Below are 144,179 nucleotides of genomic sequence, written 5' to 3'. Positions count from 1 at the left end.
TAAAAGGCTTTTTAAGGTAGAAAGATAATGGCTGCAGTTGACTTGCTTTTAGAATAGCAATTTTTAACTGAACAAGAAACAGAGCAGGATTAAATTTCTTGTTAATTTACCCAGTACTATTAGAAGCCATCCATGGATGGGGAATTCTCATTGGAAAGCTACCTAGATGAGTATTCAAGCCAGGTAAAGTCAAGGTTGTTAGTTTAGGTTAGTATAAGAGTGATTCTGGTGTATCTTTTTGTGCTTGTGAATGGGGAACTGGTTGATTACAGTTCAATGTATTTTGTTGTCATAATCTTAAAATGTATATTATTAGGTTATTATGTTTTATGAAGGCATAAAAATCAATTGTTTCTAAGTGTGCTGTATAAACTTAAACCTTTCTCTAATGTAGTCATTGTTTGGAGAGAATTGCATATTTTTCTATAGCTAGGAAATTCCAGAGTTATACATTAACTGTACATATATATAGCTCCTTGCAGTTGTCTTGCCAATAATACCAAAATGGTATATAAAACCAAAAAAATGGCATATAAAAGAGTTCAGTTTGTCTAAAAGAAATCATTAACTTTGATTGGTAATACTTGTTTGTTTCTTGTTCCCTGAAGGTACAAATATCCTGCTTGAATAAATATAGCATCTTATCTATGTGACATTCTCAGCCTATTATACAGGTAATCCTCGACTTAGTTCATTTAGTGACCTTTCAAAGTTACAGCGGCACTGAAAAATGTGGCTTATGACCATTTTTCAAAGTTACATTTGCAGCATCCCCGTGATCATGTGATCAAAATTCAAAGGCTTGAAAACGGGTTCATATTTATGACTTTTGCTGGGTCCCAGGGTCATGGGATCATTTTTTGCAACCTTCTGACAAACAAAGTCAATGGGGAAACCAGATTAACTTAAAAACCAGGTTATTAACTATCAACCGCAGTGATTCACTTAACTGTAGCAAGAAAAGTCATAAAATGGGGCACAACTCACTTAACAATAGACATTATGGACTCAATTGTGGTTGTAAGCCGAGGACTACCTGTATTAGCAAGCAGCCTGTAAAAAGGACAATGGGCATGTTTTATCTTATTTATTCTACTAGATTCAGCTCATGAATATAGCTCTGTCTGTGTGTGTGTGTGTTTTCTAATGATAAGCTAATTCTGGATAAGTGTTACCAAATGGTAAACTCTGCATTGAGGGGTGATGGATTCTTTATTAAATTAACATCAAGACAGAAGATTTAAATTGGGGGCTTTGCTGAGTCATTATCACTCCCCGCTGTTTCACTTGGCACCATAGTTTCTGGGACAGTTCATGAATTATAAACAAAAAAAAAGTGATGACCTCAAACCACTAAGGGAACTTCCTAGTTGACCTCTTTCATGAATAATAGATTTTGAGGAAATTCTCTTCCTCAAAAGTAAACAAGCTTTATTTAATTAGAGCCAGTTGTCAAATGTACACACTGCACTAGGCCATAAATTGTTTTGTCCAGGACTAGGCCATAAATTGTTTTGCCCTGTTTAAAAGCTCAGAATTGATTTAGAGCACATAATTTGTTAAACCATAGATCATGGTTTCCATATCACTGTAGATGGGACATTGTGTTGGTCTATAGTGGTGAGAAATGAGAAGGAGTTTGGTAGTGATTTTTCTAACATTTTTTTATTAAAAGATATGTGATTTCGTGAGCTGCTGTCCACTTAATCAGATGTAGAGAATGGCTACTTCTATCTTTATTTCAACAGATGCATAACCAGTCCTTAAAGGTAAAGGTTCCCCTCACACATATGTGCTAGTTGTTCCTAACTCTAGGGGGCAGTGCTCATCTCCGTTTCAAAGCCAAAGAGCCAGAACTGTCCGAAGACGTCTCCGTAGTCATGTGGCCGGCATGACTAAATGCTGAAAGCGCACGGAACGCTGTTACCTTCTTGCCAAAGGTGGTTCCTATTTTTCTACTTGCATTTTTTACGTGCTTTCAAACTGCTAGGTTGGCAGAAGCTGGGACAAGTAACCGGAGCGTACTCCGTTATGCAGCACTAGGGATTCGAACCGCCAAACTGACAACCTTTCTGATTGACAAACTCAGCATCTTAGCCACTGAACCACCGCATCCCTAACCAGTCCCTACAACTGATGAAATAAGCAGCAACTCACAAAATCTTATGCCTTTTAAGTATTAGAAAAAGTACTACCAGTATTCTGATAATTTTTAATCACAACCTAAAGTTGTCAATCATACCTAATAAGAATATATAAGAAATTTCCCAACACTGATCTCTTCTGAGTTCATAGAATAAATAAATAATTTAGTTTGCTCAGCCCATTTGCCTCGATGTAAAAATTTAGGAAATTCATGGAATTTGCTTCCTAATAAATGTGTTTAGAATTATAATATTGTAGAGAGATTATTCAAGGGAGATAAACAGTATCTCCTAAAATTCAGGATCTAGGAGCATCCTGGTTCATTTTAAAAACAATGCCTTTTCCATCCTGAGTAAAGACATAAACCTGTTTATTAGTCCTATAATTAAAAAATGAAAATAAATTGCTGTTGCACGTATTGGTAAAATTTCTCCACATATCCAAAACCTGAGGTTGTTCACTCAGCTTTGGTTTGTGGTTTGCAAGCCGGACTCTGAGTTTTGCTACTGCACGTGCTTTAAAAAAAAAAAACCTTTCATTTACTCTTGTTTTTGACAATCAAAGCCAAGTGATTGTCCATGCCATCAATGTAGTCCCATAAGGAAATCATGGTGTTTTTAAGGAAGTGGTTCTCTGTAGGATTTTGCATATTCATAAAGCCAAAGTGCCTGAAATGTTTTCTGCTCCTCTATTTTTGAAGGATGATCTTCCATCAAATAGCCCTCAAATGTATTCTCCCATGAGTCCCTTTGAATCAGATTTGCCTATTTCTGTCATTCCGGGCACATTGTTTACTCCTCAGCCTGACCAAGGCAAAGACTTCTCTTCAGTAGATCTTAGCTTCCTGCCAGATGATTTTGGACAAGATGACAAACATGGCGGCAGCAGCACGCTGGAAGACTATCAAGGCCCTCAGCTGGGAATACAAGACAGTGGAATCTTCTCAGAGGACAATGGGGGGTCGCAACAGAGGGATGAAAATGCAATTCAGCCATCGTCTGATTTTTCTGGGATGTGTTCCTCCATGGCACCCATAACCCCCATGACTCCTGTGACCCCCACTTCAGAAGCTTCTGGCATTGTCCCACAGTTACAGTAAGTTTTACTCAAAAGTAGTTGATTTGGCACATTGGCAGTTGCCACATTTTAGTCAAGCATGTCAATGAAAACCCAATTAGTGGAAGTAAGTTAATGGCTCGGTGGAATATTCAGTCCTAGAATATCGAATAATTGAGTAAGCTATGATTAAGTCAAGCATATGGCATCAAGAAAAAGGCAAAGATGCATTTGTTAAGTTTCCTAGATAACCGTACCAAAGTGACTTGCCATTAACTTTTTACAGGATGACTCTGCTTCCCAGTCTATCTTACAACTCTGATATTCCCTGGTAATCTGTCCAATTATAAATATAGCCTCTATATTTAAGTGCAATGCATTTTCTATCATATTATTGGAAACATAACCTGAGAATGATGGATTTTCAGCATATAATGACCACTAAATTCGAAGTGATAAGGAAATCCAAGTATAAAGCAGGATTACAGCCATATTAATAAATGGATGAGTAGATGGAAGTGGAATTTAAAACCTAATATAAATCATAGAGAGACCTGCAGTTCGATCATCCCCCTCCCATTAGTTTGCAATTCATTTTTAGGAAAAGTCGCTTTTGATGATTATTCACATATTATGACTAAACAATGCTTTTTTAAAACTATAACATACTGTATAGGATGAGCCCCTCTTGACTGGTTTCAAATGCTATCTAATCTAAATTAAATTATGGTTTAGAGCAATGTGTGATGACAGACTTGCTGATACATGCTCAGAAAACTTTTCTAGTTTTTTCCTAGTTCACCTTCAACTGAAAGTAGTAGAATATGGCCTGCTATTTATTAGCTCAGTGGCAGCATCTGTGCGAATCTTGTGCTGTAAACTAGATTGGGAAATGGGGAAAAAATAATTCTGGAACAGGACACAGTCTTAAAAAGCCAGGTTTGACTAAAAGGACGGAAATAGTAGCATCAGAATCCATAAAGACCTCTTCAAAGGTAGCACGTTGTTGGGTGTATCCATGCCATGGGTGGGTTCCTGCCAGTTGTAACCTCTTCTATAGAAGAGGTTCCACAAATCTACAGTGCCGTTTAGAACCGGTTCCAGCTCCCTCCCCCCCGCCCGTCTGCATATCATCAAGATGAAGAGCGAGAGGAGGAGTTCTGAGAGTTGAAGTCCACAAGTCTTAAAGCTGTCAAGTTTGAACACCCCTGGGTTTTTTTTTTCTAAAGGGTTAGGGGTGCAAGGGTCTTGTAACTTGACAGCTTTAACACTTGCGTGCTCCAAATGCCAGTTTCTGAGCCAACATTTTGGTTGCTAAGCAAGAGGGTTGTTAAGTGAGTTTCACCACATTTTACAAGTTGGCCACTCCCACCCAGTCACATGGCTGGCAAGCCACTCCCACCCAGTCACATGGCTGGCAAGCCATTCCCACAAAGCAGGCCACACCTACAGAAGAGGTTCTAAAAAATTTTGAAACCCACCACTAATATTCCATGTCATAGTTGTGCCACTACCATGAGAGCTCAGCTGGGCATTTTATTGGCTTGGTGAGGATATTTCTGTGGCCTGCCAGCTTCAGTTAAGCATTTGATGGATCGTTTTACTATGTTCTGAGGGTTAAATAAATTGTAAAATGTTTTAGCAATCAAAGAAGTAAACCTTGAGCCGTTTCATAGCAAGCAGGAAGCATAGCCTCTCCCTCTTACTAAGATAGTAAAATGGGCCAGAAGCAGAGGTGGTATTCAGCCAGTTCTTACAGGCTCTGGAGAACCAGTAGTGGAAATTTTGAGTAGTTCGGAGAACAGGCAAATAGTCTGACCCTGCCCCCGCTACCTCCCAGCCTCCTAGCTGATCTTCTTTTGTTGCCATAAACAGGAGAACGGAGCTGGAAAGCAGGTTAGTGGGGTGGGGCGGGAATGGGGATTTTGCAGTATCCTTCCCCTGCCACGCCCACCAAGCCACATCCACCAACCCACGCCACGCCCTCAGAACTGGCAGAAAAAAAAATTGAATCCCACCACTGGCCAGAAGCTATGGCAAATAAGTTTGCAAAGAAGAGACGAACTTCAGTAGAGAGAACAGAAGGAGCTGATGCTATGGAGTTCTTGGTGCTATTTGAGCTTGATTTTTTTGCTTGCAGGGTTTCATTACCCAACTAAGTAATGTTGATTGCTGAAGGGGATATGTTCTAGTCTTTTTGTTTCCTAAGGGACAGCATTTTCTCCATCAGCCAGCACTCAGTTAAACAGGCATCAATTTAGATAGACAAAAAACAAGATATCCCACCAAAACTAGCAAAGCAAGCTATAATACTGTATATAAAAAGGCAGCAAACCCTACACTGACTCACACTGAAGATGTTACGTAATTCGGTAGGAGTGGGCTGGGGATTGCCAAATTGGAAAATCTCTAAAAAGCATTGTTAGTGGGATACATCCACAAAGCAAATATCACAATCTTCATCTATTTACAGAAGCAACCGAGCAAAACGGAGCACTTGGAATTGAGAAAAAATTGTTCTCATTTCTTGCTTTGAAAAAAACCATTTTGAAAAATGAGAACAAGATTCAGATTTCTGTAATGGACATATTGGGTAAAAGGTTTTGTTTTTTTCTATTTGATTACTCTCACAGGCTGAGGGCATCAAATTATCTATTGCTGCTAAATTCTCTGAATCTGATGGAAACCAATCATCTTCAAAAGACAACGGGATTTTTTTTATCAGTTATGGAAATTTATTAAGTAGTTTTGTATGCAAAAATTGCCAACAACCATAAAACCATACAATATTTGTGAGACATTTATAATAATACAGCATCAACTTTTGATTAAAAAAAGTTTTCCAGAATTGAAAGGCCAATTCTTATAAGACAAGGTGACAGTCTTACACAAAACAAAAGTATCTTTTATAGTAAACTATCTTTTGAGTTTTTCAAACTACCCATGTTTCTAGGGCCTAGTTTTTAATCCAAACAATCCTGGTCTGTTCCACCACTGTCTATTTCTTACCCTCCTTTTCAAGCAGACATCAAGTGTCTAGCAAATATTTTGACCTTGATTTTTTCACAGCATTGTTCAACTGCACATCATCTTTAAGGCTGTTTCTCCATGGTTTTAGTTGTTTTGACATACGTAATTGCAGGGTGGAGAGAAGGGAAATCACCAGCTGGCCCAAATAATGACCTAATGAAGGTGTCCACACTCCTTCCCTTCTGATAAAGATGACTCAGTCAGTATCATGAAACAAGCAGCTCCCAGTCAAGCCATCCAGAATCCTGAATAATTACAAAGTAAGAGGCAAAAAAGATGGAGGGGACGATTAAAATGGGAACTGCTCAATAAAATGAGTCATAATTCTTTTCATTTTTCCTTATTTATCCTTTGATTCTTTTTTCTTGTAATTAAACATTATAGTTTAAAAAATTTAAAAGAGAGCAATCAGAAGGCAAAAAGACAAAAATCAGTAGTCTAATTTTGGGTTATAGTTATCAACAATTCTGTTGAGGACCAGACCCTGTTAATCATATTTTCAGCAGACCTCTTGAAAAGATTATGCAGTATTTGGATGTTTTACCTTGATAACATCTTTGCAAAACTACTAAGAAAAGCCTAATAAGGCAAAATATATGATATAGATGCTAGAACATCCTCAAGTCTAGCCCCATTGCTATCTACCAGTCTTTGTCTTGGCAGAAAAACATATTAGCAAGAAATTTGCTTCCCCTGTCGCTGGTTCCATTTTTGTTATTAGAAAAAAGGGTTTTTCCAGGAGAGAAATGTTTCTGCCGCACTTAGACACAAGTAGGAAGATGCTGTAAGAATTAGCCCTAAATTATCAGAGAGTTGATAATCTCTAGATCAGGGGTCCCCAACCCCAGTTTCATGGACCGGTACTAGTCCGCGGCATTCCGGAAACCTGTCTGTGCAAAAAAGCCCATGCCCCCTGTGATCCACAGAAAAACCTCTCTCCATGGAAGCAGTCCCTGATGCCAAAAATGTTGGGTGCTCTAGATAACACAGTATAAATACCACTGTACCTAACTAATATAACTATTTTGTTTTTTAATGAAACAATAAAATAATATTTTTAAAAAGAATTCCAGAGCCTGTTGTGACTCCTGGAAGAAAAAGAAAAATGAAAAAGAAGCTGTTTTTACTTATGTTACTGCACTCCTTTTATGTAAAGTTCCTAAAGGCTTCTTTTGTTCCTGTTGTTCTGCTAGGAATATAGTAGCCACTGTAAATTTGGCTTGCAAATTGGACCTAAAGAATATAGCCCTTCAGGCCAGAAATGCAGAATATAATCCAAAGGTAAGCACTAGTTTTCTCTCTCTCGTTTAAGGCTTTTTATTTCCACCTCTGAGGCTGCTTCTCTTCATAATCTGACCTCTATGAAGATGTTCCAAGTAATTGGTTGGCCCAAAAACACTCCCTTTAAGTTTGCCTTTTCCAAGCTGGCTTTATAATAGTATCCTGGCCAGTGAATGTCTACTTAGAATTGCCATGCTTTGCTTGCTCATTTCTTATCTATATGCACTCTGCTATTCTTCTGTTATAGAAGGCTGCCTACGGAATGCAGGACATACACCTGACAATCCCATAATGTCATCTCTTGTCTAGCATACCTCACTGAGCTCAAAAGATACATTTGCCCAAAGCAGTATTTTTGAGAGCCTGGAAAGTCAACTCTAATTCCAGTTATATTTTATAACCAAAGAGCAACTGCTATGCTTGTCCAGGGGGCTTGACCAGTTCGACGTCACTCGTATCGGGGTGCCTGTTCTGGCCTGAGCACTCTGTCAGTGGAAATGGGCTCCCGAGGGTCTATTTTCAGCTGTGACGGCCTCCTGCAACCCTCTGCCAGCGAAAACAAAGCTCGTGAGGTGTGCCTGCAGCCCTTGTGAGCTCTGTTTTTGGCTGCAATGGTCTCCTGCAACCCTCTGCCCTTCCGAGTTCCGTTTTCACTGGCAGAAGCACCGCAGGCTGATCCTTTGTTGTTTCCAGGGCAGCCTCATGGGTCAGATCTAAGCACCTCGGGGGCCAGATCCGGCCCACGGGCCTCGAGTTTGACACCCCTGCGCTAGTCTATATTATCCCACTCCCTCTGCTATCTGACATATTCTTCCCGGCTTCTACTGAAAAATTAATCTTTGCCCTGCATGTCTATGGAGATTCTCAATCATTCAGATCACGGTTGTTCCAAAGGTGCTTTTTCCAAAAGGCAACTGGACTTTCTTATTTTTTTTTTTCTTTGAAAAGGTTTCGCTTCTCATCCAAGAAGCTTCTTCAATTCTCAGAACTGAGAACTCAGAGAACTGAAGAAGCTTCTTGAATGAGAAGCGAAACATTTTCAAAGAAAAAAACAAGAAAGTTCAGTTGTCTTTCGGAAAAACCACTTTGGAACATCCTGTCCTGTGCGTTCCAAGCCAGCGGTAGCTCATACAATTTCTACATTGTTAATCAATGTGACCGAGCAGTGGGTCTCAAACTCCTCTTCCACAAGTCAATTCACACTCGTCTTGTTTCCTGCTTCGGGTTAGTAGCTTGGTAGTTCTTGGTGTAACTACTAGGAAACACCACATTTGGCATCATCCCTTTAACTCTGGACTCTCAAAGAAATTTTAATGTATTTTGGTAATTAAATATTATCCTTTAGGTAAGTAGCATAGAGGTATCTGACTAGATATTTCAAGCCCACCAGAGATTAAGAAAATCCAACCTTATTTTTTTTCCAAAATCTATAAGCCCTGAAAATTAGAAAAGAAAATACAGTATTCCAAGCACATCACAAGATGGGGATGCTACAAATGAATGCTTTCTCAAGGAGATGTTGCAGATTAAGTTAACAGACCACCAGAAGATTCTAAATAAAAGTAATAATTTCCTGCCTATCTAAAGAATAGTCAGCAAAATTGAAGTTATATATTTCCTAACTTTGAATAGGAAATAATGTTAGATGTTTGTCTAATTAAATGTCAGAACAAAGAAAGAAATTAGACCTAATGCAAATTTAGCTAGTTTTGGTGCCTTTAGAACTAAGCTGCTCTTGAAAACAGTCAATGCCTTGGTCTCAATTAGCTGGATAGCTCTCACAGGCCTGATAAGTCCAAATATATCAGGCCATATAAATATTTGAATAGATAAAAGGCTACATTCACATTTTTATAGACTTTATCGACAATGTTTATAATTATTAAATATAAACATACAAAATATGTTTATATTTTATAAGGAGAGACCTATTTATCTAAGATCTTTCCCAGGTCAGTAAGGTCACTTGCAACTATTGAAGCAATCTCAAAATAAGAATAGAATGAGAAGAAAAATGTTTATGATTTTCAATAAACAAACTAGTTTGGTCTAGCAGGTAAGGCTAAAAAGCAGGAGATGAGTTCCAGTCCTTTCTTAGCCATGAAGGACAGCTGGGTGACCTTGGGCCAATAACTCACTGTCAGCCCAACTCACCTCAAAAGGGTTATATTGGATATGTTCGCCATCTTGAGTTATTTGTAAAAAACTAATAATAGCAAGATATAAATAGATATTCATACAATGACTAATACAGTTTTAAAAGGATTTTACATTTGGATTTTTCTGAATTTTAGAGATTTGCTGCTGTAATTATGAGAATTAGAGAACCAAGAACAACTGCCCTTATCTTTAGTTCTGGTAAAATGGTGTGCACAGGAGCCAAAAGGTACGACTACTAAGCTTTACAAGATGCCTTATCTAAGGATAGGATTGTTGTGATATAAGGCTAATGTGATTGGTTCAGACCATTATCTAGTTCAGGCTGGGCATCAGACAACAGTGTAATCATCCTAAGAAACAGCCAATGTTTTTGAAATGTTTCTTAAGGCAGTATATGCATGTACATTTATTGCATTGGGAATTGTTTCATTTATTTAGTGCCACAAGACCAGCTAATGTATTGTCAAATATAGGTCCCTTGGAAATCCCTTTTTTTTAAAAAAATATAGAAATGTTCTTGCAATATTCCACCATACTATGGGATACTACCAAAGTTAATTAATCTTCCCAAAGCTGGTACTTTACCAGGTGTATTGATCTACATTTCCCATAGACCACCAGCTAGCATGGATAGTGACATGGTTGGCTGAATATGAAAGGATCTATTTTGGTGGTACACATTTAGCAACTGCAATTGGTTTCAAGAAAATAGCTTGGAGTCATTGTGCAATGGGAAGCGGGAATATATAAGCTTGATATCTCCCAAAGTCCATGAGGCCTTATCTGGTCATTCTCAGCAGAAGACAAGCAGTCTGGTGAGATTTTTGTAACATAGGCAATAAACAATAGTCACTGACTGAGGCTATTTGAGTAGTTCTGATTGCTGGTGCATGATAGCACTCCAATTTTTTTGTTCAGTAACAGAAAACTCTAATAGATATTACTAGCAATTGTGGTAGGGAGAAACCTTCAGAAGCCAAAATAACAGGTTGGGAGAATACAGGTGACTAAGAAATTGAAATTACTCACTCTTGTCTTAAAGCTTTGCTGGCTGGCTTTGTTTTTTAATGCTTGTTGTAAATTTGCAGTGAAGAGCAGTCACGACTGGCAGCTAGAAAGTATGCTCGTGTGATACAGAAGCTCGGTTTTCCTGCAAAATTCCTGGATTTCAAAATACAGAACATGGTGGGCAGTTGTGATGTGAGATTTCCCATCCGCTTAGAAGGATTAGTTCTAACTCATCAACAGTTTAGCAGGTATGTCTCTCCCAGAGGTGGTATTCAGCCACTTCTGACAGGTTCTGGAGAACCGGTAGCAGAAATTTTGAGTGTGGGGAGGGAATGGGGATTTTGCAGTATCCTTCCCCTGCCACTCCCACAAAGCCATGCCCACAGAACCAATAGTAAAAATTTTTGAATCCCACCACTGGTCTCCCCCATGTGTGTGCAAGGGGAAAAGGCACCCAGAAGACTTTAGCTTCCATCATAACTAACCATTCACTGGCAGGTTGAGATGGTGGGAACTGTAGCCCAACAGTGCTTAGGACTTAACGTTGGGGAAGACAGATGAATATCAAAATAGTATTTCTACTGATTGTTCAGATAGGTTGGCTAAATAGTCTTGGGAGGCTGTTGAATTCTGAAACATGTGCCCTTTCCCTTCAGATCTAAATACTGGCATTTGAGGTTTTTGCTGTTTTGTGATGCTCATGGCATCAACTAGCTGTCTTCTAAGAGAAAGCAGTTATATTTATCCATGCAAAACTGTTGCCCAATTGCCCCATTAATAATCATTTTGGAACTCACGATTCAATTTTTTTTTCAGGATCTGAAAGATCTCTCAGATTTGTGCTGTTCTTAAAAAATAAGAACTTGGTGCCCCCCCCCCCCCAAAAAAAAACCCTGGGTTTTCTTACCAATCGAAGTGCAAATGCTTTTTTTATACTTTTATTATGCTGACTGACTCTGATGTGTTTTTCTGAAATATTAAATCATCTTGTTATATTTTGTTTTCCTCTGCGTCCCATTTAGGTTTGTTGCAAGAGAACCATGTAAAACCAGTTGGGATTTCACCAAGTAGTGATCCTTACTTGGGACACTTGTTTTGATTTATATCCCACTTTTCTATTCCGTTTGAGTCTCAGGATAACACATTGAATAGGTGTTCTTATTTTGACAGGAGGCATGTGGTAATTGGGGTGTGGGCTATGAACATTCTAGAAAAGGTCAGCCATTCCTAATTTGTAACCTCAAAACAGATACTACCAGAAGGCAACTAGGGTGGATATTCCTGACCATCCCTCTAACTTTTCAAGACGTTTTATCAACCTTTACCTTTCTCTTTTTATGGGAAGGTGAACATGTTGTAATTAATGTTTTTAATATTGTAGTTTTACTATGTTTTTATTATTCATAGGTGAACATATTGTAATATATGTTTTTAACTTTTTAATGGGACGGTGAACATAACAGTGTAAGTGCAGCTCCTGTTTGTGACTCATTAAAGTAATTGCATCTGTTTCCAGGACTGCAGATACCACCTTAGAAAAAAGACATGGCTGCTTTAATCAGTTACAGAGGCTGCATGTGCACTTCTTAATGTTTTGAAACACCTTTTCCAATACAATCTGAAGCATTACACAATCCTACCAATAGTAACAATGTAATATTCTTATTATATTATTAGGGTTGTATAATACTTCAGATTGTAGTGTAATGCTTCAGACTGTAGTGGGGAAAGGTGCTTCAAAACATTAAGAAGTACACATGCAGCCTCTGTAACTGATTAAAGCAGCCATGTCGTTTTTCTAAGATGGTATCTGCAGTCCTGGAAACAGATGCAATTGCTTTAATAATTCACAAACAAGAGCTGTAGTTACATTCTTCATGCATTACATCTCACCTTCCATTTTATTTTCTTAGATTAGAGGTTTGCATGGGGCTCGGATATATTACTTGAAATATAAATTATATCTGAGGCTGATATTTTGCTTTATAGTGCACAGTTACCAGTTTTCAAAACATATTAGAAACTGATAGGGCAGAAAATATGGATGGCACTAAGAAACAAGAGCCAGTATAACTAAAATAAGCCATGTACAAAAAGTGAATTCAAGGCTATCCCAATACGTAAGGAATTTTCTATGTAGAAAGACTGTATTCAGGGGAAAATACAGTGGTATCTTGGTGCTCAGCATTTTTGAAACTGGTATTCAACGTATTTTCACACAAAATTTTTCTCCTGGTGGTCATCATTTGTTTGGTACTCAACGCACAAGTTAGAACTTGTCAGTGTCAACTGCTTTATGACTCACTACATTATTCTTTATGGGAAAATTTTCTCTGGTACTCATTGGCGTTGATACTCCTCAAGCCTCCCAATTAATGATGAGTACTGAGGGTACTACTTAGCACCTTTGGTGTTCGAACAAAGTCAAGGTATTCTTCTATATTTTAAAAATGGATTCACAATAATTTATATGCCACATACTAGAATGACACTCGGCCATTTTCTAGAATGTAAACAAAGTGACTGTAAGCTGACTTTTTTAAATCATGTGTTTTTGATTGGAGATATCCAGTTATTTTAATTAAAAATGCAACTCTCATATTGTAATTATGCAAACTGATTGTAACTATAAAAATTGAGGTACAAAACTTTTTTACGAGTACTTTTTGCTTGTTAGAGAGCAAACTAAGGAATTAGAATGTCATTGATAAAGGGAGTGGGACAGAATAAAGGTTAACAAAAAGGAGCTAGTAGCAGGGAAGAACAGACTGTATTTTTTAGGCACTGGAAATTCCAAAGCTACTTAAAAAAAATCCCCGAAAGATATCTTGTTGATTCATAAAGTAAATTTTGTCTATTTTAATTTTTTTCTGGTGTAGTTATGAACCAGAGCTGTTTCCTGGACTTATCTACAGAATGGTCAAACCAAGAATTGTACTGCTTATTTTTGTGTCTGGAAAAGTTGTTTTAACTGGTAAGTAATTAAGTTGTATAAAAGCTGTCTATTTCTGCATCACTGACACATACACAAACATTGCAGGGCATATCTATCTTTCTTACATTACTATTATTATCAACATTTATGTGCCACCAAACTTGTGATCCAATTCTGTTGGAGCTGGACAAAGCTATTATTTTATACTGGTATTCGTCAACTTGGACAACTTTAAGCTATGTGCACTTTCAGTTGTTGGGTACTGTAGTTGAACTGGCTAGGCCAATCCAATGAGAGAAAGCAATCCTACAGAGAACAATGCACCAAGTCATGCAGGATTTTATAAGTTAATTACAACACTTTAAATAATCCCATTAAGATTTGTTGGCAACAAGTACAGGCTGTTGGTGCGATGTGCTCCCATTGAGGAGCCATGGTGTGCAGTGGTTAGAATGCAGTATTGCAGACTGACTGTATGCCAGGAGTTTGATCCAGACTGGCTCAAAGTTGACTCAGTCTTCCATTCTTCCAAGGTTCCAGACTGTTGAGGGCAATAGGCTGACTCTGTAAACCACTCAGAGAGTGTTATAAAGTACTATGAAGTGGTATGTAAGTCTAATTGCTCTTGCTATTGACAAACACGCACACAAAAAGCTGGACTCTGAATCAACTGCAGCTCACAAGTGACTTTCAAAGGTAGCCCATGTTGAGCACATTGCAGTAGTCTAAGGAAGTGGTGATGGAAGCACAACTCACTGAAAAAGGATCCTCCTACTCCACTATGTTGGCAACTGGTTCACCAATCAAAGCTGAAAAAGCCCATCCTGGCCACAGCCTCCTTCAGCTCTTCTAGTAGGAACTGTGAGTCCAGAATCCCAAGTCACAATATCTCCTTCAGGGGTAGTGGCATCTCATGAAGAGACATCTCTGGAGCAATAAATCCTGATGGACAATAGTAACTCCATCTTACTAGGCTTCAATCTATTCTCTCCCATGCAGACCTTACCAATCTAACATAGGATAACAATGTAAAGTTGGCCATTACCACTATCTTGATATAAACTTCCAAACTTTGGATTTGCTTCCAAAGGCTTCCTATGAATGTTAAATAGGTAGAGAACTGATCCTTGGGACACGCATGCCCCATACACAGAGGAATAGCATTGAGCTGATCTCTCCTATACCCCCAATTGGGGCTGTCCACCAAGAAACATTGCAACACAGTGTCTCTAATCCCCAGCCGTAGAGGGGGGTCTTGAAAGGATACCATAGTTGGTTTCAAAGGCCAGTGAGAATTCTAAAAACCTATATTTGTATTTCCTACTTCATAACAAATTCACAATGAAACATTAGAGGTGAACATAAAGTTCCTCACATAGGAAAAAGAACACAATGGTAGATAGCAAGGTTAATTAGAGCATATGTAAAAAGGAACTTCTAATTGTAGTTGATCACAAGCTGAATGAGTCAGTAGTACTGTATGATGTGTCTGCTGACTTTAAAATGTGTAATTCTGTTGCATCAGTAAAAATATTTCTAAATCAAGGGATGTAATATGTCTACTCCATTCACCATTAATCAATATACTGTACACTGAGTGTCTCAACAGTACTGGACATTGCACCAGGACAGATGCACAGAATAATGGGGATGATTCTTGCCTTACAAGGGGAGATTGAGGAAACTCCATGTTTACTTTGAAAGAAGGCATCTGGAGAGACAGTTTCCATCATCTGAACATGTCAAAGAACAATTCAAAGTTTTAAGCATCTGAGGATCTACTTATTTCCAATAAAGTCTGCCCTCCAGTAAGATTGAGCTGAGTGGGTGCACTCCAGGTCTTTTCAGTTCAAAAATAATGTCATCTACTGGGATGTACAGTAGGTAATGGGATTTCTAAATTGTGCCTGCTCTCTGTAATTGCATCTCTTTTAAGATGGTGTACAGTTCTTGTCCCAACATTTTGAAAGTTGCTTAAAATTTGGCTTTGTTCCTAGGCCTAGCAGGATAGGATGGCTACTGAGCCCCTCTCATAGGGTTTTTTATTAAAGGTATTTTTGAGGACATTGTATTTGTCGATGTGGAAGTTCAGGATTTTTCATGATTTTCTTTGTCTTTTAATTTATCATGCATGCCACCCAGTGATCTGGAACCAGGCAGCCTCTAAATTTAATAAAACAAAGCAAAATGATAATAAACAAGTCACAGTCATTTTCCTGTAGTCCCAGAATGCAGGATGCAGAACAATAAGCTTAAATTCAGGAAAGCACCTTCCTATTATTAGGAAACACCTTTAATGTTTTAATTAAAGGCATTTGCATGTAACTGATTATACATACCTATATTTTATACAGAAGTCCAAATGAATTCCATTATTCCCCAAGTTAGTGGCACAGAACTGCAGGCTAAGAACATATTTTTGTAGTAAGATGAAATTAAATGTAGTTAAAACTAATTCTATAATTATTTTTAGGTGCCAAAGACCGTTCTGAAATATATGAAGCATTTAAAAATATATATCCAATTTTAAAAGGTTTCAAGAAAGTCACTTAAGTTATTTTTTGAAAAATTATAAAAGTTTGTATATATTCTACATGTTCTAATATTTCAAACCTATATATAGTAATTGAATGACATCGCTTCTTTCCTTAGTTTTGTCTCATTTATTGTTTATCAGATATTTGTAAATACAGTCCAGAAAACATTTGAATGTTACTATTCAAATACATAAAATTAATAAGAAAACAAAGTTATGTAAGTTTTAGATTTCAGTAGCATAATGAAGTTTATTTAAAATTGAATTCAGTGTTGTGTGATTTCCATGTAATTAACTTGCATAAAATAAATGAAAATATACAATGATTTATTTAATGCTAAATAAATATGTAATTACCTAAGCAATTGATTGTTAAGCTGCCTAAACTGGTTTATTTGGTTTGATTTCAACAAATCCTAATGAGATAATCACTTGTTGTTAGTTGCAAAGTCATGTCTGACCCCATGGACAACGTTCCTCCAGGCCTTCCTGCCCTCTACCATCCTCTGGAGTCCATTTAAGCTCAAGCTGACTGCTTCGGTGACTCCATCCAGCTTCATTCTCTGTCGTCCCCCTTCTTCTTTTGCCATCAATCTTGCACAGCACTAGGCTCTTCTCCAGTGAGTCCCTCCTTCTCATTAGGTGGCCAAAGTACTTGAGTTTCATCTTCAGGATCTGGCCTTCTAAAGAGCAGTCGGGGTTGATCTCCTCTAGGACTGACCAGTTTAATCGCCTTGCAGTCCAAGGGACTGGCAGGAGTCTCCTCCAGCACCATAGTTCAAAGGCCTCAATTCTTTGGTGCTCAGTCTTTCTTATGGATAATCATTTACCATGTGTAAATCGGGCCATTTAATTATAGTTAATACTGGCCATGTCATCTTGGTTGAAATTTCATTTGAGTTCTGCTCATTTTTTATTTAATGAATTTGCGCTAACAAGATCTGATCGTGGGGAAAAACCCGGAAAACCATACAATTGATCAGACCGCTAGATAATTATAACCTTTTGCCACCTTCTAAGGGCTGCCCGGAATGTTTTTGCAAAGCAGATATTCTAGCCGTATTGTAGAAAGCGGACCTTGGAGGCAAGGAATACCGGTAGCCAAACAAAGGCCACCATGTAAGCCCTGTGTATAAAAGCTAAATGATGCCCTCACGCCTGTATCATGCGCAAAACTCTTAACAGAAGTTTAAAAAAAAATCTGCATGTTGCTTGGACCATTTTTTTTTTAAAAAAACGTTCATTCGTGATTTGAGAAATAATTTTGAGGATATTCACCGTGCATTTAATTCGACCCCCACCACACAAGTTGAGCTCGCAGAACACCATGAAACTAAAATTAACTTGATCGGTCGGTGGTTTTATACATTAATTGAACGCAGTCTCCCCCCACCTCCTTTTTTAAAAAAAAAAAAACCCGCTTTCCGCCCAATGCCTCGCGGGGCGCTCATTCCACCTCTCGGGACGACTTGAAGGCTCCAACTGAGAAAAACCGCCCTTCCCACTCTTTCCGCCACCCACCCGACGCACGAGCGCAGTCTCTGTGGTTTTCCTTAGCTCCGCCCCCGGCCTTCAGCACGTGCTGCTCTTCCCCCGCCTCCTTTTTACCCCCATCATGCCTCTGTTTGAAAACAAAGTCCCACGTGACCGCCGGCCTGCCGCTAGCCCGTCAGCAATATGGCGTCTTCCAGGGGCGACGGTTGGGCCGGCCCGAGCTGGCGGCGACCCGGCATTGTGGCTGCCGCTGCCGCCGCCGAAGGGGCTTACCCTTCGGAAGCGGAAGCCGGGGCCGAGGGCCTCTATGTGGCCGTGGAGCGCTGCCCCCTTTGCAACAGCACCCGCCGCCGCCTGACCTGCGCCAAGTGCGTCCGCAGCGGCGACTTCGTTTTCTTCGATGGCCGCGATTCTGAGCGGTGGGTGCCCGACAGGGCTGGGCTGGGCCCTGGATTGTTGGCTTTATTTGTTCTCCGGTGTCTCCCGCGGGCGGGATTAAACGTCTGTAACGCAAAGGTTCCAGAATTCCGTACTAGGCATTTTAAAGGGATCGGATAAAGGTTGCTCGCGCTTTTCTGGCCGATGGCTGCTCGCGCTATACACCTTTAGCTCCTCTTACCCCGTACTACAGACCTGCCAACCACACTTTTAGCGTTTGAAGTGTACTAAACCTCTGTGGCTAACTTATGCTGTACTGGATCGTGGGAGCTGACAAATTGGGTCAATTAAATTATCTGGGGTTAAAGTGACTGTGGACAAGTGTGATGCGCAGAGCCAGCCATTGAGTCTATAGTAGAACCCGAGTCTTGGCAAGCGTTTTTATAATTAATTGAAGGGATCTGTGAAAGGCCAGTGGCAAAGGGTTCTTTTCTCAAGTCCTGAGAGAGAGAGAGAAAGACTTGAGAATAAATGAATGAAAGTTTTGGTTAGCGATTTAGAGGCCAGATTATGGGGCTAGATAGAGAATCTATGATGGCTGGATGTTCAGCTCCAATCTTCAGTAGTCAACACAATCAGTGGTCAAATATGATGGAAACAGGTGTCCTGCTTCTTCATCTCTGAGGGTAACTTAATGCTCTTAAAGATGATTGGCTGAGTTGCCAGTTTACTCACTCCAAAATTAAAATATAAAATAAAATTCCACTGAAGTCCGCTGAACAGGTTACCTGGCCTGGTAATGAAACGTTGGGAAACCAACCCACAAGCTCGGAGAACGAACCTTCACCCTCATTAAAATATGTTTACATTTGGGTTCAAGGCATAAGTATTTTGCTCTTTATTTTATTTATTTTGAGGAGAGGGGATACTTACATCAATATGTTCTGACTCCCTATATAAACTCCAGGCGCGTACATTCACACAAAATGCTAGATCAGGGATGTCAAACTCGCGGCTTGCAGGCTGCATGTATCAATCACTAGCCACGGCCAGTTTAGCAAAAAGTCATGATATGTCACAGGATGATGTGACACTGCATGTTTGACACCCCTGTTCTAGATTAAATTGAATGGATACTTGGTCTCAGTAAATATATTACAGATAAGTTGTATAAAGAGATTGAGGTTAATTGAATAAACTCTGGTCAGTGGGTTCAGTAAAAACTGAGATCTTCAGTGTTTTGACAGTCTGCTCTTGGCAGTCAAGTTATGTGCTTCCTTGCCTTTCTTAAATTGTGAAATTAGTTGCCATGGTATATCCAGGGAGTGAAGCGGGCCAACGTTAGAGAATGGAAATCGTAGACCTTTTTGTAGCCCCTGAACCTCATCTTGGGAGCCAGATAACAGATCTTCAGATTACATTGGGTTGCGATTGATGTTGTTAAATGCCAGATCTGCCTGCGCTAGATGTATTATCTTCCATTATTTCAATAAGAATGAGGGGGAAAGCTTGCCATGTGTTGCTGAGAACTCAATAGGTAAGGGGTGGATGGGATTTCTCTCAGAGATCTACCATCTCACTTTCAGATTTTGCATCAATCTTGATCCCAAGGCAGAGGAGAGAGTGAAGATTTATCATCTGGGAGATTTTCCAGGTCATCAGAGGCACTGTTCCATAGATACCTGGATGTAAGACACTATTTGTGAGGTTGCTTTGAGGATAAGGTAGGGTCTTATTGTAGTTCCAACTTGCTGCACAGTTCAATCTCATGATATGATTGATGTTGGATTTTCATTGATATTTTGTTATGGAGGACTTTAACATGCCATGGTGGGAGGAGAAGCAACTTGTGAATTCTTAGACACCGTGACAATCATAAGCTTGTTCCAGATGATCATAGACCCAACCTAGATAAGCAGATAGCCATTAGAGCTGTTTTGTATCTACAGCTGACATTTGATATGAGGAAGGGAAACATTTCCATCATTCCCTTGTCATGCTTCACTCATGACACCAGAATAGATTCTGTTGATTTCCAAACAACACATGGGGAGTTTTGCAAGCCTTGTAAGGCAATTGAGTCAAGGGTTGACCTCTAGAATAAGAGGGCAGAGGCACCACATAACAGAATTGTTCCTGAGTGACCTCTTTGTAGTAACATCCATGAGGAAGTTCCATGTATATTGAAGGGTTCCAGGATATAATGCTATTTATAAATCCAAAGAAATAAATAAAATAATGCAACAGAAAACATACTTAAAACAACTGTGGCATCAGACAAAGAATATCACTAAATATAGGTAAGAGTTTCCACCTGAAGTTATACCATGATGGTAAAAGGGGTTAAGCAAGTTTGTTTTTCTGTTGTTATATTCCTGGATAACTGCCCAATAACATTTAAGGTGACTTGGTTACTGTTAGAGAAAACCATCTTGGAAGCTGGTCTGCTGGAGTGTCGCTAAGCATCTGCAGAATAAAATCTCTCGTATTCACTTGGACATTGGTTAGGCAATTACTGCAGAGATAATAGAAACTTTGATTTGAATTTTCTGGGATTGATTTGGGACTGAGTTCCTGTGGAAGTAGACAGTATCCTCTGTGTTGTTAGCATTACTTTATATAAATGAGACCTCTACCCTACATTATTGGTGAAAGCAGCAGGTTGGATGCAGTCAGTGGTAAGTGCATCCTTTAGTGAAGATGTACGATACTATCTCCTGTCTTGAAAATGGTGATGTGTGCCCATTATTCAAGAAACCATTGCTCAATTTACAGAATACCAGAGTTGGAAGGGATCTTGGAGTCTTCTAGTGCAACCCCTGCCCTATAGAATAGAAACCCCTGTTACTATTCTATACCCCACCCTATACCATTCTGCACAAATCTTGTCGTTCATAGCATGGTTGAATTGCGTCAGTCCAAGGCACCATTGTAGCAGTGTGCAGCAGCTGCCAAAAAAATAAACGCAGTTCTCATTCCATCTGTTGTTCTAGGCTGCATAAACAGAGGGATAGAACCAAGATCACGCGAAGTGTTAATATCACTTTATAATGCCTTGGTAAGGCCACACTTGGAATACTGCATTCAGTTTTGGTCACCACGGTGTAGAAAAGATGTGGAGATTCTAGAAAGAGTGCAGAGAAGAGCACTAAAAATGATTAGGGGACTGGAGACTAAAACATATGAAGAACTGTTGCAGGAACAGGGTATGTCTAATTTAATAGAAAGAAGGACTAGGGACTAGGGGAGACATGACAGCAGTGTTCCAATATCTGAGGGATTTCCACAAAGAAGGAGTCAAACTATTCTCCAAAGCACCAGAGGGTAGGACAAGAAGCAATGGGTGGAAACTAATCAAGGAGAGAAGCAATTTTGAACTGAGGAGAAATTTCCTGACAGTTAGAACAATTAATCAGTGGAACAGCTTGCCTCCAAAAGTTGTAAATGCCCCAACACTGGAAGTCTTTAAGAAGATGTTGGATAGCCATTTGTCTGAAACGGTATAAGGTTTCCTGCCTAGGCAGGGGGTTGGACTAGAAGACCTCCAAGGTCCCTTCCAACTCTGCTATTGTATTGTATTGTAAATTAGAAATGATGAATAATATCTTCTTATACGTCTTTATGTAGAAATCTCTCCTTTCCCTGCTGAATGATTAGGTTGCATTATATTATTACCTGTGGTTAATTTATCTGCATTTCGTTCAATTCATCCAATTTCCTAGGGCCGAGATGGCGAACCTATGGCAGGCGTACCACAGGTGGCACGTGGAGCCATTTGTCAGGGCATGCGAGGCGTTGCTCTGTCAGTTGGCCAGCGCTCATGCCAGCTGAGTTCAGCCTTTTTTAAAGCAATTTTTCACCCTCCCCAGGCTCCAGAGGCTTTATAGGAGCCTGAGGGGGGCGAAAGCAGCCTCCCCCAACCCCTCCTGCGGAGGCCCTCCGGAGGCTTCAGGAGCTTTCCTGAAGCCTGCAAAGTGCAAAAAAATGGCCCTACAGGCAAACCGGAAGTTCGGGAACGGACTTCCAGTTTGCTTGTAGGGTCATTTTTAGTCCTCTGGAGCCTTCAGGGAAGCCTCCTGAAGATCCTTGGAGGCTCTGGAGGGCCGGGGGACGCTGTTTTCACCCTCCCCAGGCTCCTAAAAAGCTTCTGGAACCTGGGAAGGGCAAAAAAAGCATGCAAAAAATTGGGGGGGAGCGCCTGTCATGCGCGCATACGCACGGGGGGTCACGCATTGCATTATGGTGCAGCATGCCCGCTCACAACCCCCTGCGCTCCCCCTGCTTATGGCACGCGAGCCAAAAAAGGTTCGTCATTGCTGTCCTAGGATCACAGGGATTATAAACCAATCACATGGACTGTTTTTGTGTAACAAACTGTGCTAGGATGTAATTGCCTAATGCAGGGGTGTCAAACTGATTTTATTTAGGATTGCATCAGGGTTGTGTTTGACCTCGAGGGGTGGGGGTGGAGTGGCCAGGGGGTGTGGCCAGCTCGATATAACTCGTGTGATCAAATGCCACTTTTCCTAGCAGTTTGTTTTGCTAGCACTCTGCCCATGAAAACGAAGCTCCGTTTTTGGCTGCAATGACCTCCTGCAGCCCTCTGTCAGCAAAAACAGAGCTTGGGAGGGCCACATGTGGCCCTCCTGGACTCTATTTTTGCTGGCAGATGCACCACGGGCTGGTCCTTTGCTTTTTCCACAGTGGCCCCACTGGCCAGATCTAAGCACCCCACAGGCCAGATGTAGTCTGTGGGTCTTGAGTTTGACACCTCATGGCTAATGGGTCAGTATGTTATGTAAAAACAGCCAAAGGATTATGAGTTCGAATCCCAAAAGGATATGGTTAGCTGATGAGAACGAAATCGCTTGAAATAGATCTATACTATTCTTCAATTAATTCTTTGTAAATATAAAATTTAACACAGTCAAAAGATTACTTCCAGGAAGTTCCATTAGGATTGTGAAGTCCTGTACTCATTAAGAGTAAATTCATCCCATTGAACATAGTGGAAATTATTTTGAAGTAAATATCCATAGCCTTACCTGAACAAAGAAAATCATTATTATTTTATATTATGCATTTTTAAAAAATAAATGCATATTTTCCATCAACAGCTTAAAATCACATGTGCTAGAATCCTTTCACTAGAGTAAAGTAATCATCATAGTTGCAGCCAAGCACAACTCCAAAGTTTCAGCCTATAAACTATCCTATTGATAGAATAAGTTATACTGAGGAACAGTAGTAAAATATAATCAGATATATCTGATTTAATGCACACACACACAATATAATCCTTGCGCATCTAATCACACTAAGTCAGATAAAGTATTCTGTTCTAGTAAACCTGTATAATGGTTTTAAATAGTTTGTATAGTTTCTATGATTGTCAAGTTGGACATTTGTTATCAGAGGCCTAGCAGAAGGTATAATACCTGTTCTCTTTTCCCTTACAGTTTTAAATGTGTATCAATCTATGTGTATTTCAGTTATGGAAAAGAATTGCATAGTCTTAACTATACAAAGAAAATCATTACCATATTTTTTGGAGTATAAGACGCACCGCAGTATAAGACGCACTAAGGTTTTGAAGAGGCAAATTAAAAAAAAGTAGGTAGGTAGCTAGAGGGAGAGAGAGAGAGAAATACAGTAGGGAGGGAGGGAGGGAGAGGGAGTAGGTAAGTAGGTAGGTAGGTAGCTAGTAGCTAGAGGGATAGATAGCGTGAAATACAGTAGGTAGGTAGGGAGAGAGAGAGAAGGTAGGTAGATAGAGGGAGGGAGGGAGAGAGCGAATTACAGTAGGTAGGTAGGGAGAGAGAGTAGGTAGGTAGGTAGAGGGAGAGAGAGAAATACAGTAGGTAGGTAGGGAGAGTGAGAGAGAGAGTAGGTAGGTAGGTGGATAGAGGGATAGAGAGAGAGAGAGAAATACAGTAGGTAGGTAGAGAGAGTGAGTAGGTAGGTAGAGAGATAGAGAGAGAGATAAATACAGTAGGTAGGGAGAGAGAGTAGGTAGGTAGGGAGAGAGGGAGAGGGAGAGAGAAATACAGTAGGTAGGTAGAGGGAGGGGGAGAGAGAGAGAAATACAGTAGGTAGGGAGAGAGAGAGATTAGGTAGGTAGGTAGGTAGGTAGGTAGGTAGGGAGATGTTTCCAGGTGTATTTATCCATGTGCTGGAGAAGGAAATCGCTGACAATCTGCAGCACCTAAGACTTTTTTCTGCTTGCACAGCACTTGATCAATGTAATTCTCCATAGTGAGGGGGGAGGAGTATTCAGGATGGGTTGACCTTATCCTCCAGCTGATTGGACTGAGTCAGATAAGCTCTTGGGACACGCCCCTAGCCCACCCTAGCCCACCCAGTTATCAACTCAGTCCTCAACTGGACGGTTTGCCATCCTGGAGCTCCAGGAAGATTGAAAAAAATTAAAGAAAGGAAGAAAAGAAAAATCAGCAACAACCGCCAGTGGGCTGAATAGCTCCCAGAGCGGAAAGGAAAGAATTGCCAAAAGCCCCCTTAGGGGCGGCAAGCTGCCCAGGCATCTGAGTGAGACAAGTATCACTCAGAAAAATCTTGAAGCTGGCAGGGACCACGTGGCGGCGCCCAGCAACCAGGAAGAGACCGGCAGGAGTCCAGCACCTGCAATGATGGACAGCAGCACCGCAAGAAGCGCAGAGGAATAGCCAGGGTTAGTGACCACCCCAAGGGCTGCCCGGGGGGGGGGGGAGGAAAGGCTCAGGAAAAGAGAAGCCAACAACTCCCCCCAGGGGTCCCTAACTTTCAGGACCTAATGATGCGGGCCTTCCAGCAATGTATGACAGCGGCCTTCCAGCAGCCACAAGCGCAGCCCCAGGTGGCATTATCCCCCAGGGCACCAGAAGGCCTGGTAGACCAGGAGGAGGACATCTCCAGTTCTTCAGTCTCATCGCAGGAGGACAGCGACCTGGATTGCGAGGAAGGGGAAGTCAGGGAAGATAAGCTTTCCGAGGACGAAGGTATGCCCCCTCCTAAGCCGGCCTTCACCGGGTTGTACCAGCCCTCATTGTACAAGTCGCTCCTGTTCAAAGCCAAAGCAGCAGCCAAGCTTGGAAACAGAACGGCAGAAGCTCCAACTCAGCTCCAGGGGTTTTCGGCAGAAACCATCTTTGATGAGAAGGCCATTGAGACCGACACAGTGCCAACTCCCAAGGCCTTCCTGGAGTCAGTCAAGCGCCAGTGGGCAGCCCCCAAAGCGGGGCCTACGCCCACATCCACAGACAAGATCTTTTTCAATGTGGATAAGGACATGACTGGGGCACTATCTCAGCCCTCCATCAATGAGCCGGTACGGGCACTGCATACCCCAACTAACCTCCCAGGGGAAGCAGAAGATGCTCTGAAGTTGGAGGATAGGAAGGCAGGTCTCACCCTCCAAAAGGGGCATCAAGCAGCGGCCTGGGCGGTGAAGGCGGCCACCACCGCCTCCTTCAACTGGACTTCCCTACTTTGGGTGCAGGAGCTGCAGCAGCGGATCCCCGTTACCGAGATCAGAGCACACCAGGACATCAACAAACTGGTGGCAGCTATCCAATTTTCATTAGACGCTACCTTGTCTGCAGCCAAGTTCACCTCCAGAGCGATCTCTTCTACCGTCACATCCCGTAGACTGCTGTGGCTGAGGCAGTGGCAGGCTGAGGTACGACACAAGTGGAGCCTGGCGTCAGCTCCCTTCACAGGAGATACCCTTTTCGGGACAGCCCTGGACCCGTACCTTGTAGAGAACAAGAATAAGCGGAAGGTGTTTCCCACGGCCGCAAAGAAGGGTCAGTTCAAAGCGACGACTTACCCCAGACGGTCCTACTACCGGGGACAGGACTTTGGGACTTCCTTCTGTGGTCAGGACTCTTTCACGGGACCAGAGGCAGGGTACTCAGGGGCCAGGCAGTACCAGGGGGGTTTCGCTGCCAGGCAAAGGTACCCAGATAGGCCACAGAAAGGCAAACAGCAGAAGCGGCCCTTTCGAAGTGGCGGAGGAGGAGGCGGGGGGCGCTTCTTCCACAAACACTAAGACCAGACCACATTCACCTCCCATTGGGGGGCGCTTAGTGTACTTCGCGGACCGCTGGGACCACTCCTCCTCTGATAGGTGGGTACAACACACCATCAGACATGGGCTGGCACTGGAGTTCCTTTCCAGTCCCCCAGGGTTCTTCCGGATCTGCCCGGTTTCCAATAACCCGGCCAGGAGGTTATTGATGCAGGAGGCCATACAGCACCTGCTGGATATCCGAGCCATCCAGCCAGTGCCCCTAGACCAGCAAGGTCAGGGATACTACTCAATCCTCTTCGTAATCCCCAAGGCTTCGGGGGGCTGGAGGGCTATTCTGGACCTGAAACGGTTAAACCGCTTCATCCGCTACAGGAGGTTCAAAATGCATTCGCTCCACTCCATCCTGGAAGGGATTAGGCAGGGAGACCTCCTCACTTCCATAGACCTCACAGAGGCCTACCTACACATTCCAATCCTGCGGGAGTACCGGAGGTACCTCAGGTTCTGTTACCTAGGGCAGCATTTCCAATACCGAGCCTTGCCCTTCGGGTTGTCATCCGCCCCCCGGGTGTTCACCAAGGTAATGGCTGCGCTGGCAGCTCATCTGAGACAGGTCCCGGTCAGGATCCAATGTTACCTGGATAACCTGCTGATACAGTCATCCTCCTTTGAGGGGGCTCTAAGGGATCTAGATACCACCATGGCAGCACTAAAGGACCATGGGTTCTCCGTAAACCTGGCCAAGAGCCATCTTCACCCCTCCACTAGGCTAATCCACCTAGGGGCTCTGATAGATTCAGAGGAAGGCAAGGTCTTTCTGTCAACAGAGAGGCAGATCTCCCTGAGACGGTTAGCTGTACAGGTGGTCACGGGAGGTAGGGTGTCCTTAGTCACCTTGTCCAAACTGCTAGGCACCATGGTCTCCACCATTGGCATTGTTCCATGGGCGCGCCTCCACACCAGAGACCTACAATGGTTCCTTTTGCTTTTCCAGCGAAGGCGCAGGAGCTGTTTCCAGACCAAGGTCCTCCTCCCGGCAGAAGTCTCCCACTCACTGATCTGGTGGACATCCCCCGCGATTACAAAGGGCGAAGTCTTCAGAACGCCAGACCGGGTGACGGTGACCACGGATGCCAGCCTGTTCGGGTGGGGTGCCCACCTGCAGGATCAGATAGCGCAGGGACAATGGAGCCAGGCGAAACTGACGCACAGCATCAATTGGCTGGAGCTCAGGGCGGTCCGCCTTGCCCTGATGCATTTCCACCGCTCGGTCAAGGGCAGGCATATTCTAGTCCTCACAGACAACATCACCACAAAGGCTCATTTAAACAGACGGGGGGACCAAATCAGGGGCCCTTGTGCGAGAGGCCAAGAGGCTGGGGCGATGGGCCGAGAGGAACGTGCTATCCCTAATGGCAGAACATATAGCGAGCTCAGCAGGGCAGAAGTAGACCACTCAGAGTGGAGACTTCATCCAGCCATCTTCAGGGAGGTGATGGACCGGTTCGGTCACCTGGAGGTCAACTTATTCGCCACGCACCTCAACACCCAACTACCGAGGTTCTACTCCAGGTACCAAACACACGGGGCAGAGGGGGTAGATGCCCTCCGCTGCCCGTGGCCCAGGGGACTTCTATATGCATATCCACTCTTACCCCTGATTCCCAGAGTAATTCAGAAAATTCTTCGAGAGTGGGCGGAGGTGGTACTGACTGCCCCTTACTGGCCCAGGAGGCCATGGTTTGCAGACCTCCAATTGCTCTTGGTGGGCAGAGCGTGGAGAATTCCCCAGGAGAGAATATCCCTCAGCCAGGGATTCCTGGAGCACCCAGAACCCCAATGGCTCCAGTTGACCGTGTGGCGGTTGAGCGGAGCATCCTGAGGGAGGAAAGCTTCTCCCCCAGGGTAATAGAGACTATCCAGGCCGCCCGAAGACCCTCCACGGAGCGCATATATGGCGCAACATGGCGGGCCTTTGCCACATGGTGTAACTCCCGCGGGCAGGACCCGGTGAGAGCCACTGTCCCTATAGTGGTGGAGTTTCTCCAGGCAGGCCTGGACAGGGGGTTGGCTCCCAACACTATTAGGAGAAAAGTCTCGGCCATCTCCTCAGTGCTGCTGTGTGGCAGAACCCAGACACTCACTCAGCAACCGTTGGTCAGGCAGTTCCTGAAGGGAGTGTCCAACCTCAAACCACCTACAGTACATAGGTACCCCTCCTGGGACTTACACAAAGTGTTGGAGGCTCTAACGGGGGAGCCGTTTGAGCCATTGCGAACAGTGTCACTAAAGTTTCTAACCCTTAAGGCATTCCTGGTGGCCATCACGTCCGCCAGACGGATATCAGAACTGCAGGCCTGTCCGTCAGGGAGGACCTCTGCATCTTTCATCAGGATAGAGTGGTGTTGCGGTTGGACCCCTCCTTCATACCTAAGGTATGTTCATGCTTTCACAGGGCACAGGAGCTGGTTTTGCCCAATTTCTGCCCGACCCTTCTCATCCCCTAGAAAGAAATGGCACACATTAGATGTAAGAAGGGCTCTGAGGATCTACCTCAGAAGAACCCGGCAGAATAGAAGGTCTGAGGCCCTGTTTGTCTCATTCCAACCGGGGTCTCTGGGCAGGAAGGTGACCTCCACCACCATAGGCAGATGGTTGAGAACCTGCATAGCTACGGCCTACCAGTCTCAGGGCATTCAGCCACCGAGCCCCATCACAGCACACTCCACACGAAGTGCGGCCACCACTGTGGCCTGGGCTACCCAGGTGTCATGGCAGAGATATGTAGGGCAGCCACTTGGTCTTCCCCCTCACCTTTCGTGAGGAACTACAAGTTAGACACCTTTGCCTCGGTGGAGGCTTCGTTTGGGCACAGGGTCTTACAGAAGGTGCATAGGGCAGGGGACACCCCTCACCAGGCTTAGTTGGCCAGTGCCCTCAGTATGTGACCCTCCCTAGGGACACGCTAGCTTTGGTATGCCCCATCCTGGACACTCCTCCCCCCTCACTATGGAGAAAGGGCGTTGGTACTTACCTGATACGCCTCTTCTCATAGTGGGGGGAGGAGTATCCAGCCCCCCCCCCCCCCGACATGGTTATGTAACATGTGTTCTGATGATTGTTGCACTGGTTTGTTTAAGTTATACTTCAATAAAAGGCTTGAAACCAAACTAAGGTCTGGAGTGGATGGCATAACGAGTCGGATAGAGTTCTTCGCCGATAACTGGGCGGTGCCTGGTGGGCCAGGGGCGTGTCCCAAGAGCTTATCTGACTCAGTCCAGTCAACTGGAGGATAAGGTCAACCCATCCTGGATACTCCCCCCCCCACTATGAGAAGAGGCGTATCAGGTAAGTACCAATGCCCTTTCTCATCAGTCACTCTAACTACAGTAAAGAGCTTTCCAAAAGGGGAAAAAAAAGTTTTTGCACTCTGCAAACCTCCCCAAAACGGCCCGTTTTTCGTGAAAACGGGCCTGTTTTTTTCAAACAAATCAGGGTTGGGAGAGGCAAAAAACGGCCTATTTCTGTCCTCCCCAGCCCCCAGGAGTTCTCTGAAAGCCTCCATAGCCATTTTGGTAAAGGGGTGGGGCTTCGGGAGGCAAAAAAATGATGTATTCGATGTATAAGACCCACTCAGATTTTCAGCCTCTTTTTTGAGGGAAAAAGGTGCATCTTGTACTCCGAAAAATACAGTACTTTTGCATTATGCAAGTTCTAAATAAAAATATTTTCTATCTAAGGCTGCCATTAAGCAGTCAGAGATTGTTCATAGCGTCAAATCATAGAATAATGAAGAGGGAATAGTACTGATTTGAATACAAATCTTTTCCTGATGTCTTTAAAATTACATGACTAGAACAACAGTAAAACAATATAGAAGCTAGGTCGTTGCATGGGATTGACTCAGTAGGATATATTTCTGAGTATATTTGCATAGGAATATGTTGTAAAAGAGTTTTCTTCAGTCTGGTGTATCTCCTTTAGATTGCTTCTTTACATCTTCTATCATCTACAACTAGAATGGATGATCTAACCTTTAGTTATTTATAAAAATAATAAAGGTAGGGTATGAATAAATAAGTTTGTTTGGAGTTAAAGTTTAGAGGACTTTAATACAGCATAATTACATTGGAAGATAGGTACCAGCCTGAAAGTGTTTGCTGTAAAGTTATAATATAGCTGTACAAAACTTGCCTTCCCAAATTCAGATAGGGAAGGTACTCACAATGTAAGTACAGATGTACTTACTGCATAAGTACAGACTGTGATGTTTCATAGTTTTGAATTATTTATTCTCTGGCATAGCTTTTTTAAACAGTAACATGGTTATACTGATTTTGATGAGATCCAAGCTAAACGTTGGCTACTCTTGCTTAAGAATTTTAATTTCTAGTTAGTTTGGTGATGAGCCAGTTGGCCATCAATGGATACTAATCTACATTCTGCTACCACTTCTGTCTAACAAGTCCAATACATATCCAGAAAATCCTCCAAGTGTCATTTCATTCATTTTGTTGCTTATCAGTAATTTGTTATTTATGAAGTGAATGTCATGTTCAACATAGTATGTAAAGAGATAAAGATAAAGATACTCTAAGGAACACCTTTCTAATATAGAGGTTATTCATATTCTTATTTATTGAGAAACACATTTAAATGTTATTCTTTTCTAGGTTTTCTGAAAAAAAAGAAAGATTAAAGCACCTTAGAAAGAAACAGCATGAATTCCAGTCTCAGTAAGTCCTAATTTATTCTATTTTACTTTATTTATTTAAGTTGATATTAATACACAACGTAATCCATCTTAATCAATATAGAAGTATATTTCTGGTTGCCAGTTAATGTTCTATTTCTTTTTCCACTCATTCACTTTTTTATAGATTGTTAAAAGCTATAGAGGGGAAGCAGATAGCAGATCAACTGGTGAGTGTTTGCAGAATTCTTTCACTTCATATTTCATTTCAACTAGTTTTCCTTACTGCTGTTATTCATGGTGGTCTGTCTTATACGTTATGTAGGCGATGGTGCCCACATTGTTGTAAATAACAGACCAAATGAACAAATGCTTATTGTATCTATAAAGGTTGGGTGCTTAATATTATATTCAAATGAATCTCTTTGGGAATATCAGAATACTGTTCTGACTTTACCAAATGCTGAGGCTATTCCAGGCATTCAAAAGGTGTTCATAGCTCAAATTTGCCCTCCTTCAAGCCTGCACTCGAAACAAGGTGGTTTCAAGTGCTAAACACCTCTAGGAGGGTTATAGTATTGCTGGCATACTTCAAGTAAGATTGGAGCAATTCATTTCAAACTCAAATCATTTTCTACACCATTATTAAATAGTATGATAGTTGGATATTTTTAAAAGGATATCAGTTGCTCTTAAGTTTGATATAAGTCCCTATGGGGAGAGGGGGCGGTCTATAAATTTAATAAACCATAATTTAATAAACCATAAGATTCGTGCCTATTGAAAGTGGCACTTGGCTCCCTTCATATAGACCTTTTTGTCTCTGTTTGATATAGAACTTTTTGTAAGGATTTGACTGTCATTGTTATTCGAGGGGATGGCACAGTGGCTCAGTGGTTAAGATGTTGGGTTTGTCAGCTGGAAAGCTGGCAGCCCAAGTTCAACACCTGAGCGCCACGCACAGGGTGAGCTCCTATCCTCACCCCAGCTCCAGCCAACCTAGCAGTTTGAAAGCATACACATGGAAGTAGATAAATAGGTACACTTTGGTGGAAAAGTAAGAGCACTCTGTGACATCGTGCTTGCCACATGATACAGAAATATCTTTAGATCTTAATGGCCTTGAAATGGAGTTGAGCACCATCCCGTATAGTTGGCAGCGACTAGCAGAATAATATCTGCAGGGATTCCGTTACCTTTTTTTACCTTGTTATTTGAGGATCACTGCAGCTTGGCCTAGGTCAGTGGTGGGCAACCTTTTTTTTCAACTGAGCCAAATCTCGCCAAAACCACGATTGAAATTTATTTTGAGAGCCACATTTTTAAAACCGAAAATACATAGGATGGTACACTGTTTTTAGTTTCAATAAACTCTGGCATTTGAAGCACGCAAGTCTTAAAGCTGTTAAGTTACAAGATCCTTGCATCCCTAACTCTTTAGGAAAAAAGCCCCCAGGGGTGTTCAAACCTGACAGCTTTAAGACTTGTGGACTTCAACTCCCAGAATTCCTCCTCCAGTCATGTTGGCTCAGGAACTCTGGCATTGAAGTGTGCAAGTCTTAAAGCTGTCAAGTTGCAAGACCCTTGCACCCCTAACCCTTTAGAAAAAAAAAACCCAGGGGTCTTCAAACCTGACAGCTTGAAGACTTGTGGACTTCAACTCCCAGAATTCTGAGAATTGAAGTCCACCAAGGGCATCAATCATATTAGCCCAGGGATCTGCAAAATTGGCTCTTAAGACTGGTGGACTTCAACTCCCAGAATTCTGAGAATTGAAGTCCACCAGTCTTAAAACAGCCAACTTTGCAGACCTCTGTGTTAGCCCAAAGCCTGGCGCTGGGTGGGCCTTGCTCCCCCATTGGTGGAGCCTCAAGAAGCGAGGAGGGAGAAAAAGAGACGGAGGCCAAGGAGCTTCCCCCCTCCCCCTCCCAGCAAAAATCTAACCGGGGAGCCGGGCGGGCAGTAGCAAATTAGCCGATCACGCCGCGTGGGCAGTAGCAAATTAACCGATCACGCGGCGTGATCGGCTAATTTGCTACTGCCCGCCCGGCTCCCCGGTTAGATTTCTGCTGGGAGGGGGCGGGGGGGAAGCTCCTTAGCCTCCGTTTCTTTTTCTGCCTCCTCGCTTCTCATCCCCGCCCGACTTCAGGATCCTCCCTAATCATTGTGGGTCGAAAAGAAAAAAGGGAAAGGGGCGCTTGTTTTGAAGTGCCCGAGTGGAGGGAGGGGAGCGGGCGCCCGGCACACAGAAGAGCCGCATTAAAATGTGTAAAGAGCCGCATGTGGCTCGCGAGCCGCGGCTTGCCGACCACTGGCCTAGGTAAACATTCTACTTCTGAGAAAGTGCCTAAAGAACTAGCAGATCATCAAAATCTATAACTTGCATTAGACGGTTTGTTTGAAATGAAGGTAAAACTAAAATGCAGGCAAAACCAAAGCATAGATGGTTAATTGTGATGCCAAATTTAAAGGTTATACAATACAATAGCAGAGTTGGAAGGGACCTTGGAGGTGGTCTAGTCCAACCGCCTAGGCAAGAAACACTATACCATTTCAGACAAATGGTTATCCAACATCTTCTTAAAGACTTCCAGTGTTGGGGCATTCACAACTTCTGGAGGCAAGCTTTTCCACTGATTAATTGTTCTTAACTGTCAGGAAATTTCTCCTCAGTTCTAAGTTGCTTCTCTCCTTGATTAGTTTCCACCCATTGCTTCTTGTTCTACCCTCAGGTGCCTTGGAGAATAGTTTGACTCCCTCTTCTTTGTGGCAACCCCTGAGATATTGGAACACTGCTATCATATCTCCCCAGGGCATCCTAGGTTAATCTAGGCCTAGGGCATCCTAATTACTTAACTTTCCCTTTACAGTGGCCTCAGCAGCTTCTGGGTTGCTGATTAAACTGAATGGATTTTGGAATTGGAGTTAGCCATCTGTTTATTTTGACCAAAATGATTTTTTTAAAGAACGGAAAAAATGTTTACAGAGGTTCTAATAGATGTTCTTTTATAGATGTATTTGCAGTGCAAAGAGCCTAATAGATGTTCTTTTGCTTTCAGAGATGGAAAATAATGTCTTGCAAGATGAGAATTGAGCAGCTGAAGCAAACAATATGCAAAGAAAATGAAGAAATAGCAAAAAGTAAATGATGGTTGTAGAAGTCTTTGCAGATTCCTGTTATGACATTTCTTTTCTGTATCCATATCTTCTCCGATAATTGTACAAAGTTAATTTAACCAGTTTCATTAGCTTATCAAAAGTATTTTGATAAAAGGAGTAATAACATATTTCAAATTTGCACTCCTGTGCTGTTTATTTTATTTTATTTATTTATTTAGAACATTTATATGGCCACCCATTCACTCTCAGTGACTGGGCAGCTTAAAACAATAAAAAAACCTCAATATAAAATATTAAAAATAGTGACTGCCCTTCCCCAATATTTAAAGATTGGGTGTATGTTTAAATATATGTAAAGCTGATTAGCCAGATAGGCCTACCTGGTATTCAGGGTGCCCTCAAGTGAGCTTCCAGAATTCTTTGATACTAGTAGAGGTTCAGAACAAGAATTCCATGGAAAATGCATTCTAAGCCTAGCATTGGTCTGCTTGTGTTGAAGAATACTATTAGGTGGTGGGGTATATAATCTCTCTTATTCTTTTAATTGTAATTTGTTCATTTATTAAATTTGTTCCTTGCTTTTCTACTGATTTAAGTCTTGAGAGCAGCACACATTTAAAACAAAAATACCAGATTAAACCATACCATTAAAATCAATAAAAGTAAAAATCAGTTAATGAATAGAAATGCCTCCTTACTGTTTTTTTTAAATACTGGTGCTTTACGACTCAATGTATCTCCCTGGAGAGGACATTTCATAGCTTGTGAGAAACCCAGTACCTGCTCCTACCGTGTTTCCCTGAAAATAAGACAGGGTTTTATTTTCTTTTTCCTTGGGTGCTCAAAAGCCCAATTGGGTTTATTATCTGGGGAGGTCTTATTTTCAGGGAAACAGGGTAGGTACCATGTAGATTAACCTTTGAAAGTGAGACATCTTTAAAACTTCCTCTACTATCATTTGTGTAATGTGGCAGTAGTCCCTCAAACAATTAAACTCTGTGGTGCTTAAGGCTTTAAATGTCAGGATCTTGAGATTTAGATAACCATATCTGCCCAACCTACTCAAGAAGGGTTATAGCTGTTGTTATGGCGGAAATTGTGTAAAGATGATCCTTACCATAGTCACTTCTTGGGAATGCAGTGACTGCTAAGGATCAAAAGCACCTCTGGATTGCTATTTCAACAAGAATCCAAAACAGGCTGAACATCAATCTCCCTCCAGTTCTCTCCTGATCAGCAGCTAAAATGTTGGGATAATTCCAGCAGGGGAGTGTTTCAATAACCTAGATTTATAAATGATGTCTACCTTGAAATCTTAATAATTTCCTATTGCTTCTGCCAATTTTTCTTTTGATTAGGGGGAGGAATGTGAGTAGCCATGCAGACCAAATTCTGGGCTGCAGCTGCCTTTGTTTTTCTTTTCCAGGAGGCTCTATTGGGCCTAGACGTTTTACTCAAGATCAAGATAATGCTGGAAGCATCTGTTTAGCCTTACAGCATGTCAATCTCTATTTTTCTTTTAAAAGGTTTTCTAATGTGATAAGTTAGGTGGGACAAGGTAACATTGGCATCCTAAAATGCTACCCTGTTTTCCCGAAAATAAGACCTTCCTGGATAATAAGCCCAATTGGGCTTTTGAGCGCATGCGCTAAAATAAGCCCTCCCCTGAAAATAAGCCCTTCTCGAAACTATTGCAACACAGTAGCAGCCATGAGATGACCACGCTCGCCGCCTCCTGCAGCTCAAAAATAATAAGACCTAAGGTCAAGTACTAATTTCGGGGGTCAAAAGAAAATAAGACCCTGTCTTATTTTGGGAGAAATACGGTATGCTGTGGATTTCAGATTTAATCTTGCTTGGAGAGCCCAGACACCGCTTTATTTTACAGTCATTACATATTTCTACGCATGATAACAATGTATAATTTTGCATATCCAAGTAATATAATTTACTCGTGCATCATCTATTGAGTAATCAGCTGCACCATTTTGAGGGTCTTACAAAGATTTGCTTTTGCCTTTGTTGTTCTAGATTCCGAGTCGCTTCTTAGGATTAAAGATGAGAACCAGAAACTTTACCGAAGGGCTCAGCGCCATCAGGACAAAAAGGAGAAGATCCAGAGGCACAATCGCCGGCTTGGAGAGCTAGTAGAGAAGAAGAACTGTGACTTAAGAAGCCATCATGAGCATCTGGCAGACCTCCGGCGGTCACACGTCCTGGAATTAACTTCTGTTATATTCCCTATTGAGGAAGTGAAAATTGGTATGAGGTGAGGAGGAGGAGGAGGAGCGTGGCTGGTGGTTCACCATATATTCAGGAAGGACATAATTAAGGGAGTTTCAGAAGTATTCGTTTGGAAAGGCCAACACTGGCCTGTCATGTAGGTAGATAGCACTCTATTTACCCTCTTTTCAATAGAAAGCAATTCCTCTAAACACCTTCCTTAAATGGGTTGCTTGGGCTGGAGCTCCTCAACCTGTTATTGAAAGTTCTTGGATAGTTATGGTCCTGTGATGGCGAACCTATGGCACAGGTGGCACGCGGGGCAATTTCTGAGGGCATGCAAGGTGTTGCCGTATCAGCTCCAGCACATCTTCGGCCTTGATTTTCAGCTGTTTTTCACCCTCCGCCTTCCCTGAAGCCTCCGGAGGGCGAAAACCTGCCCAATGCTTAAACCGGAAGTTTGGGAATGGACTTCTGGTTTGCATGTTGGGCTGTTTTTCGCCCTCTGGAGGCTTCAGAGAAGCCTCCTGAAACTTCCGGAAGGAGAAAAACAGCTCAACTTCCCGAACTTCCAGTTTACGTGTTGGACCGTTTTTTGCCCTCCCCAGGCTTCAGGAAGCTTTCCTGAAGCCTGCGGAGGGAAAAAAAACAGCTGAACATGCCTCCCAGAAGTCCAGAGGCTTCAGTGAGGCATGCGCATGTGTGTTGTACGTGCATGCACTGGGGGGAGGGCATTGCATTATGGGTGTGGGCACAACATCCCCTCCCCCCCATGCTCTCTCTCGCTTTTGGCACGCCTTGACAAAAAGGTTAGCTATCACTGTTATAGTCTCTTCTCTAACTAAGCTTTGCTGCCTGGTCTTCTCCAGGAGTAGCAAATACTTTGAAAGAGTAGGCTCTCTTTTCAGACCTTGTTCCGGTTCTTCTAGATTCTTCTCTTGCAGTCTCTGGCATTTTCACTTTTATTTCTGCAAAGCTGAACCCGTTGTTTAATGTCATCTAGTTTGGTAATGAAGTTAATACAATAATACAATAGCAGAGTGGAAGGGACCTTGGAGGTCTTCTGGTCCAACCCCCTGCCTAGGCAGGAAACCCTATGCCAGCGATGGCGAACCTTTTTTGGCTCGCGTGCCACAAGTGGAGGGAGCGCAGGGGGGTCGTGTGCGGGCGTGCCGCACCCATAATGCAATGCACAACCCGCCCCAGTGCGCATGCACGCACAACACACGACCTCCCCATTTTTACATGCTTTTTTCACCATCCCCAGGCTCCAGAGGCTTTATAGGAGCCTGGGGAGGGCGAAAAGAGCCTCCCCCACCCCCCGGAGGCCCTCCGGAGGCTTCAGGGACCGTCCGGAGGCTTCCCTGAAGCCTTCGGAGCGCTCAAAAGGATCCTCCGAGCAAACCGGAAGTGACTTCCAGTTTGCTCGGAGGGTCATTTTAAGCGCTCTGAAGGCGTCAGGGAAGCCTCCGAATGGTCCCTGAAGCCTCCGGAGGCCCTCTGGGAGGGCGGGGGAGGTTCTTTTCGCCCTCCCCAGGCTCCTATAAAGCCTCTGGAGCATGGGGAGGGTGAAAATAGCTTTTAAAAAGGTGAACTCAGCTGACCTGGCAGCGCCTCGCGTGCCCTGACAAATGGCTCCGCGTGCCACTTGTGGCACGCGTGCCATAGGTTCGCCATCACTGCCCTATGCCGTTTCAGAGTTAGTCTCCTGCAAAGAGACTAAGTCCAGAGAAGAAAAGGCTTCCACAACCCATAATCTTTTCTCACACTCTTTGATGATTCTGCTAACTTTCTTTTATTCTTATTTGATGTGTCCTCTCTACTTTTTCCTTTTCTACTAAAATGGGAATCATAATTACTGTTCCCCGTCCTGGACTGGCAATTTCTCAAAATGCATTATTTGTGGAGCTGTCTATAACTTCTTACCAGACCAGGCTCAAAAGTAGGGCATGCTTTGCTCCTGAATACAATAGCTGAGAGTAAGGATCCTTAGCATTCAGTGAGTATAAGAAAATAACAGTATAGCAATTTATTCGCATTTGGCTCTTCATACTCTCAAAGAGAAAGCCTTAAAATACATACACTTTCCCCCCGAACCTTCCATTTGTCATTAGATTATAGTGTCCATTATGAGAAATAAGCTGTCTTGATAGAAGAGTTTATGTCCTTTGGGCTTTCTTTCCCTAATTTGGAATCTTCGATTCAGCAGAAGTAGTTCAGGCAGTCCTTTTCCTTTGCAAGAATCATCTGCTTTGCTTCTCATCTGACATTCTTGCTGGAGAAAACTGATTAGCTCAATTCTTCATCAAGGATGTGAGTTATTTAATGCCTACGCCACTTTAAAGAGTTGGGGGGGGGGTGAAAGGTGTGGGGGGGGGTTATAGGCAGGAATAGAGAAAGTTAACAGCTGTTTCTTCCATCTTTGGTTTGCTCTGCATCATCACCAGCTTGCTGTTTTCTCCTTAGTTATTCTGTTTCCTCCCTTCTCAGAAGCCCTCTTCATCTCTAAGGTCACCAGGCACTGAGTCTGAAAGTATTCATCCCATAATAATGAGGCTTACCCAAGAAAATTGGTGTTTTTCCTTCCCACATAGATGGCAGAAAGCTGCAAACATAGTTCATTTCTGTAACTTTTTTAAACAATCACACCTCCTGCTATCATGCACACTCTGAAACCTCTTTTGGGATAAAATCTGAACAACTGTGCAATCCTTTTAGTAACCATTCCTTGCCTTTCCTCTAGGGACTCCACAGATGTATCTTCAGAGAGCGACAATGCCATGACCTCCAGCACAGTAAGCAAGCTTGCAGAAGCCAGGAGGACCACCTACCTTTCTGGGCGATGGGTGTGTGATGATCATAATGGAGACACCAGCATTGGCATCACAGGGCCTTGGATAACCCTTCCCAACAATGGGGATTATTCCGCTTACTACAATTGGGTAGAAGAGAAGAAAACCACACAAGGACCAGGTAATGGTCATTTAGGTGTCATTTAAACTTTTTTAAAAATCTCAGGGAGCCGGGTTCTTCATCGTTTTTTAAAATTAATATTGAAATGCAAATTTGATGATCTCACCCTGATATTTGGCTTATTGAAATGTAAGAAAAGCACAGGAATACCATAAACTACTTTTTGACTGAGCCATGATTTTCATGGGGAGCCTAAGAATTGCAGAATATGATATTGGCTAGCGAGTTTCCCAAAAGCATATTTTTAGGTCTCATAATTGAGAAGATGATAGCTCATTAACTGGCATTACATCTCAGAAATCTCAGAAGCAAACACATTTTCTGATCTCAATGCTTTGGCAGCCCTGGGTGCAAAACAACAACAACAATGCCTCTTAAAGATCTCACACAAGAACTTTAGTGACACTTGGTGATTTTGTGAGGTTTTACAAATGTTATTTTTAAAAAGTGATTTTTATTTAAATGTGAGATTCCACAAACAGCATTCATAGTTGTTGTGGATACTTTGTTCTCCACAAATAGCATATTGTGAATTCGTGGAGACTGCCTTTTCTGGCTTGGCCATCAAAACTGATTTTTTTTCTTCTGTTCTAGACATGGAGCATAACAATCCTGCTTATACCATCAGTGCTGCTTTGTGCTATGCAACTCAGCTGACTAACATTTTGTCACTTATACTTGATGTAAACCTTCCCAAAAAGCTATATAACAGGTAAGGAATCTAGAAGGAGCTAGAACACATGCCAGAATGGTTATTGAGAACATTATGTTGAATGACAGGCTCTAGGAATTGTAACCATTATAATATAGCACTTTATATACACCAAATTTTGAGTTCTAAGATTTCAGAGAAATACTATGGTAACAATTGTAGGTTGACAGACAGCTAAGTATGTGACTGGATTCAGAGATGGTGATAAAACTGTAGAGGTGGTGGACAGCTCTTGTGACTTCATTTTTTTAAAAATACCACCCAGAGCTGCAATGTTCCTGCATTTATATCATTGGAGTAGGTGGGCATTAAATTTCATTTCACACACACAAATCCTAAGTGGGAAGGTTCACCATATATTCAGGAAGGACATAATTAAGGAATTTCAGAAGTATTCGTTTGGAAAGGCCAACACTGGCCTGTCATATAGGTAGATAGCACTCTATTTACCCTCTTTTCAATAGAAAGCAATTCCTCTAAACACCTTCCTTAAATGGGTTGCTTGGGCTGGAGCTCCTCAACCTGTTATTGAAAGTTCTTGGACACACACAAATCCTAAGTGGGAAGTTTCCTAAGCCTCTGCAAAAGTTAAACTACAGAGATGAATCCTTAATGTAGACATAGGAGTTGTTTTGTGAAATGGTGTTATTGATATTAATTATGCTCAATTTTGCAAACCAGTATGATTGGATGTTAAAGAGGAAGGGAGGAATTATGCACACAATTCTGTAATAGTGGCTCTTTTCTGAAATGGGAAATAGAACTGGATGAGCCTTGCTCTTTTTCTGTTAGCTATTCCAAAAAATCTATTTTACCAAATCAGAGTGATGTTTATTTGCCTTGAGTCCTTGTTTAAGATTTTATCCCTTAATATTTGCGCCTTACTATATTTTGCAGTGAGTTCTGCGGAGAAAATCTTAGCAGGAGGAAATTCACCTGGGCAGTGAAAAAGCTAAATGCCAATATCCTTTACCTTTGCTTTTCTCAGGTAGTTTTCATTTGGTTTCTTTTCCTTCTTGGAAGGCTTTACATTGTTTCCTCCTCATCTTTCAAGTCCTGCCTGATGAGTATTCTGCTTTCCTTCATATGCTTTTCCAGCATGTCAACTTAGATCTTCTGCACCCTCTACATACACTCAGAAACCTGATGTACTTGGTCAGTCCTGAGACAGAACATTTGGGAAGGTAAGAAATGGTTCAATAATAAATGCCCCACTTTCTTCCCTGTCATCACTAGCTTTCTAGAAGAGTCTCCTAGCAGCCCTTCTCTGTGTCACATATCACTGTAAAGAATAGTGAAGTTTGAGGCGCTATTGTATATTCAATACATGACACAAATAACATCCAATCTGACCCATCACCAACTCTCCCAAGTCGGAGAGAAAAAAGAGAATTTGGTCCAGAAATATATGATGGGCCTTTTCAATTAGATATATTTTGTTCAGGAATTATGAATTTCTAGGTAAAATAGTAGGAGTAACTTTCTGACTTCGGTTAACAGCTTGCCTATTTTTCAGGTTTTTTCATTGTGACAAGGGATTGAAGCTTGCCTCAGTTCTGCATGAATTGCTATACCCCATAGAAAAACTTCTTATAACTTGATGCTTTATGGGATCTTCAAAGTATTTATTTCCTTATTCTGTGATCCTTTTTTAAATTCTTGTTCCATCATGCAAGCTTGCTCTGATGAGATTTTGAGTCAGTTGCTCAGCTCCAGGTGTCACATCCTCAGCTTTGACTCTTTTACTTCAGCTTTGTGAATGTGTGCTTATTTTTTTCCATTTTTGCTACCAAGTGTGTGATCAAAGCATTTCTCTCCCTCCCCTCTCCCCCTTCCCCTACCCAAATAGGTCTGGACCATTTGAGATCAGTGCTGATTTGGAAGATTCCATGGAGTTTGTGGACCCCAGCGGTGCTGGTGAAACAGATGAGAGTGGAGATGAGCACATAAGTGATGAAGAAACTGACCTTGGAACAGACTGGGAGAACCTGCCCAGCCCACGGTTCTGTGATATCCCCTCCCAGCCGTTAGAGATGCTGCAGAGCCAGAGCACACAGGCTTCTCAACCGATAGCCAGCAGCAGTGCTGGTGGCATGATCTCCTCAGCAGCAGCCTCAGTTACCTCTTGGTTTAAGGCATACACTGGACACCGCTAAGAAATAGCTGGGCCTCTATGACCCACTGTCACTGTAGAAGACTTTGTGAGTCTGTTCAGTAGTGCCTGGAACAACGGGGTGGGGGGGGGGGGTGATGGTCTGACTTTCATTTGCAGAAGCTCCAGCAGCTCTTCGTTTGCCCAAGGTGTAAGTTCCTCCCATTTTCTGACACCTGCAATGGAATTCAGCAGTTCTGAGTCAGTCTTTGTGTGTGTGTGAGTGAGTGCGTGCGTGCTGAAGAGGAAAGAATTACCTGCACATTTTGTTTCTAATCTGCATTTTTTAAAAGAAGCTAAGAAAAGCAATCATTTGAAGCATGGAAAAAAGAGGAAGAGAATCATGGAAGAAAGCAATCTGAGACTCATGCAAATGCTTAAACTCATCCTGGTCAATCGGTTGGAGCAATGCCCTTGGACTTCTTGGTTTTATGGAGTATGCATCCTTTACAAACTTACCACACAAATGTACATTTCAGGAACCTTCTGGCAAATGATGCTTTTTTTTTAATGAGTTTCTAAACTCTGTTGCCACAATTTTAATATAGAAAACCATCCTTTAAAAAAAAAAAAAAACTACGGGCGATAATTGTATCTTTTCTATTTGCTGCATTCCTCCATTAGAAGATCTTTCTGAATGTCTTTTACAGTGAGCCACCCAGAGTTCCCAGGCTCCTTGTTCTGGCACCTGACACCAAACAAAGGCTGGCCCATCATAATTTGCAAATAGAGAGCCCCTCTGCTGTGTTCATGAAGTTTGTGTCCATACATTCTTTCATAGGATGGAAGCACACTTCTCTTGCAGTTTGGTTTTGTGTACTACTTGTTCTCTGTCTTTTGGAAAGCTGGCACTCCTGAGATGAGAACAGGAGGACTTCTCCTTTTTGTGTCCTGTTAGTGGATACAGCATGTTGTACATAGAATTTAAATCTGTTGTGATTTTGTTTTGAATTTTGGAGAGATTTTGGAAGTAAAAAAGCTTTCCATTTTCGTTGTATTATTCTTGTCCATCTTTCTTTAACATGGGTTTATATATTAGATCTACTTCAGATCTGCTTCCTGGGCCGTCGGTCAGTTTGCATGTCTGTTTGTGTTTTTGTCCGCACATTGTTGGCTGTCCATGCCGAGATCAGAACTTAGGCAGTTTTGCACCACTCTTCCCATTAAAAAGGACGAGGGGCAGTCTTGCAAGTCAAGCTAATTTGAGGATTCATCACATGTCTTTCATACCAACATCTCTTTACTTGATCATAAAAATTGACTCTCATTGAGCGCATCTTACAAACCATTATGTGTGGAACTCCAGTGGAAAAAAAATGTCTGTAACCAATAGGTCTGGTAGGGGTTGCTTATATTGTAATGGAGTAAGGAGAAAATGGCATGTGGTCATTTGCTCCTTCATAAAGCAGTTTCTGCCTTCATATTGCCTAGTGATCCAAAATAAATTGGCTAGGCAACTATAGCTTCTGTTACATCATTTATATGCTGCCCCATTTGTGGACTCTGTGTTTTTAGTTAATAGTCCTAGCAATGTGAGTTTTAGATGTTTTTCTGCCTTGGAGCCAGTTCAGCCTTTCAGCAGAGCAGGTACACTGATGATGTGGCAAATCCTCCCTTGAAGAATAGACACACAATGCTTGTCCAACATGAATGCTTTGGAGAGTCTGTGTTGGGGGCACTTTTTTCTTGTATTATGAAGATTTGCAGTCATGCAAGAACTTCTGAATTGGCAAATAGGTTTTATTCAGTGTTTCTGCGATGGTCTTCTATTTAAGCCTGGATTGCATATAAGGAAGTGCATGGGGTTTTAAATAACACTACAATGCAGATTCCACCACCACCCCGCCCCCTGCCAGATAGGGATTTATCTGGATGATAGGTAAACCACTCCTGTATATTTCTGTTGGTAAACCAAAGATTGCTTTAGTTAGGTGTTTTGATTTAAAACCAGATGGTGTGATTCTTCCATTCATAAGACTTAGTATAGAAAGATAGCAATACAGTGATCCACAAGCATGCTTCTACTGGCTTCTGTAGAAGCCATGTTGATTTACAAACAAAGCGGCAGGAATTGGATGGAATTGTGAGTGACTTTGGGCTTTGTCTCAAAGATCTTTGGTGACATGGGATTGTCCTTTTACCTACTTCTGTTAATGAAACAAGTGTGAATTTGTAAGAAGAAAGGCACTTTATTAGTTGCAGGTGATATGGGCTACTTAACATTGTGACTGCAAGGTGAGGGAGATGGCAAGCAAGCTCTCAACATTGTAAATACCTTTACTTTTCCTCTTCTGTTGTGTGTTTCTTTATTTCTCCTGCTTATTTTTGAATGCAAACACTTGGAAATCATTTCTAGTGAACTGGGGGAAATAAGTTAAAAAGCCAGTAAGCCATGAATTCCTTTTCACTTGTCAGTTTCAACTTCTTAAAATGGTGCCTCTCTCCTTCAACAGTAGAACTTGGCTTTGGAGGCCACCAAAAGGCATCCAAATAGTAATAAGGTAGTGTGCTGCTCCCTTTCAAGAAAAAAAAAATGTATTTAAAAAAAACATTTTTACACTTCTTAGAGCTATCTGGAGAAGCTACAAATACGTTTCCAAAATTACCATGCAATAGAGAAACATTCTGCTTCATTGACAGGGTTACCATTGATGGGTATCCTGGGTTTACATCACTAATTATGCATTTTTTTGCAAGATGTTACAGTATCAACAAAGGTAGAGCTGTGTGTTTAGGCCCAAGAGTCTCAACGTGCTTAATGGGTTACTAGAAATACAGTAAGCAGTTTGCTGCTTGAAAATTGGCTCTCCAAACAAGGATTGCTAATGGAGTATCCCTAAATCCATAGCTTTTTTTTTTTTTAGCTCATGACCTTGTGGTGCCATTTTTCAAAACTAGTAGTCCTAACTTAATGCAAATGTGTTTTTAAAATTGTACTACTGCAATAAATCTTTGGGGGTTTTTAAAGATTGCTTGGCTTGATTTTTACTGTTCTGATATTATGGTTATCATTTGAACTATTACTTACTGTCCAAGTGCATGGGTACACGTTTCATGCTAAAAATATCTAGTATTTACATTATCAAGAACTTACCTAAAGAGATTAATCATGAATCTTTTCACTGGTTACAAACAGACTGAGCCCCCTTTTCCTAATTTGTGACGCATTTTAGCCATCCAGATGTAGCTAATTTTACAACTAAGATGGAAGCCTATAAATGACATGTTATCTGTAAATATTGGAACTAATAATTGACAGAAGCCTGTTATATTTGAATATTTGGATCAAATCTAGGTTTGAATCAAAACTTTTTTTTAGCAATTTCCTAGCAGTTCAAACACCACTACAACCTTGTTGTGGTGATGATAAGAACCTGGCTTCAGTCAAGAGCTGTATTATATAGCTAGTATGTTCTGAATACATAGAAGGGAAATTACACATTTAGCTGTAACATCACCAGAGGTTGGAGGATGAATTCACAGGATGGGAGGAGGCTGGTTGGGGCGCTTTGGCATGCTTACTGGAATAGTGGTGACAAGGGAAGGTGTGCAACTGGTGAAGTAGCTAAAGCTCCAAACGACAGCTCTACTAGCCACTTGCAGACAGCAGAAGAGGCTCACTGGCTTGTCTTTCTTTCATGGAGAATTGGCTTTCTTGTAGTGCTGCTGTGCTCACTTTTTAAAAAAAACACTCCCTCATTGAGAAATCTTCAAATAATTCAGATGGGTGGGAAAACAAATACTTCGTGATCTATATCTTTGGATGGTTTACAGCAAGTAAGTGCTTCTGATTCAGAAGTCATCTGGAGTGAACTCAGTTTCAGATGTATGTTCTTACCAATAAAAGATTTATCACTGCCATTTTTAGGGATGTTTTTCAGCTTCCTTGTTAACAGCCCCAAGATTCCCTAGTGCAGGGGTGTCCAAACTTGGCAACTTTTAAGACTTGTGGACTTCAACTCCCAGAATTCCCCAGCCAGCTATGCTGGCTGGGGAATTCTGGGAGTTGAAGTCCACAAGTCTTAAAAGTTGCCAAGTTTGGACACCCCTGCCCTAGTGGTTGCCTACGTAAATATTAAATGGACCTAGCCCTACTTAGTGTCAAGCCAAGCAAGTTGTCCAGGTGCTGTATCATTCACTCAGAAGTTTCTGCCAAAACAGTTTGAAATCAGATGCACAGTTGTCTGGCATTAAAAACAAATTCCAGAATGAACAAATATTGTGATCTATTAGTTTTGCACCTGGCTCAAGTACCTTCTGTCCTTTGAACATAATGGGAACTGACAAAGACAGTCTATTCCCCCATGTTTGGCAGTGCCTAAGTGGAAGTACTTGCCTCATGTTTCAGTGTATACAATATCCCATTGTGTATAGATTACTTTGAAAGAATCCCATTTCGATTAAATCTGAAAAGTTGTTTAGGTTTGATCCCATCACCGGGATGGGTCTTGTTAAATTATTTTATTAATAGCCCTTAATAGTTATGCAATGCTTTGATTTTTCAAGTTTCTCTGACTAAATCCTACAATTTTGTACAGGAGGCTTATTGTGCTAGAAGCAGCATACCAGCCATCTTCATAGTGTATCAGAATAAGAGTTGGAAGGGACCTTAAAGGTCTTCTAGTCCAACCCCTTGTTCAAGCAGGAGACCCTATGCTATATTGGAGAAATGGCTGTCCAATCTTTTTGAAAACCTGATGATGGAGCACCCCAACTTCTGAAGGTAGGCTGTTCCATTGATTTATTATTCTATCTCTGTTAATGCAACCTAGGACTACATTAGCTTTTTTGGCAGCTGCATCAAATTGCTGGCTCATATTTCAGTGACTATATACTAGGACTCCAAGACCTCTCACAATTACTATTATTGAGCCAGGTGCCACCTATACTGTACCTGTGCATTTGGTTTTTCTTGCCTAAATGTAGAGCCTTTTTTCAACCGCTGAATTTCATTTTTGATAGGGCTCAGTTTATTTATTTATTTTATTTATTCTTCGCATTTCTAAACCGCCCCCTCTCCCAAAAAGGGACTCAGTGTTCAAGTCTGCGATCATCCTATATCTTAACCCTATCTTCTGGAATGTTTGCGATTCTTACCTCTCAATCTTATCTAGAATAGGCTAGTCTTCATGACAAATTGAAAACCAAGTAGGTCTTTCTTCAGATAACTTTACTAGCTAAATATTATAAATGAGCCAATGGTCCTAGGCTGCATGAATAGAGCGATAGAATCAAGATCACATGAAGTGTTAATACCACTTTATAATAAGACCACGCTTGGAATACTACATCCAGTTTTGATCGCCACAACGTTGAGACTCTAGAAAGAGCACTGCAGGAATTGAGTATGTCTAATGAAAAGGACTAAGGGTGACACGATAGTAGTGTTCCAATATCTAAGGGGCTGTCACAAAGGGGGGATCAACCTATTCTCCAAAGCACCTGAAGGCAGGACAAGAAGCAATGGATTGAAACTAATCAAGGAGAGAAGCAGAACTACCTGACAATGAAAATAATAAATCAATGGAACAGCTTACCTTCCGAACAGGTAGCGAAGATAAGAGGATTTCGTGCCTGATAGGTATGGTAATATACATGGGAAATACCCATGAGTAGCTACCTCAAGAACTACCCAATTTAGGGCAAAGAAATGCTGAAGAAACTGCTTGTAGCTGGTCGCCCCTCTATCAAAAGCCTTCTTGGGATTATTCTTTATTTTACGCAGATCTGGTAAAAGCAACTGACCAAGAAAAACGAAGATATTTACAGAGAGGAAAATAACACAGAATCATAAGATGGCCATCATATTGCTGGTAAAGTTGCTTTCAGTCTGAAGAATTCTGGTTGAGCTCCATTATATCAAATTCATACGGCTGCCATCTCATAAGAGGTGACTCTGGGTGGCACATAACAATGATGCTGTTTGGTGGCTATTTCTCCACTAGTTGTCCATTGTTAAGAAATATTTTTCTCAGTATGAATGCTGTTCCATTTTTTTACAGAATGCTGTTCTGTTTTTTTTTTATAGGAAGTCCCCATCTACACCCCCCAAAACTGACAAAGATAGTGTAACCTTTATGAATGATAAAAGTTTGTAAAATGTTAACCCTTCAACACTTGAAATATGTTTGCATCTGAAACAGATCTGCAAGGGCACCAATGTCAAAAGAAGGTTTTGTTATTAAATGCAATGCGAGGTGTGTTGCCCTGGTATAATACATTTCCCAGCTGTTGCAATCTCTGATTCGGCTCTTGGCTGCCAGATTGAACCCAACCCTTCAAAATAAAGTCTAGAGGCCTTCTCCACAAAGCATGATACCAACCAATGTTTTCTTGAGGAAACCTAAGAGCAGGGGTGTCCAACCTTACTAAGACTTATGGACTGCAACTCATGGCTGGGGAATTCTGGGAGTTGAAGTCCACAAATCTTAAAAGTTGACAAATCCCCTGCCTTGCAGGAGATAATGGCAAAACTAGAAGTTCCTGTTACCCTTTTAGATTAGAAATTATTGCCAAGATCCCTTAAGAACATAGGAATTTCACCTCTATTTTCCTCTCTTAATTGAAAATCTTCTCCCCTTGCTTCCCAATATTTAAGCCAGCTGAGCTGTTGTCTCTCCTTAAGGGATTTCCACAGTTGGTTTATTTTCATAGCTGAAATTCTTAAATCATTTTGAATTTCTCCATTTTTCTCTGTGTGGCTTTCTTTATATGAAGCACAGTACTGACAAATAAAACATATCTTCCTATTTCTGAGTAGTTTTCTTAATAATACAAAAGATTTGCCTCAAACCTATGAAGTGTAAAACCATTTCAATCTTTCATTACAGTTTAAAAATTTTTTTAGTGTGCGATATCTTGAAAGTGTAATTTGCAGAGCATGTAACAATTCATGAAATTAACCAATCTTTCCAAAAAACATTATTGGGTTTCTCATCTTGTTGTTTTTTTTAAACTTCTTAAAGATGCCAAGTTCAAAAAATACTGTTCTAAAATATTTGTAGTATCTCCATTTTAGGCTAACTGGAAAATTACACAATTCAATTAAGCAATTAAACCACTGCTCAGATATAGGACTACATCGATTCAGAATCCAGAGAGAAAGGAGGGAATTCTTCAAGCTAAGGATAAATCCATTCCTTGCTATCCTTTATTTGCTTTCATGACCTCCTTAGGATTTTTTTAAAATTAGCTATTTTGTTCATGAATTTTCCATAAGATTAACAATTTATTAAGGAAGAACTAACCAGGGAGATTACAATTAACACAGACTGAAGCCTGAAACAAGATCTTGAATATAAAGGGAATCAAGCACATAAATCTTCCTTTTCAGTAGTCAAAATATGATTCATGGGGTAAGTTGCTTCCTGATACAAGCAGCTGCTTTTAGTGTAAAATTGAGTCCTCTGCCATTGTTACTGATTAAATCACGGACTCTTCGATTAACCAGGCATATCTGGCAAAAGAGTCTAGATTTATTTTGAAGCTGGCACCATACAAATTATGTAATATGCAGGTAAACACACATAGGTATAGATAATGATATGTTATTTGATTAAGGTCAATGTTTATGCAAGCTGGCAATCTCAAGAAAACTTTATGGGTGTCTGAAAAACGATACTGTAGATTTAATTTGTGACGGCTGATAAAATTTTCTGGGATTTGCAAAATTCGTCAGAAATGATTAACATCTGTAATATTCATTTTCATATTTTTGATATTAGAACCTGCTGCATCTAAAAAAGAAAAAATAATAATGTGCCACGAAATGCACATTTATTTCCCAAATAATTTCTTTTAAGTACTAGGTGCTTAAGTACTTTTTTTTAAGTACTGGGAAGAAAATAATGATAAAGGACAGGTTTAGAATGCACATTTTATTAAGTAAAAAAAAACAAAAAACCCCAAGGTAAAGTGGATGCAATAGACCAAAGCTCTCCAGCTCTGTGACCACAAGAGTCTTCTTTTTCCTGCTACCACCCTCAAATATAAGCTACTGCATATGTGTTCTAGTCTAGTTTTAAGGTTGTCCAGTTAAACCATCTTTTTCAGAGATTGATTTTTTTTTTAACATATTTAGAGTTTCTTTTCAGAAACAATGTTAATATATATTTATATATATTTATATATATAAATGTATATTTTATACACGATATACAGATTTGAAAATGAGACACTTTTAAAACACAGGACTGTCGCCGCAAACACTTGAGGTACTACGTTGCAGCACTTTTGATGTTGGTCAACTGGCTGTCAGACACCCAAGATGAAGCTATTCTAGAGCACTTATGTACACGGGTGGGCTAAAACACAATCTTTTCTCTAAAAGGTAAAAAGGCCTTTGTGATTGAAAGTATGTGCAGTTTCGTAGCCCTGTGGAAGAGGGGGGGGGGGGGAAACCACCCACAAACTATACACAGTGTAAACATCACAAGGCATGGAACTCTCCTCCTACCCATGATTGAAGCTCCCAAACGATGTGCAGAGTGTGCTAACAGTCCTCATCTATTTCCCTGGATTTCTTGTGAATCGCACGATTAAGGTTATGGCAGGCGGGGACCCAATGATTGTCATGAAGGCCTAACTTGCATCCGGGGACATTCTTTTGGGATCTGTGACAACACATCCAGTACCCGGGCCCGTAAGGTAAAGCTTGGCAATAGGGCTTGGGGTGCCACCGACATAACGAGACGTCACCCTTGGTGTACTTCTTTTTGCACTGTTTGCAAGGGTCTTCTCTGTAGCGTGGATCACGAACCCAGCGTGAATCTGCTGGCCTGACATTGTAGTACTCAATGATAAATTTGAAATATCCACAAGTGCATTTGAGTGCCACCAGACTCTTGGTGGGCAATAAGCCAAATATCTTCACCATAATGTGGTGGGGCAGGAAGACCAGATATTGCTGGGGCTCCAAAAGTTGCTGGATCTTAAACCTGGTTTCCAAAAAGTCATGAGACCTTTGCCTCTTTAGATGAGATGAGTCAAAGATCTGCAGTGCATTCTCTGAGGAAACATCAGGGCAGTCACCTGAAACATGGCTTCTCATACAAACTTGGTCAGCAGAGGAAGCTTCCTTTCCTTGGGTCCCTGCTGGACATTCCTCCCTGGGAGTCTCCACTGACTGCAGGCACTCTTGGGAGATTTCACATTTGGATAAAAGCAAGAAAAGTCTTCCTGGAAGAGAATCTTCGCCAAAGCTCAAATCAGAAGATTGGGGTTTTTTGCAATTCTGATCTATCTTGCTGACAGATATGCTAATATTCAGAGATTCACTCACTCTCACGCTTGCATTCAAATTAGGAACATCTAGTGATTCTTTTGTTGCACGTTCGGTTGATGAAGATGTTTTGTATAAGAAATGTGGAGATGTCTGAACAGCTTCTGAATACTTAGAGGGATGGGACTCAGTGATGCTTTGAGAATCATACCAGTTGGCGGATATGGTTCCTTGCCCATGCTTAAGATCATGGTTGCCTTCAAGAGAATCATCAAAGGAAGACTGGCCAGAAGAGGGACCTTCCCATAAACTATCTTCCACTGAACCATTGTGCTTCGATCCCCACCCCACCTTCTCACCATTACATTCTTCTTGGTGGAGGACCAGAGATGATACCTTGTCAGACTCGTTCTCTGGTAGTATTCCACTTGCCAGGAGCACTCGCCCTACATTCCGCCGGAAGCTACTATTTCTAGACAAGCTCCCTGCTTCACGTTCACTTTGGCGCCTCAGGCACTCTGATTCAAGCTTTGCAACCATCTCCAAGACACGCACCGGTTCAGCCTGCTGCTCTACACTGTGACTGCCACAGGGTGGCTTTTCAGGCGGAACCTCGCAAGCCCTGAAGTCAGAAAAGAATCCAGGAGCAGAAGGGGCAGCTTTAGGTTGCCCGGCAAACCTGGGCACAGCAGAGGCACCGGGACAGTTTCTGGTGCAACTGGCCAGCAAAACACTTGCTCTTTGCTCCAGGAAAGCAACCATCTCGACAACTGATAACGGTCGACCAGGGAACCCTCCCTCCCCGCCATCATTCACATTATGTACAGAGCAGTGCTCAATGCCACAGGCGAAGGGCTCGGGCTGGTAGCACCTGGCATTGGCCTCTCTCATCCTTTCCAAGTGGACCTTGGCCTTTTTGATATCTCCTGACTTTTTCCGGCGTTTGGTTGCTCGCCCATCTATGTCCCAGGTGCTTTTGTTCTTCATGGAAAATACTCGGGTGTCACTACACAGCTGGGCTGCAAAAAAGGCTATTTTCTCTTTTGTGTTCCCGGGCTTTACAACCGCCCAGATATCCAGCAACCCCTCTTCCTCTTCCCCCTGATGGATAGAGGCAGGCGGGGTAGCTCTCTTCTCTTTGACCCTGGGGGATTCCACGTGGCTTTGGTTGCTGCTCCTACTGCAGAGTGTATTGGTCGAGAGGTTCCCCAGTGGTTTCCAAAGAGGCGGGTTGGGTGAAAGGTTTGGCTCCGGATTCCTAGGTTTTTCATCTTTTGCCAATCTCTGTTCACTCATGGGTGGGCTTCTTGGAGAGTCCAGGCTTATTTCAAAAGATCTCTCTTTCTTCTGTAACTTGAGATAGGGCTTTAGGTGCATTCCAGATATTCTGGAGAAGAAAGGGGAAAGGGAGTGAGAAAGAAAAGAGAGACTTTAAAAAATTGCAGATTTAAGGGTAAAAATGAATTTTGAGGATTAAAACTGCTCTATGAAATTTGGAATCGTTACATTGTGGGTTGGGCTACCTGCGCAAATCACTGTTCCAGGGATAGATTAAACCCTATGGAAAGGTCCTTATGCACCCCAAATTCTTTCTCTTTTTTCCCTACCCTTAGGACATCGGCATGATGGAAAGCTGCAAGCATGAACATTGGTAGCATAATTATCTCAAATTACAAATGTAATAGTTCGGTTAAAACTTCAGTAGGTTTAAAATACCTATTATACTTGTTTAAAAGAAATAGACAGACAATGAGAAGCAGCAGCAATTTTGTTTTTTGAAGGGCTGGAGATTTGGTTTTATTTAGAGTGATCAATATTCAGTATGTCTATTTAATATCTTATTTGTTTTTAAAAAGGAAAGAACGATGTTACCTCGGTGGGTGCATCTATGGGAGCCACAGAGGCTACGAACAGGTAGCCGTGCAGAGTAACTGAGATCCAGAGCAAGCAAGCTGCTTATCAGGAACCATGTTACTTTGCAATCCATGTATGTAAGTAGTATTCCTCCCACCCTCCAGGATGCGGAGATCCCAGGCTGAAGAGGAAAGTCGGATGCTAGCACTGCTTATACAGTACCAGGACTCCAGGGGGAAGGTCCCAAGGAATGAAAGCAGCTTTCCTGAAATCTCAACTTATTTTGTGGCAAAATCTACAATCTACAACTGATGGTGCTGATTCAAAGTGGGTCGGCAATTCTGGGAGTTGGTCCATACAGCTTAAAGTTGCTAACCTCACCTTCTCCCAGAATTTCTCTGTAGTTTACATCAGTGTTCCTTAACAATAATAATACTTTATTTACAGTCACAGACCAAAACACGACCACTACAAAAGAGACACAGCAGCCAGTCACCAAAAGCCCAACTAAGGGAGGTTACAGCTTTCAGGAAGGGACAGTAACCTAGATCTGTCCGCGCTATACATAGGGCAAAGTAGAAGGACATGCTCCGCTGTCTCAACCTCGGCTCTGTCACAAAGGCACAGCCGCTCATTAATCGGGAGCCTCTTGAAACGACCATCCAGAAGTGCTGAGGGCAAGACATTGAAGCGAGCTAGGGAAAAAGCTCTTCTATACTTGGGAATGGTTAGGGTATAAAAATAGGAAAGTGTTCCTTAACAACTTTGAGTGGACCAACTCCCAGAGTTCCCCAGCCAGCACATTTTAAAGTGGCTAAGCTGAGAGATGTTGGTTTATATGACAGTTCATTTGCTGCTGAATTCCTTTTTGGGATATCCAATATTTAAATAATTCAAATAATTTGATGTATTCCCATGTCTCATTCAGAAACAGCCTATTCTTTCCTTTTCTTATCTCTGAAATAAGCAGTGTATTCTAAATCATACCCCACCATTTTGCTAGGGACACAATCTATAAACCTAAGCATTCCCGGGGACATCCCCGTGCCAGTTCTTTCAGTCGGTGAGTGCAGCAAATAGGAAAGTGATTCCCAAAGCAGAAGCCGGAAGGCTCTGGAGCGTTTTGCTTGGCCACAGAAAACACAAGGCATTCATACCGTTTGACTGGGTAGAAGGCGGAGGATGTAGAATTCAGCAGTTCCCGGTGGAGGCCAGCTCGGCAGGAACTTTTCATCATCACTCTTCCCACTCCCTCCCCCCCTCCACCAGCCACAGGTTGTCACAGCCAATCCATCTCAGTCCACCCGCAGGGCTCTTGCATCAATTTGTTTCAGCTCTTGCAATGGCCAACTGGGTCTTTGACACCTAAAAACCGCAGGAAAGAAATGAAATTATGTGATCAGGCTTCAATTAGTAAAGCGTGTACAATCCACCAGTACTTCAACCAATATTCAGGGTTAAAAACCCCTCAATCAGGAGGGGCACAGATTTAGTTGCAAAGAAGGTCACACAAATGCTAAGCAATCAGAGGGTTTCTGTGTGTGTTATAGTTTGTAAACCATGGAGTGTGAATCCAGCCAATTATGGGGGTGTATACCATAACCAAGGCGGTGTGTGAGTATTCACCTGTTCTTCATCTGCATCAGGATTGTTCTTATGCAGCTTTCAGAAAGCAATTTTTCTCCCTAGAGCTGACAGGCAACAAACTCGGTATCTTCTGCATCCAAGGGACATACCTATATCACTAATACACGGGTCAAATTTCCCTTCCCCTACTTCTTGTGCCAGGTAATCACATTTTTCCTTTGGACTCTCTGATGAAGGATTTGCAAGGGTCCAAAGTTTCTTAAGTAATATGCATATGCACAAATGCAGCCATACGCTATAAAAACCAAACAAAAAATTGATCTCACAATACAATGGCTCTTTAAAATAACTATACTTTCATAGTAATTGCGGTAGAAGTAAAAAAGGGGAAAGCATCAAAATTACAAATATTCTGGACCTCCGGCTGACGTTGCAGTGAAATCAGATGCAAGGAGTGGGTTTGCGTTCCCACGCTGAGTTCTCCTCATTGGAGGGCTCCGAAAGGAACTAAGGCACCCTATAGGGGTGGTGAAGAAAAAAGGGGTGTCCTGCAGGTCACAGAGAGCCACAAGATTCCTGCTTGACCCAGGGCTTTCTGACCCACAATGAGGAGAAGAGGCAGCCATCAGGGCTGCCCTGAAGCTGGGACAGCAATGGTAACAAAGGAAGTGCCAAGATGGTGTAGATGGACAGTGACTGGAGCTGGGTAAGAAGATTCCTTTTTTTATTTAGACTCCAACTTTAAAAGGAAAAAAGAAAGAAAATCCAGGAAAAGAGACTCTTAGAACTGTTTGTTAAAACGGTGAACAATTATACAGAGAACATTTTTAGACCTGAAAGAGGGGAACTAAAGGGAGAAGAGCTAAATACTTTTTAAAAACATAGAAAATTAAACCTTTGAACTGGATAGGCATTGTGGAAAGGCATCTAAAAATACTGGAACTATCTACTTGAATAATTGACTTTGCTTCTACAAATTGAATTAAAATTGGATTAAATAACTTTACATTTGAAACAAACCTGAAACCTAAGCTGAGGGCGCCACCTACTGATGAATGGAAAATATAACATACCCCTAGAGCCTGGGAAAGTTTCTGATAAGAGAAATAAACAATATTCATCTGGAGGACTGTGGTGATACCTACTATTCTATAATTATCTACTTTATGATTACTGGAGACTCAACTGTGGGAATAAAGCAACTTAGAACTGAGGAAAAATTTCCTGACAGAACAATTAATCAGTAGAACAGTTTGCCTCCAGAAGTTGTGAATGCCCCAACACTGGAAGTCTTTAAGAAGATGTTGGATAGCCATTTGTCTGAAATGGTATAGGGTTTCCTGCCTAGGCAGGGGGTTGGACTAGAAGACCTCCAAGGTCCCTTCCAATTCTTGTATTGTATTGTAGTGTAGTGTAGTGTTGTATTGTATTGTTGTATTGTATTGTGTTGTGTTGTGTTGTATTGTAATAAGGAAGACTCTTAAGCAAAGTTAAGTGATTTTTTGAAAGCTTCCTGGACTATCTAAATGGAACTGATTATATAATCCTGGAATATAAAGAACTACAAGCATTGTACTTTCTGAGGAGCAACATTAGACTTGAATATATTATTTTTAGACTATTGAGTATGAGCAGGACTTACTAAAATAAGCCAAGATGCTCCATCAGAGGGAAATAAGTGAAATTTCAAAAGAAATGACATTGATGTTCCAAAACATTAAGGACACTATGACAAAGAATTACATATAGATAAAGAACCTATTGCAGGGCATAAATGAGAAAATAGAAAACACTCTGCAACTGATAATGAATGAAGACCAAATATTCCAGGAAAGAGAGGAAACAACAGAAAAAATGGAGGAAAAGACAGAATAGACATATTAGCAAATAAAGCAAGAAGATGAGAAGGAGAAGATAATAAAAGATAAAAATCACTGATGAAATAAACCAAGGGGGAAGTACTTTAAGAGATTTAAAAATAGAATCGGATAAGTAGGAAGATACTTTTGAAAGTATTGATGTTAATGTATATTCTAAAAATAAAAATCCAAAAAACTTTTGAAAAAAAATGCAAATATTCTCAGAATGCAATGCTGGCTTTTAACATTTTACCCAGAATATTGGATTTTGGAGAGAAACAAACAAAACAAAAAATCTTCAAGGTAGCTTATTAGAGACATTTCAGTACCAGACTACAAAGCATCATTATGGGGAATGAAGATTCCTAGTTGCTTACATGGGGTAGCTTATTCTACTAGCCTTGATTGGGATATATTTTCCTTGATTGCGTTTTGGGTGGGGTATTGTAAACACAGACTTAAGCTAACTTGTACTGATGCCTCTGCACTTACACCTGGAAAGAAGCCTAGAAATTTATCTGAAGCAAACACAGAACTTGTGGCCAGAACACAGGGTGGAAACCAAACCCGGTGTTTGTTAAAAATACAGACTAATATCAACCTTAGCAATCCGGATCTTTACGAACACAGAGACATCAATATAATTGTATCATAGATCCCCATGAAACACCATCAGTCTGTCACTTTATATGCTTTGGAGAAATGTCAATTCTGTCCCTTTATCTCAGGAATCCAGAGCAGAAGGACACTGAAACTCCTCAAGAAACAGGTGTCATCTCTAGGACAGAAGATCAAAAGCTATCATGAAGCTGCAAGCCAACAGCAGCAAAGGGTGAGGTCTTAGTTATATATTTCCATTCCTGGTTAATAGATGCTGTGGACTCTCGGTGCCTGCATGGCACTGGCCCAGGATATTTGAGGGACTACTGTACTTTATTCTCATCATTTGTATCCATTTCACTAGGTTGCACAGGAGGGGCATGCTGTAGGTCCCATCCATTAGGGATTGTCATCCCTAATAGATCCAGGACCCAGGAAGGCGGCCTTTTCTCTAGCTGAGCCTGCTCTCCAAAATACCATACCACCTTAGTCCAGTTGGCCCTGACTCTTCACCCTTCAGAAAACCTTGCAGACCTGGATATTTTCCCAGGCATGGGGGCCAGAGAAATATAGGTAGTCCTTGACTAATGCAATTTGAGCCCAAAATTTCCATTGTTAAGCAAGACAGTTGTTAAGTGAATTTTGCTGCATTTCACCATCTTTATTGCTACAGTTGTTAAGTCAATTGTTGCAATTGTTAAGTAAGTCATACAGTTAAGGGAATCTGGCCTCCCCATTAATTTGTTGTCAGATAATCATAAAAGGGAATCACATGACCTCAAGACACTGCAACCATTATGAATATAGCACAGTTGCCAAGCGGCTGAATTTTAATCATGTGACCCAAAGGATGCTTGCAAGGGCTGTAAGTGTGAAAAATAGTCATAAGTCACTTTTTTCAATGCTGTTGTAACTTTGGTCACTAAACGAATGGTTATAGGTTCAGGACTACCTGTCATTCATGCTACTGGTGAGTGATGTGCCCCTCTGTGTTAGTTGGTTGGTTGGTTGTTGTTGTTGTTGTTGTTGTTTTGGCTTAGTGTGTGTCTTAGTGTGATGTGCATATTAGATTAGTGAGTTAAGATTATTGTTTAGCCACTAGGGAAAAATTGGTAGTCAAATGTCAGCATTTGACAATAGATCAATCTGCTAAACATCAGTGGCAGAGTGGCTGAACTTTTCTGTTAAACAACAACAGAAAAGTAAGGGTGGGAATGGCTTTCCAACCAAAATTCATTAGCCACTGTGATCTGGTCAATGTTTATTATACCTGCTGCAATCACAAGACTCTCAAAATGGTCTATGCAACCAGCTTTCCTGACTTAGTCTTGGGTACCCAATTCAGTACGTTGGGAGAATAACCCGTATCTTTTTGAACTGATGCAATAACCAACTTTTTGAAAGTCAAATTTTACGCTAGCTGAAAATGGGTTGCTAAGATTTCAGCCAAGGATTCTTTCCCCATCCAAGCTAGAAATGATCGGAAATGAATTTTCAACATACGAATCACTACATCTCTAACTGGCAATCATCTCCAGTTATAAACCAACTTTGAATAATTGATATAACAAAAAAATGACCAGAGCCCCAAAATGTTCACTTTTTGCTTATCTGCATGTCCATAATCATTTATGATCAGGTGATTCTTGGCTAAATGTGCCAAAATTCCTATCCATTTTCTTATGTATCCATTCAACCTCATCTCAAACCTCTCCTAGCTAAAGGTAAATCCTGCTGATTTGAACAGAAGTTACTTCCAAGCACAGATGCTCAGGCTTGCTGGACTTCTTGTGGTACATATTGGGTGTTGCTCCACTATCAGTTAGCTTCTGGTATAATGGTGAAGCCCAGGGACTGTACTGGTGAGGAAGCTGCTGCTATTGGGAGGACAGAGTCTCTAACTCAGTGAGCAATCTTTTTAGATGCTGAATTGAATAATTTATTGGCCAAGTGTGATTAGGCACACAAAGAAGTTGTCTCTAGTGCAGAAGCTCGGTGTACATTGCAAAGCAAGAGAATCCTCCTCCTCCTCCTCTTCCTCCTCCATTGTGATTCCTATCCATTTTCTTATGTATCCATTCAACCTCATCTCAAACCTCTCCTAGCTAAAGGTAAATCCTGCTGATTTGAACAGAAGTTACTTCCAAGCACAGATGCTCAGGCTTGCTGGACTTTTTGCTGCATTTATCAAAATTCTCTGTTAACACGGGATAGCAAAAAATTAGACTTAGTAATCAAGCGGTAAGCTGTTCCATTTCAAATAGCTCATCTGGCTGCCAGGGGGAGGGGGGTGTCTTAGAGGATCACAATGAAACAATATGTAAGTATGCAAATGCCATTCAACTCTGCCAAAACCTCAAGTTTCTTCGGATTAAATCCACCCTGAGAACTTCAATTAGTAGACAAAATGTTTGCATTAAATAAATAAATAAATAAATAAATAAATAAATAAATAATAATAATAATAATAATAATAATAATAATAATAATAATAATAATAATAGTGATATAATGAATTCCACTGCTGAATATAGATGATTTATGACCCTGACAAAAGCTGTTGATACTGCTATGAGCCTGGAGGGCAAATCTTTATTGGAAATCCTGAACCAGTCTTCCCCCAATGTACTGGCCTCCTGACGCGCTGAATTGTAATTCTATCTGGCTGGAGACGACAGAGGAGTGTAACTTAACGCATGTTGAAAAACAGACGTGATCTATTGCCCCTGAAAGGAAAAACAAAGGTAACATGGATGGGACGTGAGCTATTAAAGACAAAGATGGGGAGGCCTCCTACTGGCAAACCACTCCTACTCCCGTGTGTAAAACTGTCCAAAATCCTGAAAAATGGATGGAAATTGCTTGTTAACATCCAGCTATTTTTACCACTGAATTCTGGCAACACAATCTGAGAGCTGGTGGTGTGCAAATGGGGAGCTGGGCTGAATCAAAGGCTTCACACAAAAAGTGGATTTTTGGAAGAAGAAAAAGAGGCTGAGAATCCAGCAGGTGTTCCAAGAAGAAGCTCCTGATAGAGGACAGCAATGTCACAATGGAGGAGGAAGAGGAGGAGGAGGAGGATTCTCTTGCTTTGCAATGTACACCGAGCTTCTGCACTAGAGACAACTTCTTTGTGTGCCTAATCACACTTGGCCAATAAATTATTCAATTCAGCATCTAAAAAGATTGCTCACTGAGTTAGAGACTCTGTCCTCCCAATAGCAGCAGCTTCCTCACCAGTACAGTCCCTGGGCTTCACCATTATACCAGAAGCTAACTGATAGTGGAGCAACACCCAATATGTACCACAAGAAGCATGTTGTGCAGAGACATAGAAAGCCTGAGCCCAAAAGGAAACTGGACTTTGTTTTTCCTTGAAGATGGTTCAGAATATTAACAACAACAGAATAACAGAGTTGGAAGGGACCTTGTAGGTCTTCTAGTCCAATCCCCTGCCCAAGAAGGAGACGCTATACCATTTCTGACAGATGGCAGTCCAGTCTCTTCTTGAAAGCTTCCAATGATGAAGCTCCCACAACTTCTGAAGGCAACTTCTGTTCCATTGGTTGATTGTTCTGTCAGAAAATATATCCATATTTCTAGGTTGAATCTCTCTTTGTTCAGTTTCCATCCATTATTCCTTGTCTGGCCTTCAAGTGCTTTGGAAAATAGCTTGACCCCCTCCTCTCTGTGGCAGCCCCTCATATATTGAAACACTGCTATCATGTCTCCCCTGATCCTTCTCTTCATTAGACTAGCCATGCCCAATCATCATATGTTTTAGCTTCCAGTCCCCTAATTATCTTTGTTGCTCTTCTCTGCACTCTTTCTAGAGTCTTCACATCTTTTTTATAGTGGGGTGACCAAAACTGGATGCAGTATTCTAGATGTGGTGTTACTAAGGCTTTATAGAGGTGTATTAGTACTTCACGTGATCTTGATTTCTTCAGTTCTCAGAACTGAAGAAACTTCTTGGATGAGAGGCAAAACATCTTCAAGGAAAAACAAAGAAAGTCCAGTTGCCTTTTAAAAAAGCACTTTGGGACAACCATGATGTCTGAGAATCTCCACAGACAGACATCGAAAGCATCCACTCTGTGCACTTCAATAGATTCCTCAAAAGAAGCTGACCATATCCTACAGGTCAGCAAATTCATCCAGACAGTGATAGCAGCAAAAAGCATTGGAGTATTTCAAATGAGATCCAGAGTCCAGTTGTAGCTGCCCACGTAACAGTGGCATATCTGCATAAATTCAGACAGACATCCCATTGAAGGTGGAAGGTTACAAGGTGGCTATTTGTTTTTGTTTTTTGTAAAAAGTTTTTTATTTTTCCTTTCAAATTCATTCTTAAATATACATTCTTATAATTGCTATTTAACATTTGTCAATTCATATCATTTTTCCTCCTGTATATTTACATTTTCTTATTTCCCCTCTCTCTAATTTAATCATGTGTTGTCTGAGATATTTATTTCATGTTTTGTTCCTTTTTCTTTCTATTTATATCTTTTTTTCAAGCCACTCATAAAATCGCCCCCATGTCCTGTAGTACACTGATTCCTCTTTGTCCTTTATTCTCAATGTCAACCTGTTCATTTCTGCAGAGTCTAATATCTTCTTTATTACCTTCCCTTCCGATGGGTTTTTGTCTGCTTTCCAATTTTGTGAAATTACAATTCTAGCTTCTGTTATTATTTGTACAATCAAATATGAATCTTCTTTACTCTATTTCTCTGGTAGAATACCCAATAAGAATACCTCTGTCTTAAACTGATGTATCATTTTCTCTAACCATGTTTGTATTTTAACCCAATAGCTTTTTGTATCCCTTACACGTCCACCACATATGATAATATGTTTCTGGCAATTGGTGACGTTTCCAACATTTAGCTGACTTATCCTTAAATATTTTTGCTAATCTTTCAGGTATCATGTGGCATCTTTAAAACATTTTATATAAATTCTCTTTGTATGCTGTCGCCATTGTCAATTTATAGTTCCTTTCCCATAGTTGTTGTCATTTTTCTAGTTGTACCATGTTTCCCCGAAAATAAGACAGGGTCTTATTTTCTTTTGACCCCCCCCCCAAATTTTGCTTGGGCCTTATATCGGGGGGGGGGGGCTTATTGGTTTTGGGTTGCCGTGTGGCTGCTCTCTTGGAGCGGGCGCCCGAAGAGCAGGGCACAGCCTCGGGCAAACGGCTGTGTTGCGCTGTCGCAGCAGCGCAACAAAGCCGCCATGAGGTGACCATGCTCATGAGCAGCTGCCCAGCAACCCCCCTTTCTAGCCACTCACCGACCCAATAATATCCCAAAGGTGCTAAGCCATGTGGCGCTTTGCCCGGCTGGAAAGAGAGGTTGCACGAGCACTTGTTCTGCCTCCAGCTCGCGTGCCTCCCAGCCTCACCATGCCCAGCTTTCCCTGTAGAGTATCGTTGGTTGCGGGAAGACACTCTGTCCCACCAGAGTCTTCCAACAGCCAGCCCACAACCACAGAGCGTAATCCCAGAGCGGCCGCTGCCAGAAGACTCAGCAGCGGATCTCCGGAGTTTGGAAGCCGGTTATGCTCGGAGCATGGCGGCGGCGGCGGCGGGGCAGCAGCAGGGCGGCGGTGGCACTCTGGCCCAGCTCTACAGGGAGAACTGGGCATGGTGAGGCTAGGAGGCACGCAAGCTGGAGGCAAAACAAGTGCTCGCGCAACCTCTCTTTCCAGCCGGGCAGAGCGCTACGCGGCTTAGTGCCTTTGGGATATTACTGGGTCGGTGAGTGGCACTCTGCCCGGCTGGAAAGGGACGTTGCCGGGCAGCTGCTCGTGAGAGCAGCTGCCCGACAACCCCCCGCTCCAGCTGGGCACAGTGCCACCCACCAACCTAGCAGTATCCCAAAGGCGTCAAGCAATGTGAGCGCCTTTGCCCCCCTCCCCCCGGCTCCTGCAGCTTTGCACCTTTGGGATATTGCTAGGTTGGTGAGTGGCGCTCTTCCTGGCTGGAGGGGGGTTGTCCAGGGGGCTTATTATTGGGGGAGGGCGTATATTTTTGCCCACAGGAAAAATATGGCATGGTCTTATTATGAGGACATGTCATAATTTTGGGGAAACACGGTATTGTATATACAAAGTTTTTTGCCCATCTTATCATTGCTTCTTTAACCTCTTCTTTTTCTAAATTTATTCTAAGTAAATAACTATACAATTTTAAAATCATTTTTTCATCCATTCCCATGAGTATCCTATTTAATTCTGAATTTTCCATATTAAAACCATACTCTAACATTTTTCTCATATCTTGTTTGTATTTGCATTTGTTTAAACCATCCTATATCAATCCCTTGTTCTTCTAGTTCTTCCTTCTGTTTTAGTTCTCCCTGTGCTGTTAGTATCTCTTTGTACGTAATAACCTTTTTCGTACTATTAATATTCAGATGTGTCAAAGCTTCCACCGTTGAAAGCCATATTGGTACTTCCATATAGTGCTTTTCTTTTACTTTTTCCTATACTGCGTATAAACCATTTCTTACATAGTGTCTCTGAAAATAACCATGTATTCTATTTTTCCCATAAAGTGGCTATTTGTTTTGAAAGACCTATTTTGAGTACTTTCAACTGTATCTATGGGTGACCTCAATTCTTTCTTCTTTGTTTCACTGTGGTGCTTACTGTCACAATCACTAAGGCTTACACACATTTTCCAGTATTTCCTCCCTAAAAATGTTCAAATGCAAGTAGATAAGGGATTTTCAAAGAGTAAAAAAAAAAAAAAACTTGGCGAAATGTTACGCACCTGAACACAACTGTCTAAAACTGAACAGACAGAGAGATGGAAGAAAAACATTACTGAGAGAGAAGAGTACAAAGAAGAAGATAGCACTTATTAAAAACAAAGCAAAATTGGTCTGATCTGCATAAACAGGGTGCTAAGCTCCTATCATGAAAAGCTGCATATTTTATCCCATCTGTTTCACAGAGATAGCACATACGAGTCTTCCTGCTTAATTTCCTCTCTGAAGGAGAGAGGTGTTTTCCACACAACATACAATAACACAAAGTCTAGTGCCAGAGGTATTCTACAAACACCACTTTTCCAGCTGGCAGTGCCAGTCTGCATTTCTGTACCTAAGACACATTTTCACTAATGAGGTCATATGACTTTATGAGGGCTTCTGAATCCTTCTACATTTAGAATGCCAGAGAAAATGTTTATCCTATGATGTTATTTGTGTTTTCCGGGGTGTTTCAAAAAGACTTAAGTGTAAATAGGTTTGACACTTTTTAGGACAAAGGGGAGGAAAATGAAAATAGAGCATCCTAACATTGAAAATATTTTTACTCCAAATGCTAATGGGCTGATCAAAGGATCACAAAATGGAGATGTGTGGAGGTGGGGGCATATCAAACACAGATGACTATAGTACATCTATGCTCCACCAGTCTGAGTCATACTTGCTAGTTCTCCCTGCGAAAAACAAAAATCAAGGGGGGGGAGGAAAGCTGCATCAATCTAGTTAATAAGCACATCAAAGCAGGCTTCCACAAGTTTGAGCAATAAAAGCAGCCAATGACTGCTGAAGGGAGCAGTCATACTCCTTATTGGATGTTGGTATTTCTTCAATGCTATACAGTAACAGCCTGAAGAAGTCAGTTTGACATCAGCAAGTTCAAAAACCACAATGCCAGGTATTGGAAGCCGTGCAAGAACCCCCTGAAGCAAATGGCTGCCCAGCAGACCTTTAGGGTAGCAGGACCACATTTGATCCATACACGCAACAGTAACAACCTGGGTGTAGAATGAATTTTAAAAAGCTTTTTAAAGGGGGAGAGGGGGCTTTCTGTACGATTAGCACTGCTTTTAGGAAAATCCAAGAATGCTAACAAAACTACGCAAGCTAAAATTGGTCACTCTACAAATAATAAATAAACCAAACAACACGATTTTTAAAAAGTAGAGATATCAAAGCTATAGGAAAAATCCATAATGATTCTGAAGAAACAATCCATAAAATTAAACTGGCACAAAAAAAATATTAAACATGAGTCTAAATAAACTAAATAAACTGTAGGATCCCATTATGAAAGATGAGCTGAGTTGGGGGGGGGGGGGGACGACGACATTCTGAGCAGCTGGATGATCAGAGCCTGAATTGTCATGTGTAAAAATGGAGGATTTCTGATGTGTGGAGAGTAGACATGACCGCCATCATTGCATCAAAATGCAAGATGGATGAGAAGGATAAAGTTTGGTTGAACATACAGCAAAGTGTCCAATCTTCATGCAATCCTTTTTTAAAATGTGTCTGTCCCCAAGGGCAAAGTACTGTTGCCATTGAAAGAAATGAACGCTACACATAAAAAAAAAACATCTGTTCTGTCCAATGTTGTTAACTCCTGCTGAACTATTCTGTGGAAAAAGTAACTTCGTATAGAAGAAATGGTTCGTTGAGAAGCCATCTTATATCCTTTGTCTAACCTCAGAAGGATGACCCATTTTTAGTCCCAAAGATATAGTGCATTTTTGGTTGATGCAGGTGATTAGGCTGCATTGGGGAGTAACAGCGGATTGATGTGGTATATCAAAGATGCCCAAGTAGGAAACTCAGAAGTCTATCTGTTGTGGTAATCAAAGCTGCTTAACCTGAAAGGCCATTCAAACAGACCTCAAATTCTTTGTGATTCAATTTTAACTACGTTCAAAGCTTATAAAATGCTAGGAAACTATGATAGTAAAACTACAATTTGCACAACTCCCAAAAAGATCACAGGCTTTGACTGAAACAGAAACAGCAAACTGGCACCAAAGTTTTTAATTTTCTTTAAAGAAGGAAACGGCTATACAGCTTAAGGAATCTAAAAACCATTTAGCCTTTTTTCTCTACTTCTTTTCTGGTGTTATCCCTGATACTGGCAGTACAGTACAGACTTTTGCTGCCCAAGAAAGAGTAGAAAAAGCCAGATCCAACTACTCCATGTAATCCAGTTCTATTAATGACCAACCAGATTAGCCTTGGGCCTTCCAGATATAGGACTATTAACTCCCAATTTACAATTTTTATTGCCAAATTAAAGCAGCATTGAAAATTTGGAGAACTGGAGGGTCCCGTGTTGGTGAAGGCTGGGCCAGAATGTTTCCAAAAAAGATAAGGTCTGGCTACAAAACCCCATAGAGATATTAATGTGGAAAGATCTATACTCAGATCTCCTGGATGGCTCTATTTCCACATATAACTCTGAACTGAATTGGGACCACAGGCTAGCAAAGGGAGAATTCATCTTCACACACATATAGTGGAAGTTTGCACAAAAGGCTCAAGCCAATTACTAAGTTAACTCATTGCATCATATAATGAATCATCAACCATGGCCTATAAAGAAAGTCTTGGGAGGGGATCTAGAATAAGAATCCCCACCCTAGGCTGTTTTTAGATGCCTTTGTTCTTGGGGGCCTTAAGTTTCTCTCTTAATAATTTTTGTTATTATTAGTGATTAATGTTGTTATTTTATTATATTGTATCTAACCTTATGCTGTAAAAAGAGAATTATCAAATGTTGTGGCACATAAACCCCAGTAACTAAGCAAGTCAGTGAACGAATGGACAAATGCGTTTATTACACAAGCTGTTAAATAAGAGGATGAGAAAATTCAGCCTTCGCCAAGGTCTTATCTCCAGGACTGGAACTCCTATATAGAACTACATCTCTCACCATGCTTTATTACTGCCAATGGAGGCTACATGTACAAAGTCAATCACTTTCACTGCCTCGTTAAGATTCTGCAAGATGTCAAGCGAATGATCCTCTGTCTTTCCTCTAAGAGGTGGAGAGAAAACAAAGCCTAAGAAACTTGTTTTTTTCCATTTTGGCATTCATAGTGCTGATACTGGAGATTTGACTAACTTCCAGCTGGGGACCGCCGTTTTTATTACTGCTACTCAAAACAGATCCTCCCAGTTCATACTGTCAGGAATCTGGAAAGTCACTGGACTCACAACACACCCTGAAGAACTCAGAGAAGTTCAACAGATAAAGCAATGCACCAGACTATCCTCAATTATACAATATGCAGGGTTTTCTTCTACAGAGCCCTCACATACACACATGAACTCCTCTTTACAAATGTATGGACGTAGTATGGCAATGGACAGGATGCCTCTCAAGTTTGTAAAGTTGTGTTGTGGGCAGGAGCAACCTGCAGCCTGAGAGAGCCACATGTGGCCCACAGCTCTTTTGCTTTTGGTGACCCCAATGACTCAATACGTTGCCAATTAAAATGTGGCATTATTTTTTTCTTGAGGGTGGAAAAAAGACACATGAAGGCTTAAACGCTCCCATTTCTCTAAAATTCTTTAAACTAGCCCAACATTTTGATTGTTAAGTGAAAGATTTGTTAAGTGAGTTTTGACCCATTTTATGACTTTTCTTGCCACGGTTGTTAAGGGAATCACTGAAGTTGTTAAGTTAGTAACACGGTTGTTAAGTGAATCTGGCTTCCCCGTTGACTTTGCTTGTTGGAAGGTCACAGAAGGGGATCAGGGGATCCCAGGACATTGCAATCCTCATAAATATGAATAGGTCCCCAAGCACCTGAGTTTTGATCACATGACCATGGGGGATGCAAGAGCGGTCATAAGTGTGAAAAATATTCATAAGTCACTTTTTTCAATCCCGTTGTGACTTCGAATGGTTACTAAATCAACTGTTGTAAGTCGAGGACTACCTGTAAAGAAAACCAGAAATAGGCAACCCTGTAATTCCCATTCAGATTTTCTAACTAGAGTTCCCACGCTTCTCAAAGCTGACAGCATTTTAAACCCAAAGCATCAGGTTGTCTGTATTAAACACACCTAACCACTAAATGCTTGGTAATATCTAATAACCTATATACGGTAATATTTGGAACAACTAACTTAAGTCTGAATTTTTTTAAACAAAACAGCATTAACTACAGTATGTACCTGTCAGTATGGTTATTTAAAAGGTGGATATTCTGCTCTAGAATCTGATCTAATCACTATTTTGTATTGCTCCACTGCAGTCAATTGGATATAAGACAGTTATAATTACTCATTTCAATCCGGCTGTTCCACATGCAACTAAATCTGGATGTATTTTTGTACTTTCAGTGAAAGTTCCTAAAATTTAGAAACTGTTATTGTATACAAGATATTTCATGGGAATACGTAATCAAATGCAGGACTCTCATATATAGATTTTGAAAATGAAAATGGAGAGACTTCTAGTTAGCAAAATATCTATAATACATTTTTCAAGTGCTTCATAACAGTCTTTATGCCCAAACTTAAGACAGAATGAGGTGAGCACAGCAGACAACTAGATGTATAGGACTTCAGCTAAACTTGTATTCATGGCCAGGAAGCTCTTCTATATAGGTAGTCCTTCCTAGGTCGCATGAATCCATCTTGGAAGCAGGCACCATTTTGGGAGCAGCCACAATGAATTATAGCCATTTTGAAAATGACATCCATTCCAAAGTGATGTGACCAGCAAAGTTGCCAAGGGACGAAGCAGCCTGTTCCTACCTAAGCTTCCCGAGAGCATAAAGCAAACTCCTTGTCCCGACAAAAAACCCTGCTATTAATTTACTATGCATTCTGCTCATTCACATCCAGCAAAGTCTTTCAAGGGAGAATTTACAGTCACAGTCCTTATCTGGCTTGGAGAACTGACAGACCGATATCTGCAAAAGTTGGAAGGAGTCTCGGAGAGTCATGAACCAATTAAATGAACTAATTGTCTCCTGCAAACTCCACTTCCGTTTTGCTCCTCTTTTATTTCCTCTGGGAAGGGCCATTCATCGTCCACCTGTGGCCTTACTCCCAAGTCTTTAGCTGTTCTCTTCATTTGGCAACTCTGCGCATGTGCACACTGGGAACAGGTTCCAGCTGTTCGTCTGCCTCACTGCTGTCTGACTCTGAAGGCAGCTGATAACTGGCATACGTCTCTGGCTCCCTCACTGCCTCCGACACAGAGCCCTCATCAGAGCCTTCCCCAGAGTCCAGGACTGGCCCATGTTCCTCCCCAACCTCCTCACTGTCTGAATCTGCTGCCAGCTTCGCTGGCTGCTGGCAGGCCACAACACAGCCTGACCTCTTTCCCCAGTGCAAGTTCCGGAACTCCACAGACCTCCACAGATATGACAGCAGTGTCCCAATATCTCAGGGGTTGCCACTAAGAAGAGGGAGTCAGACTATTCTCCAAGGTACCTGAAGGTAGAACAAGAAGCAATTGGTGGAAACTAAACAAGGAGAGAAGCAACCTAGAACTGAGGAGAAATTTCCTGACAGTTAGAACAATTAATCAGTAGAACAGCTTGCCTCCAGAAGTTGTGAATGCCCCAACACTGGAAGTCTTTAAGAAGATGTTGGATAACCATTTGTCTGAAACGGTATAGGGTTTCCTGCCTGGGCAGGGGGTTGGACTAGAAGACCTCCAAGGTCCCTTCCAACTCTGCTATTGTATTTTAAAGGTAAGTGTGCAAATGATGATGGGGGTGGGTGGGTAGGAGGTGTGGGACCTGGTGGGATGGGAAACAGGCCCAATACCTGAAGGGACCTAAGAGTGTGTGAAAGGAGGTCCAAAACTTGGGGGGACCACAAGGGGACCACAAGGAATGGGAAGCCAACCATGGACAGCTTCAAGGGAGACCTTGGTAGGCCTGGCACAGCACACACACCCCCAAGCAACCCTGTACTCTACTTAACCGCATCATGGACAATAAAGGTGGGAGTCATTAAGTGAGGCAACTTTGTGACCGTAATAGGCAGGCTGTGTCGAGGACGGACATATGATAAATTGAAAAAAACAAACAGTGTTTTGTCTTTTGGCAATTTTTAAAAAGTAGAATTTTATTATTTTCTGCCGCTGAAAATAGGACTGGAATGGTTAAGGTTTTTCTTAATTTTGGAAGTTGCTTGGGTTTCTTAAACTAAAAAAGTCAAGATTGTGCTGCTGATTTGAGGGATACCTAGGGAATGGGGAGAGGGGGACTGGGGATTGCCAGTGAATATCCTGTTATAAAAGATCTAATGACAATATACCTGGATCAAGATTATTCCTCTCTTTTCTCTGATAATTTTCTCCCATAATCTCTTGCTCTTTTTTCCTCAAATAATTCAATACTTTGAAGCATTATAAACCTAGAGGCCCTTCTTCAGAAAACCTATCTATGCATTTAGCTTGGGTTGTAGAAAGTTGCCAAAACACAACACACTAGCCTATAGAATTACTAATTCATTGACTGATCAGTGAAACTGCCAATTATTCGCAACCAGGGCTCAATGAGTTACCTAGTTTTCTAGAACGGGGACCCAACCTTGTCAACATTAAGACTTGTGAACTTCAACTCCAAGAATTCCCCCAGCCAGCATGCCTATCCAACTAAGAACCAGGCTTGTTTGTTCAAACAAAAGAACACATAACAGAAATTACCGCGGGCACTGCAAGAGCACAACACTTCATTATATCAGTTTTGATAAAACTGCCAGGTATGCAAGCGAGCATTTAGAGAAAGCAAGGAGATACATGGCAGCAAGGGACGTGGTGGCTCAGTGGCTAAGACGCTGAGCTTGTCGATCAGAAAGGTTCAGCAGTTTGGCGGTTCGAATCCCTAGCGCCACGTAACAGAGTGAGTTCCCGTTACTTGTCCCAGCTTCTGCCAAACCTAGCAGTTTGAAAGCATGTAAAAATGCAAGTAGAAAACTAGGGACCACCTTTCGTGGGACGATAACAGTGTTCTTTGTGCCTTCGGTGTTTAGTCATGCTGGCCACATGACCACGAAGACGTCTTCGGAGAGCGCTGGCTCTTCGGCTTAGAAACGGAGATGAACACTGCCTAGAGTTGGGAACGACTAGCGCATATGTGTAAGGGGAACCTTTACCTTTACGCGGCAGCAAAATTCTCAAGAGATGTTCTGGGCTGAACTCCAATAATTCAAAAAAAAAAAAAGATTCTACCACCGCTAAGCTATTTTAATCTTATAATGTGCTTGTTTGCAACCAGAAGCCATCAGTGCAAACAACAATGAAACAATAAGATGTGAGTACTCTTTAAAAGCATGCAAATAAAAGCACGGGAAACACCCATGAACTCTCCCGGACGCAAGAGCAAAGAAATGAAGGACGGAGCAAAATAGCAAAATCCTCACAGGGAAGGAAACACGTGTTTCAAATGCTGGAGCAGTGAGACTGAAGCCCTAATAGCTCTCGGTTAAAAATAAATCCCTCAAATGGGGTTGCTTATGGGAAATTGTATTTCAGAGTTTGTTTGTTTTTTGGGGGGGGAGGGAGGGGAGGGAGGAGGAAATAGTACCTCATTATTATTTCAATGGCCCTGGGGCTGCACACCCTTTTTATGTGTAGCCACTTCTGCAAGCCAGCAATGGGCAGCGTGATTATAGGTTCCCCCCTTCATGGCATGCCAAAGCACATATGCCGTGGGATTTCAAACAATCAGCACAGCCTTCATGGGAGCAAAAGGTTGAAGCCAAATTAAATGGGTGGAGACGCTGTTCCACAACCTTGGAATCTGCTCATAGGATATAGGAAAATATGACCAGTTCCCTTTTTTTCCAATGAATAAAAGGGGAGGGGGGGAAGGGAAAGGAGGAGGGGAGCCGGGAAGAGCTCAGTAAACACGAAATGATTCAAAGGGGATAACAAATGAGGCCACAACACTGGAAAACAATACCAAAGCAAGTGGGAAATATGTACCGTGCTAAAACGGCCTTCTTCCATCTCTTGGCTTGGGACGATGGGAGCGTTGACCCAACGACCTGGAGAGCACCAAGCTGGGGAGAGCTAAAGGGAAGGCTTGAACCCCCTGCCTTTCCTTTACCCTGCTATGCCGGAACAAAACACTTATCCAAACAAGAAATACCTGCAGCAGGTCATTCCCTCTTCAAGGTCGGTCAGCAGGCAGGCAAAAGAAGCAGCTGATTCATGCATCCACACATCTCTTCTGTTTATGCAAGCAGGCTGACACCGGTGAGGTGAATTGCCCCATTCCACTCCCATCCCATCCCTGGAGTTTCAGTCGTGTCAAAAGTCCACCTGCTCTTCACCTGAAACAAAACCCAGGCATCATCCAGGCACTGAAATCACGTCCTTCTGGCTGTGACATCAGTCCGTTACCATGGGAATGAGGAGGACGTTTAGAACCCAGCGTTACAGAACTGCTGCAGGATCAATCAGCAGAGCCTGATTTTCCACGGCACAAAACCGGTCCAGAAAAGACAGTCTATTAGGCAAAAATCTGTCCTTGAAGAAAAGCCACATTCAGATGGGGGGGGGGGGAGATGGCAATTTAAATGTACAAGCGAGGACCTAATCAATACGCTTAATATACTGGGCATACAGAAGTTCCCAGGTTCAACCAGCAGCGTTGACTAACCAGCACTGCACTCTCTCCCCTAACATCTTAACAGAGCCGTTGTGGGTGGGAATAATAGGCTTGAGATTGCTAGTCAAGGTATCTGAGTCAGTTCACAACAGATGCTTCAGGTGCTTGTTCAGCTGGATTGAGAAGCACCATCATTCCCAAGGTGGGGAGTTAAATAAAGGCTATAAACTATAATTAGAAAAAAAGAAAATTAAGCTGTAGAAAGCCTTGATGCACCACGCTCTGGAAATGTTACTCAGCTCCTCCTTGATAAGTAACACAAATATTAACAGCCCTGAAGGTTAGAAACTTGGTGGTGGTTCATTGTTTTTTTTTCTCCAAATGAAAAGCTAATATTTTCAGTATAAATATAATCTTTATTGTCATTGTACTTAAAATACAACGAAATTGGTTATTCAGGATGCCATATTGCACAGAATGACCGTTGACTAACCTGAACGGTCGTTCTCTGGGCGCTGCGGGAGAGTCCACAATCCCTGTTTTTCATCAAACCAAATACACTGGAGGAGGAACCTTTGTGTATTGCTGCTGTCAAATAGCCCTCATCATCTGGGGATTAATACCAGTGGGGGAAGAGAAGTTAGGGTAGGGAGGCTGAGCACTGCGGTTTAAGAAATTGTGGCTTTAAATAACTATTTTTAAGATTTGCTTTGCATTGCCCAGAGATTCAATTTAACTCAGGCTTTGTGTATGCATTTGCAAAACAGCAAATACATTTAGGTGCCATGAGCTTGCTTGTGATAAAATGTTAACAAGGAAGATTGTTCTGGATGAGAAAATAAAGGAAGGAAGGACAGCGGAATAACATTATATATCCTTCATAAATCCATTCTAGAATGAATCCCAATTTAAAATGTAGCTGGTCTTTTGAATTTGTTGCCCGGACTTGAAGGCAAATATTCATAAATGCATCATTCTTTCCACTAAAGGATTTCATTCATAGCCTGAAGATTCAGATTAATTTCAAATTAATATCTTGTTAAACCATGGGATGGGAATAGGGATAGGAGGAAAAAATAGATACACATAAAAACAAGTAATTTTCTAAATCTATTCAATTGGGTACTCAAGGTAGTTAAAAATAAAATATCAAAATAAAATAAAAAGCCAAAACATACAAAACAATTACCAACATAACCATTTAAAATTTGGCAAAAGAGATTCATCTTAATTGCTCTTCTGGAGTGAGAGAAAATATGAATCCAATGTCCAAATCGCTTACCATTTCTAGAACTGTTTGGTTTGGGTTAAGGCACCAAGCTAGAAACCAGGAGACTATGAGTTCAAGTTCTGCCTTAGCCATGAAAGCCAGCTGAGTGACTTTAGGCCAGTTATTCTCTCAACTCAATCCACCTCATAGGGTTAGTGTTGTGGGAAAAATAGAAGGAAGAAGGTGTGTTGGATATGTTTGCTGCCTTGAGTTATTTGTAAAAATAATAAAGGCGGGGAATAAGTAAATAAATAAGCCCTTGCTTTGACACAAAGATAACAATAAATGGAACTTTATGGTTATGAAATATACAACCTCTAGAGCAGGGGTGTCCAAACTTGGGAACTTTAAGACTTGTGGACTTCAACTCCCAGAATTCCCAGCCAGCTGGCTGGGGAATTCTGGGAGTTGAAGTCCACAAGTCTTAAAGTTCCCAAGTTTGGACACCCCTGCTCTAGACCATAGTCAATCTGTCACATGAGCTCTAGGGCATTTAATTTCACTACACTTCCTAAATATTTATTTTCCTTTGCTTTCAGTTGGCTCACCCAATCCAATATGTCTGATGGTCAGAAAATGTTCCCCAATCCAGGATTTGTCTGAGGTGTTGGGCCTACCAGATTAATCATTAAAATGTCTGCCTGCCACCTCAGTGTATTGCAAGTGAAATGCAGGCATATTACAGAAAGTTACCTGCAGAGCAATCAAAAGTTTTGGGGTCACTTTAAAGAGCAACATATTTATTATTACACAATATTTTGTGAATCATAAGTTCACCAGATACCGATTCAGATTTAATGTGGCAATGAGTGTCAAAATCCAAGTGCCGGTATATCACAGGAAATTGTTTTATGGAGCCCTGACACAAAATGATTCAGATTCCATTATAACATGTTGGTCTTTGACCCTGGAGAGGGAAATCCTGAATACTTCTGAATTGTAGGCAGGCTGGCATCTGTAATTTTGAGAAACTTCTTGAATCTGGAAAATAGCTTGTGGACTTTCGTCTTTATGAATGAAAATGTTTGATAAGACACAGAATCCACGATTAAGACTGAAACCCAGGAGGCCAGATCTTCTGGTCAAAGTTCAGCACCACCAAGCTATAGGAATGACGTACGTGAAATGAAAGCATTTTCACTGGGAGCCAACCAAATGGTCTCACCAAAGCAAAGCCTTCTGGAAAATATTGGAAAAAGTTCACGCTGAGGTACTTCATCTGCAGAAGACAACAGATCTGGAGCTTGATGTGTTCTGATCTAATTCAGGGGGTATTTGCGATGCTTGGGACACCTCTTTAAGCATATTCATAGTTTTGAAGGTTTTTTGTCAAAAGGGTTGTACTTTCCCTGGAAGTACAACAAGAAAGACAAATCTCCAAGTACAGTGGAACCTCCAATCACGACCCTAATCCGTTCCAGGACTTCGGTCGCAACCCAATTTGGTCGTGACGGGAAGCAAGACTGAGTGCGCATGAGCGTACAAAAAATAATGGCTGTGTTTGATTGCCACCCGAGGATGTATTCACATTTAGCAGATGTTTTGGTTGGCACCCGATTTGTTCGTGGTCAGAAGCGTTCGTGACCCAAGGTTCTACTGTAGCTGGTTCACCTTCATGTTTTGGTCCCAATCAAGCAGCCTGGCATTACAAGGATATTCTAATCCTAAAGCAGATTGAATGGAAATACATTTTCTTTGATGCAGCGAAAAATCTTTTAGATTTTTATCACCCCTTTATTAATTTATAAATAACTCAAGATGACATAAATAGCCCTTCCTCCTCCTATTTTCCCTGCAACAACCCTGTGAGGTGGACTGAGAGACAGTGACTGGCTTGATATCACCCAATAGACTTTCACGCCTAAAGCAGGACTAGAACTCAATCTCCTGGTTTCTGGGTCAGCACCTTAATCACTATACCAAACTGGCTCTCTGACCAATACTTGGGGGGAGGGGGGGTGCAGACCATTTACAGCTGCCATCCACTATCAAAATAGCAGCTGCAATTCAATTAGAGGCTGAATTTTAGTAGAGGTTGGTTGATTGCTTTCCATAATACAGAATTAGTCATCCTTTAAATACCGCTGCAAGGAATAGTGAACATAGACTATGTTTTCTCTACAGGGAGTCCCCAGGTAAAGGACATCCAACTTATGGATAATCTGTAGTACAAAAAGGCTGCCCATTACTAAGAATGGCAAATGGCGTTCTTCCTCATGCTGACAAAGCGCTGAAGCCACGCAATCTTTTCAGGAACTGCTGAAGCCACATGTTTTTAATATACAGCCTGTTTTCAGCAATTCTTGGAAGCATTATGCTGCTTCAGTGCTTCGTCGGCTCAAGGACAATGCTAAACTCCCATTTTTGGTAATAAGCTGTCCATTTGCAAGTATGAATTCTGACTTACATACAAATTTGAGTTAAAAGATTGAGTTAGGAATGGAATTCGTTCTTAACCTGGGAACTAGCTGTGTTTCCATTATGCACACCACATGACATCACTGAGGAAAGGACCAAAACCCAGTCCTAACCCCAATGCCTTTGTCAAACACTTAGAGCAGTGATAGCTAACCTTTTTATCCTCGCGTGCTGAAAGCATGCTCATGCGTGCGACAGCACACGCACCAATGCCCACACCCAATGGAATGCGCACATGACACCCCCCGCATCATGCCGCCCTGCGAATGTGCACGCGACCACCACCACCCATGCTCCCAGCCCCCCACACACACATGTGCGCACGAACAACCCCCCCGTGCCCCATTTTTGGCCTAGAAGGCCTCCCTGAAGCTTCCTGGGACCAAAAACGGGACCAAAGACGAAGTTTAATTTTGCTAACGTTGGTTATTTTGAAAAAAAAGTTTTCTATCCAGTTATTTATCCCTAACCAATCAATCCTTTGGATAGATACACTGGAGGGACTCTTAAACGTCTGAAAGGAAAGCCTGAACCTGTTTGACATAAACAAGAAAATGTTTCAGGAACAATTTATGCAGCTTGGAAAACTGAGCAAAATAAAAAGACCCTAAGTGAATCTGAGGCAGCCATGTAGCAAAGAAATAGAGACTGGCTTTATTCCCTTAAAATCAACCTCCATTTCCAGCACACAACCATGTGGCTTTTTAGTGAGGGGAATGAATGAAAAAGCATCATTCCTGATGCAGACGAATCATCATTTCTCTGGATGGGATTGCTGTGGCACCTTAGCTTCAGGTTTGCCTCCTTCACCAATAAAGAGAAAAGCTCAAATAATTCATAGCCAATGGGGAGCTCTTTGGAGGCAGACACTTGCGTTGTTATAACAGGAGGAAAATCTATGGCCTTACAGATACTTTTAAACAACAGCTCTTAGCAGCCCCAATCAATATGGATAACTGTGAGGGATGGTAGCATTTGTAGTGTAACAGTATCTGGATAGCTACAGATCCACTACTCCTTTTTAATACATTCCCTATTTTATCTTTCTTGAGTAAGGAAATACATGATACGCGACTTCAGGACAGACGTGCCCAAGTACTTTCTCTTTTGTTCACACTCAGAAGAATTTTGCCAATTTACTTTCCCAGCTGCCTACACATAATCTGTGGGGCGCATCAGTGGTCCAAAAATAAACTGCAACAACTTGGTAACACACCAAGACACAAAAATATTAAACGTCCTTCTGGTTTACAGATGCTCTCCTTGGTATGCCAGATGAGATTCTACATTCATGAAAGCCAGTAATCAAACAATTAATATCAACTTGTATGAACAATCAATGCCACTGCTTACTAATAGCTGCCAGGTGTGTTCAAGACTTACGGCATCAACACCTCTTAATTCCAACAAGTTACAGAGCAACTTTCTTGCACAAAATATGGAACACTTCAAACAGCTCCTTCTGATCACCTGGCAACATCATCTCAGGACAAGCAATGGTAGCTTTGTTTAAGCAGTAAATGAATCTCGTTGAGGTCAGTTTCTCCTATGTTCCAATAATGCCATAATTACAGAGAAACTAAGCATTGAGAAGCACCTTTGCACTAAGAGCATCTGGAGAAGCAGAGATCCATTCATTCATTCATTCACAGTTAGCAGACTGATTAGAAGGTGAGAAAGTCAGTGCAAGAAAATCCTGCAGACAGGTGACGAAAACCTGCTGTGTATGTGCACACACCTTTGGTCTCTCGGGAGACTTCAGTTGTTTCATTTATTTCTCACAGCAGCATCCCTGTTCTGAACTCTAGCAAAATGCTTAGAATACCCCTGGGCCACCACTTCCCAACATTGGCTGGTTTTATTTCGTTATTTTTTTTTAAAGCAAATGCAAATGTAACCACAAAGAAGTTTTTATTTTAATACCAAAAATGGATAACAGTGGGGAAAATGCCATGCTTACTCAGTTCTCTTCATGCACCATCCTAAATCAAGATATTAATACATTTCTGAGATGGCCCTCATCAAGAAAACCATATGAACACACGTACACATGGAAAAGAACTGCTGTAATTTGATAGCTGATTTTGACAGCTAGAGATGTATTTAGACCTCTCTTAAAACTTGCTGCAGCTTTGCTGGAAGTGTAGTGTTGTTGCCTGCCAAACATATATGGCCTTCCTAGCAGTTCTTACTTCTCCTGCAATTATGAGATGTGCTCCCTCATCTCATCTTCTTAACAGCATCCTCTCAGACATAATAGTGATTCTAGTGTAACTCTTGCTCAAAAAGTCTTACAGATAATAAGCATTTGTTTAACCATGCCCTGATTTCTCTCCTTTCTAAACTATACTTGCCTTGTAGCCCTGTACGATGCTTTAAAGCTTGGACACAACACAGAAACAATCTCTGAAACCTCACACACAAACCCTGCATCCCTACTTATACATCATACTTAAGACAAAAGTGCAATCAGTAAACCAGCAGCAAATGGTGGGGTTTGCTGCCCTAAAACAAACCATGGCTTATTCATTAGATCTTTTTACGTCATAAGAAATGGATCACGTTATGATGTAGCATATTTCCAGTTTTGGAGGAATCACTGCACAGGCTAGGACAGATTCTATTCTCCAACCCCAAGGAGGCAATAAGAAATTAATTTGAACTGTTCACAGACACATTTTTTTGGGGGGGGGAGGGCAAATTTGAGGACTACCTTCAGAAAGCAGCCCCTCTGCGCAGTTTCAGACATCACAGCACCCGCAGTGTTTTATATAATCCTTTGAAGGGCATTTCTGAAAGGCAAATAGGGAAGGGATGAAGTTATAGGCAATTAGCAGACACTGAACTTTTTTTATCTTAATAAAAAAACGTAGCATTCAAGTTACAGGGAACGAGAACAAATGCAGTAAGGGGGGTGGCAGAGGGAACGTTGTGACTAAATTCTCTGGAGGACACAGAGACTGACAATGTAAATCAAGGTGCCTTCTCCAATCTGGTGCCTTTTGGACATATCAAGCAACCTGGCCTTTCATTTACAACGTATCTGCAAGGTACCACATTGATCATAGCTAAGATTAAAGACACATTGATAGAGAGAGAGATGCTTAATGTCTGGCATCTACACAGCCTCAATTCAAAACTACCAATGAGAGGAATCCCTGAGCACAGCAATCCAACTGCCTATCAAAATACCTAGCATTTGGACAAAATACTCGAAAAATTAGAATATTGCGCAAAAGTTCATTTATTTCAGTCTTTGAGTATTCAGTATTTATTTCACTTTTGCATCTCATTTGGAAACCGATGGAGGATGAATGGAGAGGCCAATCAAGCACAGTAATCCCATGGTCATTGAACCAGTTTTTGGTGCTTTTGGCAAAAGTTGCTCTCATCAGAAAAGAGGACTTTGGACCAAGGGGCAACAGGACTTTGGACCACTGTCCTTCATTAAGACAAGGGTCAACACAGCCATCTACCAGGAGATTTTGGAGCACTTCATGCTTCCTTCTGCAGACGAGCTTTATGGGGATGCTGACTTCATTTTCCAGCTGCCCACACTGCCAAAAGCACCAAAACCTGGTTCAATGACTGTGGGATTACTGTGCTTGATTGGCCAGCAAACTCGCCTGACCTGAACCTCATAGAGAATCTATGGGGCATTGCCAAGAGAAAGATGAGAGACATAAGACCGAACAATGCAGAAGAGCTGAAGGCCGCTATTGAAGCATCCTGGTCTTCCATAAAACCTCAGCAATGCCACAGGCTGATAGCTTCCATGCCACGCCGCACTGAGGCAGTAATTACTGCAAAAGGGGCCCAAACCAAGTACTGAGTACATATGCACGCTTATACTTTTCAGAGGTCCGATATTGTTTTATGTACAATCCTTGTTTTATTGATTGCATGTAATATTCTAATTTTCTGAGATGGTGGATTTGGGGTTTTCAAGAGCTGTACGCAATAATCATCACAATTATGACAAATCACGGCTTGAACTATCTTGCTTTGCATGTAATGAGTCTTATGTCATATATTAGTTTCACCTTTTAAGTTGCATTACTGAAATAAATGAACTTTTGCACGATATTCTAATATTTCGAGTTTCACCTGTATAAACAAAAGAGGTAAATGTTAAAAAAAAATGCTACTGCAATACAGGGATTTTCCTTGTACAAAGTAAGACAATTTATCCATGAAACTCAAGTGCTACTACGGTAGCATTAATATAACATCCCTTCATGGTTGATTGGGAGCCATTCAGAATTGGTTAGAAGATAGGCAACTCTATAAATGCTAACAGAGTTGGAAGGGATCTTGGAGGTTTTCTAGTTCAAACCCCTGCTCGAGTAGAAGACCCTGTACCATTTCAGATAAATGATTGTCCAATCTCTTCTTAAAAGTCTCTAGAGATGGAGCACTCACAGCTTCTAGAGGCAAGTCATTCCACTTATTGTTCTAGTTGTCAAGAAATTTCTCCTTAATTTTAGGTTGTTTCTTTCCTTGATTATTTTCATTGCTTCTTGTTCTGCCTTCAGATGCTTTGGAGAATAGATTACTCCTTTTTTCTTTGTAGCAACCCCTTAGATATTGGAACATTGCTATCAAGTCACCCCAATCCTTCTTTTCACTAGACTAGACACACCCAATTCCTGCAACATTCTTCATGTTTTATTCTCCAGTCTCCTAATCATCTTTGTTGCTCTTCTTTGCACTCTTTCTAGAGTTTCAACATCTTTCTTATATCACGGCAACCAAAACTGGATGCAATATTCCAAATGTGGTCTTACCAAGGCATTATAAAGTGGTATTAACACTACACATGATTTTTTAAAAATAGTATTTTAAATAAATAAAAAGATAATAATGGCTTTGGATAACAGGTACCTTAATTCCTAGCCAGAAGGGGCGTTAGTCCTACCTGAGACGCCCATTCTCATAGGTAGGGAGGAGCAGACAGGATTGGGTATTGTTGTTGTCTTCTGCCTAGAGACTGAGCCAGTCATCTTTTTTTGGTGATGCCCCTCTACTGGGGCCTTCCCCCAGTTTTGGGTGAAGGGGTGGAGTTGTCGAGGCCTGTGACCTGTGAAATGGCAGTTGGTCTTACCTGAACTGCTATTTTCAGGGCTGGGACAGAAGGCTCCAGTAGAGGTATTAACACGCCCAAATGTCCACGAGACTGGGATGAAGCTGAAGCCACACCTCTGTGCTCCACCCTTGATTTCAAGTTCATCGAAGTTAGCTCCCCCAAGACCTGAAAACAAGGCACAAAGGAGAATTCCCTCCACCACAGCTAGACTAACTAACCTAGGGCGGGAACTGGAACCCCCTGTCCCAGCCCCGAAAATAGCAGTTCAGGTAAGACCAACTGCTATTTTCCAGAGTGAGGGACAGGAGGCTCCAGTAGAGGGACCTACCAAAGCTAAGTTCCATGGGGGTGGGAAAACTATTGATCTGCAATGACCTGCTGTAGCACCCTATACCTGAACGCCTCATCAGCCGATGCGAACGCATCCAACCTGTAATGCCAAATAAACGGCGATGGTGAGGCCCATGTTGCCGCTCTGCAAATGTCGCCTATCGGAGCCTGCGAGGCCCAAGCTGCCAAAGTGGCAGAGCTCCTTATCGAATATGCCATAAAACCCACCGGCACAGGCAACCTCTAGGCCTTGTATGACAGGGCAATAGCCAAGCGGATCCACCGACTAATGGCGGAAGACGTAACCCTCTTACCCAGCGATGAAGGTTGAAGGATAGAAATAGCGCCTCGACCTCCGGAAGGAGGCCATCCACTTCAAATATATACACAGGGCCCACCAAACATCCTACCTGTGCCACTGCTGTTCCCGTTCCCTAACCGGATCCGGACAGAAGTCCGGAAGTACAACCTCCTGGGAACAATGGAACATAGAATTCACCTTTGGCATAAAAACCGGATCTAACCTCAACACAACCCTGTTGCTGTGGAACACGCACAAATTCTCCCTGAAGGAAAGTGCCCCCAACTCTGACACTCGTCTAGCCGACATGATAGCCACTATAAACACCACCTTAAGAGTCAGGAGCTTCAGGCTAACTGTCCTCAACGGCTCAAAGGCTTCAGCCATGAGGGCCCGCAACACAGTAGGGAGGTTCCATGTGGGAAACCTATGAATCACTGGAGGGCGTAAGTTGGAGACCCTCCCGAATAAACCTCTTAACAATGGGTAATTGGGTGAGGGAAATAGAACCTTTGCCTGGAAGAACAGTAGCCAGGGTAGCCAGCTGCCTACGCACTGTGCCTATGGAAAGCCCACTATCCAACCCATCTTGGACGAAGTCCAGTACCTGTGGAACTGAGGCCCTTGTGGGCACCACCTGGACAGCCTGGCACCAGGTCACGAAGGAAATCCATGTGGAATCATAAATCCTTGTAGTGGATTGTTTGCATGAGCCTCTATGGTCCGAATCACACGTGCCGACAAGTGAACCCCTCTCAGGTGCTCCCGCTCAATCTCCACATGTCTAGTTGCAGCCAGTGTGGCTCTGGGTGAACTAACCTCCCCGGGTGCAACTCTATCTCCCTCTCCGTAATCCGCCAAGGAGGCCGGACGACAGGGTCATGAGATCCGCAAACCAGGCCCTCCATGGCCAATACGGTGACACCAGGATCAGCTCTGTCTGTTCCCTGACTAGCTTCTGAATTACCCCGGGAATGAGGGGGAGGGGAGGAAAAGCGTACAACAGCCCATCTGGCCACCTCATGCGAAGTGCATCAACCCCCTCCGTTCCCCGTGTTGGGAACCAAGAAAAGAACCAGGGAAGCTGTGCGTTGCCCGGAGTGGCGAAGAGGTCCACCATCGGTCGCCCAAACCTCTGGCAGATGCTTTGAAACAGCTCCAGGGAGAGGCTCCACTCTCCATTGTCCAACGTCTCTCGACTCAACCAGTTGGCCTGATGGTTGTCGACCCCCGTGATGTGCTCCGCCTGGATCAACCACAGGTGTCTCTGCACCGTTTCCCTGTGACATCGCCTTGGCGTGCAGTGCCTTGGAAACATGTGCCGCCTTGCCAATTGATGTGGGCCTTGGCCGCCATGTTGTCAGTGAGAACCAGTATATGATGATCGTCGACGGAGACCCGAAAGTGTCGAAGCGCCAGATGGATTTCCCGGAGCTCCAACCAGTTGATATTGTGTCGGAGCTCCAGCCATGACCACCGACCCTGCGCCAACTGAGACCCAGGGTCGCCCCCCAGCCAAACAGGCTGGTGTCCATGGTTAGGACGAAGCACTCCTGGTCGCTGAAGTCACACCCTTGGAGCAAGGCTGGAGACAGCCACCGCTTGAGAGAGAATCAGTACCTGAGGGGTGGCCTCGACCTTGGCCGGCTGGAATGGTAGGAGTCGCCACTGCAAAGTCCTGGCGTGCAACCGCGCCCACGGCACTAACTCGATGCAGGATATGAACTTCCCCAACAAGCTGGAGAGAAGGGCTATGGGAACATAATGGTCCCTGCGGACCTGCTTAACCATTTCAACCAAAGTGGAACTGCGGTCCGGGAAGAGTAAAACCTTCCCTGAGCAGGAATCTATAACCGCCCCTAGATGGAGGATCCTAGTGGATGGGAAAAGAGAACTTTTCTCAAAGTTAACAGAAAAACCTAACCATTGTAGGGTGACTATGACCTGCATAAGGTCCACCCTCGTCTGACTCGGGGATGTTCCCTGAACGAGAATGTCATCCAGGTAGCAATGTAGTCTAATCAGAAACGCCCTTAGGTATGCCGCCACTACCACCAGCACCTTGGTGAAAACCCTGGGTGCGGACTACAACCCAAATGGCAGGGCCCTATATTGCTAATGGCATCCCAGGTAGGAGAACCGAAGGAAGCGCCTATGATCTGGGAATATGGGGATATGGAGGTAAGCCTCCGTAAGATTTACAGATGCCATGTAATCCCCCTCCCGAACCTCTGCCAAAATGGACTTAAGGAAAGCCGGATCTAATCAGGGAAGGGGAGACGAGGCAGTTCGCAGAAGCGGATGGAGGGCGTGCCTGGGAGGAGCTGGCTCTAGGGGTCTTGCCTTGATCTAATGCTAAGGACCGAGTAGCCTGTTGCTGCAAACCAGCCGCAATTCCTGAGGAGATGGCCCTATCAATAAGATTCTGCAATCCTTTTGGGAGATTGTCCACATCCAAAGAGTCCCAGCCAGAATTCTCTGGATCTTGAGCTAGCCCAGCCTGGGGAGCCAGGATAGGCCTAGGCAAGGCCTGATCTCCCGTGGGCTCCACGTGGACACAGGAATCTTCCATGTCCATATCCTGGACTTCCCGGGAAACAGGAGGAGAGGGGGAAACTTCCCCCCGAAACCTCCCCAGGGAATCTGGAGAGCCTGGGAGGGGGAGGCTCACCCCCCAGAGGAGATCTAGATCAGGAGGGAGAGGCACTGAGCCTGCCCTGCAGGGCTCTCAATTTCTTAGCCCTGGAAATGGTCTTTGAAATTGCCTTATGTCTCCTTAGTTCATCCCTCTGTGTAGCACGAGAGGGGTGAGAGGCAGCAGCAGCTTTTGAGCTCTGGCAGAGGCAGTGGGGCACTGCCTGGAAGATGGGCCGTCCCCAGGGGAAGATAGGGGTGAAGGGGACCTTCCCACCTCCTCCACCATCTTTGCCACGTGGCAGTACTCACCCTCCTTATGAAGCCTCTTCACTCCCTCTCTTCAGCTGCAACAGGCAAAGGAGAAATTAGGCAGGAACAATGCTGCTTTTCCCCCATCTAGGCAGCCCCTGCATCAACGCCAAGAAACAGCATGCCTGGGGGCTGCTTCCAAGGCTTGCCTCGGCTCCAGACGCCCATGCACCTTCTCGCCGCTCTGTGGCGCGCCCACAGCCTCCAAAAGCCTCTACGCGCACTTGCTAGCGCTCTGGGATCGCCGCAACTCGAATCCAGCTGCCGAAGACTTCAGCCAGCAAAGCAGAGCAACGGGAGGCCATTGGGCTGGAAATCCCGAGCCCACAAGCCTCCCGATCGCTCAGGACCTGGGGACCGACCCCACATGTTCAGTGGAGCCGGAATGGCTGCCGCACCAGCTACCGAGTTCTCCAGTCCCCAACAGTTTAAAGTAATCTCTCTGGTGGCCAGTAATAGGAACCACGCAGAGATACTTACTGGCAAGAGGAGGGAGCTTCTTTCCAGAGGCCGCAGTGGCAAGGAGGATATTAAGTAGAGGATATTAATCAAGAAAAAAATTATTTATGTCTCGTTTTTTGGCCGGACTGAGATGAACTAGAAATCAAGGATGGAGCACAGAGGCGTGGCTTCAGCTTCATCCCAGGCTCGTGGCAGGACCAGATGGACTTAAGGATGGGGTTGGCTGCTCCTCCCTACCTAAGAGAATGGTCTCAGGCAGGACCGTTTAAAACTAGCACCCACCGCGGCTCCACTAAAAAGGCAGAAACCGCAGCGAAAAGCTAACAGGACGACTATCCATATTCAGTTAGCCATCACTTAAAGAAAAATTCAATCCAAAAATTAAAAAAAATATAAAAAAAAATACCTGTGGAAGAAATCTAGGTCACAGAGAAACAATTTATACGTCTCAACAGCCAGTCGGCTGAGCCAAAAACTGGGAAAAGGTCCCAGTAGAAAAAAAAGATGATTGGCTCAGTCTCCAGGCAGAAGACAACAGCAATACCCAATCCTGGCTGCTCCTCTCTATCACTATGGAGAATTACAGGGGTAGGTTCCACAACTTTTGGAGGACATTAAATTGGTGAAGACTATAGCGCTTAACAATAGCACTTACTTATATACCACTTCATAGTGCTTTTACAGCCCTCTCTAAGCAGTTTACAGAGTCAGCCTATTATCCCCAACAATCTGGGTCCTCATTTTATCCACCTCGCAAGGATGGAAGGCTGAGTCAACCTTGAGCCTCGTGAGATTTGAACTGCCAAATTGCAGGCAGCCGGCAGGCAGCATAAGTAGCCTGCAGTACTACCCTCTGAACACTGTGCCACCTCAGCTCAGGTGGTGCAGTATAATGAACTCTTAATAAAATAGGAATAATAATTAAGCAGGCACTTTGGGATCAAGTCCAGCTTTTGAAGTTTTATTTATTTGATTCCTTTCATTCAGGGCCTCAAAGCAGGATACATGGAACGTCCTCCTTCCATGTGAAGTAAGGTTAGGCTGAAAGAGGGTAATTGGCCCAAAGGGAAAAATATCATGCCAAAGTTCACCTCAGTCAGGTTCCTGGACATTAACTTGTTCAGCCTCCTTCAGTAAATATGGAGCCTTCCAAGTATAACGTACATCTCATAATTCTCCCATCAACATAGTCTTTATAAATAGGTAGCCTTGTATAGCAGTTTAAAGTGCTGGAGTACAGACATGGAAATCAAGAAATCAATACTGAGGGCACAAGAACTTACTAAGTAACTTTGGGTCAGCCTCTCTCTTAATCCAACCTACTTCAAAGGGCAACTGGGCCCCACATTGGAGGGGAAGTAATGTTCAAGTTATTGTAGAGAAATAAATATTCCCTGTCTTGCACTCAATCAGGAGAATGCTGAACCTAACAAAAACATAGAATATTAAGTTAAGTTTACTCCTACCTCACCTTTAAATTGCCCTGGAATCCTATGTGCACTTGGCACCCTAAAGAATTACAACAGGCAGGGCCTGGCATTCAAAGTCAGAAATTAGATCTGGACAAATTTTTGTTTATTTTTATTACAGCAGTCCCAGCCCATCCTTTTTGCAGTCAGGCCAGTTAACAATGGAGTACTTGTGCTTATTCCAGATCTGAAGGCAAAACTGGAATCCTAAATTCTGTCTGGACATGTTGGATATCAGCTGGGCAATGTTCCTAAAGCACAATACGAAGATCGGGGGGGGGGGGGGGGGGAACAGGCAACCTGTTTTAGTATCTCAGAAACTGTAGACAACAAAAAACATGGGATGTTTTCACATGGTTATTGTGAAATGGTGTGTGGGATCTTGTTTATATGCCCTGTAAGGCAAAAGGGCAGGAAGACCCGGAAGTGCACAATCCCTTTGTGAGTTAGACATGCAGTCAAAGCAAACAGGAGCTTGAGAGGTAGGCCAGAAGGGCCAATAAAAGTATTTCCTTTGCCCAATCTCATTGCCTGTTCCAAAAGCCCTGCACTTTCTGGAGTTAGCATTCACAAAAATTATCTAATATGTAGAGAAGTACAGGTGGTCCTCATTTAGCAACTACCTCAGACGGTGACTCTTCAGGTTACAAAAGTGACGACAAAGTAACTTTGCAAACCAATCCTTGCATTTATGATCTTTGCAGTCCGTAAAGCAAAAAAAAAAAAAAAAGCTGAAGTAAGATCAAAAGCACAACTGCGGTTTCATTTAGTGACTATTTTGCTTAACGAACAAGTTGCTGGTAATAAATAGAATATTGGGATTAGATAAGAAGTCAAAGATGGGGTCATAAAAGAAAGCTAGAGAATCCTGGACCCGTCGTGGCTAAGGTGGGGCCTTTGAACAGGTTCAGTTGGCGTGCCAATTGTGTCCTTTCCTGGCCTAGGAGATTTTGCTCACCATCATTCACCCTTTAGTCACCTTCCAGTTGAATTACTGCAATGCAAGATATGTCAGCATGCCCTTCAAAACAACCCAGAAGTTATGACTGGGTCCAGCAAGCAGTGTCATGTGCAGTTTTGGGCACCTCACATTTTGTCCATGTTACCCCACTGTTCTATCACCTTTAAAGATTTAAATGGCATAGGGCAGTGATGGCTAACCTTTTTCTCCTCGCGTGACGAAATTGCGGGCACGCATGCAACAGCACGCATGTGCATGGCCACATTCATAATGCAATGTGCCCTGCTCCCCCTGCCCATGCACACATGAACCCCCTGTGTGACCCCTGCCCCCTGCGCTCCCCCCACGCATGCGCGCTCCCCGCTCCTTGTGCCCTGTTTGGGGCCTAGCAGGCCTCCCTGAAGCCTCCTGGGACCAAAAACAGGAAGCGGGGGGGGGAGCCACACACACACACACACACACACACACGCTCTCCCCCGCACATACATTCACATCTCTTGCATGCATAGTAGAGATCCAAAAACCAGCTTGTTGGCTGGAGGCGTGCACGCATGCATAGAAGAGCTAAGCTTGTGCGATGGCTCACGTGCCCACAGGCTCACCGGCATAGGATACCTACCTGCCTGCCCTACCAGTTTATAGACGGGGTAGGCATGCTCCAAATCCCTTTGCTTAGCTATTGCTATCTGGTATGACCTCAATGAGTTGCCTTTTCTATGGCTGCAATCCAATTCTATAGAACAGCCTCTCCCCTGAAATTCAGAGTGAGGCTCTTGCCTCACTAGTCTTTGGTAAAGCTGTGAGAAGATCTGACTCTTTGCCAGACACTGGACTAGGATAGACGTGAACTCTGCAAATGCCAAGCATAAATGTAGAATTTGCGGGACAAATAGCTCTTTCAATCAAAATAGAAGAAACTGCTATTCTAACCATGGCACATCTCTTCTTGTTGTTGTTAGTTGCGAAGTCGTATCTGACCCATCGTAACCCCATGGACAACATTCCTCTAGGCCTTCCTGTCCTCTACCATCCTCAGGAGTCCATTTAAGCTCAAGCTGACTGCTTCGGTGACTCCATCCAGCCACCTCATTCTCTGTCGTCCCCCTTCTTCTTTTGCCATCAATCTTTCCCAGCATTAGGCTCTCCTCCAATGAGTCCTTCCTTCTCATTAGGTGGCCAAAGTATTTGAGTTTCATCTTCAGGATCTGGCCTTCTAAAGAGCAGTCAGGTTTGATCTCCTCTAGAACTGACCGGTTTCTTTATCTTGCAGTCCAAGAGACTCACAGTAGTCTCTTCCAGCACCATAGTTCAAAGTCCTCAATTCTTTGGCGCTCAGCCCTTCTTATGGTCCAACTTTCACAACCATACATTGCAAGTGGGAAAACCACAGCCTTGACTATATGCACTTTTATTGGCAGGGTGAGGTCTCTGCTTTTTAGTATGCTTAGGTTTAGGTTTAGTTTATTGGACTTATATGCCACCCTTCTCCCAAAGAACTCAGGGCGGCATACAACAAAAATACATATTACAAAAGTTAAAAGAAAGATTAAATATAATATCCAAAAAACCCAACAGACATTTACAATGAGTTTAGAAATTAAATTAAAATTAACAATTAAAATTAATAATTTGTTTTATTCAGGCCAGGCCGGCTTGCTGGAAAAGCCAACTTTTTAGGGTGCGCCGGAAGGACCAAAGGTCAGGAATTATGCGAAGCTCCGGGGGCAGCTCATTCCAAAGGGAAGGCGCTTCCACAGAGAAGGCTCTGCCCCTGGGGGTCACCAGCTGACACTGCCTGGCTGACGGAACCCTGAGGAGGCCAACTCTGTGGGATCGTACTGGACGGTGGGAGGCTACCGGTGGCAGTAGGTGGTCTCGCAAGTACCCTAGGCCTAAGCCATGGAGCGCTTTAAAGATCATAATTAACACCTTGAATCTCACCTGGAAAACAACCTGCAACCAGTGCAGGCTGCCTAAAAGGGGTGTAACATGGGAGCATCTAGGTACCCCATGACAACCCGCGTGGCCGCATTCTGGACCAGCTGAAGCCTCCGGGTGCTCTTCAAGGGCAGCCCCAGGTAGAGAGCGTTACAGTAGTCCAGGCGAGAAAGGACAAGGGTGTGAGTGACTGTGCACAGAGCATCCAGGAAGGGGTGCAACTGGCGTACCAGGCGAACCTGGTAAAAGGCTCTCCTAGTCACAGCCGTCAGGTGTTCTTCTAAACTAAGCTGCGTATCCAGGAGGACTCCCAGATTGCAGGCCTCTCTGAGGGGGCTAAAATTTCTCCCCCTATCATCAAAGATGGTACAAGATGCACAAATCAGGATGACAGGAACCACAGCCACTCAGTCTTGGAGGGATTGAGCTTGAGCCTGTTTGTCCCCATCCAGATCCGTACAGCTTCCAGGCATCGGAACATCACGTCAAGGGCATCGTTTGGGTGGTTTGGGTTAGAGATGAAAAGTTGGGTATCATCAGTGTATTGATGATACCATACCCCAAAACCACAGATAATCTCGCCCAGCAGTTTCATGTATATGTTGAACAGGAGGGGTGAGAGAACCGACCCCTGGGGCACCCCACAAGTGAGGCGCCTCGGGGTCGATCTCTGCCCTCCAGTCACCACGAACTGCGATCGATCCGACAGGTAGGAGAACCACCGCAAAACGGTGCCCCTCACTCCCAATCCCCCAAGCCGTCGCAGTAGGATACCATGGTCGATGGTATCGAAAGCCGCCGAGAGGTCTAATAGGACCAGGACAGAGGAACAACCCCTGTCCCGGGCCCGACAGAGATCATCAACCAATGCGACCAATGCTGTCTCCATGCTGTACCCGGGCCTGAAACCCGACTGAAACGGATCCAGATAGGCAGCTTCGTCCAGGTATTGGGGAAGCTGACATGCTACTATGCTCTCAACAACCTTCGCTACAAAGCGAAGGTTGGAGACCAGACGATAGTTGGCTAAAGAGGCTGGGTCCAGGGAAGGCTTTTTAAGGAGGGGCCTCACCACCGCCTCCTTCAAGGCGGTGGGAAAGAACCCCTCTCTCAATGAAGCGTTGGTAATCGCCTGGAGCCAGCCTCGTGTCACCTCCCGGGAAGGCGAAACTAACCAAGAGGGACACGGGTCCAGCACACAAGTGGCAGCACTGAGTCTCCCCATAATCCTGTCCATGCCCTTGGGGATCACCGGGTCAAACTCATCCCAGATAGTTTCCACAAGATTCATCCACGTCGACTCGCCCGAATCTACCCAGTCAGAGTCCAAGCCTGTCCAAATCTGAGCGATTTTATCCTGCAGATATTGAACAAATTCCTCAGCCCTACCCTGCAAGGGGTCTTCCCCAGTTCCTTGATTAAGCAAGGAGCGGGTCACCCTAAACAGGGTGGCTGGGCAGTTATCTGCAGACACGATAAGAGCGAAAAAATGTTGCCGTTTGCCACTTTTATCGCCACTGAGTAGGATTTAATATAAATTCTTACTAGTGTTCAGTCGGATTCGGACAGGCTGGCCCATCCAATCACTCTCCAGATGTCTTTTCTGGCATTTCATCTCCCGGAGGTCCTCGATAAACCAGGGAGCTACCCGGGATCGGCATTGGGTCAGAGGCTGCAAAGGCACAATGCGGTCCAAGGCCCCAGTGGCCGCCCTATCCCAGGCTTCCACTAGGACTTCAGTCGAACTGTGAGGAAGGGATTCAGGAAAAGTCCCAAGCTCCATCAGGAACCTTTCAGGGTCCATCAGGCGCCTGGGGCGGAACCATCTAATCGGTTCCGCCTCCCTGCGGCTAGGGGGTGGCAGTATGGAAGTCAAGCCTAAGGAGGAAATGATCCGACCATGACAAGGGTTGGATAGAAATATCCCCTAAATCTAGATCATTCATCGACTGTCCAGAGACGAAAACCAGGTCGAGCATGTGTCCCCCGTTATGAGTGGGGTCTCAAATTAACTGAGTTAGGTCCATAGCCATCATGGAAGCCATGGACTCCTGAGCTGACTCGGATGTCTCGCCAATGGAAGGCAGATTGAAATCCCCCAGGATCATAAGCCTGGGGAAATCAACCATCAATCCAGCTAATACATTCAGCAGCTCCGGAAGGGCCGATGAAATGTAGCAGGAAGACAGGTACTTAACAAAGAGGCCCACCTGGACTCCAAGGACCCACTTCACAAAAGGTACTCACACCCGCCTATCTGAGGCACAGTGACCTCCTGAGGTCCAAGACTTTCCCTAATAACCACCACCACCCCAGCCCTGCCCTGGGCTCTCGGCTAGTGAAACGCCCGGAAACCTGGTGGGCATAATTCAATGAGGGGAACACCCCCCTCATGGCCCAACCAGGTCTCCGTAATGCACACCAGGTCCACTCTCCCCTCTTGTATGAGGTCGTAAATGAGGGGAGCCTTATGTACCACAGACCTGGCATTAAGCGATACCAGCTGAAGACCCGGGTCCTGTAATCCCGAGCACCCAGGGGTGCAAGTGGGGCAATGAGGGTCGAAGCGCGTGATCGCTCTTAAACAGCAAACCAGCATCCCCCGGACATAATTTGGCCCTAGGCCTCCACCATATCTGCCCCTCTCACATACAGTAGAGATGGCAAACCCCCCAATGGAATGGTTTAATGTCTCCCCTGGAATCCCAACCCTTTCCAGCACTCCCGACCCGCGCCCATTAGTTAGCTCTGGCCTATGTCCTGGCAGACTCCCCCCTCCAGTCTGTCTGACCCATCCAAATCAACCCCACCCACCCACCCCTTAAATTTTGATTTTAAAAACCCTGCTGTCTAGATTTGCCATAGCTTTCCTCCACAGGAGCAAGTGTCTTTTAATTTCTTGGCTGCAGAGAGCTCTGACAAAATGTGATCCACTGGAGAAGGAAATGGAAACCCACCACTCCAGTATCTTTCCCATGAAAACCCCTTGCACATCTTACAATTATGTATTTCTTTATTTAATAATTTATTTATTATTCTTTTTTATTAATTATGTGTGTGTGCATTTGTTTTGTGTGTGTGAGAGACAGACAGACAGAGACACCAGCAGAGTCAAATTAGGCATTTTCTGAATTGACATGCTGATCCCAAATGGTTTGCCATCCCTGTACTAGAGCCATATTTTTCTTGCTCATGACTAGAAGTGCCACAGTACAAAGGAAGAAAATGATAGAACCGTTGAAACCACAAGGATGACTAAAATTTGTTGTGTCCAGGATACAAGGCTCATCATTATTTCGTTGTAAAAAGGAGGAAAAAATTTCAAAAAAACCTTTATCTCCATGATCAAAGGGCTTGCAAAGTAAAATTCTTATGGCACAGAATGCTCAAAGCTTTGACATACAGAGCACAAAAACAGCACTTTGAATGTGTCATCACAATCACTGCAGGTGATTGAGAGCGATCATGCTAAGCACAGCCATGGATACACAAAAAATGCACAGCGAAAAAAGCATGTTCTCAACAGCTGTTCCACATTTTTGCCACTCCATTTTTCTCACCACCTGCTTATCTTATAGATCGATGTTCCCCCAAGCTGGATGCTCTCCAGCTGGCTGGGAATACTGGAATGTGTAGCCTGAATGCAAATGGAGGTCAGCACAATGTAGAAGACTGTCCTAGAAACAAGACAAGCTCACACCTGTTTTTCTGACTTCTAGATGCCAAAGATAAGGTGAAACTGATGAGGGAAGGAAGATTAGAGAACTGCGGGGGGAGGGGGGAGGGGGTGTTTGATGAGATTTGATATTAGTTAGATATTTTTAATTTGATCTGACAACAATCTGCTTGTTGCTTTGGAACTTTCAGTGAAAGAACAGGAAACACAGTTCTGCCTTAGAAAAGAAGGAACTGTTTGGAGCATCTAAGCCTTTGGCATCACTTAAAACCCAAAGCTGCCTGTGGGCTTACTTCCCACTTCTTTCTGCCACCAGAACATACTTTCTACTTCCACTTGTACAGTATTAATTCAGTTGATTTGATGTCATACTTTTACTATGTGCTTGTTTTTCTCTACTCCTTACTTTATGCTAGAAATAAATACCTTAAGTAGAAATGGACGAATATGCCTGCTCTTTCTATATCAGGGGTGTCAAACTGGATTTCTTTGAGGGCCAGATCAGCATTGTAGTTCTCCTCCATGGGCTGGCTGGGAGGGCGGGGAAGAGGAGACAGCTTTGCTATTTTCAGGCCGGCTCCCCAGGCCAGATTTAAGCACCCAGTGGGCAGGATCCGGCCCAGGGGCCTTGAGTTTGACACCCCTGGTCTATAGTGTGTCCATTTTTTTTTCAAATTCATTCTATTTTCTTTCCATCTCATTAGCCAACATTCTCCTAAACCAGGGGTGTCCAAACTTGGGAACTTTAAGACTTGTGGACTTCAACTCCCAGAATTCCCCAGCCAGCATGCTGGCTGGGGAATTCTGGGAGTTGAAGTCCACAAGTCTTAAAGTTCCCAAGTTTGGACACCCCTGTCCTAAACAGTCTGCATGAGAACTTACATACGCACCCTACTTCATATCTACTTCTTCTAACATAAACTAAGTTCTTTAGTGCAAGTAATTTGCATGCATTCTTTGTCTGAAAAATTTTATTAAGAAATCTGGAAAGGGAGAAAATTGCCAGTTCTCTGAATTACTCAAAAATTCTGCTATCGGTTCTCCAGAACCTGTCAGAACCTGCTGAATTTTACCCCTGGTTCAGATGTATTTTACAGCATTCATACAATCATGAACCAAATAAGTATCTTCCCTATCTCCCCTGTACTAAAAAGACGAATATATTTTTCTCATGTTTCAGTTTTTAAAGTCCTTTCTACATTGCATGCCCAGATCCTCCTTAGAGCTACTGATTAATTTTGCAGGGACCATAAATTCATATTTCAAGCCCAAATTCACAAGGTGTCAGCCTGTGAAATAACGCCCCCAGCTGAAGTTTTGGAAGGAAGTCCAAAGGGAACTTGCAAGATGAATGTAATGTTTGCTAACTAGAACCAGCCTGCTGGTTTGTTATTTTTCACTGTATAATCACAGCTGGCTCTCTTCAGAGACTGAAAAATATGATGGCAAAAAATGAAACACACACCAAAAATGTGCAGGTTTTGAAAGCAATGCACACACAGCAGAGAGGGCCTTGTTAATGATCAGCTTTCTGGAGTTAGTCATCTTTAAACCACAGTTAAAACAGCTGTGATATACTGAGCTCATTTAACCTGTCTTTGAAGTATGTTATCTTTTTTATGAAATTGGTCATTTTCTACAAAGGACAAAACCCTGAGTATATAGTTGTATAAACCCTGCCTATATTATTGCAGACGCTTCAGTATATACATGTCAGTGAAGCCAAGCAAAACAATTAAAAATTTACCAAAATCTTGTTTGGTCAGGAATTGCACATCTTTATAAGCAATTAAACATTCGGATCTTACCGTGCCTGTCACACAGTTTTGCCAGATCTCCTGGAAATCATTTATTACCAAAACCTTTAAAAGCAGAAATGTTTAAAATCTTCTCCCAAACCATTTCTGAGAAGATCCGAGGACCCTGTGTCCTAAAAAACCATTGATGATAGAGGATAACCAGAAGATAGCGGTTACTGAAGATGCAAATACCTTCAGTATCAGCTAGCAAATATCTGTGCTGGTGACAAGGGTATAGACTTTTTCTCATGAGTGTTCCAGCCTAATTATGAATTTCTTCTTGAATATTTGGCTAATATGGGATCTAAGATGACATGTTGCTTGGTTCTGGTTGATTTGGTTAAATGTTCCCAGAAGACAAGGCTGGACAATAAGTACTTTAGATCATTTTTCACCTTTCAGAGGTCACATTGTAGCTTGGGCATGTCGCTGGATACAATAGAAATCCTGGATCGCCTGATGGTTAATAATAATAATAATAATAATAATAATAATAATAATAATAATAATAATAATAATAATAATAATAATAATAATAATTTGAATTTATTAGCCGCTCCCTTTCCAGACAGGACTCGGGGCGGCGTACAATGGAGCATATAGAACATAAAACATGAGTACAAACACATAAACATACATATATACAAAGACACACATGCACGGAGGAGGTAACAAATTACAACATTTAGACAGTTAAAAATCACCATTAAAATACCCCAATTGTAAGAAACCCAATGTACAATTAAAATTTAAAATTTAAAAAGACAGTCAGGAGGAGTAAGAAAAATTACGGTTGAGCCAGGCCAGATAATTGAAAGAGGTGGGTCTTCAGCTGTACACGGAAGGAGCGGAGATCGGAAGTAATCCTGATGTCACGGGGGAGGTCATTCCACAGGGCTGGGCCCATCACAGAGAAGGCTCTGCTCCTGGGTGTCGCCCCCCCCCCGACACTGTTTGGCGGACGGCACCCGGAGAAGTCCCTCTCTGCGTGAGCGAATTGGTCGTAGGGATGTGTGGGGCAGGATGCGATCCTGCATGTAACTAGGTCCTGTGCCATGAAGCGCTTTAAAGATCATAAGCAGGTTGTCCTGCTCAGCATCAGTTGGTATACTGTCTCCATCTTTCCTTGGAGTTGATGGATGTAACTGTCATGGTCCATGCTTTAATCATTCCTACTTAGATCACTGCAAGTGTATACATTTACTAAATAAATAAAAGTGCTGTAATCTCTCATTGAAGAATGTTTGGAAAATACAATTAATTCATCTACCACAAAACTAGATATATACACTTTTTACCAACTCCCTTTCTTGTATCTCCCAACAATTGCTTTGGTTTCCAATTTGCTTCCAAGCCCAATTCAAGGTGCTATTTTCAACCTATAACATCCTATCAAATGACTGGATTCTTTTCCATTGGAACCTCCTAATAGTTTATTATCTCTCTCAAAAGTCCTATATTGTGCTCCATTAAAAAGACAGGCTAGGGAATTACTAGCTTTTGCTAGTAATCTGGTCTCTGAATTTGCTTTAATTTCTTTGTCATGTACCTCCTTGAGGGCTTAGTTTGGACCACAAGGGAAATTAGAAATACTTTAACGCAAGTAAGTTCATATTGTTGCTTAATTTTTTTTTTTCAAAATTGGGAACCAGTGGAAAAATTAGCTTTGAAAGGAGTAGAGCAGAGGACATAATATTCAAGAAAGCAATATAGTAAGGAAGATGGGGAGAATCATAAATTAAAGAATAGAAAACAAGGATACAGAAAAATTAAACTTAGACTGAATGAATGAATGCTATCTCTCTTCCTTGTCCATCTTAAACTTTCTCTATGGGACAATAATATGCTGCATTTAAGAATAATGTCTGTATTTTGAACAATATGATAGGGCAGGTATGAAACAGTTTTGCCCCCCCCCCCAGCTCCCAGGAGCACTCTATAAGCTTCCTAATGCCCTTTTTTTGACAAAAACGGGCCCGTTTCTTGAAAAACGGGCCATTTTTTCCTTGTTTTTGGGTGGCCTAACCCCCCAGGAACACTCCACAAGCCTCCTAAGGGCTATTCATGCCCTTTTTTGGGGGGGGAAACAGGCCCGTTTTTGGGAGGTTTGCAGAGTGCAAAACCTTTTTTAAAAATTTGCCTTATACTCTGGTGCGTCTTATACTCCGAAAAATACGGTAAAATGTTCTACCCATCAAATAGTAAGAGATGGCAAAAGTCAGTACTGAAGAATGCAAGGATCATAATGTAGCCTCCAAAACCACATATAAAACCTTAGGCAGCTCATCACAGGTTAATGTTCCCAGGATGCAGACATTCATGTTGCCCCACCCCAAAGCTCAGTTGGCGATTTTAGGTCTGATTAGCTTTCTCTCCAATAACATTAACATTTTTATTTGCAAACATTTTCCTCTCTGGGACACCATCTGATCATTCTCCTACATACAGTCTGAAAGTCATATTTAAACTGGATTGCCATGAGAAGAACTGCTTGTTCACGGAGGATCACAGTTAAACAGGAACCAGGAAAAGAGCTAAATGTTTAACAGGCCCTTGATAGACTGTCAAGTCATTTCAACAATTCATTACAGTATGCTGTCCAGGAAGAAAAATTCTTTGTTAATTTGCTGAAGGAAAGTTCATGAAAAAAAAGAAAAATTCACCCTATACTTAATGACCTGCAATCCCACCCAGAATGAAAAAGAACAGGAATTTAGCACAAGTTATTTCTCAGGCTCACTTTACTGTACAAACAATGATTAAATGGCCAATCCTGCACAAGAGATAAGTCCACCTCGGAAAAATGCAATGGAATGTAATAATATCCATGTTGTATCTAGATACTTTGTCTGTTTCCTCCCTCCAACCCATTCAATTTCTCTTAAAGGAATGGCCAGTGTAATAGATTGCACACTGCAAAACAAATCACCATAACCAGGAAATTAATTAGTGTGGAATCCCCCCAAATCATTTATAATCTCTCCATTATAATTTAAGCATCCCTCAGTTCCCCCTCAGATATTATTTAGTTGCCCACTTAGCACAATTAAAAGAAACGGCAAATAAAATAGGAAAGTTACCGCCCACATAAAATCAGCAAGCATTTCCCCATGACATTAAAAAAAGGACACCAACCTTAGTACCATACTTCCTGAAGAAAATGGATTATAGATGGCTAATGTGTAAGCAACACGGGAGGCCTGCTTATTTAAACCCTTAGGAGAAACAACAAACCTAGCAAGGTTAATAGTCCAACTTTAGTGTAAGTTGTGTGCAGGTTATTGCAGTACTGGAGGGTGTGGTGGAAGGGTAAGTGAAGAAAAAAAATAACTTAGCTTTGAAGTGCTCTTAAGAATGAGAATGCAATTAAATACTGTTCTGTGCCAGGTACAAGCTGTCAGATTATCCTATGGCATCTATTATAAAATTGGACTCCTCACTTAACTCTAACATGGCCACCTGCCTGCCAGTATACATTACAGTTTCTCATACAGGTTTTGTAAAAGGAAATGCAGGGGAGGAAGCTTCCCTTCCATCTCAGATTTCCAGATGCTAGTTTTTGTATTATTTATGCCACACTAATAAATATGTCAACTAAAAAGAACAACTTGGAGTTTAGGAAAGCCCTCGTTGATATTTTAAGCATTTCTCCATCTGGAAACTATTCTGATATTAGAAAACGTTTGGCTCAAAAGTGTTACATGGATCAGAGATATGTCAATGGCAAGGTCTATAAAAAAAGAGCAACAGATGTAGAATTGTCTAGCTCTTCAATTTCACCCCACAAGACTATTATGTGTCAAAAAAGGTCCTAGACTCTGGACATTTTTTTGTAATTATAATGATGTATTGTTTTTTTCCCTTAGTCATCTTCAATGGTCAAAGGCTGCAAGAGGTATGGCAGTGTTTTCATTAATTTCATAAAAAGTAGGGGGAGATGAGTTCTGAAATTCCAGGGTTTTTCCCATTATGAGATGTTTGGGGATGTCAGTTTAAATTAGGTATATAATATTTACTGCAGCTAATTGTCTTTAGTTTTCCACAGATAACCACTGGACAATTGTGCCTATTTTATTCTGTGTTTGCCATCAATGGAATTTAAAAACCTGCAAAACAGGAAGTAGGAGCTCTACATGGAACAAGAGTCGTCCACCCTTTCCCTACACAGATATCTGTCCTGTGGTTCTGCGTAATAATCTATCTTAAGTTTCAGCAATCATAATCCAAAACTTTTTACTTGGGATTTGTATACAGTCCTATCTGGCAGACCAATCCAAGAATTCAATTCTAGGTTAGCAGGTGAGGGCCATCTGACATTCAAAAGAGAAACTATTCAGAAGTTTAGGTCAGCGATAAAGAAGGAACATCTTCAGGATTCCACTTAATGGCATTGTTTCACAGAATGGAGCTGGATCATGCCCATCCCACTGGATCTGATGGGATAGGCAGAAACAAGTAGAGACAGAAGTCCTAGAAATAATCCGGCCCTGTGCTGTGCAAGGTTTTATAGGTGACAAGTAGTACTTTAAACTGCACCCAGAATCTAGTGGGAGCCAATGCAGCTTGTAATGCATTTGCAATAGCGTTATGGTGCATCTTAAAACTGCTTGCACCACTGTATTCTAGACCAACTGCATCTTCTGAATACTCAAGGGCAGCCCCATGTAGAACACATTACTGTGTAATAGTCCAGCCAGGAAGTGACTAAGCAGGAGTGACCATGAGCAGAACTTCCCAATCCAGAACTGGGTATAATTAGCATATAAGGTAGATTTATGCATAGCCTCCTGGCCACAGTTGCCACCTGCTCCTTGAAAAAAACAGTAATATTACCAGGTTTGTTTGGGAGAATACAATTATCCCAGTCAGAAAATTAGGAGAAGGCCTAAAACTCAGAACCACTCAGTTTTGCCAGGATTAAGTTACTCATCCAGACTTCCAAAGCCCCCAGGCACTGGACAAGAACTCTGAAGGTACTGGGATTGCTGAGGGCAGGGGTGTATAACTGAGTATCATTACCATTCTGGTGATACCTAACCCAAAGTTTCCCTACCTTTCTGGCTTTGTGGAATGGCGTGGGGCATGGGGCTGGTTCCATGTGAGTGGTGGCAAGCGTATGCGAGTTCCATTTGCACAGTTCCACAAGCAGCCGGCACGCAGGCATGCCACTCGTGCAAATGGAACACGCATGCTTGCCCTAGTGGGGATGCCCGTGCGCACATTCGCCTGCCTCCTCCACAGACTGGTTCCAAATGGCTCAAGGTCCAGTAGTAGGCCACATTCTGGTGGTCGGGGACCCCCTGACCTAGCCCATTCTCAATGAATAACCTAATTATGCCATGCAAGCTGTACTTAGCTTAAGTGGCTCCACAATACTTTCATTGGCTACAAAAGCTTTATCTGAATATAAGTTCAGAAAATGTCTGCATGTAGATCAGGTCTACATAACATGGTTTGACTCCACTAACCCAAACGGAAAATTTCAGCAACGTAATGCAGCCCATTAGATGCTTGACTATCTCCCTGCCTATTGTGAATTTACTGAGGTAAACCAAGGTTTATTGACCCTGGAAGTTGCCGGACACAGCCAATTTTGTGATTGTGATCATCACAAATGGTATGAACTAAGAGTGTTGTGATGATACAAGACAATTGGATGAACTTATTATATTATCAATTCATGTATTTGGCTTCATGAGTTAAGATCTTGTTTTATCACATACCATTACGTTCTGAACTGTTCTCCATTTCTATCCCTACCCATGCATTAAGACCTAGATGGAAATGGTTTGGTTTCCAGTATTGTGAAATAAATGAAATCTTTTCTACAACAAATTAATTTTTCAAGGTGCTTTAAAATCCTTGTGAAAGTTCACTACCAAACAAAACAATGAAATTTCTAGTTCAAATCTGAATTAGTTAAAACTTTCTATGTATAATATACAACCCAAACTGTGAGAAATTTTAAATCCGATCAACTGTAATAAATGATAGCTATCAGGAACACCATGTGCTAAATGGCAAGCCGAGCTAAAATAGTTCAGGATTGCTGGGACAATTGCTAGGACAGAGAGAAACCATACAAACTTCAGCAAGAGTGATTGAATATATTGAAGAACACAGAACAGAAGAAGGAACAAATTCCCTCCTCAGAGAAAAATAACAATAATGATGAAAGCACTTTGACAACCTCTGCAATGAGAATCCGGTATATTCTAGTTCATTGATAAAAAGGCAGCAATCTATTCTACTCTAAGCTGTTTCAGAGTGGCATAACACTTGGGGTATGAAGGGGGTCTTTAAATAAATTCTCAATCAGGCAAGAAAAATAAAATACTGTAAAAAGGTGTGTGTGTGTGTGTGTGTGTGTGTTTAGTGTGCTGCCCATCTTGCCAAGGGGCAACTCCTGATGACTTACAACCAAGTAAAATAACAAGATAAAACATTAAAATAATACAATAATAAAAATATATGTTAACATTGACTAAAAATCATCAAAGATGGGAAGGGAGCAAGATGTACACAGGGTGGAGGTGGAGTGTTAGCTCAGCATTTCCAGGATGGCATGCCCCCATTGGGGCCCCAGGCCAATTGGTTTCCAAGCTCTTTCAAAAGGCCAAAAGGGTGGGTACGGAGCTCAAATTGAGGGGGGGGAGACATGTTCCACAGAGCAGAAGCCTTGGCCAAAAAAAAGAAGAGTCTAGTCCCTTTTTCTCTCTAGTCTCTAGTCTGATTCAAATTTAGTTGGAGATAACCACCACCACCCCGAACGTGAGATTAAACTGTTACAGAAAATAAAATGGAGCATCACTAGATCGCATTGCTGCTACAACCTGCATTTACCAACCCAAAATGCTACTCAAAGGCAAGACATGAAAGTAATTCTTCAATAGAAGCATAAGTCTTCCTTCCTTAAGTAGCAACAGAAGCTTCTCCAACATCTAGCCTTTTATGTATGTTGGACTACTATTTTCATCATGCTTCCTGCTAATATGGCCTATAGCTTAATTTGGGGGGGGGGGGCACAATAGCAGTTGCAATCCATCACATTTGGAAATAATTGCTTGGGAAAACTGGTGACTGCTAAATGAATATGGATATGCAGATAGACTTCATTCACATTCATCCACAGCTCTTGGATGATTATCACTGCTTCTTTTCACATCTCCCGTACCAGTTCATGCTGGTATGATAAACAGAAAATAAGAGCATCACTTTTACATGATAAGAATATCCCACCTTTAGTCTTCAAACGGAGCTGAAACAAGATACATTACTGACTGCCTACTTCAAACCTCTCGGGGACCCATCACACAAAGTTGAAGAAACTAGAATCTAGCAAGAATTAATGGCATTGCTAATCCAAGGGCAAGTTGAAGCTGAAGTCTACAAGAACATCTGGCAACAGAATAGCTACCCTGATTGAAACTTTGAAGTTGGAGAAGAGCTATTGTTCCACTGACACCCGGAACAAAAATACTTTAATCCTTTAATGTTCAAAGAGAGCTTTTGCAGAATTTGTCATTCTTAACTCACAAGTAGGCCTTCACTCATGAAGGAATACCACTTTTGGTGCTTTAGATGGAAGTCTCTGTGTTTGGCAACTGATAGAACCTACGGTTTGGTGTAGTATTCTCTAAAACTAGGCCAGGGTTCAGTTTCTATCTTGGGATTGAGGAAGGAGTGGCTCTGTGTATCCCAGAGGCTTAATGGTGTGGCCTTTGAATGACTAAAATCCCTCCTGGTCAAGGTTACAAACTGTATTTACAGCAGACTATATCTTCACTTTCAGATGCTTTCAGGAAGCCAAATCCTGAATGTTATCTGTGTTTCTAAGAACAGGGGAGTATTCTTCCTGTATGTGAACACTGCTTCAAAAGTTTGAGAGGAAAAATTCAGAAAGTTCAAGGGATGATGTAAAGTAATCTTTTATGACCAGACTCCAGGGAATTCTGCCTGCTTTCACTATTATCTATCTCCAAAGTTACTATTACAGGAATTATAAGAGTGAAGAGTATCTGATTAAAGTCCTTTAATCATTCCTTGAGAATTGCAAAAGCATTTAGCAAGGCTGTTAGCCAAATCTGTGAACCACCTCATTAAGGCAGCAGTGCAAGGAAGTACAACGAAGGGTGTTTCTACTATGGGAAATTATTTTGCCACAACCAGAAATAGCCATGCCACCAACATCATGCAATTTTTGGAAGCCTTGAAGCAGGAATCCTTGATTCTGCAGTATATTTTACTTCTGATTGCAGTTTTATTGCTTTAGAAGGTGCTGCTTTTTGTATGCTGCAAATAAATAAACCTTGTGCATGCACTTTTATTGCAATACATATGTATATACTTCAATCTGCAATTTGTTTGGAGATAGAAGACACAACTAGAATTTTTAAAATCAGCTGTACAGGCACGACAGGCATAGCTAATCATCCTCTTGTCATGAAGCAAACTAAAGAAACTGCTCGATCCTATTTTTTTAGCTCTTTAGAGTGTTCTATGTGAGTGGGCTGCAGCCACCAATCATTTTTATTTTCAAACAACATTGGGAGCATGTGGGATCTTTGGCAATCTTGCAAAGAAATAATGTGAAAACCGATTACGGAATCTAAAGTTTAGAAAGAACCTTGGAGATGATCTAATCCAGTAAATCCACTATTATAGCAACTCTAACACATGACCATCCAGCATGGTTTAAATATCTCTTGTGAAGGAAAATCCATCTACCACCTCCTGAGGCACGAAGAACAATTTTGCCATTCAATAGAACAGAATGTATGTAGCTCAAGATTGAATTGTGGGCTCCTTGGTGCTCTCTGAGCTTGGTTATTTGCTTGCAAACATTTCACTACCAAACTAGGTAATAACACCAGTGCTAGTGAGTATGGGCGTTGCTCCTTGTTTGCATATAGAAGTTTGTCCTGCCAATGTTGGTGGGTGGGTGTGGTTTTCTCCTTGGTAGCTCCTTGATTAGGCTATTGTTTTCTCCTAGATTGTTTGACGAGTGTTAATCCTTGTTTATCTGGGTATTGGTTGCTGGGAAGGATATGTTCTGATCTTTTTATTCCTTTCTTTGCTTTTTTATTGCCTCTTTTGAATGTTGTGTAAATTTCATTTATCTCTATGTGTCTAAATGCCAAGCTGGTGATATTACCCAGTCTGGTAGTAAAGAACCTGCAAGCAAATAACCAAGCTCAGACAGCACCAAGGATTCCACAGTTCAATCTGACCTATATTATTCCCTTCTATTGAACCACGTATTCTATTGAAATCATAAATGGGTCTCAAACAGAGGTGGGTTGCTCCTGGTTTGACCCGGATCGGGTGAACCGGTTGTAACGGCGGTGGGAGGCTCCACCCACCCATCCAGACACTTCTGTGCATGCGGGCCTGAACCGGTAGTAAAAAAATTGGCAACTCACCACTGGTATCAAATGCTTCAGAAAGCACACAAATGGGAGAAATTTGCATGAAAGCAACCCTTCAATGAGGAGCGAATATTCTTTCTGCAAGAATGCCTACAATAGTATGCCCTGCTCACCAGTGTCAAATACAAACACCCAATAAGCTATACAGCTGGATTGAAAATAACACAACAAAGCAGCCAAAAATGATACAACTAATGTTTTAGGATGCTCATCTCAGACTAAGCAAATACCAGAACATCATAGATAACTTCAGGGAGCAACTGGAACAAACTGACTCCAGAACACACAAAAATGCTGACCACCATAAAGACTACCTCTAACATAAACTGAAAAAAGGAAAATAAAAACCAAACCAAACTGCCTAAGCTAAACCCCAGAAGCAAAGAGGTTCTTGAACCCAAATGAATAGTTAACATGTCCAACCATCCACTATCCAGATATTGCTTCAACTGTAGCATAGACAGTAGTAATCAATTAGAATTCTTTGCATCCTTAGAGACATCATTCATAAGCACAGGACTTGCCATAGCAATAGCAATACTACGTAGACTTTTATGCTGCTTCAATGCTTTAAGCCAGCGATGGCGAACCTTTTTGGCTCGCGTGCCATAAGTGGGGGGAGCGCAGGGGGTCATGTGCGGGCGTGCTGCACCCATAATGCAATGCGCGACCCCCCAGTGCGCATGCGCGCACTACAGGAGCGACCCCCCATTTTTACATGCTTTTTCCGCCCTCTCCAGGCTCCAGAGGCTTTATAGGAGCCTGGGGAGGGCGAAAACAGCCTCCCCCGCCCCCCCTGACGCCCTCCGGAAGCGTCAGGGAAGCCTCCGGACAGTCCCTGAAGCCCTCGGAGCACTCAAAACGACCCTCCGAGCAAACCGGAAGTGATTTCCGGTTTGCTCGGAGGGTCATTTTGAGCGCTCCGAAGGCGACAGGGAAGCTCATGAAGCCCCCGGAGGGCCTCTGGGGGGGGCAGTGGAGGCTCTTTTCGCCCTCCCCAGGCTCCTATAAAGCCTCTGGAGCCTGGGGAGGGCGAAAAATGGCTTTTAAAAAGCGTGAACTCAGCTGGCCAGCGCACACATGCGCACTGGCCAGCTGACAGGGCAGTGCCTCGCGTGCCCTGACAAATGGCTCTGCGTGCCACCTGTGGCACGCATGCCATAGGTTCGCCATCACTGCTTTAAGCTCTCTCTAAGCAGTTTACAGAGAAAGCAAATTACCCCCAACAATTTGGGTCCTTATTTTACCAACCTTGGGAGGATGAAAGGCTGAGTCAATCTTGAGCCAGGGAGACTCAAACTGCTGGCAGTCGGCAGTCAGCATAATTAGCCTGTAATACTGCATTCTAACCCCATGTCACTATGGCTCTTAGGGACTAGAGAAAATATAAGGGAGAAAATCATACCACAGACCCTAAGCATACAGAATCAACTCAAAGCAGAGAACAGAATTGCCCTCAAAAACCTAAATCAGGACAAAACCATCACACCATCCTCCCAGGAGACAAAGGCCAAACCATAATTCCCAGTGCTGGTCAGAGCTTTGAAAAGCGGCTTGTGCTACTAAAAGCTGCCGCGCTCTCTCCTGTGGCCTCCTGCTGTTAGCAGCAACTCGCTGAGAGCCTTGCCGCCCCTCCTCCAGCTGCTTTCCATTCTCTTTCTTAAACAGGAAGTTTTTCCTTAAAGGGAAGACCTTCTTTAAAGGGAAAGCCTCAGCAGCGATCTGAACCTCGTTGCCCTGTCTGGGCTTCTCCGGCTAGTCAGGCACTCAGGAAAGGATTGAATAGGGCTTGCATAAATCGTGATAGCAAGGTTGCCGGAACACAGGATGACAAAGCCCAAGGTGTCGAAGGGAATCCTCACCTGGAGGGAGGGGTCCCCTTCTGCAGCCCTGCCAGGTGAAGAGAAACCTGGTAATCTTTCCTCAGGTTCCAGGCCGGGGGGGGGGGTGTCTTCCTGCTGCTGGCCTTCTGGCAGATGTGCTCCAAGGCTTGGTGCCTCTGCCTTTCATACTTGGAGCTAGGCTTGGGGGGTTTGGATCCACAGCCTGCCTCTTTGGCCCCCTTGGTGGAGATATGCTTCCTTTTGGCCTTTGCCTTGCCTCCCCCACCCTTGGCTGATGCCTCCGAGATGGTTTCTAACCTTTTTAAGGGCTCCTCAGTGCCTCCGGTGGTTGCTGGCTGCAGGGCTGAGTGCTTGGCTCCTGCCGGCCTCCTCTGAGCTGCTGGGGGCTGCCATCTTGGACCACGTGGTTTCAAAATGGCTCCTGGCTCCAAATTCAAAAAGCTCCTCTTACTGGGAGCACATGGAAGCGGCTTGTGCCTTTGCAGGCTGCCCTGCGGCTTCCGCTGCCGCTGGGGGCTCCCTCTCGCCTCCCCCTGCCTTCCGCAGCTCTTTCTGAGCCTCTCCGGCTCTCACCTTGTTCTCTGGCAATTGCTGCCAGCGCAGGCGCTCCAGGACGTTTAAAACGCCACGGTTCGTCGCTCAACCCCTGAGGGAAGCAGTGGAGCGCTCCAGCACCCTTTGAGCCTCCTTGGGTGTCGCCCTTGCTGCAGAGGCCTCTGCGGAGCTCGTTTGCCTGTCTTTGATGACAGTCCTCACTTAGTGCCCTGGGTCTCGCTCTGTAACCTGGGCTGCGTGCCGCCTTAGCGATTGCTGCACGGGCTTTCTACCCTTGCTGGGGGTTTCCTCAGCCTCTAGGGATTGATCAGGCAGCGTGGAGGCAATTCTGATCGCTTCTGCCGCAATTGAAAATTTTTCCTTTAAGTTTCGTCAGGATCTCAGGATGAACACAGCCGTCCGCTGATGGACTGAGTCGATAACTGGGTGAAGCCTGATGACCAAGGCGTGGCTAAAAGAGCTTATCTGACTCAGTCCAATCAAGAGAGGACAAGGTCAACCCATCCTGGATACTCCTCCCCTCACTATGGAGAAGCAGTGGACTCATCTTCTCATGCTTCCATTGATGCTCAAAAATACACAAAGTCTTCATTCAATTGTATCAGTATCAGGGATCCCAGTACACAACATAGCCAAAGAATTTAAACAAACAAGCCAACCCCCCACAAAAAAAAAACCTGGACCTCTCACACAGGGAACTCCCCACTACAGTGCCCCCAGAAAATCAATAACTTAAAAACACATGAAATTATGGTTTCATTTGATGTCACAGCATGATGTCCATAGATCCAGAACTAGTGAAAGAATCCATGGCAGCAGTAGTACATAACAGACCTCACCTAGCCAAATATAGGAAGATGAAAAGGCTCAGAATCATGGACGTCAACAACCTCTGCCTCACTACCAACTTTCAGTTTGATGGACAAATATATCAATAAATCAGAAGAATACCCATGGGATCTCCACTCTCAGGACTCAAAGCGTAGGTTGTAATGCAATGCCTAAAAACTATAGCACTCTCACACATACAACCAAATGTATGATTTGTAGATGATACCTTTGTCATAATAAAAAAAAACAGAGAAGACATGTGGAAACAATCAACATCTTTAAAGGAATAAAATTCTCAAGGAGAGAAGAAAACAACCCATCAACCTTTCTGGGTATCCTCATCAGCAGAGGGAAAGACTGCAAATTAGAACCACAAGACTATCAAAACAAAACGCACATTAACTAAGTACTCCATTCCCAAAGTATCTATCCTCCCATAAGAGGATCTGCAGAAGAACATTTCAGACAAGTACAAACACACTGCACCAACCCAGAACACCGGTAAAAGGAAACAGAACAGCTTATACAGCATCTTTTAAAAAAACCGATACTCACTCAACTTTATCAAAAAGCAATTGATTACTCACCCCACACAACCAACACAATCTATGAAATAATAACACTGCCATACATCAAAAGCATATCAGAAATAACCAACAAACTATTACAACCACACGGAATAATCTTACAACACATGGACAGACTCAACCATAATTTCAATCACACAAGTGAGCTTTCTGGACCAAGCTAAACCAAAACAAGCTAGGGAATTCCTGGAAGTCTCACCTTCAGACAATTCAGTCATCAACAGATACATAAACAATATCTAGGTACCATTCAAAAGAAATAATCAAATAACTAAAGGAGAAACAAAAAGACCAAAACATATCCCCACACGCAACCAACACCCAGATAAGTAGAAATTAACACCAAGATTGATCAACAAGCAAGCTATAAACAACACCCCAATCAAGGAAATATGAACTCATGAAAACAATCAAACAATAAACAACCTAATTAAGGAACCACCAAGAACATTCCCACCAACACTGACAGGGCAAGTATAGAAACAGAGAGCAAATCCCACTCCCTTCTAGCACTGATTGTTACCTAGTTGTGTAATAAAAAGTCCGCAAGAAAACAACTATGATATGCTTAGAAATCACCAAGAACCCCAATGGTCAATTCAGAGCTATAAATATTCTCTTCAATTGATACTGTTCCATTTATTCTCTGGATACATACTTTTAGATTTCTTTTAAATATTATTTTTTATACATGAGATAACAACATACATTTAGTGACTGCTAGACGTTACAACGGCACTCAAAAAAGGGACATCACCGTTTTCACACTTACAACCATTTCAGCATCCCCATGGTCACACCTGGAATGTATGTATGTCGGCTGCAGTGTCCCGGGATCATGTGATCACCTTTTGCGACCTTCTGACAAGCAAAGTCAATGGAGAAGCCAAATTCACCTAACAGTTGTATTAGTAACTTAACTGCAGAGATTCACTTAACAACCGTGGCAAGCAAGGTTGTAAAATGGGTGCAAAACTCACTTAGCTATTCTCTGGCTTAGCAAGGAAAATTTTGGGCTCAATTGCAGATGTGTCTGTATTTCTTCATGGCCAGGAACAGCATCCAGAGAAGGATGGCTGGTTCTCTTCTGGTGGCATTTATGATCCCAATTAGATTCAACAAAGAGGGAAATGTCATCTTTTAATACAGCTCGATAACTTGCAGTTCTTATTCTGATTTCATCACTCTGGAAGTCATCAGTTCAGCCCTCCAGCAAAAACTATCTGGCAGCTTGCTGTTTTAAGGAGAGTGGAGAGAATGGTTGAAAGGCGGAAATGTGAGCATCAGAGAGAGAGAAAGAGTAGATTCACCCTGAGCCCTCTTCCACCAATTGGCAACTGGCCTTTAGCAAATTTTCCCTAAGGGACATCAAAACAGCCCACTGTCCCACTCTTTGACCTTACAGGCAAGAAGCATATACACGCAATTCAGCAATAACCTGTTGACTGTGTTTCCAGAACATACAAGTTTATCATTATGGCAGTTTAAATGATCATCCAGGTTCCCTTCAGGAGGAAAAGCAGTGAGTAGAAAAGTTTGGATATTTGCACATGAATGACACAGAAACAAGACACTGCCAGTCTAAGCTGAATTCAACATCCTTAATGTCCTTTCTGGCTTACACCCAGGTTTCCATCCAAGCGCTATCAAGCAGCACATAGCCTGGTAACTTCCCGGCACGGATCCAGTAAACCCTCATATTCTCAGCACTTTCCCCATAAGTTAGTTAAACCTTTCCTGTAAATAGAGGACAGCAAGAAAATAGAAAAACCAACAAAACAAAATGAGCCCCCTTACATTAGCTAAATGAGGACACACACATACACACACAAAAAGGGAGAGGGAACAAATAAAAACTTAAATCAAAGCACCTAGCAGCCTTTGTCTGGGCTTGGAAGCTAAACAAGCCAGGCTCTTGTTAATGCCTGGATGGGAGTCCACCTGGGAACACCAAAGCTACAGACTCCACTGGGAACCAGAAAGACCATCTCAGGAAGAGGCACAGGCACCCTAAAATCTTGCCAAGAAAACCGTAGGGACTAGTCCAGGCAGTAACCAGGACCAAGCACTGACTTAAAAGAAAAAGAAAGGGTTACAATGATAGCTTTCAAACAAGAAATTTAGAAAAGACTGAAATTGCTTACGAGCTTATTAAGAATTTATAAGATCAGAGAAAGTAGGTCGACTGGAACATGTTCCAAGACATACAGTAAATCAAGATCAATCATTCTGGGGGGGGGGGGGGAGTGCTACCTTAAAATAGTTTAATTGATGATAGGAAGACCAAAGATTTTTAAAGACAATTTGGTTTTAAATTAGTACCGTATCCTCGATATCTGAATCCAGATGCAAAAGACAAACAATCAAAAAATTCAGAGCCAAGAAATTATTTTTAGGAGCTCAACAAAATAATTGCAGGGATGGAAGGTGTACTAGTTGCAAAGATAGACGCCCAACACAACATCAAGAATGTTGCAAAAATACAATTTCCAGTATCCTTCACTACACACCAAGTAAGGCTACTGGGAGATTAATTCTACATCACAGAATTTCTGTGTGAATTTCGGTCAATTACGGTCACTGAGGCAGATGCAACCAGGCTCAAATTATCCTACTTTGGACACATTATTGTATGCAAAGTCCTAGGTCTCTGAAGGAGGCTCAGAGCAATCATTTCTTTGCAATGAACTCCCAACACAAAATGTTTTAGCATCCAAGCCACATAGGGCAATCAAAATAAATTACCCCCAAATAATCTAGTTTTCTGTTTCTAAACATGCAAGGGAAAAAAATCACCCGAATACATGCACACAGTGTTAAGAGTGAGATGCCACAAGTATGTAGTCCATAGATGGAGTAAAAACTCCAAAATGTTCTTCCCACCCTCAAAATGGCAGTACCAAGTAAGAGGCATAATTTACCAAACATAAGCAATGAACAAGAGGCTTGTGCAAGAGGACTCTCTTCAAGGTTCAGATTTATTATATCCACTGAAACATCCTTAATGGCAGCTATTTCTGGTTTCCTTATTTGCTTCTAAGTTATGCATAAAGACTTTTGGCACACTAGAAGTCAGTAGGCAGAGTATGACCAAAAAAGGGCATTGGTACTTACCTGATATGCCTCTTCTCATAGTGAGGGAGGAGTATCCAGGATGGGCTGACCTTGTCCTTTCATTGATTGGGCTGAGTCAGATCAGCTCTTTGAGCCACGCCCTGGTCACCAGATAACACCCAGTTATCGGCGAAGAACCTTATCCGAGTCGCGGTGTCATCCACTCCAGACTTTATCTTACTTTCAACCTTTATTTATTTCTTCAACAGAACAGCTCAAACATCAAACATAACGCTCATGTTACATAACATATCAGGGAGGGGCTGGATACTCCTCCCCCACTATGAGAAGAGGCGTATCAGGTAAGTACCAACGCCCTTTCTCCATAGTGAGGGGAGGAGTATCCAGGATGGGACGTACCAAAGCTTACACATCCCTAGGGAGGGTTACCCATGTTAAGAACTCGCACAAACTTTATGCTTGGTGAGGCGTCACCTCCGCCATGTGCACAGCCTGCAACACCCTACGCCTGAATGAAGCCTCTGCAGAGGCAAAGGAGTCCAGTTTGTAGTTCCTCACGAATGATGAGGGGGAAGACCACGTAGCTGCCCTACAGATCTCAGTCAATGAGGCCTGGGTGGCCCAGGCCATTGAGGTGGCCGCGCTTCGTATGGAATGCGCTGTAATAGAGCTCGGTGTTTGCAGACCCCGTGCTTGGTAGGCGGTAACAATACAGGCTCGTAACCACCTGCCTATGGTGGTGGATGTCACCTTGTTCCCCAGGGATCCCGGCTGGAAAGAAACAAACAGGGCTTCAGACTTTCTGTTCGGCCGGGTTCTTCTGAGGTAAATCCTCAGAGCCCTCCTTACGTCTAGGGTGTGCCACTTCCTCTCTAAAGGGTTAGAGGGGTCCGGGCAGAAATTGGGCAATATCAATTCCTAAGAGCGATGGAATCAGGAGCACACCTTAGGGATGAAGGAGGGGTCCAACCTTAGAACCACTCTGTCCTGGTGAAACACGCAGAGATCCTCCCTGGCCAACAGAGCCTGTAGTTCGGATATCCGCCTGGCTAAGGTGATGGCCACCAGAAAGGCCACTTTAAGAGTCAAAAACGTAAGAGACACAGTTCACAAGGGTTCAAAAGGTGGGCCTGTCAGAGCATCCAACATCTTATGCAAGTCCCAGGAGGTGGACCTGTGTACCGTAGGTGGCTTAAGATTGGATGCCCCCTTGAGGAATCGCCTGACCATAGGGTGGTGAGTCAAGGTCTGAGACCTACCGCACAGAAGTACCGATGAGATGGGCGAGATCTATCTCCTAATCATGTTGGGAGCTAGCCGTCTGTCCAGGCCCGCCTGAAGGAAGTCCAGAACCTGCAGGATCGTGGCTCGAACCAGATCATGGCCCCTGGAGCTGCACCATGTTGAAAAGGCATGCCATGTAGCACCGTAAATGCGCTCTGTGGAAAGTCTGCGAGCCACCTGAGTAGTCTGTATCACCCTGGGGGAGAAGTGGCCTTCCCTCAGGATGCTCTGCTCAAGCGCCAAGCGGTCAATTTAAGCCACTGAGGGTCTGGGTGCTCCAGCAATCCCTGGCTGAGGGAGATCCTCTCCTGGGGGATCCTCCAGGGCCTGTCCACCGAGAGGGATTGGAGATCGGCAAACCAAGGCCTCCGGGGCCAGTGTGGGGCAATCACCACCACCTCCACCCGCAGGATTTTCGGTATGACCTTGGAAATCAGGGGTAAGGGTGGATAGGCATAGAGGAGCCCTCTGGGCCATGGGCATCGGAGAGCGTCCACCCCCTCTGCCCCCCGTGTCTGATATCTGGAATAAAATCTCGGGAGCTGGGCGTTGAGAGGGGTGGCGATTAGGTCGACCTCCGGGTGCCCGAAGTGCCTTGTCACTTCCTTGAATAGCCAGTTGCAGCCTCCACTCTGAATTGTCCACCTCGATCTGGCTGAGCCAGTCGGCTCTGATGTTGTCCACCCCCGCTATATGTTCCGCAGTCAATGACAGAAGGTTCCTTTCGGCCCACTGGCACAGTCGTTTCGCCTCCTTCATGAGGGCCTTTGATCTGGTCCCCCTCTGTCTGTTTATATGAGCCTTGATGGTGATGTTGTCTGTGAGGACTAAGATGTGGCTGCCCCTGACAAGGTGGCAAAATTGAAGGAGGGCCCAGCGGACCACCCTGAGCGCCAACCAGTTTATGTCGTGAGTCAGTTCCACCTGGTTCTATTGTCCTTGCACCATCTGAGCCCACAGATGGGCGCCCCATCCGAACAGGCTTGCATCCGTTGTTACCGTCACCCTGTCTGGCGTTCTGAAGATCTCATCCTTAGAGATTGCTGGGGACATCCATCAAGTCAGTGAGCGAGATACTTCTATGGGCAGAAGAAACTTGGTCTGGGAGCAGCTCATGCGCCTTCGCTGGAAAGGCAAAAGGAACCATTGGAGGTCTCTGGTGTGGAACCGAACCCAAGGGACAATGCCAATTGCAGACACCATGATGCCAAGCAGCTTGGACAATGTGGCTAAGGATACCCTATGCCCTCTGGCTACCTGAGCAGCTAGCTGCCTAAGAGAGAGCTGTCTTTCTGATGACAGAGAAACCGTGCCTGCCTCTGTATCTATCAGGGCTCCTAGTTGGACCAGACTAGTGGAGGGGTGAAGGTGGCTTTTGGCCAGGTTTACCGAAAACCTGTGGTCTCTCAAGACTGCAATAGTAGTGTCTAGATCCCATAGCGCACGCTTGAAGGAGGACGACTGCAACAGCAGGTCATCTAAATAACATTGAATTCGAACAGGAACCTGCCTCAGGTAAGCTGCCAATGCCGCCATTACCTTCGTGAAAACTTGAGGGGCGGACGACAACCCAAAAGGCAGGGCTCGATACTGTAAGTGGTGCCCTAGGTAGAAGAACCTGAGATGTTTACGGTTTTCCAGGGCTATGGGTATATGCAGGTAGGCCTCTGTGAGGCCTATGGAGGTGAGAAAATCTCCCTGCCTAATCCCTTCCAGGATGGAATGCGGTGAATGCATCTTAAACCTCCGATAGCGGATGAAACAGTTCAGATGTTTCAAATCAAGAATCGCTCTCCAGCTGCCCGAGGCCTTAGGAATTACAAAGAGAATAGAGTAATACTCCTGGCCTTGCTGCTCTAGAGGCACTGGCTGGATGGCACTGATGTCCCACAAGTGTTGGATGGCCTCCTGCATCAGCAACCTCCGGGTCGGGTTGCTTGAGACAGGGCAGCTCCGAAAGGAACTCGGGGGATTGGAGAGGAACTCGAGTGAGAGACCATACCAAATGGTGTTCTGGACCCACTTGTCGGAGGAGATTAAGTCCCAGCGGTCGGAGAAGTATACCAAGCGCCTCCCAATGGGAGGTGAGCTAGGTCTAGGTCTAGTTCTTGCAGAAGGAACGCCTGCCACCGCCTCCTCTGCCCCCTCAAAAGGGCCTCTTCTGCTGCCTGCCCCTCTGCTGTCTATCTGGGTATCTCTGCCTGGATGAAAAACCTCCCTGGTACTGCCTGGGGCCCAAGTACCCAAACTCCGATCCCTGGAAGGAATCCTGACCCTGGAAGGAGGACCCGAGATCCTGCCCCTGGGAGTTGGAGTGTCTAGGGTATGGCGCCGCTCTGAAGTTGGACTTCTTCTGAACAGTGGGGAGCACCTTCCGCTTTCTTTGTTTTCTACCAGGAATGGGTCGAGGGCTGCTCCAAAGAGGGATTTTCCCGTGAAGCGGGCTGATGCCAGGCACCATTTGTGGCATACTTCCACTTACCACATGCTGCGCATGCTCTCTCTCCCTCTTCCCGGCCAGGGAATCAGCCAAGAGCCAGTTAGTCACTCAGGCAGGGAGGCAGCGAATGCAATCAAGTAAACAGTGAGTTCAATCCTTTCTTTAAAATTTTCCAGGAGCTTGGGATGATCACAGACGCCCGTTGAGGGGCTGAGTCGATAACTGGGTGGTACCTGGTGACCAGGGCGTGGCCCAAAGAGGTTATCTGACTCAGCCCAATCAATGAGAGGACAAGGTCAACCCATCCTGGATACTCTTCCCCTCACTATGGAGAAAAAAGATTAAACAAAGACACAATCTACTCAGAATTGGGAAAATGAAGAAAGTTTATGCTGGCAACTGCATTACCTCACAACAAAATTGTTTGGCAGAAAAGAAAAATATATTCAATAAATTCAGGCCTGCTCGTATGCCATTCATTGCTCAGCTCCCAGATTCTTCCAGAAAGTCATGTCAATGGAAAAGCATGCATTTTTAAGTTATTGTAACCTTTGAACTCACAAAACAATTGTGTTCTCTGGAAAACACACATTAACAAGCATTAGTGAAAACCAGAGCTTTTTTAACAGCAGCTGGTGTGCCTGGAGATTTCACATCTATGTTTTAGATTTGCACTGCAAAGAACTGGCTTCAAAGCTTCACATGTTGGCTTCAAATGATTCAAAATATTTGCTGGAAAAACCACTTAACTTCCAAAGTTGTAAACAGGATGGCTTTGTCTGCAATGAATTGCCACTGCTGTAGGGCATTTTGAAAAAGAAACTCAGTGTTAACAACGGTAAACTTTTCCAAACCAAAAATATTTTGTGCATTTTCCTATGCTACTATTCTTGAATGAGAGACTTGGGGACATAAATGCTTTCTATTTCACACCGTTCTTTTCACTACTATGATTTTTTTTTCATTTAGATTAGGGCATTGGTCTATCTTTGAAGAAGGTTCGAAAACTGATACTAGAACATGGGCAACAAGTTTAATTTCTAGCAAACACTTTATTTTTAAAAAAGCTATAAAAATGTTAAGTATTTGGTATGAGATTGATACATAGGATCAGCTTCAACCCGAATACATTCACTGTCTTCTACCAATGTGTTCTCAGGCCTTATTCAATGTGCTGATTGTTTTTAATCCAATAAAGTTCTAAACAGTTTGGAATCTGAATAAATGAAAAATCACCTTCGGTCCCCCTCTATAAACCAAAGTTTATCATTTTTGTCAGCAATCTTATGTTCTCCCACCGAGAATGATTACCACAGGGCTTTTTCCGAGGAATTCCCACAGAAACTGATTAGATAAGTCCTATCTTTGCTACGTTTTGGGCAGCCAATAAAAATTGTTCCATTGAGGATGCTTTTTGCTGGGCCAACTGCTTTTTGAGTATTATAGGGATGTTTTGTTTTGGCCTTCTTTTGGACTCTTTGATGCAACAATGCTTTTAACACTTTAACACCAACGTTGCACTGTGGTCCTTTGAAAAACTCATCAATATTTCATAACAGACTTCAAAAGCAACAAAAACACCTAACGTTTTGATGGAAACATACCATAAAAATATATGCTGTTTCCAGTATCAAGGAAAGGAACAAGCAGTAGTAGTGAAACTTTTCATATATTTTACAAAAATATTCTAGTAAAAATAACGAGATGTTGCAGTTGTGCAACTATATACTTTAAGCTGTCTAAAACTAAACAGAAAACTACTTCAAAATCTCAGGCTTTTGCATAAATTTTGCAAAAAACAAACAAACCACCATTTCTAGCTCTACCAATGAATGCAGAATTCAAATTAAAACTAAAGCCACTTTCACTCATATTATGTAAAACCAATAAAAACAAAATATCCAGATATAACAATTTCCAGCCAGATCCTCAGTAAAATTCAGGAATAAATCTCCAGAATAGGAGAATGATTCCCTCTCCACAACTTTCCATGTCTTTTCAAAATCTCATCGAGAGGGTCACTTAACTATCTGGAACAAATTTAGGTGGTACACGGAAAAAAGAACAAGAGAGCATTGCAATATGCAAGCAAATATTCCATTTGCAGAATATTTAATTCTATCCACTGCTGATTAAAACTTTGAAAAATAGTTTTACCTTTTTATTCTGGGGAAAAATAATTTAATTTTAAAGTGGGATCAAAAAATTAACAGGGATGAAAAATGCCTATATTTTGAGGGGCATTATCAATAATTGTTCCATCAATGACTACCCGCAGAGAAGGCCCTTCAATAAAGATATGAATGTGTGACAATTGGGACAAGCAGGCTGTTCATATAGCCTTAAGGCATAAATGGCTTTGAAACGTAAGCTTTTAGAGCCATTTAATGGCACCAAAAATATAAAATTCCCATTACACCTTCTCACTTCAAAACAGACATATTCCCACAAAGATGTGCCCTCTGCTGGTATATGCACCAGTTGGGTGGCTGGTGAAATTATTTACTCTCCTTCCACAAACACACTTAAATCTAAATCAGGGGTGTCCAAACTTGGGAACTTTAAGACTTGTGGACTTCAATTCCCAGAATTCCCCAGCCAGCATTCTGGGAGTTGAAGTCCACAAGTCTTAAAGTTCCCAAGTTTGGACACTCCTGATCTAAATCAAAATGGACAGGCACATGGATCGGCTCTTGACATTTTTTCTTTGGCCAGTGTTCCTCAACCTCAGTGACTCTGATCTATGAACTTCAACTCCCAGAATTTCTCAGCTAGCATGTTGCTGAGGTTGAGAAGCATTGCCTTTTGCTAGGCTGACTAGAATACAGTATGGCAATAGACAATTACCTAGTAGGCTCTCTATTGAAAGTGTCTAATCTAAATTCAAAGACATACTTCCATATTAATGCTACAGATGCAAATGCATTGATGGATGCTTATTTGAATTAGCTATGTGAAGATCTGAATAGCTGAAGAATTTCACGTGATCATGATTCTATAAAAAATATTTTCTGAAGATGGGAAAAATAATTCAATGCCATTGTAGATTATTACGGGAGAACCCCTAGGATGGCAAAAAGAATATCATTTTATATTGTTGTAGTAATTGAAGGCTTAGCCTAAAAAGTGTGTGACTGTGAGTTCTAGTCCTACCTTAGGCATGATGACTTTAGAGACCAGTCACTCACTCTCTCAGCCCTAGAAAGAAGGCGAAGCAAACCACTGCCAAGAAAACTACATCTTTTTCAGATAGCCTCAGACATTTCACAGACATCAAGCCTAAAAATTTACAGGTAGCATATACAATATTTCATGATTATTATTTGCAATGTAATTTGCTTTACAAATTATACTTAAACGAACTGTGATTAGGACAATACATTTTGAGCAGTTTTGCAAGATTATTAGACATGACATATTTATTATTTTTGATAAATTTGGTTCCATACAGTAAAGAGTAGCAACAATCTGTGTTAAAATGTGTAGAAAAAAAACTTTAGTATATTCAACAATGTATCAGCCAGCCCAGGAATGGCAACCCCATGATTTTCCAGTGGGAGAGAGGAAGTGGTCACGTGTGGGTATTCTCAAAGCCTGATTGGTCCAAAGACTGAAAGTAAACTTCTTAAATACTCCTGCCTTCCCTTCTAAACCAGTTTCCTCTCAGTCTCTGCTGAGAATCATAGGTAGGAATATTGTTAGGTCAATCTGATATTGATTTGGTTTTAATTGGGCATTTTTAAATTCCTTAAATTCTAAATTTGCAGCTGCGGCCCTAAGGGATAGCCATCTGCCTCGGGCGGGCAGGGAGGGCCCTGTGGGGCACTTATTCTTCACCCCCCGCGGGCCAGGAGCCTCAGCCTGATCCCCGGGGTTGCGGGGGTGCCAGCTCCAGACTCAGCTGCAGGAGAGGCAGCCCCCCTCGCGCAGAGGAGGTTTTTGGCGCCACGAGGAGCGCTCAGGGCGAACCCGGAGCCGCCGCTACATCAGGCGGTTTATAGTCCACATACAGTTTGCGACAGGGGGTCCTGATTCACCCGGAACATCGGTGGCTCTATCTGACCACCTGGCTCTTGAACGGTGGATATTGAGGAGGGCTAACCTGTCCTCCAGGGTCATACACACCATCGAGGCAGCTAGACGTCCGTCAACGACCTGGGTTTATAACTCCACCTGGGCGACCTTTCCCCGGTGGTGCTCCCCTCATAATATTTCCCCTGCCAGGGCCACTATTCCGAACGTATTGGAGTTTCTTCAGAAGGGCCTAGATGATGGGCTGTCACACAATACTCTCCGTTGTCAGGTGGCAGCTCTTTCTTCAGTCTTTGGGGGGGGTCCTCTTCTTCTCTCTCTCTCACATCCCCCTGATCAAACATTTCCTGAAGGGGGTGGCTAATCTCAGCCCCCCCCCTCCATCGATTCCCTACCTGGGATCTTCCTCTTGTTCTCAGAGCCCTGATGGGGCCCCCGTTTGAGCCTCTTCGGTTGGTGCATCTGAGGTTTTTATCCCTTAAGATAGCCTTTCTTGTAGTGGTGACTTCGGCCCGGCGAATCTCAGAACTGGGGGCTCTTTCGGCCAAAGATGATCTCTGCCATTTTCATCAGGATAGGGTCGTCCTTCGTCTTGATCCTACTTTCATCCCGAAAGTGAACACCCCGTTCCATAGGGCGCAGGAGATCGTCCTGTCTGATTTCTGTCCGGGGCCCTCCAACGATAGGGAGAGACTCCGGCACCGCCTGAACGTGCGTCGAGCCTTGCGTATTTATCTCTGCCGGATTTATTATTCTTCGCATTTCTAGACCGCCCCCTCTCCCAAAAAAGGACTCGGGGCGGTGTACAGTCCACACAACAAATAACAAATAATAAATACAAATATAAATATAGATATAAATATACATATGGAGGAGGTTAAAAAATTAAAAGAACTGTACAGAAGAACATAAATATGGTTCTGAAAGCCCTAAAATCAATTAGATTTAAAACCATACCCATTAAAATACCAGTTGAGAGTGTATTTCCAGGAGGTAACAGTTGTAATAATTAAAATTATGCCAGGCCAGCTAATCGAAACAGGTGAGTCTTCAATTTTTGTCGGAAGGAGCGGAGGTCCGTGGTGGTTCTGATATCGGGGGGGAGGTCATTCCAGAGGGTTGGGCCCATCACAGAGAAGGCCCTACTCCTTGGCGCCGCCCGCTGGCATTGCCTAGTGGACGGCACCTGGAGAAGCCCCTCCCTGTGAGAGTGGATTGGCCGCAGGGATGTATGTGGGAGGATGCGATCCCGCAAGTAACTAGGTCCTGTGCCATGGAGCGCTTTAAAGATGGTAATCAGAACCTTGAAACGCACCCGAAAAACCACAGGCAGCCAGTGCAGCTCGCGCAGGAGTGGTGTTACGTGGGAGTATCTGGAACTCCCCATGACAACCCGCGCGGCCGCGTTCTGGACTAGCTGCAGTCTCCGGGCGCGTCCCAAGGGAAGCCCCATGTAGAGAGCGTTACAGTAGTCTAGGCGAGACGTCACCAGCGCATGAGTGACTGTGCGTAGGGCATCCCGGTCCAGTAGGGGGCGCAATTGGCGCACCAGGCGAACCTGGTGGAACACCCCCCTTGCCACATGGTCATCTATTGACAGCCGGGCATCTAGGAGGACGCCCAAATTGTGCGCCCGTTCCACAGGGGGCAATTGCTCGTCCCCTATGGCCAGCGATGGGATCAGCTGGCTGAACCGAGGTGCCGGTAGCCACAGCCACTCAGTCTTGGAGGGGTTGAGTTTGAGTCTGTTGTCCCCCATCCAGACCCCGACGGCTTCCAAACACCGGGACATCACTTCAACAGCCTCGTTGGGGTGGCTTGGGGTTGAAATGTACAGCTGGGTATCGTCAGCGTACAGATGGTATTCAACCCCCAAACCACGGATGATCTCGCCCAGCGGCTTCACATATGCATTGAACAGGAGGGGCGAGAGGACCGACCCCTGCGGCACTCAACAAGAGAGTGGTTTCAGGGTCGATCTCTGCCCCCCTGTCAACACATATTGCATCCAGCCGGAGAGGTAGAGACCCGTCGAATGGAAGCCTTATTTGTTTCGTTCCAACCAGGGACGTTGGGGGGCAGTGTGTCTTCGGCCACTATTGGCCGTTGGCTGAGACAGGCCATCATGGATGCCTACAGGGAGGCAAGGGGGCCAGTTCCATCCTGGATAACGGCCCATTCCACCAGGAGTGCCGCAACCATGGCGGCTTGGGCTACTAGGGCTCCTTTCAGGGACATTTGCCGAGCCGCTACTTGGGTGTCCCCAACGCCGTTCATCCGACACTATCGGCTGGATGTGTTCACCTCAGCGGATGCTTCTTTTGGTCGGAGGGTCCTGCAGAGGGTGGTGGCTGATACTCCCCTTGGGCCTTAGCTGTTAGTTCTATCCCTCCCTGGGATTAAGCTTGCTATGTCCCACCCGTGACCACTCCCTCTCTCCCACTGGAAAAAGAATGTTGGTCTTACCTGAACGTTTCTTTTCGGGGGGGGAGAGGGAGTGGTCACGACCCACCCTGGCCAGGTTGTCAAGGCCAAGGGGAGGACCGGGGGTTCCCGGGGGGAGGGTGTTTTTCGGTTGATTTTTGTTGTTTGTTGTTGCAGTTCTGTCGTTCGACTTCGAGGAAACTGGGTTAGAAGGGAAGGCAGGAGTATTTAAGAAATTTACTCTCAGTCTTTGGACCAATCAGGCTTTGAGAATACCCACACGTGACCACTCCCTCTCTCCCCTCAAAAAGAAATGTTCAGGTAAGAACAATGTTCTTTCTCTAAATGTTACCGCTCTACTCAGTGACCCAGCATGCCCAATATGGACTAAAGCTGGAAGGTGTCGGTTCAGGCCACAGGCTCCCCATCTCTGAGCCAGCCAGCAAAGCAATGTGGGATATAATATTTATATAAAATGTCCTATATTATCACTTTAAAAAAATACAGAAAAAGAATATTCTGTAGACGCATGTATTATTGAGAGAATCTTTTGTGGTTCAAGAAACGGAGCCTTTTTGCTATACGAGGGCAAGTGATTTCAGTACTAAATTTAAGAGAAAATCAAAACAAAATTCGATAGAAGTATGCGCAATACAGCCCTGTTTTTAAATATTTTCTAAAAGGAAACAAGTCATACAAGACCAGGAAATGGGTACAGACTATGTGCAAGGGAGTGGTGCTGACTGTTTAATGATTACTTAATACAACAAGGTTTTATTTTTGCTGCCATGTATTTATTGAAATCCAAGTAAAAAGAATTGATAAAACAGGGTGATATATGTGCGTGTGTGTGTGTGTGTGTGTTGTATTTGTGCTGATAAATAAATAAAGGGAGACTAGTATAGATCTATTTCAAGCTATTTAGCTCTCATCAGCTAGCCATACCCTTACACAAACATAGCAAAGGCAACATTAAAAATAAAAATATGGTTTTCTGCCTGGATGGTCTTCTATAATGAGCCAAAGGACAGAAAGGGGGAGTAGTGAGCTCCCTCCCATATTTGGGCATACCAGGGGTTGTAACACAAATACATATACATACATACATACATACATACATACATACATACATACATACATGCTAAGTATATATATGCTGAGCCAAAAGAAGCACAACTACTGAAACTACTCTGAACATTTCATTCTGTCACTGCCACTCCCTTGCTTTGCAGTTCTCAGTATCCCAAGCACACCCAGTCCCTGAAGCTAAAGATTAGGCCTTCTATTATTGAGGAAATGCACTGCAAGTATTTTCCACTTATGATTTTAAGGACCACACTTGACGCTGGTAAAAGTCCGGAGGTAAATAAAGTTTACAGTAGAAACAGCAAGTGTAATTTATGGGTTTGCTGGGAAGTGGAGAGACAAGGAAATATGTCAAATGCCACAACTCTACTTGGACAAGTTAAATAACATCTGGGAAATACTGTAAGTTATTGTTCCATTTTCAAATATGCCCCTTTGGGACTAACACTGAGGATTAGTATCTGAAGAGAGGTTTATAGTCCACATACAGTTTGTAAACTATCATGAGGAGGTACTTTTAAAGCTGCCACAATAGTATCCATCTCTATCCATGACCTTAGGCAGAAGCAGCAACAGAGAATATTTTGCTTTTTTATTCTACAGAAGAATCCATGCTGAAGTCAGGCTGCACTACTGGGAGCTCCCCCAGAGAAAAACAGAACATGTGGGAGATGATATCTCTGAGCAACATTTCATGTATATTTTTTTAGCACCAAATTGTCTCTTAAGAGTGCTGGAGCAGAGACAAAGGGAGAAATGGTCAGGGTTAATTGCTTTCCCATGACTGTTTTATATGCTAAGTCAGGTTACAGTTTGGCTTACGGTGGCAGCCAAAACTAGAAGATGAGTTTGTCAATGTTAAGTTGCCATAAGCATGGTTTGACATGTCTAAATCCTAGCTACAACGCTAGTTTAGTTAGGGAGGTTCTACAGAAAGGGCATGAGGTATGCGGGACTACTGTATTTTGGTGTTATTCATTTGACATATATACAGGTATGTGACATACCTTTGGAGAAACATAAAAGATAATGAAAAAGATTAGCCTTTTTCCAAAGGCAACTGGACTTCCTTTGTTTTTCCTTGAAGACGTTTTGCTTCTCGCCCAAGAAGCTTCTGAAGAATTAAAGAAGCTTCTTGGATGAGAAGCAAAACGTCTTCAAGGAAAAACAAAGGAAGTCCAGTTGCCTTTGGAAAAAGCACTTTTGGAACAACCCTCGATGACTGAGAGGCTCCATTGACATAGCACTGATGATGTTACCTATAGTTTGGGTAATGAAATGTATGCAAGACAACCAAGCTCAGAGAGCATCAAAGAATCTCATTTCAACCCTGAGTTGCAAATATTCTACTTTAAGGGTACTACTCTTGATTAAGTGTGAGACAATTTGTATATCAGTTCCCTGACCAGTTTCTTGAATATGATCATTATTTGCCAATAGGATCACTGACCAGATTTCTCCATTTCTTTTCAGGTAAGCTTCAGAATACTTGACACTTAAGTATTTTTTTATTTATTTAACCTCAACACAACCCCATATGGATCTTGGCAGTTCACGTGATATGCTATAAGCATGACTATTCTTGAAGTGATGACTGCAACATGCAGCCAAGATAAAAGCATATTCCCACATATAGTCAGCCATGTCATTTTTTAAAAATAAAAATCAACAAACTCACTCTTATAAGCCTCACAACGCTTTAAAAAACAGAAGATGGGTTATTTAACATTAAACAATATACAGTATGCCAAACCACTCATTTTTCTCAAACCAGCAGCACTTCAAGCTCCTTAAGGTTAAATGGAAGAGGTTGTGTGCCTATCTTTAAAAGCCATCGGAGTACCTCTGTCTTCAAAATAAGAATATACGTATTTGATTGTGATTTCACACATAGCAAATTAACAAGGCTGATTTAAGTTTAAAGCCTCTAAATTCATGAAATTCTCAGCCTTCCAAATTACTAGCAAACAACACCTTCTGGCACACAAACAAGAGGGAAAACATAAGGAGATCTTAAGACAGCAATATTAACACTTTCAACCAATCAATATTTTAGCTACACAACGGAACAGCAAATGATGAAGAAATCATTTTTTTTCTTCCTTCCCAGTCTGAATGGAATCCATGCATTCTGGCCAGGGTTGAAAGATGGAATTCTATAGTTCCTTATCAAGGGAATCAAATTGCATTTGATAAAGGCTTGTAATCTATGCTTAGTAGGTATGGATCAAGGAACGCTGCAGACAAGAATGTGATGGGATAAAGAACAAGAAGGCAATCTTATATATGTTGTCTTTTAGAAGACCCAACAGAGATTAAATCTAACCATAATTATACTTTCTGATTATTCTGCTCATGGGAACACATTAGTTTGATGAAAAATAAGACCAAGTAAGAAAAAGTGTAGTTTGATTGTTTGTGTCTATATTTTAATCTAATAACCCAGAGTAATGTTCTTTCCATTTGTTAATAAAAAGGCTCAGGCTGGTAATCTAATAGTGTTGCTGAAAAGGGAATCTGTAAACATTTGGTAAATTCAAATCTGGAAAGCATCACCAAAGTTACGATCATTACTGATTTTGCTTTAAAAAGAGAAAAATATGAACATATTTAACCAGGCCATTGAACACAACACTATTGGTTTCAGAGACACTATCTTGCTCAATATTTTAAATGTGATGCTATCTCATTCATTATGCACTCTTTTGAGCTCATTAATATGCGATATTAGTATATTGAGAAGTGCTGCTCTGCATGTTACAACAGTTTGTCCAATCCAATTTCACAATACCCTCTTTATGTAACTGTCATTGTACAACAGCGAGACAGAGGAAAGGAAGGCAACAAAACACTCACAAAAGCAGGGAAAACCCATGAACCATTTTAATATCCATTGCATTAATATATTGCATTTAAAGAAAACATTGCTTATCTATAAACTAAGGTTCCCACGTCACAGAGGCACCATACCACCACCAATCGCTACACAACATCATTCCAAAGTTAGGTGGAACTAAATAGTTTATAGATGTCTAAACATGCAAGACAAAGTTTAGACATTCAGCAAAATGAAATAATGAAGTTTAATCTGGATGATGGCACTGCACGTATTGCATGTTACACTGTTGTTGTTTACATTAAGAAAAACCAGAAAGACTCCATTTAGGGTTTTTTAAGGTGTTTTATTAAGAGCTTTTGAATTTTCGAGTTGTTTTGGTGTCACCTTGGGATATATCTTAATGATGGTACATAATAGTAACCACTTCATTACCATCAAGGGTCCTCTCTTAAAAATTGGGAGGTGAAACTGAAGGCACAGTGGATGAGATAATTTCCTACAAATGAACTGGGGCATGAGAAAAAATATCTCTTAATTTATTGTTAACAGTGTTAAATCTTTGTTGTGTTGCATATTTTCTGTCCTCCCTATCTCAAAATGGAAATAAACTGGATGTTACCAGAGTGGCTTATATAGAATGTAATGGTTGCAGATTGTTTACTCCTTACTACTATAGGATTCCCAAAGACTATTTTAATATGAAATATCTCTCTCCCATTGTCTATCATCATACTGAATTGCACTTACAGAAGCTGCAGTCCAATATATCTGAAGGGCAGTAATGAAGGCTGCAATACAGATTCAAGAACAGGAAGCTGAAACTGTCATTGACCATAATATCTAATTGATACTATTTCTCAATTTCACCCGTTTTTTGTCATTGCTTCTCAGTAAAAAACCAGTGATAGAAATGCTTGTATGACAGAAAAGGAACAGACAAGAAAAATGTCCTAGCTATCACTGCTAGAAGAAAAAACTGCAACAGCAGTAATAGCTGAGCATTTTAAAGGATGAATGGCTGAAGTTTCCTCAACAGAAGCAGAAATGTGAAAATAAATTTCCCATTGCACACTAAGCTTTCCTGAAGGTTTGCATTTATATAGCTTTAAAGCAGGGGTAAGCTACTTTTCTCTGTCAAGGGCTGCGTTACACAAAAGCTCTACAGGGAATCATGTTATGGGCAATATTGAAGCAAGTAAAATAGAAGCCACAATCCAAAATAGAAACACCCCTCTTTTCTTTTTTTCTCTCATATTCTTTTTTCTTTAATATCCTTTCTCTCTCAAACTACAGGTTGCAGTGAAGGGACTAACAGTTCTTATCAGAAGTCTGACCAATTCTATTTCAGACGACTTTTGGAATTAAACCAAGACTTGAATGCTACCATAGAGCCACATGTGATCCATTCCCGTGTAAACAAATGGATAAGTAAAACCTAAAAGCAATCTTATAAATCTTGCAACCACACAGGAAATGAGAAAGTCATTCATGCAGAAGAATCAAGAAACTGGTTCTAGCATCCCAGCATTATTTATGCATATAAACCCAATCAAAAATAAGAGCTGCCACTATTATTGACAAGAGCACATATTAACGTACCCAAAATACCACCATCAGACTTTTAGACTGACTTATAATTCCCATTTTTCCTCCACCACCACATTCAACTGCAATTCTGGTTTAAAACTGATTTTTTGACAGTTAAAATAAACTCAGCTAAAAGATTGGGGGGGGGCAGGGAGAAGAGAAGAAATCCAAGAAGTAGGAAAGTTGAACTGAGATTTTAAAAAATCAATTATTAAGCTTTCCATTTGGAATGAAATTGATGACACATCGTGTATTTGATTTTACCTGTAGGCCTAAGAGAGTGCCTAGATAAGTGCATGTCTCCTACACACTGAAGCTGTTCCCTAAGGTGCAAAGATGCACCAGTTTCTTCCACATTCTGGAAACACAGACACAGAAAAATAATAATACTGTAAGTTCAAAAATCACAGAAAGAAGCCCTTATACAGCTAGCCAATCATCTTGCTAGATTTTACAAATTCATTTGGCGGTGATTCCATCCCTACATGAGGTAAATGGTATGTCCTGTAATTACTGCAGTGGAGCAGATAACAGTTTGCTCTACCTAAATTTTGATTCTAAGGTTTGGGAAAATCTTAATTATGGTTGAAATGAATTGTTATTCCAAATCCCAGACCCAGATCCCTCACCATCAGTATTTCCCAATATCAAATGATACTTCCAAATCTTGCAAGCAAGAGCAGCGTCTCCACTTCCTCCTGCATGATAAAATGTTAGAGAAGACCCCTTTCTTTGGGTTTAAAAAAAAACACAGAAGGTTGAGCCGCCTTTTCCAACGGTGAAAGCAAATGCAGCCAACATGTTAAAGCAAAATCTAAACATGGAGGACCTTCATCTCTCATCCAGAGAGGAGGTCTCTTTCAGAAGCAGGAACTCAAAAACCGATCTCGATTTTACATATAGACAGAACATTATTTTCCTTCCTTTCCCTTCCACTTCTCCCCTTCCACAATCTTCGGACATGGGGGGAAAATTCAAATCCCTAACTCTTCATGATAGACAAGGAAAGGCGTCCCCACCCCAAATTTCCCCACACCGGAGAGGGTCCTGCTCCTGAACTCATCATTTCCCCCTCCAGCCGCTTAGATATTGGGAAAACCGCACGGCCATTCTCCCAAATAGACCCGGGGAGAGAGGAGGGGAGGGGAAGGAGCAGGTCGCCGAGGCTGCTTCTTCCGAAATGTGTCCTTGAATGATGGCCGGGAAGCCCCTCGCGGGCATCAGGCGTGGGGAAAAGGGACCCCGGGCCCACCGGAATGGGAAGGGGGGGCAGCTGGGTCCAAGCGACTACGGTGCCGGCCGTTTCGATAAGGGCCTGCGGGTGCCTTACCCTAACGAGAAGGCGAACCGAGCGGCGAGCTCCGGGGGCCTCCGCCGTCTCCCGCCGCGGTTCCTTTTGCCGACGTCTCCTCTTTGCCCCTTCCCTCGCTCGGCCCCAACTCGGCGGGGAGGAGCCTCCGCCGAGGCCTCTCGCCAATCCAGGCCCGAGGCGGAGCCGCGATGCTGAGCCCGGAACCGCCCGAGAGCCCGCGATTGGCGCCGGGCCAGGCGAGGAGCCCCTTTTTGACCCCGGCGGCTTCCTCCGCCCGCTCGCCTTCCTCCGCCGTGCCAGGAACCGGCGGACCAGCCGCCCACTTCTGAGTGAATTTCAGGCCGTGCGCCAAGTCGAAGCCGTCGTATATACACCGCTCCCCCACCGCCACCTCCAGTGGAAGCAGCACAAAAGCCATGTTCTTTTACGACACGAATACATATAGCAAAATGCCAGCGGTAGAGTAGGCTGGTAGCACCTTCGCTTAAAAGCCAGGTGTCGACCTTTGTTGCTACCAGTATGGCTTCCTTTAACATTACATGCAGAATTAGATCCAGGCTTACACCTTTTTAAAGTCAGGTACCTGCTATGTTTGTTTTTTATTCAATATGTTAATTTTGGGACAACCTAATACTGTACTACTACTACTACTATTATTACTACTACTATTATTATTACTACTATTATTATTATAGGACTAGGGGAGACATGATAGCTCAGGGGTTGCCACAAAGAAGAGGGAGTCAAACTATTCTCCAAGGCACCTGAGGGTAGAACAAGAAGCAATGGGTGGAAACTAATCAAGGAGAGAAGCAACTTAGAACTGAGAAGTTTCCTGACAGAACAATTAATCAGTGGAACAGCTTGCCTCCAGAAGTTGTGAATGCCCCAACACTGGAAGTCTTTAAGAAGATGTTGGATAGCCATCTGTCTGAAACGGTATAGGGTTTCCTGCCTAGGCAGGGGGTTGGACTAGAAGACCTCCAAGGTCCCTTCCAACTCTACTATTGTATTATTATTATTATTATTATTATTATTATTATTATTATTATTATTATTATTATTATTATGTTAATCTTTGGTGAGATTCACAGCCTTTGGGGCTGGTTGGTAGCCTAACAGCTCGAGTCCTAACCAAGGACCTAGGAACTGTTAAGGTAACGTCGGAGGATATAAGTTGTTCCAAGTAGGGTCAGTTTTTGTAGAATCAGAATGTTCAAGTCAGGTAAATTTAGAATTTTCAAATAGTGAGGTAGCCCTTTAGGTATTGCTCCAAGGGTTTGCTTGTTTGTTTGTTTATTATTTATTTATTATTAGGTTAATCTTTGGTGAGATTCACAGCCTTTGGGGCTGGTTGGTAGCTCAACAGCTGGAGTCAGGGGCTCCTATTTTTTTGCAATCATCTCCCTTGAATGTATTCTTAATGTATAAAGGAAAGGTAAAGGTTCCCCTCGCACATATGTGCTAGTCTTTCCCGACTCTAGGGGCGGTGCTCATCTCCGTTTCAAAGCCAAAGAGCCAGCGCTGTCCGAAGACGTCTCCCTGGTCATGTGGTCGGCATGACTCAATGCCGAAGGCGCACGGAACGCTGTTACCTTCCCACCAAAGGTTGTTCCTATTTTTCTACTTGCATTTTTACATGCTTTGGAACTGCTAGGTTGACAGAAGTAGGGACAAGTAACGGGAGTTCACTCCGTTACGCGATACTAGGGATTTGAACTGCCGACCTTTTCTGATTGACAAGCTCAGCATCTTAGCCCTTGAGCCACTGTGTTCCTTCTTAATGTATACACTTCCCCTAAAAAAATCCAAACATCGAAATAAACAAAACAATACAATTAAACTTAGGGAAAGGTGGATTTATTTTTAAAATGTACAACTGAAGGATTCTTCAAGCCTTCCCTGGAGTCTACCTTGGTGTAGCCTATTAAAGCTGGTTTGCTTGTTTTTTTTAGAAGTGTAACACTGACTTTAATGGCAGAGTGATAACATCTTTTTTTAAAACATAAACTTAAATCCAGCATGTTACCAGCCTCCTTCGCATTGGCAGGGATTCACATGCCATTATTAAAAATTAAAAATAGCACGTTGTATATTTTTCTCCAATCAGTAGGCCTATCTCTCTTTTATTATCTTTCCAGGGATACATGAAAATATAACTGTTTTTTCTGTGTGGCCAGGAGATTTAATCATGGCACTGCTCAAGGTTTTTAACTGCTGAACAATACCCCTTTATCACTATGGTGTTTGTTTTAATGAGAAAAATGATTGGCTGCAGATGCTGCCCCAATTTTTCAAGGTGGCAGATTTGCCAATCAAGGGATATGAAGAGAGATGAGAAAAACCTCTCATTGAACAATTTAGAAAACTAAAGGAATAGCGTTGGAGAAGACAGAAGATATAGATTGACATATCATGGTTAATACATGGTTTGTAAAGCTACTTAATTGGATTCCCTGCTTTCAGACACTATATGAACCCAGAAACCAGATTATAGTTTAATGTGGAATTTCATGTGCCTAATCAAACCTTCTTTCAATTACTGTATGCACATTCCTTCTAATCAGTTCAATCTACATCAGGCATGAAATCCTCTTACCTTCGCTACTGTTTCGGAACCGGGACCACGCATGGCGCTTATGCACATGCACAGAGCACCCGTGAAGGTGGATGGGCAGAGCCTCCTGCCGCCGCCACTACCAGTTCGCCCAAACCAGGGCAAGCCAGTAGAATACCACCTCTGATCTACATGTATCCTTTAAAAAAAAAGGTGAAACATTTGATATTTACATTCTGTTGTTGTGAAGTCTGTCTGATTTTACAGTACTCCAACTGGAAACTACCTCTCAGTCATTTGAATCAGGCTTTTCTGAAGAAATCTAAAGGTTTTGGCCTGTCTGCAACTAATAGATGATCTACCTACCTACATACCTACATGCCTACACACACACACACACACACACACACACACATTACCTCTATATCTAAACATTTATATAGACAAAATGGGGCCAAGGAATTTGAGGAATCACCCATCTTCCATGGTGTCTGCCCATCCAATAAAAGCTGGCGGAGTTGGCATTCTTTGGTTCCCCTCAATTCAAGAGTGCCATCTATTGGGGCCCAGGAAGAATGCCTTCTTTGCCACCATGCCTGCCCTCTAGAAATCCATATTGAAAGTGCTTTGCAGAAAGTTGAGATAGATGTTTTAAACAACAACTTCTTTCATTGTACCATTTAATTCTTCAAAGGTTCTTGCTAAATGCATTTTTCTGGAACATAATAAATCTGAATAAGAGAACTTCAGTTAGGGTTCCTCTCAGAAGTGGGTTGCTCCCAGTTGAGCCCGGATCGGCCGAACCAGTAGTAGCGGTAGCGGGAGACTCCAGCCCCCACCCGGACGCTTCTGCACATGTGCAGAAGCATCGAGCGCACGTGGGAGCGTGCCCGAACCAGTAGTAAAAACATTGGTAACCACCACTGGTTCCTCTGTCATGTGAAGGTCAAGCAAGCACAGTTATTGGACTTGAGTTAACTCACAGGCTTGCACCAATAGTTTTGGGGCTTATCTGTTCACTGAATAAGGAACAGTAGTCTTCACTAGTTCTCTGGTTGAAGTTGAAAAATGACAACACATTAAATGACAACACTCATGAACTATTATAGGACAAGCTTGTCTCACCTAAGCTGTTCCTACAGAGAAAACGACTTTATGTAAGCACCAATAACAAATATATAGTTTTATCTCCAGATAATTTTTAAATAAATTTGCTACAATTCACAGCATTATAGAATTGGAAACTATCACAAAAGTCATTTAATCTACTCCTATCAGAGAAAACAACTTCAATTAAACACCAATAATAAATACATAGTTTTATGTATAATTTTTTAATAAATTTATTAAAATGTATAGAATTATAGAGTTGGAATGAATCAAAATAAAAAAGTCATTTAATCCATGGTTCCCCTACCCCTGGGCCATGGACCGGCAGCGGTCCATGGCTTGTTAGGAACTGGGCCACACAACTGGAGGTGAGTGGTGGGGGAAAGTGAGTGAAACTGAACCATTACCCTCTCCCATCCGTTGAAAAATTATCTTCCACGAAACCAATTCCTGGTGACAAAAAGGTTGGGGGTCACTGATAAATCTATCTCCCTGCTTAGTACAAGGTCTATTATCACATTGCTGAAAAACATGATTTTTCTTTGAAGATATATATCCTATTTCTATCCTTGTTTCCATCATGTTAGGCAAGAAAAACAAAATGCATAGGTACAGTATAGGTGGTACCTTGCTCAATAGTGGAGACTGTGTGAGGGATCTTGGAGTCCTAGTAGACAATCACTTAAATATGAGTCAGCAGTTTGCTGCAGCTGCCAAAAAAGCCAACACACCTCTAGGCTGAATAAACAGAGGGATAGAATCAAGATCACGTGAAGTTTAATACCACTTTATAATGCCTTGGTAAGGCCACACTTGGAATACTGCATCCAATTTTGGTCACCACGATGTAAAAAAGATGTTGAGACTCTAGAAAGAGTGCAGAGAAGAGCAACAAAGATGATTAGGGGACTGGAGGCCAAAACATATGAAGAATGGTTGCAGGAATTGGGTATGTCTAGTGTTAGATTGTGTAATGGATAGGCACACACAGGCTTAACGGTAACAACAGCTCTTTATTAAGTACAACAAGTGAGAACAATCCAGTGAAGGCTGAGTCTGACAGCAGCCCTTTTATAGGGAGCTGTCAGACCCTTCGACCAATAGGATTAAACCTCTGTTCCCACTGGAACAGAGGATCTTGGTGGAAACCACTGTAGTTGGAACAAATATATAACACCCCTCCCCTCTTGGATGGAACAATCCTACTTGTTATGTAGTCACACAGGTTGGCGGGCTTTTGGGTAGCTCTGCCTGACCTGCACAGTTCAGTAGGAGGGGTTCCTTGGACAGGTCAGACGGACCTGTTTGCTCCACAGCTCCGCTTGGTGGAAGCTCCTGGAACCTTTCACAGACCGCGGCTGGAGCTTCTAGAGCCAGTTCGCTCGGAACTCGCTGCGGGCCTGCAACATAACCAGATAGGTTTCCCAGTACCCTTGGGCTTGAGCTGGCCGTGGAAGGATTGAGTGTTTGCTCCGTTTGGGTAGGGCTTTGGCTAACTCGTGCAGGAGTTACCTCTGGTTGTCTAAGAGTGGAGTTGGAGAGGGGGCCACGGAGTTGGTCAATATGCCTTCTCCAATTCCTACTGTCCTCAAGCTCTAGGAGGTAAGAGCGAGGGCCGGTGATGCCTATAACTGTGGCAGGAATCCACAGAGTTCCCCCGGTGTAGTTGTGGGCGTATAACAAATCCCCTACGCTAAACGTCCGAATCTTGCTTGTGGAGTCTGGGGGCGATGAGGCAGAATAATTGAGGTGTAGCCGGTCTAAGTGGGACCTTAGCCAGCAACTCATGAAAAGCTCAGAGGGGCTTCTCCCTGTAGTGGCACTGGGTATGATGTGCTGAATTAGCAAATAGTGGTCAACCCGTGTTTGCCAATCTCCCGGGCCATCCTAGAGAGGGCTCTTTTGCAGATCTCACCATTCTCTCCGCCTGACCATTGGAGGCCAGATGGAATGGCGCGACCAGGGCATGCCTGATTCCCTGAGCTGCTAGGAAGGTCTCAAATTGCATGGCTGTGAATTGGGGCCCGTTGTCAGAGACCAAGATGTCAGGCAGGCCGTGCGTGGAAAAATGTAGTGCTTGAGGTCGCTCCCACTCCTTAGCGGGCGCCTCTGGGGGAGCTGGTCTGGACTCCTGGCACGGTGTGCAGGAAGCCACCCATTCTTCGATCTCCCTGACCATGTTAGGCCACCACATGTAACTCCTAGCCAAAGACTTCATCCTGACAATTCCAGGATGCCCTACTTGTAAAGCTTCTAATACTGCAATGCACAGTTTGGGTGGAACAACAACCCGGTCCCCCCACAGTCATTTACAACTGATAACTCATCGCATTTGGCAAAATACATTTTGAAATCAGCCCCAACAGGCCCCTTGGGCCACCCCCTCCACACCCAGTTCATAATTTGTTTGATGGTGGAGTCCTTTGCAGAGTGACGGGCAATGTCACTGGACAAGACAGGCCCAGTCTCAAGGCAGTCAATGAGGAGGACTGGCGTCTCGGAGGTAGGGTCAGCCAGAAGTTCAGGCAGCGGGCAGAGGCTTAGAGTGTCAGCATGCCCCAAAGTGGAACCTGGTCAGTGGATGAGACAGTAGGAGTAGGCAGCTAGGAAGATGGTCCATCTGGTCATGCGGGGTGATAATGACACTGGGGTAGGTCGGTCCCCAGGCAGTAAGCCCAACAACGGCTTGTGGTCCGTAACCAGTTTGAAGTCCCGGCCATATAGATACTCATGGAACCTCTTTACTCCGGCCACTGCAGCCAAAGCATCACGGTCCAGCTGGCTATAGTTCCACTCTGCAGCAGACAAGGTCCTGGAATAAAATGCAATAGGGGCTTCAGTTCTGTTGGGCATGCGGTGGCTGAGGACGCCGCCGACGCTGAACGGGGAAGCATCGCAGGTCAGCACCAACAGCAGGGTCTGACTGTATTGTACTAGAAAGGAGTCCGCCGACAGGAGTCGTTTTACTGCAGCAAATGCGGCAGCCTCGGCTCTACCCCAGGACTACTTCGCATTCTTAGCCAGGAGACAGTGTAAGGGCTCAGCAATGGTGGCTTTCTGTTTAAGAAAGACGCTGTAGAAATTAAGGACCTCGAGGAATGCCTACAGCTCAGTTTGATTTCGAGGTGTGGGGGCGTCCTGAATTGCTTTAATTTCACAGGTCTGCAAAAAAAAAATCCGAGAGCTGTTTTGGTTATTCCACGTAATCTTTATGTTTTTTGGTGCGCTGAATCCGAAAATGACCTCCATTTTGTCATAGGACATCACATTTCCTGACAATTTAGGTAACACTGTTAAATAAGGCAATACCTCAAAATTAATGGAAATAGACTTATAAAATTAAAGTTTTATTACAATATTTTCATGAAAATCCTTTTTTGAACTGAACTGAGCTCACCTACACACTAAACTCGATTTTTCTTCCTTGTGAGGCTCCTCTTGGTGCATTTACGCTTGTGAGTAGCATCTGGAATGTCTCTCTGAAGTATCCAACAGTAGTCTGCTATCATTGTAATGTTCCATTTTCCCTGGTGTATCCTTTCCATCTCTTTAATGTCTTGGTGGAATCATTCACCTTGTTCCTCACTCACAGCTCCCAAATTTTCAGGAAAGTAGTCAAGGTGGGACTGAAGGAAATGCACTTTCAAACTCATCAGGCAACCTAAAGCTTGAAATGCTTTCAGCATTCTTCCAACGATCTTTTTGTAGTGAGAATCTTTGTTATTGCCTAAAAATTTCTGTACGACTTCTTTAAATGCAATCCACCCTTCTTTTTGAGGCTCCGTCATGGTATTGACAAACTCTTGATCAACTATTAGCCTTCTAATGTCTTGTCCGACGAACACATCTTCCTTCAATTTTGCCTCCGACAGGCATGGAAACTTGGTGACCAAGTATTTGAAGCATTCTCCATCTTTTGGAAGTGATTTTACAAATTGCTTCAAGAATCCCAATTTTATGTGGAGAGGTGGTAGAAGAACTTTATGGGAAGGTACAGAGGACATTTTTTTCACCGACTGTTAGTACCCTCGGCTGCCAACTCTTCTTGGTCCAGTGATTTTGTCGGTCGCGACTGTCCCATAGACATAGAAAACAAGGGTATTTGGTATACCCAGCTTGTTGCCCGAGCAGCATGCACAAGACCTTCAAGTCCCCACACACTTGCCAACCATGGTCTTCATATTTAAGTTTACGAAGAACCAATTCCAAGTTCTCGTAGGTTTCCTTCAAGTGTACAGAATGACCTACAGGTATGGAAGCGTACAAACCATTGTGGAGTAAAACTGCTTTGAGACTTCTTTTTGAAGAATCTATAAAAAGACTCCATTGCTCTGAATCATATTGCATTTTAAATTGACCCATCAGACCTTCTACATCGATGCAATAAACCGACTTGTCTTCCTGGGTGAAGTAAGGAACGAACTCCTTTTCACGATGTCTGAACCATGAAGATGACACTCCTGGCAACAATAAATTCCTGCTTTTCAGCCTTTTTCCGAGTAACTCAGCGGCATTTTTGGGAAGATTCAAGTCTCTTACCAAATCATTCATCTCCTCCTGAGAAAACAATTTTGGTCTTGTATCATCTTCAAAGTCAGAACTTGATTCGTCATCTGGTTCAGGTATGACTTCACCTTCATTGGAGCTAGGTATCTTTTCCAAGGTAGCAGGGGGCTTGGTTACTGGTATATCTGTGCCATGGGTGATGGGACGAATTGCTGAGTGAAGATTGGGGTATGAAATAGAATGCTTCCATTTGGAATTAAACCCTTTCACATCGCATGAACAAAAGTAACAGTCATCACTATGGTTCTTTTGCTCTCGCCATACCATAGAAATCCATAACGGAAAGATTTTTTCTTACCCTTGAAACAGTTTCGGAGGTCCTCAACACACCGTTTGCACACTTTATGAGGCGCCCAAACTTTATCTTGATCTCCAATTTTTAGTCCAAAGTATGCAAAGTATACTTTTTTCACAAAGTCTGTAATATTCTGCTGTTGCTCCAACACTGTATATTCACCACAGATGAAATAGAAACTGTCTGGCGAATTAATACACTTTCGCGGAGCCATAACATAACAGTTGAAGAATGACAAGCTAACATGAATTGCGATGAAAAAGTGTGAACAGCCTAGAAACAAGAACCTGATGATGATTCGTGCACAAGTGTGGCATGCAGGAGAGAGCAGCTCTGTGTCTGTACACGAGACATCACAGTGCTGGCCACGCCCCCTGCACTGACTGGAGATGCTGCTATCTGCCCTGTGTCTCCCTCCCACTGGATTCTTCAGGAAAGATTAACCCCTTCTACCATTAGAAGCACAGACTTAAAACTTGCTTAGATTAACCCCTTCTACCATTAGAAGCACAGACATAAAACTTGCTTAGTTTATGTATATATTGCTGACCATCAGATTTACAGTGCTATATTTTTTTACATAACTCGGACAAACCCTTTAAGGTTTTTTTAGCATTTTATATCTTAAATGCACTTATGTGAATTAATTAATAGTAATTTGGACTTTAAATTTGGTTAAAAACCCATAATACAAAAAAAATACCAAAAAATATTTTTTTTGATAAATTTGAAGACAATTTTGCATGTTGTGGCAAATCATGACGTCTAGGAGTTTTTTCAATATTTTATTTGTTTTCAGCACACCAAAATACATGGAAATTAGATGAAAATAATCAAACAGCTTTTTTAGTCACAGACCTGTGTTTTGTGTGGTCAAGTGAATCCCAGAGCCATCAATTAGGTACCCTAAGAATTCAACCCGCGGCATGTTAATTTGGCATTTCTCTTTTTTGAGACAGAGGCCTTTGTTTCTAATTCGAACCAAAACTGTTCGTACACATTTGAAAAGTTGCGCCTCATTTGCAGCCGATACCAAGATGTCGTCGAAATAGCGGACGACTCCTGGAATCCCCTGCAAAAGCTGTTCTATGACGCTTTGGAACAGTCCAGGGGCGATACTAACGCCAAATTGCAGATGGTGACATTTGAATAAACCCCTATGCTTCACAATGGTTTGGGCCTCTGCCGTAGCGCCATCTATAGGCAATTGTTGGTATGCCTGCGCCATGTCCAATTTTGCGAACAATTTTCCAGGGCCTAATGAATGAAGGAGGGTACAGGGTAGGCGCTTTGTTGTAGCGCTTTATTTATTGTGTACTTGTAGTCCGCGCAGATGAGGACAGACCCATCAGATTTGACTATAGGGGTCTCCCAGCATGCGTGATCGACTGGCTCTAGGATTCCCTGGCCTACAAGCTTATCAATTTTCCTGTCAATTTTGGGGCGGAGAGTAAAAGGTACTCTCCTGGGTTTTAGCCTTATTAGGGCTATGTTGGGGTCCAAACTAAAGAAAATTGGAGTCCCCGCATACTTATCCAGGCCCGTGCTGAAGACATCCTCGAACTCTTTAAAGATGGCTTCAGCGCCGTAGTCTTTCAAAGCGTTGATACCGGTCACCTCTAGGCCCAGGGCTTGGAACCAATCTAGCCCTAGAAGTCTCTACAGGTTGCCGCTGACCACTGTCACTGGGAGTTTCCCTCTGAACTGCTTGAACTTTACCTGGAAGGTGCTTTGGCCTACAAGGGGGACCCGGTTTCCCTGGTAATCACGTAAGCGGATGTTAGGGGTGCAAAGATGTTGCTTCTTTAGGCTAGGGATAGCCTGCTTTAGGGTAGACCACGGCATGATGGTCAGTGATGACCCGGTGTCTTCTCCATCTCACATGGACAATCCTCAATGAGTACTGTGACCTTCACCTTTTTTTGCCGCCTTTTGCGGACTTGGCCGATTGACGTGTGGTAGGTGACTCTATTGTCGCTCTCTGAGCGCCGTGGTGGCTTCTGCCAGGCCCCTTGGTTGGGCCTCTGTTGGCGGTTTGGTGTGCTTCTAGGCTGCCAGGTAGCGACAGGGAATTCACTCCGGCACACCTTGGCGATGTGCCCCTTTCGCTCGCAGCACTGACGGGTTGTGTCGTGGAAACGGCAAGCTGATCTGGCATGGTCTCCTCCGCAGCTGGCGCAAGGCAGGAGACGCAGTTTGAATTTGCGAGCTGCCTGGGTGCAACTACTGCGCATGCGGCAGTTGTCATCTTCTTCACCCTCTTGAGCTCTACGGCTCTGCAGCCTCGTGATGTATGTGTGTACTCTTTTGCACATCTTTTGGAGCGCTTTGGCGCTGCAGAGTCTCAGTAGATTTGACAGCTGATTCGGACGCCCTGGCCTCGTCCAATGCGATCTGCAGAGTGAGGTTAGATTTAGTGAGTAACCTCCTCTGTAGGTTAATGTCCCACACGCCGCAAATTATGTGGTCCAGAATCAGCTCGTTCAGGTCTCAGAATTCGCAGTATGCTGTGGCCTTGCGAAGCGCCGCAACATACTCATTAATCGACTCGCCCTCTTTCTGGTTCCTGATGTTAAACTCATGCCAACAAACATGCTTGGACGGCTTGGGGACATAATGAGTCCTCAACGTTTGCTGGAGCACGGACCAGGCAACTGACTGCAGCGGTGTCAGCTCAGAGAGGTCTTTCACCATCTCGAACACTTCCTGGCCACAGTATCCGAGGGAAATGTTCTTCTTGCGGCCTTCAGAAAGGTCCATGAGGTTGTTTGCCTTGAGGAAGCAGTAAAATTGTAACATGTACGAGTCCCAGTGCTCGGTGACTGGGTCATTCGGAGTTGGTGGGGCATGCATAGCCATTTTGTGTTCAGAGGGCGTTTCGAGTTTGCCGCTCAAAAATGGATGCTCGAACTGTGCTGAGCTCTGGGCTGGATGTACTTGCTGGATTGCTATGCTCCTTTGGTTCGCCTAGTTGCCTTCCAATCCCATCCTCGTCACCAGTGTTAGATTGGGTAATGGATAGCACACACAGGCTTAACGGTAACAACAGCTCTTTATTAAGTACAAAAGTGAGAACAATCCAGCAAAGGTTGAGTCTGACAGCAGCCCATTTATAGGGAGCTGTCAGACCCTTCGACCAATAGGATTAAACCTCTGTTCCCACTGGAACAGAGGACCTTGGTGGAAACCACTGTAGTTAGAACAAGTATCTAACATCTAGTTTAATGAAAAGAAGAACTAGGAGAGACATAATAGCCGTGTTTCAATATCTCGGGTTCCCATAGAAAAGAGGGAGTCAAGCTATTCTCCAAAGCATCTGAGGGTAGAACAAGAAGCAATGGGTGGAAACTAATCAAGGAGAGAAGCAACTTAGAACTAAGAAATTTCCTGACAGTTAGAACAATTAATCAGTGAAACAACTTGCCTCCAGAAGTTGTGAATGTTCCAACACTGGAAGTTTTTAAGAAGATATTAGATAACCATTTGAAGTGGTGTAGGGTTTCCTGCCTAAGCAGGGGGTTGGACTAGAACACCCCCCAAGGTCCCTTCCAACTCTTGTTATTTAATGTTCATAGAAAGCTTCACACCTCAATTTTTGTTCTCTAAGCTTTTCACCATTTTTTTAACTCTTAACTCCATCCAACCAGAACTTTCTCAATCTTTCTTCCTTTTAATCTATGTACTGTTCTTTTGTATATTAGTTTTGCAGTTTGATTGTCTTTCACTTTATATGTATAACCAAATTTGTACTTGCAACCAGAGTTATCTCTGAGCATAGTTTTGATAGAAAACCATAAAATATTACACAACACTACTTTAGACTCCTCCCCCCTTTATTAAGCAAACAGGTAACATTCCTCTGCAAAGTTAATTATAGCTATATCATCCAAGCCTAGACTCTCTTAACTTCTTTAACCCCTTTTACTTGTAAGAACCAGCAAATGGAATGAGGCTTTGGCCCGAGATCTAAAAAGGCACTGGAGTGTTGCCTGAATATAATAGTGTAAGCCAAAGATTCTCTAAGCATGCCTATATTTGCATTAGCTTAGTATATATGTACCTAATCATTGCCAGTTGGGCAGTATATAAATCATACTACGCATTTATTAAATGTATATATAATTTATTATTAATAATAATAAAAGTAAGCAGTGGAATGGTTTGTCTCTGAAAGTTGTGAATGCTTCACCACTGGAGATTTTTAACAAGAAATTGAACAGCTATTTGTCAGGAATGATATAGTGTCTCCTGCTTGAACAGGGCTGGGACTAGACGACCTCCTAGCTCCCTTCCAACTCTGTTATTCTGTTAATATAATAAAACATAACCCTGTTTGTAAATACTAGTACAGTACTAATGCCACCACTATCCAGAATTAAGAAGGAGCCAATTTTCCCTCTGTTAGTCAAGTTGCCAGTTGGCTTTCCTCTGGTTGGTAAAGCCTCCCCTTCGATCGATCGCTAATCTCTGCGGAATCGCCTACAAAGGGTAGACAAGGTCCTGCTATACCTCCTCTTGTTTATCATCCACAACATTTCCCAAATGATGCCCTTCTCCACTTTAGAGGAGTTTTACCGTCCCAGGAACAAAACAAAGCTTAAGCAGTATAATACTGCCATGTCCATTTTAGATTAACCAGTTCTACCAGTTACTGAAGCCAGCAATTCATCTTTAACAGCCAGAGCTGCCATGAGTCTCTCAGATGTCAGCCAGTATATCTCCCTTATGTTCTCTTCCCCTTCTTTTTCCCAAAGTTCCTGTGATTTAAGATTTTACCAGCCTAATACCGTTTTTGTTTTTGCATGTCTGCAGAGATATATAAAAAAGACGACCTGACAACTGCAGGACTGTCACAGCATTTACCTTCAGTTTATATTCATTCATTACTTGCTACTTCTTGTTTTACTCTACACATTCTTAAGGAACACATTCCCACTGTATTCAACTTTGTTTCTTTTGACATATCTAACTTCTAGACCAATGTAACAAAATAGCCTTGTACTCTTATAAATAACCCTTCTAGCTTCTTTTGACATTCATTCCACTCAACAAATGCATAGATGCAGTACTTTTTACCCATAGCTGAGTATTTTAAAATTAAGGTGGCTTTAAATTGGCCACTTTTACCGGGATATACAACATATTTAGTAGGGCACTAACTATATATTTCACTATGTATATTTTTCAGTGGAAATTACTTGACTTTTTTTTTTTCAATTTGTTACTGTAGTATCTTCAAGAATCTCATCTGTTGGTATCAATATTTGCCACAATTCCTCAGTATCTCAGTCTCCCTTTTTAAAAAATAAAGCATGCATGCATGCATTCATTCATTCATTCAAAGACACCTCAGTCATTCAAACAAATCTAAGCCATCAATTCAGGCCCAACAACTATAGTAAAAAATAGCTGTCAAGATTTCATTAGTTTCTTTGCAGTCTTAACATTTCTTCATACAATAATCCAAATAAATTACTTGCTAGCTTTCTATTGACTTACTGTTATTTCTGATTATCTTTAGTAGACTTTGCCGCCTTCTTTACCTTCTTAAATAACACTTTCCAAAAAGGCCTTTAAAACATGATTATTTCCCCAAACATTGGGGTCAAGATGAGTAGTTCCCATCAGGAGAATATGAATGTGAGCCAGGTCACATAGTGTTACTACTTATTCTTGATGACTATTTTAATTTGGTTATTTCTTGTGAGCTGTCCAAAGTCTCATTGTTCAAGTTGGGCAGATACACACAGAAACACTCACATATAAGTTAGATTAATGGGGTCTAGGAAAATAGCTTCCTTTGCTGTTGCTTCCACCTTATGAAAGTCATCCCCCTGGAGGTGAGATTGGCCCAGTTTTCCTGGCCTTCCTTGTGTGTGGGCATCCAGGAACACCATGCGAGCTCAAGGTCGTGATTGATGCCTTGAGGGTGCTTCCTCCACCTTTTAACTTCTCTTTTAACTTTTGTTTTTCATTGTTCTTTATCCTGTTTTATGTGTATTTTAATTGTACCTTTTTATATTATTATATTTACCTAGAATTTGTCCAGAGCCACCTAGGCAGCAAAATGGGCAGTACCTAAATTTGATAAATAAATGTGATCAATATTGACCCCCAGGAGTTATTAAAGTATCATTTATTATTTTCAATTTCCATAATTGTAATATATATTTTCCGATTATTTTCATGTTTTGAGGGTTGATGAACAAGCTCAAAGTTCATAAAGCTGTTGATGAGCTGAAGAGTTTGGGGACCCCTCCTCTAAGCAATCAATTTTAAATGTGAATCCAACCAGTTCTCATTTTTCAATAAACAATGGCTTAGATATTGTGTAAAAACACCCTTAATATACTCTTCAATTCAATTCAATTATCTTTAAGGAAAAAAATGCCTTTGTCAATGCACTCTGCAAATGATTTGTTTTCCTCTAGGAATAGATTACGTATTTTATTCTCTAGGACATGGGTTGCAACCCACTGGCCAGGCTGCGGCCCATTTGGAACCGTGCCCCATGAATGGAGGGTGAGTGCGTGAAAATGTAGGCAGCTCCATTTGTGAGAGTTGCAGGCACTTGCGCTCCTGCACAAAACTCCACTTGTGTGAGTGGCGGCCACCCCCCCGCCCCCATGGCTCATTTGGAACTGGCCATGGCCTGTTTGGAACTGGATCACACAAGCAGTGTGTGAGTAGCAGTGTATGAGTACACATTCATCTCCACTTGTCTGAGTGGCGGTTACTCACATGTGAAATTCCACTTGTGCAACACTGGGTACTTGTATGCTAAGCTCCATTTGTGCAAGTGCAAAGAGTTGCACGTGCTTGCTTCTCTCTCTCCCCCCCCCCTTCCACCATTGGGCCAGCAAGCCAGAAAAGTTGGAGTCAGCTGCTGACTCCAGGACAAAAGTTCTCATTGTCAACTGCATCTCAGTAACTACAGGTAATGTGCAGTTAGGAAATATCTTAAAACTTCCTTGGTTTTTTTAGAGCAGATAGGAGAACTGCATATAACAATGAAAAGAAACAGGATTGTTCATATATATATATATGAACAAATACAGCCAGGCCATCTATAAGCAAAGTGACTTATTTTGAGCATCTGCCTCAAAGGCTCAAGCTTGAGTTTTATACGTTTTTTTTAAAAAAAAAGTTTTATTGGTTTTTTTAAAACATTTATACGGAAAAGGGTAAGTGGAATGGTTACAAATTTTGGCAGTTGCAAGTGTGGCAGACGCCCCCTCCCTCCAAACTCATAGGTTACATCTAAATATCAAACCTTA

At 42.8% G+C, this 144,179-nt stretch overlaps 4 protein-coding genes across 12 annotated transcripts in view; 2 read left to right on the top strand and 2 right to left on the bottom strand.

Moving 5' to 3' along the window:
* ARMH4 (armadillo like helical domain containing 4) overlaps positions 1-4 on the bottom strand; it is a 95,002-nt gene extending 94,998 nt beyond the window's left edge. Inside the window, exon 1 of the mRNA XM_081935697.1 lies at positions 1-4. This exon is cut by the window's left edge and continues 105 nt beyond it. The gene's annotated coding sequence lies outside the window, so the exon portion shown is untranslated.
* The window catches only part of TBPL2 (TATA-box binding protein like 2), a 17,723-nt gene extending 1,225 nt beyond the window's left edge, over positions 1-16,498 (top strand). Inside the window, exons 1-8 of one of the 8 annotated variants that reach the window (XM_081935704.1) lie at positions 1-16; positions 609-674; positions 2,846-3,240; positions 7,425-7,512; positions 9,807-9,898; positions 10,761-10,928; positions 13,560-13,654; positions 16,089-16,497. The exon at positions 1-16 is cut by the window's left edge and continues 38 nt beyond it. In XM_081935704.1, coding sequence (XP_081791830.1) covers positions 2,873-3,240; positions 7,425-7,512; positions 9,807-9,898; positions 10,761-10,928; positions 13,560-13,654; positions 16,089-16,168 — 891 coding nt within the window. In that variant the 5' untranslated portion in view covers positions 1-16; positions 609-674; positions 2,846-2,872 and the 3' untranslated portion in view covers positions 16,169-16,497. Of the gene's footprint in view, positions 17-66; positions 208-608; positions 675-1,809; positions 1,941-2,845; positions 3,241-7,424; positions 7,513-9,806; positions 9,899-10,760; positions 10,929-13,559; positions 13,655-16,088 lie in introns of those variants that run through there. The other 7 variants (XM_081935702.1, XM_081935703.1, XM_081935705.1 and 4 more) reach the window with 7 other exon arrangements.
* A 1,288-nt stretch (positions 16,499-17,786) lies between these two features.
* On the top strand, positions 17,787-44,892 carry ATG14 (autophagy related 14). The gene is made up of 10 exons (XM_081957277.1): positions 17,787-18,064; positions 30,726-30,788; positions 30,933-30,975; positions 33,805-33,886; positions 35,897-36,134; positions 38,832-39,061; positions 39,656-39,773; positions 40,671-40,761; positions 40,872-40,957; positions 41,623-44,892. The coding sequence occupies exons 1-10, from the start codon at positions 17,829-17,831 to the stop codon at positions 41,927-41,929; spliced, it is 1,494 nt and encodes a 497-aa protein (XP_081813403.1). The 5' UTR covers positions 17,787-17,828; the 3' UTR covers positions 41,930-44,892.
* A 4,895-nt stretch (positions 44,893-49,787) lies between these two features.
* Positions 49,788-128,523, bottom strand: FBXO34 (F-box protein 34). 2 transcript variants are annotated; one of them, XM_081951190.1, is made up of 4 exons: positions 128,393-128,523; positions 78,796-78,874; positions 54,157-54,364; positions 49,788-52,532 (listed from the first exon to the last, which is right to left on the bottom strand). In XM_081951190.1, the coding sequence occupies exons 3-4, from the start codon at positions 54,234-54,236 to the stop codon at positions 50,417-50,419; spliced, it is 2,196 nt and encodes a 731-aa protein (XP_081807316.1). In that variant the 5' UTR covers positions 54,237-54,364; positions 78,796-78,874; positions 128,393-128,523; the 3' UTR covers positions 49,788-50,416. The 2 variants fall into 2 exon arrangements, with proteins under 2 accessions (XP_081807316.1, XP_081807317.1); XM_081951191.1 differs by lacking the exon at positions 78,796-78,874 and having other exon boundaries at positions 128,393-128,522.
* Positions 128,524-144,179: the final 15,656 nt, after the last annotated feature.

The sequence above is a fragment of the Natrix helvetica genome (genome assembly GCF_964273705.1).
Source record: "Natrix helvetica genome assembly, chromosome: 1".
Classification (NCBI taxonomy): domain Eukaryota; kingdom Metazoa; phylum Chordata; class Lepidosauria; order Squamata; family Natricidae; genus Natrix; species Natrix helvetica.
The sequence above is the reverse complement of the archived record's forward strand: the minus strand, read 5'-3'. Positions and strand labels throughout refer to the sequence as shown.

Bases quoted from the DNA above. Each gene is read 5' to 3' on its own strand.
- ATG14 (XM_081957277.1), top strand. From the start codon at position 17,829: ATGGCGTCTTCCAGGGGCGACGGTTGGGCCGGCCCGAGCTGGCGGCGA. The intron at 39,774-40,670 runs GTAAGGAATCTA...TATATTTTGCAG, and splicing joins CCCAAAAAGCTATATAACAG to TGAGTTCTGCGGAGAAAATC. The intron at 40,762-40,871 runs GTAGTTTTCATT...ATGCTTTTCCAG, and splicing joins TTTACCTTTGCTTTTCTCAG to CATGTCAACTTAGATCTTCT.
- FBXO34 (XM_081951190.1), bottom strand. From the start codon at position 54,236: ATGATGAAAAGTTCCTGCCGAGCTGGCCTCCACCGGGAACTGCTGAAT. The intron at 52,533-54,156 runs GTATGAATGCCT...TTTCTTCTCCAG, and splicing joins GCCTTCTACCCAGTCAAACG to AATATCTGGAATGCACCTAA.